The sequence below is a fragment of the Papio anubis genome, chromosome 2 (genome assembly GCF_008728515.1).
Source record: "Papio anubis isolate 15944 chromosome 2, Panubis1.0, whole genome shotgun sequence".
In the NCBI taxonomy this organism is placed as follows: Eukaryota; Metazoa; Chordata; class Mammalia; order Primates; family Cercopithecidae; genus Papio; species Papio anubis.
The window spans coordinates 141,432,316-141,576,494 of NC_044977.1; the positions used below are offsets into that span (position 1 = coordinate 141,432,316).

Below are 144,179 nucleotides of genomic sequence, written 5' to 3' on the forward strand. Positions count from 1 at the left end.
CCCATATGAGTCCTTTTATTTCAACTTTAGGAATTCTCTTTAGCTTTTCTTATAAGACAGGTTTGGGTAGTCATGAACTCTCTTAGCTTTTGTTTGTCTTGGAAAGTCTTTATTTCTCCTTAATTTTTAAAGGACAGTTATACTAGATAAAGTATTCTTGGTTGACAGTTTTTTTGTTTCAGCGCATTGAATATATCACTTCACTGTCTTCTGGCCTGCGAGGTTTCTGCCAAGATATCCACTGATTGTCTCATTTGACAGGCGGCAGGGGGTGGGGGTGGGGGGCTTGAACATGAGAAGTTTATAATCATTATTTCTTTTTTAATTTATAAATTATTAGTCTTATTATTTTAAAATGTTTAATTTTAGATTCAGAGGGTACATGTGAAGGTTTGTTACAAGGGTATATTGTGTGATGCTGAGGTTTTGGCTTCCTGTCACCCAGATAGTGAACATAGTACCCAATAGGAAGTTTTTCAGGCCTTATTTCCCGTCCTCCCTCCATCCTTTTGGAGTCCCCAGTGTCTGTTATTCTTATCTTTATGTCCATGTGCATCCACTTGTAAGTGAGAACATGGAATATTTGGTTTTCTGTTTCTGTCTTAATTTGCTTAGGATAATAGCTTCCAGTTGCATCTATATTGTTGCAAAGGGCATGATTTTATTCTTTTATATGGCTGCATGTTATTTCTTTAAATAGCCTTTTTGTTCCTTCCTTTCAGGACTCCCATAATGTGTATATTGGTTCACTTGATGGTGTTTCATAGTTTACTGAGGCTTTCATCACTCTTTAAATTTCTTTTTCTCTTTGTTCCTCTCAGTAATTTTAAATGACCTGCCTTTGAGTTTGCTGATTCTCTCTTCACAATTGCTTGATCAATTGTGCTGTTGATATTCAGTCTAGTGAATTTTTTAGTTCAGTTATTCAATTCTTCAGCTCCAGAATTTCTGTTTGTTTTTTTCTTTATCACTTCTATCTCTTTATCAATACTTTTGTTTGGTATATGTATTGTTTCCCTGACATTTTTTTAAGTTGTCAATTTGTGTTCTCTTGTGACTCATTGAACTTCTTTGATTATTTCAAATTTCTTATTAGGCAATTTGTAGATCTTCATATCTTTAGGGTCAGTTACTAGAGATTTCTTTTGTTCATTTGATTGTATAGTGATTTCCTGATTCTTTATGTTCCTTGTAGATTTGCATGGTTTCTAGCACATTTGAAAAAAGTGGCTGCCTCTCCTAGTCTTTATGTACTTGCTTTGACTGGGAAAAATTATCACCAGTTATCCCAGATATAGATTCTGGGTCTTTGTTCCTAGCTGTGCCAGGCATCATCCAGTCCTTTTTTTTTTTTTTTTCAGATGGAGTTTCACTCTTGTAGCCTAGGCTGGAGTGCAATGGCATGATCTTGGCTCACTGCAACCTCTGCCTCCCAGGTTCAAGCAATTTTTCTGCCTCAGCCTCCCAAGCAGCTGGGATTACAGGCATGCGCCATCATGCCCAGCTAAGTCTGTATTTTTAGTTGAGACGGGATTTCACCATGTTGGTCAGGCTGGTCTCGAACTCCTGACCTCAAGTGATCCACCTGCCTCAGCCTCTCAAAGTGCTGGGATTACATGTGTGAGACACCACACCTGGCCCCTCTTTTAAAAAATGTCTTATGTCACTCTGTGTGAGGTGAGATAGAGCCTGGCCCTTTGGGCAGTACACTGAAAGGTGGGGATGTTGGGGGCATATTCCATTTCACCCTCCCTTGTGGAGGACAGATCTTAATTCTCTGCTGTCTCTAAGCCTCTCACAGCTATGCTGGCCTTGGGAAAGTGCCTATCCCCTTAGCTGCCCCAGGGATCTGGACTATGCAGTTCTTTTGGCACTTTTGGTAAAATGAGGTAGAAGCCAACTCTGTGGGTATTATACTGAAGGAAAAAAAAAACAGGGACATTGGATTTTTGCCACACCATCTCCTCCAGCCCCTCAAATAGAGTCCCAATCCCAATCTCATTGTTGAGCTATACAGCTTGGGGGAGGGGCTGATGCAAGTAAAGTGAAATTGCTCTTCTTACCCAATTCAGTGCGGCTGATCTTGATTTTATGCTTGTCTACAGTCCTGTAACTTCCTAACTGGATTCTAGACTTCTCATAAAGGTATTTTATTACTTATGTCATTGTTAAATCTGTGTTTTTGTGGGAAATGAGGGTTGAGACTTCCTTTTCTGCCACCTTGCTATTGTCACTCTCCAGGTGATTCAGATGAATGCTAAAGTTTGGAGCCACTTGTCTAGAGTGTTTCTTGGACTAAACCAGTTGCAAAAACTTAGGACTCTACTAGATATTTGTGTAACTAACTAAGGCAGTGTTTCTGAAACTTACCTGATCATAAAAGTCACCTGCGGTGATTTTAAGATTCCCTCACAGATCATAATTAAGCAGTTCTTGAGGGAGGGAAGGCCAAGAAATTTTATTTTTAACAAACATCCTTGGTTTGTGGCTTTTGTGATCAGGTAAGTTGGGGAAACACTTTACCAAAAACTATGAAGATTAGAGACAGAGTGTGTAGACAGTAACTATTTCACAGAGCAGAAAACAGTGTTATAGAGAAACCAAGTATAAGTAAGGGAAGTAAGCAATTTAAAAGAGAACCCAAAAGGCTAAGAATTATCTCAGTATTTCTAAACTGAATGAAATGAACTTTGTTTCATTTTGAGTGCTAAGACTAAGATACTCTCTTCTGAAAAGCTTGCTCTGAACTTTTTTACAGCATTTCAAATCAAGAACATGGTAGATAAAAGGGCTAGTTGAAATGAGTCGTACATATCAATAATATCTATTCCTTAGGCAGGAGTCTCCTGCTCTTGGACTCAGAGAGCTTGAAGCAGGCACAGAGGAGGTGCTCTTAAATTCCTTCACTGCTGGATTCGGCAGATTTCAAAGATGTTGTTAGGCTAAGGCCTCACTTTTAGAAGTAACTGTTAGCTGGATGCAGTGGCTCATGCCTGTAATCCCAGCCCTTTGGGAGGCTGAGGCAGGTAGATCACGAGGCCAGGAGTTTGAGACGAGCCTGGACAACATGGTGAAACCCTGTCTCTATTAAAAATACAAAAATTAGCCAGGTGTGGTGGTGCATGCCTGTAATCCCAGCTACTCAGGAGGCTGAGGCAGGAGAATTGCTTGAACCTGGGAGGAAAGGTTACAGTGAGCTGAGATTGCGCCACTATACTCCAGCCTGGGCAACAGATCAAGACTTTGTCTTAAAAAATAAAAAAAAAATAAAAAATAACTGTCACAACTGACTTAGTTTTCTTACTGCTGAAACTGCATTCCCAATTGATTTTAATTAAATATACATCTTTATATCAGAAAAATTATGTCTGCCCATTATAAAAATATTCAATAAAAATATGTATAAAAATCCAAAAATCCTCTGGTACCCCGTTCTTCTCTGCCCTAGCCCAAACTTAATCATTGCTGACACTATGGAGAATAGTTTTCTGATTTTTTAAGTACATATATTAATACATACAGAGTTTTGTTAATAAAATTATTATTGATGTATTCCATAGTTCTTCAGTAAACCTAGGTCCTGAATAGTCATATGTATCCTTACATATCTATGCAGTTCTTTTGGGCAGTAGGTGATTTTAAATGTTTAACATTTACCAAATGTATTTGAACACTTTAAACATTAGGATGTATTTTAACTGAATATCTACAAGAGAACAAGGCAGATAATGTGTGCTTGGTTTGATAGAGACTAAAAAATGTCTCCTAAACAGATTATTACTGCAAGAAATTATATAAATAATGTATTGCAGTAAAAAATCTTTATACCAAGAACAATATTAAAAATGAAAAATCCTTGTATTTCTAAGATCAATATGTCTCATATTGATATGAATAAAATGTTTTCATTTTGTTTTGTTATAAAATGTGACCTAAAAGCCAACTCTTAAAATAATAGTGTTTTGGGGCCATTTTATCCATAGTGTAATAGCTGCAATATTGTTTTGGGGTAAAAAATGTTTTATGTGTTAGAATGTCAGATTTGTTGCTACATATTGTCTCATCATAGCACAATATAGAAAAATCCTTTTTTAAAAATATAAGAATGCTGTAACAGAAGAAAGAAGGGCATGGACACAGTAGAAATATTTTACAATCTCTATGTATTCTTGATTTACATGCTCTAAAAAGCCTTAATTATATCATCTTTTATAGTTCTCTGTTGATTTTTCTAGAACTTTATGGGTACTATCATTCATTTTTATGTTTAACCACGTTGCTCTTTTAATTCACACACAGATTTTGAACTATAAGACGAGTTTTCATTTCTTCTGTCAGCCTTAGATTCATGAGGAACAAGTTTGTATGTGTTTCATAATACCATAAACATCAAATAATAACCTCAAATATGTGTGGCAATTATGAGATAAGACACCTGGCAATGGAGCCATCATACAGGAGAGGATGTGCAATGAGACAGTGGTGTGTGCTTCCCAGCATGTGTGCACTCAGGAAATAGTTACACACTTTTGCATGAGGTATTTTTCTCCTTCCATTTCCTGGTATTATGGGATAGGAAGCAACCTTAGTATTCTCTGAAGCGCTATGGTTTAGAACACAATTGTTATATTTAGTAAGGGAATAAATAAATACTGATAAAATGCTATAGATTTAACTTTTGGGTCCAACTAACGTCTGATATCAGAGTCAAACTCTTGAATCTGGGTTATTTAACCTAGGACTCAGGCCCAAGGGAGGATATTCCTTTACTGAGATATCTATGACTAATTCAATTAATACTGGGGGACAAGATGGAAATATATTACTTTCAACAGGATTTATAGCTTTGTTTTGTAGTCTACAGAAGCATTTTTCTATATATTACCTCATTTAGCCCTTAAAAACACCCTATGAAGTAGGTATTACCATTTTACAGATGAGGAAACTGAGGCTCAGAGTGGTAAAGTGACTTGTGCAAGGTCCCTAGAATTCAAATTTGTATTTGTTTGATATCAAAGCCTGTACTTTATTCACTATGGTGGGATTCCCTATGCTTCAGTCACTTGGCCACCATTAAGATTTTTGCTTTATGTACCACTGCTTTATTTCTTAAGATATATTTTTAAATTGACGCATTTGGGGGGCATTATAAGCATATTTTGTTTTATTATTATTAATGTATTTATTTTTGAGACAGAGTCTCACTCTGTTGCCCAGGCTAGAGTGCAGTGGTATGATCCCTGCTCACTGCAACCTCCATCTCCTGGGCTCAAGTGATTCTCTTGCCTCAGCCTCCTGAGTAGCTGAGACTACAGGCGTGTGTCACCACACCCAGCTAATTTTTGTATTTTTAGTAGAGACGGGGTTTAACCATGTTGGCCAGGCTGGTCTTGAGCTCCTGACCTCAGGTGATATGCCTGCCTTGGCCTCCCAAAGTGTTGGGATTACAGGCGTAATCCCATGCCCAGCTGTAAGCATACTTTGAAAAGAAATTTAGATCAGTGGTCTTTGAAGTGGGGTACAAAGACTTTTACAAAGGAAATCAGGCAAGAATAGCTTTAAGGCAATCAATTTTTGTATCTTCAACTTCCATAGGTACTCTTTCCTAACACTGTTCTACTGAGAATGCACCCTTCCTTCCTTCTTCTCCTCATACTGTTCTTGCTGTGTGGCCTTTCCCTGGAGTCTAAAAAGCTCTGGGGTCCAAACAAATGGACAATTTGAAATATCACCTTGGGTTTTATTGACTAGGTAACAAGTCCTTTTGCAAAGCAGGAATTTCTCAATTTTTGATTTCAGCAAAATTGAAGAAAGACCTAATTGAGTTTTTAGCTTATTGATCATGTAAAATAATATCTGAAGAGCAATCACTATGTAAATTTTGGCATAGAACTCAATTCAAAGATTGATGTTGATGTAACAACACTCCCATTCTTATCTACTTAAGTCAACAAGGTTTTTCAGAGCCAACATCTATAAAAATGAAAAATAGAAATAGAATTGATGCTTGAAACAAAACTAACTCAGATTTTAAAAAAGAAATAAAATTGATGTTAAATATGTCTTGTTCTACCATCAAGTAATTTTTCTTTTTTTGAGATGGAGTCTAGCTCTTTCTCCCAGGTTGGAGTGCAGCGGCATGATCTCCGCTCACCCTCCGCCTCTGGTGTTTAAGCGATTCTTGTGCCCCAGCCTCCAGAATAGCTGGGATTACAGGCATGTGCCACCATGCGTGGCTAATTTTTGTATTTTTAGTAGAGAAGATATTTTGCCATGTTGCCCAGCTGGTCTCAAACTCCTGGCCTCAAGCCATCCACCTGCCTTGGCCTCCCAAAGTGTTGGGATTACAGGTGCGAGCCACTGTGCCCAGCAGCAAGTAATATTCATCTATGATACATGAATTAACTTTTAAAATTACCAGCCATAGGCCGGACACGGTAGCTGAAGCCTGTAATCCTAGCCAAGGCGGGTGGATTGCCTCAACTCAGGAGTTTGAGACCAGCCTGGGCAACACGGTGAAACCCCGTCTCTACTAAAACACAAAAAATTAGCTGGGCATGGCGGCATGTGCCTGTAGTCCCAACTACTCGGGAGGCTGAGGCAGGAGAATTGCTTGAACCCAGGAGGAGGAGGTTGCAGTGAGCTGAGATCATGCCACTGCACTCTAGTCTGGGCAACAGAGCAAGACTCAGTCTCAAAAAACAAACAAAAAAAACCCAACAAAACCCTGTTTTTATAATAATCTAAACATTATATTCTTTGCATCTATTAGCATTTGTATTAAATGTTTTTGCTAACCTAAAAACATGTGAAAAACAAAAAACAAAAAACAAAAAACATGTAAAAGTATACATAGGGCTGGGTGTAATCCCAGCACTTTGGGAGGTGAAGGCTTGAGCTCAGGAGTTCAAGACCAGACTGGCCAGCATGGTGAAATCCTGTCTCTACCAAAAATACAAAAACATTATCCAGGTGTAGTGGCATGAACTTGTAGTCCCAGTTACTAGGGAGGCTAAGTAGTGGGAGAATTACTTGAACTCAGGAAGTGGAGGTTGCAGTGAGCTAAGATTGTGCCACTGCACTCCAGCCTGGGCTGACAGAGTGAGACTCCATTTCAAAGAAAAAAAGAAGAAATTCTGTTAACCGAGAATTCTATATTCAGCAAAATTATTCTTCAAAAATAAAGGAGAAATAAATTCTCAGGCAAATCCATTGCCAGTATACTTGCTTTAAAAGAAGATACTTCAGGCTGAAAATGAATGATACCACATAGTAACTCACATTCATACATAGAAATGAAAAGCATATTAAAAAGTAAATAGGTAAATAGGAATATTATATATACATAAAAATATATAAGCATATATGCAAATCTTTTAAGTTTTATAAAATGATAATTATAATCTTGTATTGTTGAGTTTGAGTTTATAACCTTGAAGTAATATATGTGACAATAATAAAATAACAAAAAGGGTGGAATGCAGTTATATTGGGGCAAATTTTTACAATTTTACTAGAATTACATTCATATTAATTTGAAGTAGATTTTGTTAACATGCATATTATAATCCCTAGAGCAAACAGTAAAAAGATTTACAAAACTCAAAACAATGTAACAATTTTTAAAAACTAACAAAGGAATAAAAGCAGCACACAAAAAAATATCCATTTAACACAAAAGACAGTAAAGGAGAAACAAAGGAAGAAGAAACACATGGGACATAAATAAAATAGAAAAAATGGAAGACAGACATTGAACCGTATCAATAACTATATTAAATATGAACAATCTAAATGCTATTCAAAAGTCAGAGATTGAGTGACTAATAAAAGCAAGATCTAACTATATGCTACCTACAAGAGACACACTAGATTTAAAGATAAAAACAGGTTGAAAGTAAAAGGATGGGGGGAAATGCCATAAAAACAGTACCCTAGGAGAGTTGGAGTGGCTATATTAATAGTCTTTAAGACAAGATATATTACTAGAGACAGAGGGATGCTTTATAATGAATATGTAACAATTATAAATGTATATGTACCTAACAACAGAGCTCCTAAATACATAAAGCAGAAGTTGATAGAATTAAAAAGAAAAACACTATTCAAAGAGACTTCAATACCCCATTTGATAGAAAATTAGTAAGGATATAGAAGACTATCAACCAACCTGATACAACTGACTGATATTTTTAGAACACCACACCTAATAACAGCAGAATACTCATTCTTTTTAGTGTACCTGGAACCTTCTCCATAATAGATTGGATGCTAGGCCATGATACAAGGCCCACATTTAACAGAATGGAAATCATACAAAGTATGTTCTCTGACCACAACAGAATTAAATTAGAAATGAGCAATAGAAGGAAATTTGGAAATCTCCAGATACTTGGAAATTAAATAACATGCTTTTAAATAACCCATAGATCAAAAAAGAAATCATGAGGGAAATTAGAAAATATTTTGAGGTGAGTTAAAACGAAAACACACACAAAATCAAAGTTTGTGGGATGCAGTTAGTGCAGAGAGGAAATGTATTAAACACATACATTATAAAAAGAGAAAAATCTTAATCTAACCTTCCACCTCAAGAATCTAGAAAAAGGAGTAAAATAAAACAAGCAAAAGGAAAGAAATAATAAAAAGTAGAAATCAATGAAATTGAGAAAAGAAAATAAAAACCAATAAAAATCATGTTCTTGGAAAAAAGTCAACAAAATTGAGAAATCTTGAGCTAGACTAACCAAGGAGGAGAGAAATAGAATATTTTCAAAATCAGAAATGAAACGGTTCGTCACTACCAGTCCTATGGAAATTAAAGAGTTCACAGGACTACTATGATCAAATTTACATTAACAAATTGGAAAACTTAAATGCAAAGATTCTTAGATACAAATTACCAAAACTGACCTAAGAAGAATTAGAAAATCTGAATCTACCTATAACAAGTACAGAAATTCATTTAATAGATAAAATGCTTCCCATAAAGAAAAGCTTGGGTCCAGACAGCTCTGTATTCATTTCCTATTGCTGTATAACAAATTGCTGTAAATGTAGAGGCTGAAAATAACACCCTTTTATTAGCCCTCAGTTTTGTATTCCAGAAGTTTGACATGGTGAGACTAGAAATCAAGGTGTCTGTCAGACTGAGTTCTCATCTGGAGGCTCTGGAGAAGAATCACTTCCAAGCTCACTTAGGTTGTTGGCATAATTCATTTCCTTGACCTTGTAGGAGTGAGAGCCCCATTTTCTTGCTGGTAGTCCCTCAGGGGCTGCTTTTAGCTCCTAGAGGCTGCCTGCATTCCTTGTCATGTGGCCTGCTCCATCTTCAAACCACAACAGTTCATTAAATATTTCTAGTGCTTCGGATTTCTAGTTTTCTCTTTTTCCATCAACCAAAAAAATTTTCTGCTTTTAAAAGGTTCATGTGGCTAATCTCCCTTTCTTTAAGTCAACTGTTTCATATAACATAAACTAATCATAAGAGTAAAACCCATCATATTTACAGTCCCAGGGCATCTTAGAATTCTGCCTACTGCAGCTTCATTGGTCAATTCTATCAGCTGTAGTTACAATAGCCAAAGCAATTTTGAAAAAAAAATTAGTAAATGTGAAGATTTATACTATCTGATTTCAAAACTTGCTATATAGCTACAGAAATCAAGACACTGTTGTACTGGCATAAAGATAGGCATATAGCTCAACAGAATAGAATTGACAGAAATAGAGTTTATATTTACATTTAAAGGTTTTACATTTATAGTCAATTTTTGACAAAAGTACCAAAATTGTTCAATAGAGAAAGGATAATCTTTTCAACAAATAATTCTGAATCAATTGGATATCCATATGCAAAAGATAAATTCATACTGTTGTTTCATACTATATACAAAAATTAAGAGGGATCAGAGACTTACATGTAAAAACTATATAAAATTTCTAGATGAGAACATAGGAGAAAATCTTCATGATCTTGGGGTAGGCAAGATTTCTTCTTAGACTCAATGTGAACCATAAAAGAAAACTTTGATAAATTGGACTTTGTCACATGAAAACTTTCTGCTCAAAATGAAAAGGCAAGTCACAGACTGGAAGAAGTTATCTGCAATACTTATATCTGATGACATTGTGTATAGGATATACAAAGACATTCATCTTGGCTATGGTTGTGGTTTCATGGCTGTATCCTTTTTCAAAACTCAGCAAGCTTTATTTAAAATGTACATTTTAGTGAATAAATTATACCGCAATAAAGCTGATTAAAATATATTGCAAGGATACCTTATCTTATTTTATTTATTTATTTTTTGAGACGAATCTCGCTCTGTCATCCAGGCTGGAGTGCAGCGGCGCAATCTTGGCTCACTGCAACCTCTGCCTCCTGGGTTCAAGCAATTCTCCTGCCTCTCGAATAACTGGGATTACAGGTGCCTGCCACCACACCCAGCTAATTTTTGTGTTTTTAGTAGAGATGGGGTTTTACCATGTTGGCCAGGCTAGTCTCAAACACCTGACCTCAGGCGATCCGCCCACCTCGGCCTCCCAGAGTGCTGGGATTGAGCCACCACACTCAACCTAAAAGGATATTTTAAATAATATTTACATGCTTTGATTAGTCTCCTTGGAGCACTGCAGCTTAACCATTTTTTGCTTTTTCATCCACTCGGCTTTTCCCCCTGGGGATAGGTAGTTTTTTAGTTAAGTGGAACAGAGGGACATAAGGGGTTCAAATAAAAGATAAATAGCCCTGTGGCATCTTATCAGAATATCAATATATTTGGAGTAGACTGGTGCAGTGGCTCATGCCTGTAACCTTAGCACTTTAGGAGGTCGAGGTGGGCAGATTGCTTGAGCTCAGGAGTTCGAGACCAGTGGGGCAACATGGCAAAACCCTGTCTTTATAAAAAATACAAAAATCAGCCAGGTGTGGTGGCATGAACCTGTAATCCCAGCTACTTGGGAAGCTGACGTGGGAGGATAGCTTGAGCTTGGGAGGCAGAGGTTGCAGTGAGCTGAGATCCTGCCACTGTACTCCAGCCTGTGTAATAAGAGTGAGACCCTGTCTCAAAACAAAAAAACAAAAAAACAAAAAAAAAGAGAAAAAAGATACATATATTTTGAGGCTAAAAGGAATCTGGGTTTTGGAGCTAGGGAACTGAGTTTCTACTCTGATTACATATCAAAAATTCCTAGCTTTACTCTTTGTGAGCCTCAGGTCTCTACTTTTCTACAGTGAAATGCCTTACCCATGGCTCAGCGATTTGTCTTACTCACATGATGTGAAGGTAAAGGGCTCAAGAAATATTGGCCACTCTTATTCTAAAGAAATTCTCATATAACTAGACAAAGATGTATAGAGAAAGAATTTTGATTACAGAAAAAATCTAAGTGCCATCTAAACATCCATGAGTAGGGGACTGTCGTGATATGGCTTATTATACAACACTATGCAGCTATTTAAAAGAATAAAGACAATCTCTATGTTCTGTCATGAAAAGATGTCCATGATTACTGTAGATTTGTAGAAAGCAAGTTGAAGAAAAATATGTTTAGTATAATCTCATTTATGGTAAATGAAAACACGAAATGTGTGTATGTCAATTATGTGCAGAGAAAACTTAGCAGTTTTACTCTGCAGAGTGGGATTGCAGATGAATAGAGAGGGCAGATTTTGCCTTTTTTTGAAAATTAACTTCTTTATTGAAATATTTCAATGAGCACGTGCTACTTATTTTTTTGAAGCTTTTTAAAAATTATTATACTTTAAGTTCTAGGGTACATGTGCACAACATGCAGGTTTGTTATGCATATATACATGTGCCATGTTGGTGTGCTGTACTCATTAACTCATCATTTACATTAGGTATATCTCCTAATGCCATCCCTCCTCCCTCCCCCTACCCCACAACAGGCCCCAGTGTGTGATGTCCCCCACCCTGTGTCCAAGTGTTCTCATTGTTCAGTTCCCACCTATGAGTGAGAACATGTGGTGTTTGGTTTTCTGTCCTTGTGATAGTTTCCTGAGAATGATGGTTTCCAGATTCACCCATGTCCCTACAAAGGACATGAACTCATCCTTTTTTATGGTTGCATAGTATTCCATGGTGTGTATGTGAGCATGTGCTACTTATTAAGAAAATACACCTTTCATTTCTTTTTCTTTCTTTTTTTTTTGAGATGGAGTCTCACTCTGTCGTCCAGGCGGGAGTGCAGTGGTGCCATCTCAGCTCACTGCAAACTTCACCTCCCAGGTTCAAGTGATTCTCCTGCCTCAGCCTCCTGAGTAGCTGGGATTACAGGTGTGCACCACTAGGCCCAGCTAATTTTTGTATTTTTAGTAGAGACGGGTTTTCACCATGTTGGCCAGGCTAGTCTCAAACTCCTGACCTCAAGTGATCCGCCTGCCTCAGCCTCCCAATGTGCTGGGATTACAGGCGTGAGCCACTGGGCCCAGCCAGAAAATATACATTTCTAACAAATAAACAATCAGCACCCATCCTCTTGAACTGAGAGTGTTCTGACTGAAGTCTGTTTGGTGTTTTGTGGATGGAGACTTACCTTTCTTCATTCCAAGGAGTGTATATTGTCATATATTGTTCTCTTTTGCCCATCCTAAACGGCCATATCTTGAATCACAGAGCTGCCTAATGAAATCAAGTAGATGAATCAATGAATAAGAATAAATTTGGTACAGTTTCAACATAATTTTTTCCAGAAAAGGAGTTCTTTCTTTCTGTGACCTCTAACCTATTCAAGCACAATGGGGAGAAAAATGTGGGCTATGGCGTCCCATGGGCTGGAATCTAGTTCTACCACTAATCTGATCTGAGATCTTGGGCAGGTCACAAGCTCTCCGGATTCTCTGAACCTGTTTCTATATCTGTCAGATGAGCCAAACACTTGCTTTCCCAAGGCTTACTAGGGTAGTTTTGAGGTTCTGAAGAGATAAAGGAAGAAAAATACACCTGAGTCCAGGAGGTGGAGGCTGCAGTGAGCTGTGATCGTGCCACTATACTCCAGCCTGGGTGACAGAGTGAGACCCTGTCTTAAAGGGAAAAAAAAGGAGGAAAAATAGATTTTTTTTTGTCAGGAGTGCTGTAAAACTTGGTAGTGTTATTATTTGGAGAAGGTGATTAAACCTATCTAGGTGACCTTGGATTTATCACAGGTGCTAATTGCCTAGTCTTTTTCCCAAGCTTTTGGTCAAAAAGCAGTGAGGAGAAAGAGCGTTGCTTCAACCAGATGCCTAGAAAGGGGTGAGAAAGCAAGCAAGAGCCAGCATTTACTGCATGTTTGCTGTGGGCCAGATCCCAGTTATGTGATTTACATAGTTTATATTGTTTGATCCTCACAACAAGGCTATGATTTGGTTATCTCAGGCTACATTTAGAGATCAGAAAGCTCAAGAATAAAGAATACGTAAGATAGACGTGAACCCTCATTCATTCATTTAATAAGAGTACAATCATGTGCTGCATAACAACATTTAGGTCAACTGTGGGCCACCATCAGTAAAGTCATAGGGCAACGCTTTACTCACATGTTCGTGGTGATGCCTGATGTAAACAAATCTACTGCGCTGCCAGTCGTATAAAAGTCTAGCACATACAATTATGTATAGCACATAATACTTAATAATGATAATAAACAACTGTGTTACTGGTTTATGTATTTACCATACTCTACTTTTTATCTTTTAGAGTGCAGTCCTACTTATTAAAAAAAAAAAAAAGTAGCTGTAAGACAGCTTCAGGCAGGCCCTTTTGGAGTTATTCCAGAACAAGGCATTGTTCTTATAGGAGATGACAGCTCCATGCGTGTTAATTGCCCCTAAAGACCTCTTCCAGTGGGATAAGATGTGGAGGTAGAGGGTAGCGATATTGATGATCCTGTTCCTGTGTAGGCCTAGGCTAATATATGGGTTTGTGTCTTAATTTTCAACAAAAAAGTTTAAAAAGTTAAAAAATTTAAACATAGAAAAAAGCTTATGTAATAATATAAAGAAAGAAAATATTTTTGTACACTTATAGAATGTTTGTGTTTTAAGGTAAATGTTACTATAAAGGAGTAAAAAAGTTACAACAAAATTTCAAGTTTATGAAACTAAAAATTACAGTGGCTGAGCATGGTGGCTCACACCTGTATTTCCAGCACTTTGGGAGGCCCAAGGGAGAATCTCTCAAGGCCAGGGGTTCGAGATCAGCCTGGATAACAAAGGGAGACCCCCATTTCTGTAAAAAATTAGCCAGGCCCAGTGGCATGTTGCCTGTAGTCCTAGCTACTCGGGAGGCTGAGGTGAGAGACTGCTTGAACCCAATAAATGAAGGCTGCAATGAGCCATGATCATATCACTACACTCCCACCTGAGTGACAGAGCAAGACCCTGTCTCAAAAAAAAAAAAAAAAAAAGGCCAGGCGCAGAGGCTCACGCCTGTAATCTCAGCACTTTGGGAGGCCGAGGCGGGCGGATCATGAAGTCAGGAGATCGAGACCATCTGGCTAACATGGTGAGATCCCGTCTCTACTAAAAATACAAAAAAAATTAGCCGGGCATGGTGGCGGGTGCCTGTAGTCCCAGCTACTCTGGAGGCTGAGGCAGGAGAATGGCGTGAACCTGGGAGGAAGAGGTTGCAGTGAGCCGAGATCGTGCCACTGCACTCCAGTTCGGGCAACAGAGCAAGACTCCGTCTCAAAAAAAAAAAAAAAATTACAATAAGTTAATGTTGATTTATTATTAAAGGAAAATGTTTTAAAAAATAAATTTAGTGTAGCCTAAGTGTAGAGTGTTTATAAAGTCCACAGTAGTGCACAGTAATGCCCCCAGGCCTTTGTATTCACCACGCACTCACTGACTCACCCAGAACAAATTCCAGTCCTGTGAGCTCCATTCATGGTAAGTGCCCTATACAGGTGTACCATTTTAAATCTTTTATACTGTATCTTTACTGTACTTTTTCTATGTTTAGGTGCACACATACTTACCATGTGTCACAGTATAGTATCGGTACAGTGACATGCTGTCCAGTTTTATAGACTAGCAGCAATAGTTATACAATATAACCCAGGTGTGTAGTAGGCTAGATCATCCAGGTTTGTATAAATACACTCTATAATGTTTGCACAATGACAAAATCACCTAACGACACATTTCTCGGAATGTATTCCTGTTGTTAAGCAATGCATCACTGCACTGGGTACCAGGAATACAACTGTGAATAAATAAGAAGTCTCTACTCTTACAGAACTTACCCTTAAACGGGGCCCAGTTTGAAGTTTCCCAGCTGTCAAAGGGCAATGAGGGGATTCTCATTCCATTTTACACCACTCAGCTTCTGTCTCTAAGTACTGGCACCCTCTCACCCCAAGTTTCCTGGGCTCTTCGCTTTAAATCCCCTATGTAGGGCCCAGAGCCCTTTCTCCTTCTCCCCCTGGACCTCCCCTCCTGGGGCTGACATTCTCCTCCTCCTTTTAGAACTCCCTTCTGGGGGATGACATTCTTGAGTATCCCAGGGTAGAAGATTGTTGTAACCTTTTTTCCCTCCCAGAGTGTGATTATCTGAGCAGAGGAAGCCTCCAGGAAAGCTGCATTCCCAGATGAGTCAGCTGTCATCACAGCCATTACCTAATGCTGAACTGGGATGGGTTCAGGAAGCTGAAGTCAGTGAACATAAAACTAAGATTCACAGGTTTGGAACTCAAGGTTGCTAGAAGCAAGAGGCTGGCAGTGTTTCCACAGCTATTGCCAAGTCTCCACTTGTTCACTCTCTCCAGAGAACAGAACAGGGAGGTCTTCAAAATTTCCATTTTAAAAGAAGGTGATACTTCTGAGAAGGGACTCTCCCTTTACAATTTTTCTCAGTGAATGCTTTAGCACGAATAGACTACTCGGGGCAGGATGGCATGTGGGGAGGGGAGAAGAACAGGAGACAACACTGGCTGGAGAGTGGTAGGTAAGAGGAGTCATTAATAGGAGGGTCCCACAGACCTAGATTCTCGTGCTGACCACCTAGGTTCTTAAGCTAATGTCCCAACACTGAAACCTCTTAGTGCGTTCCTTATGGGAAAGACCATGAGGATGATAACAAAATTGGTCTCCATGGAGAATCAAGACACAGATAGCAAAGGCAATAGAACACATCAGCACCAGAGTTGCTGATCTTTAATACTTAAAAGTTAGGCCGGGCGCGGTGGCTCACGCCTGTAATCCTAGCACTTTGGGAGGCCAAAGCGGGTGGATCACAAGGTTAGGAGACTGAGACCATCCTGGCTAACACAGTGAATCCCCGTCTTTACTAAGAATACAAAAAATTAGCCGGGCGTGGTGGCGGGCGCCTGTAGTCCCAGCTACTCTGGAGGCTGAGGCAGGAGAACCGCGTGAACCCAGGAGGTGGAGCTTGCAGTGAGCGGAGATTGTGCCACTGCACTCCAGCCTGGGCGACGGGGCAAGACTCCATCTCAAAAATAAATAAATAAATACTTAGAAGTATTGTTGCATGTTGGCCGGGAGCAGTGGCACACGCCTGTAATCCTAGCACTTTGGGAGGCCAAGGCAGGTGGATCACCTGAGGCCAGGAGTTTGAGACCAGCCTGACCAACATGGTGAAACCCTGTCTCTACAAAAATACAAAAATTAGCCCGGTGTGGTGGCGCATGCCTGTAATCCCAGCTATTAGGGAGGCTGAGACAGGAGAATGGCTTGAACCTGGGAGGTGGAGGTTGCTGTGAGCCGAGATAGCACCATTGCACTCTAGCCTGGGCGACAAGAGCAAAACTCCATCTCAAAAAAAATAAAATAAAAAGTATTGTCGCATGTGCTAAATGTTACCTACCCCATGCAGCCTTTCTTAGTAAGTTTTCTGGTTCATGCTCAGATTGTAAGGAGAATATGCGTAGTCTCCGTTTGGCAGAAAGTAAACCCACAAAAATCCACTGCTCATTTCTGTAACTCTTCACTCTCTGAATCCGTGGGCTAACTGACCTGCTTTTCTTACCTGCAGATGCTTCTTCTGAACCAGCCCCGCCTCTGCCCAGATATGGGGCTTCCCACCCCTATTCCCTCAAGGTACTCTTCACTTAGAAGTTACTCCCAGACTCAGCAGTAAACAGACAAATCTTCAGGTCACCATTTCCTGTTAACAACTTTTTGGGGGCTTTTTCCTGGCTTCTCTCTACTAACCCCTGAGTCATAGCATCCAAAATCAACTCGCTACATTCTCTTTGCCTTCTTCCCAGAATAAAATATCAGAGTAAGTCTTCCCTAATCATACCTTATTTATTTTTATTCCTTGGTAGGTACTCATTATTTTGAAAACCGGGAAATAAAAGGAAAGAACTAAGCCTCTCCCTTTCTTATACAAACTGTACCACAGGGTAGCTGAATAGTTGGTAAGCGCAAGTCTCTCTTTAGAGAAGTATTTTGCTAATGAGTGAGAAGGGATAATAGAATTAATACGCTAATGGGTCTAGGTAATGATTATCAGTGCTTCCAACATCACAAAATAGAGACAGACATTATATGATGGAAGTATATACCACCACTTACGAATTAATCTTGACAAAATATAAATCTGATTAAACTTCTAGAACTAATTTAGGAAATACAGGGACAGAGGATTCTACAAGAATGCAATTAGGAAAACTCAGACTTCAGAAAAAGCTATGGGGCAAATAACTGAGATTCTTGAAGAATTTCAAGGGGAAAAGAGAGGTATGGGGAGCCCACATATTAAGAGGGACTTTAGAGGCCTGCCAACCAATTGCAGTGTATGGACCTTATTTTGATCCACATTCAAACAAATACACCATAAGAAATGTATGATAATCAGGGAAATGTGGACATTGAGTAGATTTTTAATGATATTAAGGAATTGTTAATTTTGAGGTGGGGTGATAGTATTTTGGTTATAATTTTTCTTTAAAAAATCCTTGTCCTTTAGAGGTATACGCTGAAATATATATGGATGAAGTCTACAATATCTTAGATTTCCTTCAAAATAATCCAGAGCATCATGGATTATTTCTAAGTGTTGGCATCCTCTCACCCCAAGTTTCCTAGGTCTTCACTTTAAACCCCATATGTAGGTCCCAGAGCCCTTTCTCCTCCTCCACCTGGAATTCCCCTCCTGGGGCTCACGTTTTCCTCCTCCTCTTAGAACTCTCTTCTGGGGGGTGACATTCTTGAGTATCCTGGGGAGGGGAAATGAGTGGGAGTATAAATAATGCAAGATTGGCCATGATTAGATAATTTTTTAAACTAGACGATAAGTACATGGGAGCTCATTATACAGTTCACTTTTGTATATGGTTGAGAAATCCAGAACAAAATGCTACACAAAATTGTAACCACTGGAAGAATGCATATGGAATGTATACTTCCCAACCAAAAGAGGGATCAAAAATGAGTGAGAAACAACTGAATAAAAGTCAAGAAAAGGGAAAAAGGGTGTGTGTGTGGCGGGGCGGTGGCCGGGGGTGGGAGTGGGGCTTGCCTAGAAAGCATTTTAAGGAGAAAACATGAAATAAGGTGGCAGAAATACATCCAAATATGCCACTGATGAAACAGACATGGACTAAATTTTTCTATCAAAAGACAGATTGGGTTAAGAAATTAAAAATTCAAGCCAGAAACAGTGATGGATACCTGTAGTCCCAGCTACTTGGGAGACTGAAGAGGGAGGATTGTTTGAGCCTAGGAGTTCAAAGCCAGCCTGGGCAACATAGCAAGACTTCATCTCTATAAAAGAAAAAATTGGGAACACTTATTCTATTTTATGGAATGAAGTGTTGCCTGGTTCAAAAAAGAAAATTCAACTATATACTTTTCATAAGGGAAACTCTTAAAAAAAAAAAAAAAGTTAGAAAATGAAGAGATAGAAAACTACTAGAGTAATGAAATGATCATAAAGAGAAATTAGGAGTAAAGCAGTTCAATAGATATGGGATAGAATTAGCAACAAAGTGATCATCAAAGACCTTGACGAGAACAGTTTCAGTGGCACAGTGGGAGCTAAAGCCAGACTGCGTTTGTGATGAGCTGTACTTGGAAGAGGTAAAAGTGGAAAGGAAGCGGAGGGAGCTGAAAAAACAAGTGGAGGGAACACATTTTCACTTAGGGGAGGTGGGCTACTCATTTACTGGCCAGTTATTTATTGAGCCTGTATAAATACTGATGTGAAAAAGCCATAGGAGAAGGCGAAGTAGAAGAAACAGGTAGAGGGGGAAGATATTCCTGGGGAGGAAAGACACTGAACATGATGAGACCCCAGGTACCAGTGGAAACATTAGCAGCAGACAAGAAGAAAACATTATTTTATTTCTAATTTATTAATTTGTCATTACACAAACAATACATGAATGCATATTCAAAAACATCAAACATTACAGTTAAAGCTAACGCACGCTACCAAACTACTGTTAACAGTTTGGTTAGTATCCTTCCAGACCTTCTCTCTATATAATACACAAATATGTACTTGTAGAAGTACACTATACAGTATTTGTGTGTGTGTGTGTGTGTGTGTGTGATGTAACATCAATAGTATCGTATGTATTACAGGTATTGTCTTTCAATTTTTTCCCCCAAACTTTTAACATTGTCTCCTGGAGATCCTTCCATGCCAGACATGTAGGACTTTCTCTTTTTCATTGATACTTAATATTTCATCATGTGTACCATATTCTATCCTCTTGATGAGTATTTTGGTTTTTCCAATTTCATAGTATTACAGTAGCTCCCCCATCATGGAGGATATTTTGCAAGACCCCCACTGAATGCCTGAAACCATGAATAGTACCAAACCCTCTATGTACTATGTTTTTTTATGATCTGGTAACAGAAATGACTAACGGGCAGAGAGTATACACTGTGGATACACTGGACAAAGGGATGATTCCTATCCCAGGCAGGATGGAGAGGGATAGTGAGAGATTTTTATTATACTATGCAGAAAGGTTTGAAGTTTAAAACTTATGTTCATTTCTGGAATTTTCCATTTAATATGTTTGTATTGTGGTTGACCTTGGATGACTGAAACCTCAAAAAGTGAAACTGCAGATAAGGGGGTCTACTGTACAAACAAAGGTGCAATTGACATAATTGTACAAGTTATCTTGTGAACACATGTACGTTTCTTTAGGACATTAAAAGTTGGAATTGTTAGGTCACAGGGTATGTGACTTTTAAAATTTAATGGGTGATACACAATTGTCTTTAAAAGAGGCTGTGCCAATTTGTATGCTCACTAGCAATGTATTCCTGTTTTTCCACACCCTTTCCAGTTTTTGATATGTATGCATGCTAAATATTAGTTGGATCTGAGATGGTTTCTTGTGTTTTAATGTGCACGTTCCTTATTTTGCTGAGATGGAGCATCTCTTCATAACCGATTTGTAAAGTTCTTTGCTTATGTGCATTTTCAAAGGGAAAGGGTATATCGCTTCCAATTTCTAAAAGGGAGTAACCAAAAAGTAGAAGACTAACAGCTAGTCTAGCTGGAGTTAATTTTTGTGAAAGATCTAACTTTGTATTTTTTCTAAATTGTTATGCTATCCCATACTATTTATTGAATAATCCATTTGTTCCTTACTAATTTGAAATATCACTTTTATTACTTACTCAACATATATTTGTGTTTCTGTATTCTCAGCTCTCTTAGAGATTTATTTTTGGCATCAGTCACCTGAGTTATTCTTAACTTGGTTCATTGAATGGTAGCTGATTTTGTCAGCCAAGATAGTAAGTGTGTTGCTTATGAGACAATAGACAATATAATTCATGACACATGAATCCTATTCTAGTTAACTTTGATTTAAATCAATTCCATTATCTACAACTTAGAGTGCTAAAAATGTGTAAACTTTTCTCAGATTAGTTCCTCTTTTTTAGGTAATACTTCACAGGCTCAATGTCGAGGTGGGAGGCTTTTCCCCTCCTTCTAAAAGTATTATTTGATGTTAAAGCTTTATGGTGATTTAAAGTTGTTTCCTGGCAATATCAAAGGATTTTTACATGGCATGGCAATATTACTGTTGATTTATAAAAACCTTTCATTTAACAAATGATATAAGGTTCACAAACTATAACATATACTCTGAATAAACAATATGGCACTTTAACTTTTACACTTACACTGGACTGAGCTCATTGGAGCACACAAATCATGTCCCAATCATCTTTCTATCCCCAAACATCCAGTACAGGTTGCAGCACCTACATTGAAATAGAATTAAATTGCATGTCAACATTTTTTAAAAATAAAATAATGAAGCCTAAATTTCTTGAAAACGTCACTTTTAGGGTTTTACAATGTCATACATGTGTCTTTTTAGTAGGAAAACTAGAATTAGACACTTATCTGTTATTATTTCAGTCTCAAGTGTGGGGAAAATGTTCCCTTGCTGTCTCTGATCTCCCTCAGGTATGACCTATCTATAGATACATTGCATGCCTGTGAAATGACAGCAAGAACTGTGATCTGGATAACATTTGGATTGCAGCAGGCAAGAGTACTTTACAGTTGTTATATGGAAATATTGTAGGAATGCAAAAGAATGAAGAGATGAACTTAACTTTTTTATGGAAAAGTTGAACTGTGGCATTTGCCTTGTTTTAAAATTCAGTTGTTTTTATGATCCAAGCACACCTTTTCCTTCCCTCCAAAGGGATAAATATGGCTTCTGTGGACAATGTCGTAGTCTGTAAACTTAGATACTCTGGACCCATGACCGTAGACAATGGGAAAACTCCCCAAACTGCCTAGTCTATCAGTTTCCCTGCTGAGAATGAAAAATAAAGCTAACTCACTCACCATCCAGGTATGCTGAACAAACTCAACAACTAAGTGGACAGCGCCAGTGCAAAATACCAGCGTCTTACTTGGCCATCGCCAATCTGAAAATCTGTCTTATTTTTCTTATTTGATGATTCCATGGCAGGGTGTGGGGGGGAAGCAAGAATGTCTGTGAACTTTAACTTGCTTCAGAGTGCCTCACTTAGCATTTTCATCTATGAACACAGCATGTCATACCAATTGTACTCCACGAAAGATATAGTTACAATAGCACTTGTATAAAGTAATCCTTGCAACCTATGAAGGAAAGCCATACATTTAAAGGGATCTTGCTGTAGAAATTCTGTGAACTGGTACAGAAATACATGACAAAGATTTATCTTGAAATGTTGAAAAGGAGTAAATAGGGTGCAAGTATACATCACTAAATAATAAACTATTACTACTGCTAGGAAATAGAAATATGGATTATTAAGAGGCTTGAAGCAGAAGGAGGTGGGAGAAAAGGTCTAGTTTTGGATAAGCAGGAGACTTAGAAAAAAGAAGCCTGCAGGACTGACCTATGCCAAAGAATAAAAGGCTAAAGCCTAGCAAAACCTATTCTGCCTTGGGTTGTCAGTACCTACAGTGGGGGCCAGAACCAATATTATCCTTTCCAGGGAGCAAGGAATAGATTTTAGGGAGACTTTGGAATCATCCTAATCCTAGTCACTATAAAAGGATTACATTTAGTTTACCTTTAGGGTAGAATTGACACAGAGGCATAGTGACAGCAAAGGTTCCATTCCCCCGACCCTTTTGTTAAATTCTTGAAATTCCTTTAAGGAAACAAAGACTTTCATTTCACAGATTTATGACTGTTGGAAGGAAAAGACTGAGTCAAACTTTCAAGTATGAGTTGGGACTCTTTAATCTTTTTTTGGAGGGACAAGAAAATAGGCAGCTGGGTGTGGTGGCTCACGCCTGTAATCAACACTCTAGGAGGCCCGGGCGGGCGGGGGAGATCATTTGAGGTCAGGAGTTCAAGACCAGCCTGGCCAACATGGTGAAACCCCGTCTCTACTGAAAATACAAAAATTAGCCCGGCATGGTGGCACACACCTGTAACACCAGCTACTCAGGAGGTTGAGGCAGGAGAATCGCTTGAACCTGGGAGGCAGAGGTTGCAGTGAGCCAAGATCTTGCCACTGTACTCCAGCCTGAGCAACAGCGAGACTATCTCAAAAAAAAAAAAAAAAAAAAGGAAATAGGCACCTGATACCTGATACTGGGAATGGGATGTTCATTGTGCAGAGGAAAATGGTACAGACAAACTTCCTTCATGAGCTTCACAAAATTGCCTTTGTAATTTTGCCTTTTCATCGTTTATTTTCTGGATTATCATCCCTCCTAAATTATTTCTCAGCTTCCAGTTTCAGCTACTCTAATCTACCTCCTATCTGCCACTGGAATTGTGCACATCCAGCAGAATTTGAGCACAGTATCCCATTACTTAAAACCATTCAATAAATCATTCTTGCTTTCTGAATAGATGCCAAACTACTAGGTCGGGGGGAAGTCACTGCCTGCCTGTCTCCAGTGCAATTCTGTGGCTGCTCTAGGAGCCTTGTTTATGCTCTTAAGCCATTAAGTTCTCTTTTCTTGTGCTTGGAATGCCCTTCCCTCTGGCTCTTATGACCTTCAAGACTCAGGTGTCATGTTTTTGAGGAAACCTATCCTGAAAAAAACCATCCCTGACTGTATAGTAACAAGTATTTCTCGCTGCATTATTAGTTGGCTTATTATGTCCTCAAATTGTCAATCTTGAGGGCTGGGTTTTGTCCTTTTCCTAGGATTATTTAAGAAAATTGAGCCATGTCACAAAGTGCTTGTCACTGAGCCATAAAGTTTCTTTTAAAAATGTGACTTCAAATCTTAAAAGTTGTTTCCAGACAATTAGCTATTTCTGGTTCTGCAAAGATAAATTTTCAAGAACAGAGATATTCTGGTACTATTAAGACTTTTTTTTTTTTTTTGTTAAGGTCCATGAATTACCGGAGTTTGCAACTTGGAGAAACATAATCATTCACCTGTGAAAATTCTTGTGAATAATGGCAGTTGTGATCCCCAATCACTGGAGGCTTGATTATAAAACGTTATCTCAAGACTTCTAAATTAGTATAGGATATTATAAATAGAATTTGAAAAATTCAGCTATTTTGGACAATCAGGAGTTAAGGAAACTGTACATTTAACGCCTCCTAACCCCTACTATTTGTTTTTGGTGTGGCAAGCTGTGAGATCACATTGGAACAACCTAAAATAAATTTTATTTGGGGAAAGTTAGGTTTGAACTGTAGACAATTACCGTATCAGAAAAATTTTTACTTATGATTTATTGGCTAAAACAGAAAAGCTTATGTGGGACCTTGCTCTATGGGCATTACACTGACAGAATTAGATAGATGGCATTCCTGTAAGACTCCAAATAGCTGGAGACTCAAATAGCTGAACTGGAAGTTACTTAAGATCCTAAACAATCAGCTGGGGGAAGGGTTGACAGTAGGGATAGTTTGGATTTTGACAGCAGGCGGGGATGATGGGAAAGCAGAGGGCAGGCACGACAATAATTTTGCATTTTTGAACAATGCACCATGAGTTGAGTATCTTCTGTCGTTACACTGAAAAGCTTATTATTTAAGGCTCTTGAAACATATTGCCAAATTACTTTCTAAAAGTACACAGGAAAGCCTGTCTTTCTATGTTAAGTCCTGCTACTTTGGACACTTATTACAATTCGCTAAAAATATTAATTTGCATTTTTTAGGTTACTAGAAGTTGAACCTTTAGAAACTGCTCTATCTCTTCTGTGAACTACCCATGTTTTCTCTCCTTTTCTATTTTTTTTCTTAATATAAAAGTAGTAATAACTGCTGTTACCATTTTAAACCTTAACATATTATTCATTTCCTTGGAGACTATTACTTTGTTTATAAAGTGTTTTTCCAGCCCCAGAATCAAAATGGAATCCATTTTCACAAAAATCCCACCTCTTTTTCTAAGACTAGTTTTTCTCCACCTGTATTAAATATCACATATCACAGTTAGCACTGGAGGGGCACAGCCAGCAAACCTCTCTGGTTAACAGTCCAACAGCGAAGTTTCACATTCCATTAAGTATCTCACCTGTAGCAGCTCTACTTGGAATCTTACTACACATCCTTAGGGTTGCTTACTCAAGCCTATGTACTTAGTTCCTTTATTTATAATGTTATTCATTAACATTTTGTTCAATGTCTTACAGCGCAACTAGAATAGAAAATATTTGGCAATCTCATGTACATCCCAATTTTATGCCTCGTTTGTGGCTAATCTGATTAAATTTTTACTTCAAATAAACACGTCTTTTAACAGGGAGAACTAACTACTGGTTCTCATTGACTCTGATTAGCTAGCTGGCTACAGATGCAGCGCATATTAATTTCTACAGGCACCTTTCTGAATTCAAGTAAAAGTTTTGGTAGACAAGGATTTCCTACTTCAGTATCACTAACATAATATGAATATTGAGTACAAATATTGCTCACTATTCTTGCATTCTTTAAATTGTTTTAATTTGAAAATTTAAGAACTATCAGTAAGTCATTATTAACAGGTCTTTAAGGAGTATTTTGAATTGTGAAAATACAAATCTAGTCAAATTTTGAACACATATAGAGCCAAATATTTCAACAAAACTGCAGTTTAATTTCAGAAAATGTGTTAAAATATATATTTATACATCAATTTCTGACATACACTTAATGTGTTAGTATACACAAAATGATGCTTTCTTTTGAAACTGTATTTATGAAATGTACATTTTAATTTAAATACTCAGTATACACTGCACTTAATCTGCATGTTGCATTTATTAAATACATTAAAATCTGCAATGTAACAAAACGTTTTCTGCATACGAAATTCAAAACACCATTTTAAATGAACAAAAGATGGCTCACTTTTTTTTTTTTTTTTACAACTAGTGTATTGTACACTAGCTCAGCTCCACCAAACTACCTGTTCGTTCTCTTTTATTTGACATTGTTCACAGACTAGTACATATTACAATAAGAGTGCTGGATAAAAACATGAGGTACGAAAGTGGTTCAAAGATTATAGGTCATGCAGATCATGCTAGACAGCAAAGAAAATTGTGACTGAGAAAACACTAAATAAAAATACATAAAGAATGTGCATTATAAAAAAAAAGACAAAAAAAACAAAACAAAACAAAAAAACCCCCAAAAAACTCCATTACACAGCTTTGCTTCTTTGGTTACAAAGTAGGTTGAACAATTTCACAGCTTTTTATTCCCACCCGAAAAAAAAGTCATACGAAATGTTGAAAAGCAGAGGAATCGTGGCAATTTCTCTTAGAAAGTAGAAACAAATGAACAAAGTTTTCTTCATCAAAATAGCCCAATTATTTATTATATCACAATAACTGGTGACTACCTGTACAGTTGCACTATGTTCTTCATACTTACACTATACAAAATTTACATTCAAGCTGGGTCTTTACTACTGAAAATAAATACCAAAAGTAAATTGCCATTAGTGTTAGAAATATGCCAGGATTCTTTTGTTCAATTATTGCCTAAACGTTTTATCTGTTAAATGCAATCCTGTCTTTCACTTCCTTTACTGATACTTATAATTATTCAAAAAAATTAAAAAAGTTCTGTGACATTGTTCATGTACATTATGAAAATAGCAGCCCTGTAATAAATAAAACACAAATAAATGAAAACTTACGTAGGCAAATGTTACTGATATTGAAAGAAAAGTGGCTCTTTAGATGAACTGTTATTTATAATGTGATAGGAAGGCTCAGGGTAAATCCAAGGGTAATAGGAAACATGGGAGAGCCACCAAAACTCTTAAAGACCCCACTCATGCGCACCAGGTAAAATGCAGACTTTGCTCGCTTTAATAAACCCCATTATTCTCCTTGTGTACTGATGACATAGAACTGGACATCAACAGCGCTGCATGACATTTCAGAGAGAGGAAAAGCTCTTGTAGAATGATTGTCTAATACTGAAAAGGCCAAACACACAACCAAAGCATGGCTACTTGCTTTCGTATAAAGTGGAAAGAACACCAGTGGCACACAAGGATAGATTGCTTTCAGTTTTTTTCTTAATGAGGCTTAAGAAAGCTTTATGCTGAGGAGACATTCGGCTGCTGTGGAGGTTGCGTTGGCTGCGGAGGCTGTGCTATCACTGCTTGCTGTTGAGAAGTGCTACCAGGATTGGCCTGTTGGGTTGGGAGTTGGGATAATTGATCATTGTTTGAAAGAGATTTTAACAGTGCATTTTCTCGTTCAAGTAAAGAGTTTCTTTCAACTAATTCTTTTATTTGTTCCTTTAAAACTTCCACTTCTTCTCTTACTGCATACATCAAATGGCTTTTCACCAGATCCTGTGAAAAACAAAATTAGGAATGTCAAAGAGTGAAAAGGTAAAGGTGGTGCTATCCGGTTCTAGCCTACTTGGTGCCGTTTAAGTTTTTATATTAGTTTTCCTGCTCTTGCTTTTAAGATTTCTGCTTTATCTTGACCGAGCCTATGGAAGATGGGTTGGAAAAAACCCAGTTCCCAACTAGAGCAGTAAGCTCAGAATTTTCTTTTCAAAGTTTGGGACAATTTCCAAAAAATACCAGCTTCTTAAACTGTCAACTCTTTAAGCTTGGAATAAAAAAAAAAAAAAAAAGGTTAAAATCACATGCTTAAAATGGTAGATCAAGAGAACAAAGGAACAATATTCCAACGGAAAGGTGTTTGATGTTAAACTAGTCATAGTACTGCTTTAAAGATAACATTTTGGACTTTAAAATTTTAGGATTAAAAAAATAGTTTGAGACTAACAGTCCTGTAAGGTCTCACACCTGTAATCCCAGCACATTGGGAGGCTGAGGCGGGTAGATCACCTGAGGTCAGGAGTTTGAGACCACCTTGCCCAACATGGTGAAACCCCGTCTCTAAAAATACAAAAATTAGCCAGATGTGGTGGTGTGCACCTGTGGTTCCAACTACTTAGGAGGCTGAGGCAGGAGAATCGCTTGAATCTGGGAGGTGGAGGTTGCAGTGAGCCAAAATCGTGCCACTGTACTTCAGCCTGGGTGACAGAGCGAGACTATCTCAAAACAAACAAAAATACCAACTTTTTTTTGTAGAGACAAGGTCTTGCTATGTTGCCGAGGTTGGTCTCAAACTCCTGGCCTCAACTGATCCTCCCACCTCAGCTCAAGTGCTGGGATTACAGATACTGTGCCTGGCCTACTTACACAGCTTACTTATAGTCTACTTCCATCAGACCTCTAGCTGTTTTTGCTTTAATACTCTTTTTCGCTCTAAAGTATTTTCAGTGCTGAAATATTTGGGGAACATGTTGTCTTTAAATATGTATGCCCCCTCACCAATGGTCCTTACCAATGATAATGCATGAAATGTGAGATATTCAAGTGGGAGAAATATTTACTCAATTAGTATTTCTAGACTAAAAATTCTCAATGTTCTAGCATCTACAACGAAATCTCATTGTCAAAAAACATGATTTGGTCATCTTTGGTTTAAATAAATTATTTGTTTTCTAAAATTGAGAAAAGCTAAGTGTTCCATACAACCAACAATCTATGAAATGGGAGAACTGTAAACTTTTACTTACCATTGCTTGTTCTATTTTGTTGTCAATGGCTACAACACCTCCCCCAGATGCACTGGAAAAAATTAGAATATGTCATTAAATTATTCTAAAAAAGTTAACCTCCCTTCCAACTCTTAAAAGAATGTAAAAGACATTCGTGCTTCACTTAAAACCAAATATATAGTAATTTAAAATAGCTTATTCTGTTCTAACAATTTCAGTACTCAAAGCTCTCATTTCTAAAATGAGAGTCTCAGTAAATTGAAGACTTCTACAGGTCCTTCGTAGTGCCAACATTTCTAATTTGCCTGTGATATATGTATGCTACTTTAACTCTCAATTGTATTAAGAATTTCTCTGTTCAGTGGTTTTAAAAGGATACATTTTAAATGGGCAGTGCCTTCTCTGTATCTCTTAAATTTCTTCATTAACCAACTATATATTCTAATTGCCTTTCATGTAGAAATTCCAATAATTACTTATTGTAGTAAAATTCAGATGATGGCTTGACTTTTTTTTTTTTCTAGTCCTTCCTCTTAGTAAGACTTTTCTGCTATAAGTTTTATAAACATCTAGTTTTTTAAAAAAGTTTTAATGGCTTCTAAAAATGATTCAGAAAGCCTTTGGGCAGGATTGGTTAACAAGAAACTCAACATTCAGCCGGTGCGGTGGCTCATGCTTGTAACCCCAGCACTTTGGGAGGCCGAGGTGGGAGGATCACTTGAGGCCAAGAGTTCCAGACCAGCCTGGCTAACATGGTGAAACCCCGTCTCTACTAAAAATACAAAAAAAATTAACCAGGTATGGTGGCGGGCGCCTGTAATCCCAGCTACTCAGGAGGCTGAGGCAGGAGAACTGCTTGAACCCAGGAGGCAGAGGCTGCAGTGAACCGAGATCATGCCATTTATTGCAATCCAGCCTGGGCAACAAGAGCAAAACTCCATCTCAAAAAAAAAAAAAAAAAAAAAGAAAGAAAAGAAACTTAACATTCTGGCAGACCTATATGTCTTTGTAGGTTACTTGCTGGCAAGAATAACTTACAAGGTTAGAATCACCTATAAGGTATGTGGTTTCGATCAGTTTTCCCTGGGAATAACTGAAAAGTTATCCAGCCTGTTAAGCACATTCCAAGTTCAAATATCACCTTAGCAACTGTACGATAATAACACACAAGGCTGAATAATTGTTCTCTTTGGTGGTTTATATTCTACCATGTATTAAGTAGTAAGAATAGCTGGAATTTATACCCTTTTCTTTTTTTTTTTTTAATTTTATTTCAAAAAACAGTTATTAGGTTTTTAAAAATTACTCTTGTAAAGAAAAATCTGATACTTTAGCTTACTGTACCAATACAAAAAGATAATTTTTATATATTACTAAATACTCTTCATAAAGTATACTCCACCTAAGATTTTAGTGCTAAGATACGTGGAAACTACTTTACTTTGATGGTGTGGACCCACAATGTCATATCAGATTGAGGCTCAGAAATATCCTGTCCTATGATTTCCTGCTATTCATTTCCTATGTGACCATCAGCAAATCACCTATTTAACTTCCCTGGATCTCCGTTTCCCCATCTGTAAAACAAAGGGGTTGATGTCAATGCCTCAAGGGATTTTCCACTTCTAAATCCTTGAAACCTTAAATCATTAGATGGAAAACTAAGTTTATTTGAGCATTAACCACATTAATTACAGCATACTACCTTCACTTCTTGCTGCTACTATTTCTAAGATGAAAAGAGGTTTTGTGTATCTAGTATCTAGAAAGGATTTATGGATCATTAACAAATACTTTATACGTGCTGGGCTTTAAATGCTTTTAGTGAGCTGTGCAAAGTGTGACTATATGTAACTATAAACTACAGAATCACTAAGTAAACCATAAGGCTTTAATATGTACTTCAGTGCCAGATACCATGCAGATATATTTACCACAAATACTGAACACATTTTGGCAAAAAAGACAGTGACAGGCATTTAGATTAGCTTGCTTGGGAATCCCAGATTATAGGTTCTATATTTTTATTGACATGGCAAGGAAAGATTGAATTACTTTTAAGTCATTTCATGACTTAAATCATTTGATTCCTTCAACACATTTGGTTTAAATAGCACACCTTAAATACTAACTACAACGTCAGTTTTATGTATTAATAAGCAGTAAAACAACAAAAAACCCCAAAACCTTTAAAAAAGGGTTTACTGTTTTGTTTTGTTTTTTTTGATAATTAAAATCAGTCAGCAAGTTTTAAAATGATTCCCATAGCTAAGGAAGAATAATTAGCATGCTATTCTTTGAATGCGGATCTAACAAACTCTTTTCCTAAGATCTCTTTTGACAACAGAAGAAACAGGTTTGCAAGATATAAATAGATAATGATGAAGATGTATCCCTTAACAGGTATTAATATTTCAACTATTAGGTGTTATACTCTAATAGAATAAATCAGTGTCAAATATAATTACTACCACTATAGTGACCTTTAACTATCTTGAAGGCTATTATTCAAGAATTCTATAACCTACTGCAGGGGTCTCAAACTTTAGCACGCACCAGAATCATCTGGAGGTCTTGTTAAAACGCAGGTTGCTGGGCTTCCCCCTCAGAGTTTCTGATTTAGTAGGCATGGAACCAGGATTCTGCATTTCTAACAAGTTCCCGGATGATGTGGAATCTGCTGTCTGACTATGCTTTGAGAACTGCAGGCTTACAAATGAAAGTTATAGGAGGAAAAATTAAGAAGCCTAATTCTATTTTTAAAACTTTTTAGCCTGGTACATAAAATTCTTTATGACTTTGACCTCTGCCTTATACAATCTGTTTTCCTCTTATATCCCATCTGCCTATTGTGTTATGGTCTTATATAACTATTTGCAGTCTGTTGAAATATGTTCTCTCAGGTTTCCTTGGCTTTGCAGAAACTGCTCCCTCAGCTGGAAGTGCTCACAGTTCCAATTCATCTGGCTATCTTACACCTGTCCCTTAAGATGCTCCAGTGCCATCTCTTCTGTGATGCTGTTTGATTTTCTAAGGTAGAGCCAATTACTCCATCCCTTCTGGGGTCTACCAATCTTCGCAAACTTTTTGTAGTGCAAAAAGGCAGAATAGCAAATTCTGGCTCCTCCATATACTCACTATATGGAAATTATTTAACCTTTCTAGACTTCAGTTTTTTCATTTAAAATAAGGATTATATGCCAATTGTGAGGATTAAATGAGTTTAAATAATGCTCAGCATAGTAGTTGGCACACTGAGCACTCAATACAGACAGTGATTACTTTGAGTATTATAATACTACCACTGTTGATCCTATTAGATTGAGCTCCTTGAGAAAGGTTCCATAACTTCTTTACCTTTGTGAGTAAGTGAATTCAGTGCTTAGCACACAGCAACTCAATGCATACTGACAGTAATTAGATATGATAGACTTGAAACAATTATTGGTTCTTATGAGGAAGGCATTAAAATTCTTTAAGTTCAGATAAATCAGTTCTCAAAGTGTAGTCCCTGAACTAGAAGTATCAGCATCACCTGGAAACTTGTTAGAAAGGTAAACATTTGGACCCACCCAGACCTTGTTAGAAATGTAAATATTTGGACCCACCCCAGATTTACTCTTGAGGCGGGGCCCCGTAATCTACTTTAAAAAACTCTCCAGGCGATTCAGATAGAAACTAAAGTTTGAGAACCACTGCTTTAAACAGCCAGATTTATAATGAAGACACCAATATGGTAGTCTTAAGCAAATAAGAGACTATTTTATTTCAAGATCCCAGAGTATGGTTTAAAAATACTGTTTCAATGAGGGTATCAAGATGTTTTCTATTATGTTCAAAGTTATCATAGTGAGATTTGACTCTCTTTTAAAATGAGAAAGATCAACTGAAGCAGAATCAATAATTTCCTTCCTTCACCTAATATTGTAATACTATATACCTTGTTTTCCTTTTAATTATCACATTCAGCACATTATATTTTAATGGTTAACCAGTTTCCAAACTTAAGCTCCCTAAGAAAACGTTTTCTGTCTTTATTCCCAGCACAAAGTATATATACCCAGTAACCTATAATGGTGGTAGTATAAACAAATATTTCAGATTAGTGTGTATGTGTATATACACACTCAAACTGAAATACGTCAATTTTAAACCAAGTGTTACAATTACTGCCACAGAAGCATGAGGGAAAAATGAGTTCAGAATTTTCTTTTTTAAACTATTATGGTAAACTGGAAGTGCTAAATAAAGTCAAAAGATAATTTTTAAAAATAAACTTTCTATTTACTATGAATTATTCTTAGAATAAAAATCAAGCATTTATTAGCATTTATAGATGCATTAAAACTTGTGGATATGGAGAGAATGAACAGAAATATAGAGCTGTGGAAAGTAAGAAAGACCTATAAGAAAGTATTTATTTACCGGAATTGCTGCTCCAAAATAAATAAATAAGCTTGAATTCAGTGTTTAAAGCTAATTATACTTACACTCACAGAAAAAGTAAAACTCAAAGTATCAATGCTACAGTAAGACAGGTTGGCTTTCCATGCTGTTCATCTTTTAATTGATCCTAACTGGTTCCCCACCACAGCTTTTCCTCCTAGGTTTCCTTACTCTTACCATGAGATTACTTGCAACATCACTGAGAAAGCAAGAGGACGGATGAAGAATTTCCAACTTCACAAGTTAAAATCACTAAAGAAACAGGTAATCTAATTTAATTTTTTGTTTTGAGACAGTTTCACTCGTTGCCCAGGCTGGAGTGCAATGGCACAATCTCGGCTCACCGCAACCTCCTCCTCCCAGGTTCAAGCGATTCTCCTGCCTCGGCCTCCTGAGTAGGTGGGATTACAGGTATGTGCCACCACGCCCGGCTAATTTTGTATTTTTAGTGGAGATGGGGATTCTCTAATGTTAGTCAGGCTGGTCTCGAACTCCCAACCTCAGGTGATCTGCCTGCCTCGGCGTCCCAAAGTGCTGGGATTATAGGCGTGAGCTACACGCCCGGCCTTGATCTCTATTTTTAAAAAACTATGAGAAACCAACTTTTTTTTTTATCTGTAGTAATGTGGACACAGACATCATGACTACTTATTTAAAATAAAAAAATTCAGCCTGGGCAACATAGTGAGAACCCACGAAAGAAAAGAAAGAAGAAAAGAAAAGAAAAAAGAAAAGAGAAAAGAAAGCAAGCCCATGGTCCCAGTTACTCAGAAGGCTGTGTGGGAAGCTTGCTTGAGCCCAGGAGTTCAGGGTTCATCACTGCACTCCAGCCTGGGTGAGAGAGCCAGACCTGTCTCTAAGAAAAGTAACTACTTCTCTTTTTCCCAAAATGGACATATTTTGACTACTTTGTCTTTCCATCTTCCCCTAGATATAAATGTTAATTAACAAATTAACAAGATAGAGGAAAAGAAAACTTAATGATTGTCTACTTTAGGGCAGGCACACCTTATCTTAATGAGTCCTTACAACAAGCCTGAGCAACATTCTCATTTTACAGTTGAGGAAACTGAGGTCAAGTAACTTGCTCAAAGACACAACACTAGGAACAGGATTCAAACCTGGACCTAATGTCAAAACACATGTATTTTCTTCCATAATAGTAAGACTGTGAAAAAATAATCTCTAGTGACCTGAAATAAATCCAGAATTATGTATATTATTAAGAATGCTTTAATGAAGTACCAAATGTTAAGTTGTGAAACCATAAGCATGGATCCAAAGATTAAACCATGCTCAGAATATGCCATTTATCTTATCTGGCATATTCCTAGAAGAGGTTCAGCTCTGAGAATAAGGGAGGGAACCTCTTAGAAAAGGCACTTGCTTAGTGATCTTTTCATAGCCAATATAGTTTACCTAATTGCCAAGAACGAAAATGTTCTTCTGGTTTGTTAGAAAGCTGAAGATGTCTTAAAAATATTATGTATCTTTAATTAGAATACTGCAATAAATAAATAAATAAAATAAATGCCTTGTTTTACTCAGACTCCTCTAACTTTGCATTGAGTTACAACCACAACTATAAATGCACTACAGGAACTCTCCAAATTACACAAATTTTTTGTAATACAAACTCCTTTGAGTTGGCAAATCTGGCGTACTTCATGCTCACCCCCCCTTGCCCAAACCAACTAAAACTGATTCTTCAGAAACGCACAAGCAGAAGGAGGCTATACCTTTCTTTGGGGGCAGTCCTCAGGAATCATATACTGTTTCCAGTAAATCATCTATAACCTTTATTCCACCCACTCCCATCTCCCAAAATAAGCACTGTAATAACATCATTACTACTAAAATGCATTACTTCTAACCTGGGTAACATTTTGCCTATTCTCTAACAAATGCATGTTTTGTTTTTTAGAAAGAAAATTAAGAAAATGCAAGTCACTGATTACAAAGGAATAAATCGAATAAATCTACAGTTCAGCAAGCTTGTGAGGTTATATATAATTTTAAAAATCCACCACTCTTCTGTAAGAGGGAACTAAAAACATATTTATAGCTTACTCAAGAACAAATAACAATTTTCCTTTCAAAAGGGCCTAAATAAATAAAATTCATGTAGACAATCTCTAGCTGAATGCAAACCTCTATGGTGAAGAATAAAAATTGGGTGAAGTTAATAATAAACTAAGAACTCAAAATGTTATGTTATTCTAATTATTGACCATCAGTTCTACCAATATAAAACAAATAATGTTTAATTTCATGATTAAAAAAAAGAAACCCAAAATGCCCCATAGAGATTATTATTAGCAGTAACACAAAACAAGTTATTTTAAAGCTATTATTCATCCTGAGCAAGCAGGTAAAATTTCTACTTACAAAACTTAAGTGTTACTTTTTCTCAAGTAGCCAGTCCTGCAATGGTGTGATAAATGCTTTTACCAAGGAACTACTAAAAACCCAGTTAAATACTTATATAATGATTGATATTTATTGTCAGCATCTTCTACAAAAACCTTGTTCACCAATGCCCTCAGCATATTTTATATTTATATTGTTAATTTTATCAAATGGCTAGCCAGTAAAGCGTAGATGAAAGAGCATGCAATCTATACGAAGTCCATCTCCTACCTTAGACTCCCTTTGTCTAGAATCAGTCTTATCATCTGTACTAAGAACTTTAAATAAAGCCATTTAATTAGAATTTCTTTAATACTTTGGTGAGAGAGGACTATGTAACTGCATGCCTAATTTTTTTTTTAAAGTTAAAAAGTCTCTAATAATTTTCCTAAAATCTGTAAGACCAGATGCCCAATAGAAAAATGGAGGGAATTCACACTGAACATTAACAAGAAAGACATGAAAAAAGACTCAACATCTGAATCATAAAATAAAAATACAAATTAAAACTATAATGTAATACTATTTTCCAAAACAGATTTCTCTCCTTTTCCCTCTCTTCTCTCCCGACCTCCCCTTAATTATTCACTCTTTAAGCCAGCAATCATTCATCTGGGAATTTATCCTCTAGATACTTTATATACATAGCAAATAATGTATTTAACAAGGCTACTCATTACAACACTGTTTATAACAGCAACACTTCTGGTTAAATGAATCATGGCATAGCCATCCATTCAATTAAATAGTATGCATCTATTAAAGAACCATGAAGATACTTTTCTAAGTACTGAGATGGGAATAATGTATCCTGGAGATCTTTAAAAGTAAAGGTACAGATGTGTGTACAATACATTATAATTTACATTAAGGAAGATAATACACATTGGTTTTCTTATATACACATAAAGAAGGATATACACACATTAAGGAAGTGGCTATCTGTTTGGGAAGGCAGACGGATGCAGGACAGAGATAGAAGCAAGAGTACTTTTACATCTTGAAGAACAATGAAAACCGTGTTCCAAAATGAAAATGACTCATGAAGGAGCTATCTTGTACAGTGTAAACTCCAGACATGAACAAATGGCAGACAGGAAAAGTAATGATAGAAAATAGGAAAGGGAGAAAGGAGGGAAGAGGTGCCAACTCTATTTTCTCTAGGAACTATTTCATTCTGCAAGATAAGGTACTATATTCAACAAACAAAACAATGATCAACGTAAGTGATATCTGTGATTTGTAAAAATTCCGTTTCTTGGTTTAGAGTGAATTATAACCATCTGCAAATATGATGTAAATTATGATTATAGCTCCCAGTACAGTGATTTCTGTTTATTCGAAGTAAATCTGGTAAGCAAATGATAAAAATTTGCGGTAAAGATCTATACTACAAAAAGTTATGTAAACTTACACAATAAAAACTACATTAAAAATTTATCCCCCAATATATATACAAGATTAAAATTAACATTATCTTCTTTATCCAGATCTCTTTCACATTTCCAAGTTATGATATTTTGGGGGGATCATTTTAATATTTGGTAGTAAAATTCTGATAAAATTACATTTCTCTTGTAGAGCCATTTTAAAGAAACTTCATATTAAAACTAGCTGAACTAAAAATCGACGAAAATATTCAAAATCGAAGAGATAAGAATTTAGTCTGGAAAAATTGAAGACTGGCACAAAAGTAAAATTTGCACAGCAGTTTCACTATTTATGCAGTCCAAATATTCCAAACAAAGTTAAATATCCTATTTCAAGTTAACACTTAAATGTTATAATAATATAGAGTTACATTTATTTAAGATACTTGACTTTGTGTGCTAGCTAGTTGTTTTTTAGAGATGGGGTCTTGATCTGATGCCCAGGCTGGAGTGCTGTGGCATGATCTTGGTTCACTGCAGCCTCAAACTCCTGGGCTCAAGCAATCCTCCTACTTCAGTCTCAGTCAACCGAGCAGCTGGAACTACAGGTGTGCGCCACCATTCCCAGCTGATTTTTAAAATCTGTTGTTTAGAAACAGGGCCTCATCCTGTTGCCCAGGGTGGTCTCTAACTCCTGGGCTAAAGCAATCCTCCCACCTCAGCCTCCTGAGTAGCTACGATTACAGGAACCAGTCATCCTACCTAGCATTATTTCTTATTAGATGAAATCATTACTTCTTAATAGACTAACAATAGGCAAGGTTTAACAGGTTGAAAAGATTATTTCCTTCCTCTAAGATCTAAGAAAGGACAGGATAAAGGGATATGAGGAGGGTGGCATTTTCCTTGATATTGAAGTACTTAACATTTAGAGCAGGCTCTCTTGAAAGAAATTTCATTTTACTGTTTACATGGCAGCAACTACCTAATCTGATGACAGTATATTATTGAGGAGTGAATAATACATACCAAGTAATTGGTAATACATACCAATAATAAGCTCAAATTAAAAACTTGACACTATAATACCTGCTACTTTAAATTATTTCTTGGGGACTGGAAAAATAGTATAAGACTGACAGTTACCTAGACTTAGATGTACACTGGTACCTCAGAGGAAAAAAAGGGTGAGAGGAATCAGAAAATATTTCAAGTTTCAATTGAAGCACACCGAATCTTGAGAGATCAGTGAGATGATAAGGGAAAGAGACTATCTATGACAAAGAAAATGCTAAGGATGCCTAGGGCTTTATTCTTGGAGCAACTAGGAGTTGGCTGGTGTATTACAGAAGGTGGCTACATTTTGGGGAGGATGAAGTGGGGTGAGGAGTAGGTGGTGCAAATAAAGATGTGCAAATAAAGCGCTGCAAATAAAGATGAGAAAAGAAATTTAAGTTTCACTTGGGACTACTGAATTTGGAGACATGGAAATGTAGAATCCTGTTGGAGAAATACAGAGAGAAGGCTGCTGGAAATAGGTATTGAGAATTCCAGAGTAGTCTCTGGCCTAGAAATCTAGATTTGAAAGCTGTAAGAATGCAGTACACGGCTCAAACCATAGGAGAAGACAAACCTGCACAAACAATGAAAAGACAAGTGGGGCCAAAACACTGGAGAACACTAACATGTAAAGAGTCATGGAAAAAGATGGGCTTGGGAAGAAACTATTCTTATGAATGCTACTTATTCATCTAATGGCCTCACATTTGCCTCCTCATTCTCAACATATTATTTCTTTTTATTAAAGTCATTCTTATTTAGATACCTTGTTTAAATATCTTCTCAATCCCATTTCTACAATGAGACTTGACTAAAGTAAAAATGAGACTATCCCCTTTGGTATATGTATATACCAAAAGCCAAATACCAGTGAAAAGTACGTAAGTTTTGCTCATCTTTTCATTTTGTCTCTTTCTTTTCTTTATGACTATTTCTTGAAAGTGCAGAAATGTTAGTTAAAATAGCTTTTTAGAAAAAGTATAATTCTATGAACAATGTATTTGACAAAGTAAAATTATATTAGGCTAGTCACTAGGATTTCGTGACTACAATTTGCTCCGAAGTTATTAACTAATTTTTCTTTGCTACTTTAAGTCTCCTTCCTAATCTGTCCCCCAAAGTCCAAGTACAGTAATAAATAAAGGTTGTCACGGAACCGTTTCAAAATAGGGCGAAACTCAGAAGAATATCATCAGGTTTTTAAAGAGACAGTTGCTTGATTCTGATTTAGACTAAAGGGAGAGCACCAAGCATGGTCATCATTCCTTAGGGAAATGAACAGAATATATCATATTGGGGGTGGGGGGGAAGCCTAGTCTTTATTTTTAATAAACCAATGAATGTTTTCCATTTGGAATATTTTCTAAAATTATAGTGGATTGGGTTCAAGCAAGGAATTACATCTTTCTTTTTAAAAATGTTTTTTTGTTGTTTGTAGAGACAGATCTCACTCTGTTGCCCATGCTAGTTTCAAACTACTGGGCTCAAGCGATCCTCCTGCCCTGGCCTCCCAAAGTGTTGGGATTATAAGCGTGTGCCACTGTACCCAGCCATGGATTACACTTTTCACTTTCAACAAATATAAAGGCAACGCTCTAAATATAGGCCTTGAAGAATTAAAGTTGACTACGTTTCAGTTTACTATCTCTTGTCTAAAGTATTTTCTGTTCTCTACTTCATTCTGGGGTCAGACATTGAGGGGTAAGACAACCTCTCACTCAGCAGTTGCCTAGCCTAAGCAAAAAGTTGAATTCAGAAAGAATAATAAAATGGTTTAAAAGCATAGGCTTTAGAATTAGACTAGGTTTTTTTTTTTTTTTTTGGAGACGGAGTCTTGATATGTTGCCTAGGCTGGAGTGCAGTGGCACGATCTCAGCTCACCACAACCTCCACCTCCCGGGTTCAAGTGATTCCCCTGCCTCAGCCTCCGAAGTAGTTGGGACTACAAATGCACACCACCATGCCCAGTTATTTTTGTATTTTCAGTAGGAATGGGGTTTCACTATGTTGGCCAGGCTGGTCTCAAACTCCTGACCTCGTGATCCACCTGTCTCCGCCTCCCAAAGTGCTGGAATTACAAGTGTGAGGCTAGCTGACTTTTAATCCAAACTCCACCCACTTACTGGTGGGGTGATCCTAGCAAGTTAACATACTGAAACTAGTTACCTCAACTATAAAATGGGATACAGTTGTACATATATTAAAGGACTGCTATAAGGATTATGTGAGACTGTTTACAACAGTACACACAACAACCCAATTAGTTCCTTTTATCATTTGGATCAATTTGGATTTTGACACTTTATAAGGTCTACTTTCCCAGTGTATCTTGGGAAAATTAAATAAGAGTTAATCTCCCAATGCAGTGAAACATGAATAAAAATCAATTATGATTAGTATTAAGAAACAGGTTTTATATTTATGTTTCACCCAAAATAAAATCCTAGTTATTCCTTAACAAATTGATTTTTTTGTATTCAATTAGATGTTAAAGATTTAATGCAGCCACAAAATACATGTTAACAAAAATTGTTTGACTTGAGATTTACATTTACAAAGCTTATTATTATTATTATTATTAGTATTATTTGAGACAGAGTCTTCCTTTTGTCACCCAGGCTGGAGTGCAATGGCATGATCTCTGCTCACTGCAACCTCTGCCTCCTGGGTTCAAGTGATTCTCCTGTACAAGGCTTATTAAACACAGGATCCCTGTGGATTGGACGTCAATAACGTTCTTATGGATCTTCTTTGGGATCTTGGTGTTTCATTATTTAGAGTAAAATAAACTTATCTTACTGTGGGAAATTTTTCCAAAAGCCACTGAAATATAACCAATTTAATTCAAATAAAAATTTCCAAAAAAGGGTATTTAAAAATATCCCAGGTCTTCCCTTAGTACTGTTATATGAAAATTCAACACTAAATATTACTAAAAGCAAGTAAGAAAAGTGGTATAAAGTGTTGTTTGCTTTTAAACAAATTATTACCTTAGCTAAGAATCACTGCTTTAGAATTACCTTATTCAAAAAGGGATTCTGATGTAAAGCAGAAAACAGCACTACTATAAAATCTAAAGGGTCATTAGGTTTTTTTCACTCAAGCAAAACTGTACTCAAGTAGGCACATTTTCAGAGACAAAAAGTTTGACATCCAAGTTTTTATCATTTCAGTCTAGATTCATGTCCTTGAATTCTTTTAGGCAATAACAATTCTAATAATTAAGACATGGTGAATGATAGAATTTTACAACTGTTTGTGTGAAATCTTTTATGATGAATTCTACACTTACATCATGACCTGAAATTTGTTAAATCGATTTAGATTCCAGAGATAAGACTGTCACTTGAGATGGAATGCTCCACCTACATTTTCCTTAGCCTTCTTCCTTTCTTGCCAACAGGCTCCACTTCTCTGATTCATCCATGATTTTTTGTCTTTATCAAATGTTCCTTTCTCTTGAATTAAACCTTAAAAGCAGAAACTGTCCATCTCCAGGATCTACTTATTACAACACTACTCTGCATATAATTGATAGTAAACATATTACTTGAAGAAAAAGACAGAATACAACCTACAATATATTATCTAATATATATTTTTATAAATTTGGTATAAACAGATGTTATATTGGGCTCATCATGCCAGGACAAAGATCTAAGAAATTAACCAACTATTTAAACTATTAGAAACTAATTAAGAGTATCGCTGGAACAGAGTAAAATATGGGCAGACCTCAAGACTTTTTTTCTCGCTAATAAAGGTAAGTTTTTGATGTTCCTTGAATCTGGTTGTTACCCACTGAGAAAGAAGAAAAGTGTGCCAGTTTCTATACAGTATAGGCAAGTGATGTAAATAGAAAAACGGTTTTAAGTTTGAGTAACAGAAAAGGGCTAGGCTCTATGAATTTCCAGGTTACTGTTGCCATGGCCAGTGAAACTTGGTAACTCCATATACTGATCATGATGATGACTAAATCACAGAAGACTTCATGGACAATAAAGTGGATGTTAAAAACTCTTAATGATCTTAAGATAAAAACCTTGACAGAGACTTTTTTACATTAGAATCATGGATTTAAGGAGAAACCATTTGTAAATCTAGTGAAAAGATTGGTTGTAAAATCATGCCTCATAGTATCTATTTATGGGTTCTCTCAGCTGACTAATCTTACTTTCTATTCAATCAAAATTAGGTCTACAGGGAGAATTAAAAATCCTAAAGGCTTTTGGTCAGATAAAAAAGACAATTCAAACTACCATGCCTTTAAGCATGACTCATGAATAAGTGCAAGTTCTATGTAAACTAGACCAAGGAGTCTGAAGATATTCACATTTATTTCACTCTTTTTACATTGAGGATCACGTCACACATAAAGGTTTCCCACGAAGTCCTTGTATCATCACCACAATCAATAAGTAGAGAAACGTCCTTGTGATCTCTAAGGTATTAAGCAATGTCTCCTTATCCATTTTTGAAAAAGAACTTTAGGACTATGTACTAAAACCAGTGACTTACGGCCATGAACTGGAAACCACATTCTTGATTATAGCAGCTATGAAAATACAGAAATAACTAGAGGATGTATCCAGTTCAATATCTCCACAGACTTTTTAGTGCTGCTTATATACGCTTTAAGTGATGGCAATCATTTGATTTCTCTGCTTCACATTTCAAGATTCTGTTTTACAGAAAGGGTTTATGGGAGGTTTATAAATACAAAAATAGACCAGGATGCAAAGTAAGATATCACTGGAGGTGTTGAGAGACTAGATGACAACTTGGAAGGAACACTAGACATGATCCAAGTACAGGATAGGTGGTTAGAATAAATGACCACTAAATTCCCTTCTAACTCAGCTTTATAATTCAAAACTCAGAAGATAAATTCGGAGAGGTGGTATTAAATAAAAGGGCATTCGGCCGGGCGCGGTGGCTCAACCCTGTAATCCCAGCACTTTGGGAGGCCGAGGCGGGTGGATCACGAGGTCAGGAGATCGAGACCATCCTGGCTAACATGGTGAAACCCCGTCTCTACTAAAAATACAAAAAACTAGCCGGGCGTGGTGGCGGGCGCCTGTAGTCCCAGCTACTCGGAGGCTGAGGCAGGAGAATGGCGTAAACCCGGGAGGCGGAGCTTGCAGTGAGCTGAGATCTCGCCACTGCACTCCAGCCTGGGTGACACAGCGAGACTCCGTCTCAAAAAAAATAAATAAATAAATAAAAAATAAATAAAAGGGCATTGGTTCTGGAGTTATATCCACTTTGGAATCCCATCTCTCATCTTAGTTTATAACACAGTCTTGCTGTCTCCCAGGTTGGAATGCAATGGCGCCATTATAGCTCTCTGCTGCCTTAAACTCCTGGGCTCAAGTGATCCTTCTGCCTCAGTGGGATTACAGGCATGTGCCATGATGTCTAGCTAATTTTTCTTTTTTGCGGGTAGGGACAAGGTTACTCAAGCTGCTCCTGAACTCCTGGCTTTAAGCAGTCCTCCTGCCTTGGACTCTCAAAGTGCTGGGATTAAAGGCTTGAGCCACTGCACCAAAACTGAGATATGACTTTAGACAAGCTAATATTTAGCCTCCCCAAAGGACAATAATAGGACCGGGTACTGGGATTCAGAGATAATGCATTAGTATCTGGCACATGGTAAACACTTACCATGTTACCTAATAACTTGCAGTAATAATTTATAGTGGTCAAAATCTAAATGTCATGAAATACACAAGAAACACTGACTTAGGAGTTAGGTAATGTGGTTTCTACATTTGAGTCTTGTCTCTAATTCCATACAATAATCTCTAACATTATTTTCAAATACCAAATTTTGTGATGCTACATTCCAAAGGGGTTGTAATGAACTTAAAACATTTATCAGACACGGGGGATACGTCAAATAAACATAATTCCAGAGTTTGTGAGTTTACAATTAGTGCAGGAGATATACAAGATGTTAAGGGTGATAAGTGCTAAGACAGAGCAAGATCTGAGAGGGTGTTCTGGGGCCACATAATCAAGCTCTTGGATCAGGAAAGAGGAAGTGACACAGTTGGGTGGAGAAAAAAAAGACAGGTACAAAAAAATGTTCCAAGTAAGAACAGTAGGTGCAGTTGGCCACATTAGAAAACTCAAACGACAAGGACCAGTCAGAAGGTTGTTGCATTTTCACATAAGAAAGGATAGTGCACTGAATGGGGACAAGAGATGGATAGGCTGGCAAAACACTCAGGAGGCAGACATGGCAGTACTTTGTGATTAACTGGCTATGAGAGATCAGGGAAGTTTGAATGTAAGGAGAGATACCTAGGCTGGAAGTAATGGGTTTGAGCACCTTAGAGCACAAAGGTGACTTCCTATAGCATAAAGATGGTATGTGCCTGGAAGCCATCTATAAGCTCTTATTACGATGAAGAATGTAAGAAGAAGATAGCATTCTGATGACTCCTTTATTTATTTATTTATTGAGACCAAGTCTCACTCTGTTGCCCAGGCAGGAGTGGAGTGGTGTGATCATGGCTCAATTGCAGCCTTGACTTCTCAGGCCCAAGCAATCCTCCCACCTCAGCCTCCCAAGTAGCTGAGACCACAGGTGTGCATCACCATGCCCAGCAAATTATTTCTGTAGAGATAACTCCCTATGTTGTCCAGGCTGGTCTTGAACTCCTGGGCTCAAGTGATCCTCCCACCTCAGTCTCCTAAAGAGCTGGGATTATAGACATGAGCCACCATGCCCGGCCTCCAATAATATTTAAAAGAACAGACAGAAGGGAAAGTCTGCCAACTGGTCTGAGAAGCAACAACCAGCAAGGCAGAAGGAAAAACAGGAGGGAATGGTATCACAGATAACAAATATCAGTTAAAAATTAAAACCTATCACGTATCAGTATTAGCTTTAGTTTTAACTAAATAGTTTAAAAACTATTGAAAATCTACTTATCTACCATGATTGCAACTATTAATATATATGTATTCCAAGTCTGGGAATATGCAAACAGTAAGATGGTAATTGTTAAAAACTTGGATTAAGTATGATTATTCTTATTCTATTTTCCAAATTTCCCAGTTTGAATTTTGAAAAGGCAAACATATTACTACTACAGAAGTTGGGGTACAAATGTATTATTTAAAAAAAAAAAAAAAGACTTTTAGATAGAATTCTCATATTCTGATGACCTATCAAGTTGTGCATTTTTAACCATGGTGCTAAAGAAACAGTTTATACTAGATCTGCAGACTGTTTCAACATCACTCAGAAGCAAACAAATTTTAAGCAGTACTATTTATTGTAGATTCAACCTTTTATTATTAACACTTAAAAATAGGGAAAAGGTTATAAGGCATGGAGCTCATCTGAGAGTAAAATTAAACCAACAAAAAGGATATGACAAAGTACAAGAGAAAACAAAACCAAAAAATCTCATGTATCCCCCAAAATTAATTTTGCCTGATAAATGCTTTAAAAGTGGGCCAAAAAAAGAGGTTTCTCAATAGAATTATTCACAACTAAAGGCAAATGGAAAACTCTCACATAGCATTTAATAAGGGTTTTACATGCAATATATCCCACTATCCCAAGAAATATCTGCAGTTCAAAGCTGCTTTTTAAATCAATGCTTCCTAGTGTTTGCTGTTTATAAATCCTAAATATGAAAGGATGAGTTCCTTAATAACACTATTCTAATAAGTACTAAGACTTTTCTTTAAAAAAACACACATATATTTGCATATATTCATAAGCATTAAATCTGAAAAGAATTTATTTTTTAATGCAATTAATACTTAACTTTTAGATAGTAAGCAACCTCCAACATTTATTTTTTGGCAAATACTTTAAAAGATAGTTTTGTAATGGAGGATGACCCATTGCTACTTAAGTTCAAGATAAATCAAATTTATGAATTCACATCTTCATACAATATAAAATTCTCCTTTATCTTATCCTTCAAGTTTTCAGAGGATATCAGCATACCAGCATACTGATACCCAGGTTCCAGTTAGTAATAAGATTTGAATTCTAGCTCCAGAACTCAACGGCTATGTGGCTTGAGCAAGTTACTTAACTTCCCTAAGCTTTCAATTTTCTTCTCTGTAAACTGAGGATATTGATAATGTCTATTAATATATGACTTTGTGAAAATTAAATGAGATAACGTGCCAAAAATATTCAGCACAGTGCCTGACACTCAGTGGCCAAAATACAACTACTTTGCAGAAAAATCCAATTGACCCTTGAGCACAGAGACTGACAGTACGAAATTCCTAAACTAAATGTGGCTTGGCTCTGATTTGTCCCATCAGTCTAATGGGCATTTATAGTAACCCAGCACTGAATAAACATCAGTAAGAGTCATAGGATCAATGTTCTTGCTAGAAATTTTTCACGAGTCATACTTAGGTGTCTAACAAGGATTGTCCTTTTGACACAAAACATTCACTAGCAATGTTTCCTAACTGTTTTTGACAGACAAAAATCTGACAAACGCCCTGAAAAAAAAATCTGACAAATGCTCTGAACCTTTCACAGAAAAGTGAACATAAAAAAATTCTACCCAAAATTCCACATGGTTCATGATCTCCTGAATCCCAACCACTGACTACTAAATATGGATATCCTGTACTAGAGAAATTAGAAATTATTTTCCTGATTATCAAAGTTATGTAGATTATAGAAAATAAAGAAAATACAAAAGTATATGGAATAAGAGATAACTTAATTAGTTTGTTGTATTTCCCTCCAGACTACTATTGATTGTAATTACTAGCTTAAGGGACTTAAGCTTACAGAATGTAATGAAATCATGGAATACTATATCAGAAACAATTCAGAATATTATTCAAAAGGCAGAATGGGCAAGGGATAAAATAACATGTCTCTGGTTAAGGATAAAGTTGGAATATATATATAGTGGCCTGTTTAGCTGATATCAACCCATACCTTCTGGCTTTTTTGGAAAATAATTAATTTCAAATAATTATTGACTGACATGCAGGATATGTATACCACACTTCAATGAAAACATGAATTCTACGATTATATGACCTTGGACAAATAATCCAGACTCCTTTTCTTCATCTACAAAATATTATGATCTTCAGATTAAAAGGTATAAGGTCTTATCCTGAGCTAAACTCTACCCTTCCAATGGTCACCCTACAAAATACGGCTGTATAAAACAAAGCAAAATAAGAAAGTGCACAAAACAAAGTAGTTTTTTTCTAAGCAGAATACAATTCTGAGAGAAAATTAATTTTCAGGGAATATAAAAAATGTGCAATGACTTCTAATGTATCATTTTCATATGATATCAGCATCTTAGGTATTCTCAATGTAAGAACTGAAAAAATTTTCTTGGCTTTATTTTAGACATTTAGAGGAAACATGTCTTTTATTAAGAAATAAAATCCCCCAAAGCAATACAATGAAGCTATATATTATTAAGAAAAATTGATTTTTTTTTTAAAGAAAAGATGAATATATTATTTCTCAAATATCTCCTGGTATAACACCTAGAAAGTATTTGGGTTCTTCACTATATTGTAGGCATCTACAGCAGATGCAATAGCAGTATTTTAATAATCTTACTATAATACAGGATTTCACTTTCTTTTTTTAAACTGATGTATTTAGTAAACACCACTGCAAAGATACGGTCTTCAGCCTCAAGAGACTTTGAAAGGCTTACATACTCCAAATATTTAAAATTCCAAGTTTTAACTTATATTTAATATTGTAATCTTACACAATGTGCTCATTTTGTTCATAAATATTCATCTCAATACAATAACATCAGGTATAATACATAAAATCTAAGCCATTAAGTCTTACCAATTTATGACCTGATGACACTCTTGTGGACAACATTCAGTCCTTAGAAGCTAGAATAACCCTCCAACCATGTGAGGGCATCACAACTTTTAAACTTTCGGCTTTCGATCATTATTATGTCACATTCCTCCTCCGATGCTGAATTCTAAAAAAAATTCTAGCAAAGAGTTTAAGTAAATAAGTGTTTTAATCAAATAGCCTTTAAAAATCTTTTATAGCAAAATTTTATGTTTTACCATGATTATACAACTGATATTTTGTACTTTAAAAAATGAAAATAAATTTCATATTTGATCTGGAAAATTCAAACTTTAAATTTCAACATGGATTTTCAGGCCATCAGGATACTTGTTAGTAAAGAGTAAAGTAGAAATGGAACCAATTAAAGGTTTAAGATCATGATCCAGAAATTATGATTTAACACCATAACCTGATACAAACAGCTTTGTAGTCCTGTAGAACGGCATTTGAGTTCTATTGTTTGGTCCACATCCATGTATATGAGTTTCTTATTTTATTTTATTTATTTATTTATTTATTTATTTAGAGACGGAGTCTCACTCTGTCGCCCAGGCTGGAGTGCAGTGGCGCGATCTCGGCTCACTGCAACCTCCACCTCCTGGGTTCAAGCAATTCTCCTGTCTCAGCCTCCTGAGTAGGTGGGATTACAGGCACGTGCCACCACACCCGGAGAATTTTCTTTTTTTGTATTTTTAGTAGAGACAGGGTTTCACTATGTTAGCCAGGATGGTCTCGATCTCTGACCTCGTGATCTGCCCACCTCGGCCTCCCAAAGTGCTAGGATTACAGGCATGAGCCACCATGCTGGGCCGAGTTTCTAGATTTACAGCATGGGTGGCTGGATCAGTAACAATCCATACCGATCATTTAAGTGCTTAAGAAAGAATTCCATTTTTATATCTAAATCTTCATCTGTCTCTACTATCCCCGATTTTGAAAACAGACAACATAATGGCAAGAATTAAAATTTTATTATGTGCTTTATGTAATTGACATAACAATGTATCCTATGCAGCAGTGGTCACTATTGCTCATCTGTATATGGGCAGGGAAGAAAACTGGAGGAAGGATGATTTAATAATGGCAAAAATCACTTCATTAAAAATATCGTGTTAAATTTATTAAATTTTACCAGAAGGTTTTCAATTGGGCATCTATGCCAATCACTGAAGAATAGTATCATTAATAACATTTTCTATCTGATAAGAATGTACATTTATATTTTTGGTTGCCAGTAATCCACAGAAAAGGAAATCCATAGATTTGTGGGCATAGTTTTGCCTAAATTAACTCCCTAAATAAAACACTATAAAGGGGCAGAGGGGATGGGAGAAAGAAAAGGGCCCTTACTGAGGATGATCAATACGCATAAAGCTATAGAAAACTGAAAGACAGCATTGCTCTGCAGCTATCTAAAAAGATACTTGACCCGAATGTACAGGTTGGCTCATGCTGTTGCAGATTTTAACTTTCAATGGAACTTTTCTATTACACATGGTCACTTAAGTCTCTCACATAGCCTGAAAAATTATTAGAATTTTTCCAATATAATCTTTCCAAATGTAATCTCACAACACATTTGACTTCAATATAAATCATACAACTTTATTTTGTCTTCTATGAAAGCACAGCCTTATAATGTAATCACCTGGTGAAGGCAAAAATCCGTATTTATGAGGATAAGTAGTTTAAAGTTGTGGTCATTTCATTAACATATTACCAAACGTTTCTAGAAAGTGTTAATAAAACTCTTATCTCCTATCAACTAATATACTAAAAATTTTTAAATCTTTTGAAGATTTACTTTTTATAGGACAAACATACAGTCATATTTAGTAAAGTAAATACTTCCTGAAATACTTATCTATAATGCTGGTAAATCTGCTTGTCTGCAAGGCTTTGATTTAAGGTCATTTAAAGGGCCGACTGCTTGACCCTTTGTTAAAGGGCCTGCCAACAAAAAAGCCTTGTTATGGTAAATGCTTAGAAAGTATTTTTGGAAGATACAATTAAACCAGTCATGTGAAGCAGTTATTTTACTGCGAAAACGTACAAAAAAAAATTTTTTTAAGAGTGTGTACATTACACAAATGTATGGTTAAATCAGGACTTTAGAACTGTATACATTTTAAAAGATACAAAACTTATGTATCAAAATTTTCCTAAGCATATAATTTCAAAACTAGTTGTTACCAAGTCCAGGGTCATATTTCAAGAGTTTAAATCATTAAATTCCAACATACAGGACATCCTTATTAACAACCTGAAATGAAACTGGGTAAAGTGGTTACAGATGAACAGCATTCAGATTAACCAGATACCCTTTAAAATTTAAAATTAGAATTATTCCTAAAAATGAGTATTTAATGAGAAAACTGTACTAATATTATCAATCATAATCTTGACTCTCTGGCAAGACTGCTACCAAAACCAAATCCCACGTATTCCCTATAGTTTTTTATCATTTCCTTTTGTGAGAAGGTGAATCTATATTAAAAGAAAAAAACAGTGAAAGGGGAGGAAGGTGGATGATTTATAATTTCCAAGTAATTACTTGAAAATGGATATGCTAAATCAAACAGGTCTACAAGAGTTCCTAAAGGAACCTGGTTTCCTAATGAATGTGCTTATCTTAGTTTGACAGAAAATTTTGTTTTCAGGTTTAAACCACATTTCCTTAAAAGATTCCGAAAATTCTACAAGATTATCCATTAATATAGCCATATTTTCACCCTGCTGTTCAAAAAAGTTCACTACATTGTTTGGAGAAATCCTAGCCATGATAAACCAATGCTTGGTCAGAAATACTTATTTTTAAATGGAAAAAGGGGGCAAACAGGGCAATCCTTTATGTCCTCCAATAAATTACACAGAGTCATTCCATAGGTTATATATTGAAAAAAAAATAAACTTTAAAATATCAAAGATAAATTTACTTTAAAAATTAGTACAAATGTACCTAAATAAAAATAAAACTGCTGGGAAGACAGTATGTTCCAAAAAATTAACATATAAAAAGACGGGCCAGGTGCAGTGGCTCACGCCTGTAAGCCCAGCACTTTGGGACACCAAGGTGGTGGATCATTTGAGGTCAGGAGTTCAAGACCAGTCTGACCAACATGGAGAAACCCCATCTCTACTAAAAAATACAAAAATTAGGCAGGCATGGTGGTGGGCACCCATAATCCCAGCTACTCAGGAGGCTGAGGTAGGAGAATCGCTTGAACCCGGGAGGTGGAGGTTGCAGTGAGCCAAGATCGCACCACTGCACTCCAGCTTGGGTGACAGAGCAAGACTCCATCTCAAAAAAATAATAATAAAATAAAAAAGACACACATAAAAAGACACACAACACACAACGACAAGAAACTTCATCTATCTGTGGTTGATCCAAGATATCATTTAAGACACAATTAGCTATACCAGAAACTAAATATATATAAGCATATATACACATATATAAGCATATGTACATATATACACATACATATATAAGCGTAAGTACATGTATATACATATATAAAGTGTTGGGTATTTATGCATTAAATCAAATGCACCTATTGGTAGAAGAAACACAAAATACACAACTTAAAAAATTTCATTAATACAGCTTTGAAAAACAGCTCTAAGAAGATAGGCTATTGGTATTTTTAACACGCTTATTCTCAAATGATTTATACACTCGATCCTTTCAAAAGGAGTAGAAACAGCTGATAAAGAAGGCAAAGGAAAAAGATATTGAAATTAAAGGTAGAGCTCCCTCTAAAAACGGAAAATCAAAGTAAGTATAAGCCAGTTACATAACACTCAAATATATGTATAATAAGGAACTGCATGTTTTGTTAACAGAAAGCTGAATATTTGGGTTGGACACAGTGGCTCACACCTGTAATCCCAGAACTTTGAGAGGCTAGGGCAGGGCGGATCACTTGAAGACAGGAGTTTGAGACCAGCCTGGCCAGCGTGCTGAAACCCCGTCTTTATGAAAAGTACAAAAATTAGTAGGGCGTGGTAGTGGCGCCTGTAATCCCAGCTATTCGGGAAGCAAGAGAATCACTTAAACCCGGAAGGCAGAGGTTGCAGTGAGCCAACATTGTGCCACTGCACTCCAGCCTGGGTGGCAGAGCAAAATTCTGTCTCAAAAAGAAAAAAAAAAAGCCTCCTATTTTTTGACTCTGAGCTTAATAGCGGCTAACACAAAAGAAACGGAACATTTATTTATATATTTATTGAGACAGAGTCTCACTCTGTGGCCCTGGAGTGCAGTGGTGCAATCTCGGCTCACTGCAACCTCTACCTTGTGAGTTCAAGCAATTCTTATGCCTCAGCCTCCCAATTAGCTGGGATTACAGGCATGCGCCATCACAACCGGCTAATTTTTGTATTTTTTGTAGAGACGAGGTTTTGCCATGTTGCCCAGGCTGGACGCAACTCCTGAGCTCAAGCAATCTGCCCACCTTGGCCTCCCAAAGCACTGGGATTACAGGCATGAGCCATCATGCTCGGGAGAAATAGAACTTGTAAAGAGACCATAATATATTATGCTTTTTGAAGAGATGGTATCTCTTATTTCTTGAAACAAAAGTAGTTATGACCACTCTAGAAAAATACATTTAGCAACATTTTCTGGATTAAGTACTATCTAAAATAAAAACAGCTACTACAAATAAATGCAGACATTTTCTGAAGACCAATGGTTAGCATCACTGTGAACAGGAGTGTTATTAGCCAGACACTGCAACTCTTTTTCCTCCTTGTTCCCCTTCCAATAGTGTGTAGGACTAGGGAAAATATACTTCTTTATTAGCAGGCAGATATGTAGAAAGATGTTTCTGTCTTCTATGACAAAGGTTACATATATTCTGAACATCTTGCTATTGGTAGAAAATATGTAGTTACTATGGATACCACCATTAGTATTGATACTGAAGTCACAAAGAAAATTCTCAGTATGTGGCCATATAAATAGCTGGGGACACTGACAGCCATGCTGCCTGCATACATACTTTAACTTAGTGAAGACACCACTATTTTTGGGCCAAATTATCACACAATTAAGTGAAAAATACAATAGCACCTTCCAAATCTTTTAGTATTTATAACCAACAATCTTCAAACTTTGAAACAATTGGGAGATAAACTGGCATAAAAATGTTATTTCTTAAGGATATTTACTAATGGATAAACTCTAAATTATTATCACTTATTTAAATTTATTTCTATCAAATATGAAAAATACTTTAGAAGTAGCCAACTAAAGCTTAAACACAGAAGCTAATTTTTGGTAAGCTAAGGCATTTAAAAGCTCTGTATCAATCACAAAAATTTAATATATTCCCTGATTTGAGTAACTTGGAATATTATGAGCATGTTTATACACACAAACTAAAAGAATGTCAGGCTAGAATACAAAGAGTCAGTCATCTCTTTCTTCTACCTCTACCTACCACCTCAAATCTTAATAAAAATAAAAAATTAAAATAATTCCATTAATATTTCTTTCTTCCCAAAAGGTTGCCCAACTGTGGACTTAAATACAACTGAAGAGGTGTGAATTTAAAATTTTAAATTGCTGAGGACGAGAATGGAAAAACAAAACAACAAGAACAACAAAACTCAAAAAGATGCTCTATGTTTATCTGGTTCAACAATTCCGGGTTCCTTAAATTTCCTTCTTGTCTGAACAAGTTCAGTTAGTTTTTTTTTTTTTTAAAGCTCTGCAATAGAATTTTAGATTCTGTAGAAAAAAATACATTGAGTTTGGCGAGTTAGTTCATATGTACACACATACATACACTTTTCTGTTCTATTCAAAGCCTTGGTTTACTTAAAATCTATTTGATTGAAAAGTTAAAAGAATTGAATAAATGAATAAATAAATAATAAAGAGACCTTAACCAGCTATTCCCACCTTTTTCAAAACTGTTTCTCAAATTTCACCTGAAAATAATTATCAAAACATCTCAAAATAGGCTGGGATGACTTAGGTTGAGAAATTTATTAAATAACATATTAAATTTACTAAAGAGGAAGGTGGTAGACATATTAGCAGAAAGCATATATAATGGTGGGTGAGCAGTTAAGAAATAATTTCTCTTTGCCAATTCTGAAATCTAGTAATGTGCTGAAAATAGATGTCAGAATGTCTAGTGTCCCACTTCAGCTAGCCATAGAAAAGTTTAGAGAAGAGATGTTTAGGGTCCAGTGAAACACCACTTCGAATAATGAGATTCGGATTTGTGGTTAAAAATCTCACAGCAGACAAGACACCTAACACAACTACTACCAGAATAAAACTAAGAGGATACAACAGAATATAAAGGATAGCAATACATAATTTGCAAACCCAAATGGTGATGTAAAATGTCTTTAAAATTATACTATTTTTTCCAACTCAAAATAATTAAAAGCCCAATTTAATATATACATACAAAAATCACAGTACGGAAAGGGAAGTATACAAATATACTTCAATTTCTATTGTAATGGACACATTAATATACAAATGTTCTCCTAGTCTTGCCACCCACCACCCCAACTTTGAGCAATAAAAGACCTCCCCTTATAAAACTTCACCAATTCTAGTAGTTGTTTCAGCTGGATTTTAGGCAGTACTCCCTTGCCTCCCAATACTTCCAATAACAGAAACTAGCTAAGCAAGTACATTTTTTTTCTAGTATTTTATCCAAAACATTAATACTGCCTTTTTTGTAAATATCTAAATTTTAAATAATCCTATAGGTGACTAATACAAGTACTCACATATTCAAACAAGACAGGAGGGGAAAAAGACAACATAATTGGTGAACCTATACTGGCTCTTCTAACAGATTAAAAAATGGTTATGAAGGATATTATTGTAATAACTGACAAAATCTGAATATGTACTATATATTCATATTTGATAACAGTACATTAATATAAGATACCCTGAATTTGGTAATTACATTGTTGTTAAGAGAATAATCTTCTTAGGAAACATACGCTGAAGTATCTGAAGTTAAATGGATATGGTACTTCCTATCTACTTTTTTTTTTTCTTGAGACGGAGTCTCACTCTGTCACCCAGGCTAGAGTGCAGTGGTGCAATCTCGGCTAACTGCCAGCTCCACCTCCTGGGTTCACACAATTCTCCTGCCTCAGCCTCCCGAGTACAGAGCACTACAGGTGTCTGCCACCATGCCTGGCTAATTTTTGTATTTTTAGTAGAGATGGGGTTTCACCTTGTTAGTGGTTCCTAAAATAATATGTTAGGATGATAAAGCAAATATGACAAAATGTTAACAAACATTGAATCTTGGTAAGAAGATTGAGTTCTCTGTACTATTGTAATTTTTCTGTAAATTTCAAATTATTTCAAAATAAAGATTCAGACATTTCTCTTCTTTTTGATTGGAAAATAATATCCTCAGAATGTTCTAATCTCTAAGACCAATCATCCTCTTCAGACTTCCTTCTGTTCTCTAAATACAGGTGATATTGCCCAAGGTCCTGGCTTGACCCTTTACCCTACTCTAATCCTTGGCAACCTTGGCCTTTCCTAAAGCTCGAACTCTAATAAAACATTCTTAAATCTCAACTAGCTTTAATGTCTATATCAAGCTGCAAGTCTGCAGCCTCAGCTGTACCCCAAATATTTTCACCTCGACTTTGTACCAGCCAGTTTTTTGGATGTACTTATCCAAAAAACAGCTAAAACCAAAAACCTCATCACTACTTTCTCCCTCCCAAACTAATTCTTTCACTAATACTTCCTAACAATACCAGCATTCCCTCAGTCAATTAGGTTTGGCACTTTGGAGTCAGAGGTTTGACTGCTCCCCTATCATGACCAATCAGTTGTAAAATCCTGTAATTCCTATCTCATCCCCATTGCCTAATTCAGGCCTCAGTACCTTTCTAGAATCACCGTCTCTAATCTAACTGCTCTCCTCTCCTGTCTTCAAATATGTTATACACCCACCAAATTTAATTTTATCCTTATCATATAAGCCCAGTACTTTCATAGTGGTGCACGGTATTTCCTCTAACTGGAATGTTCCCTTCCCCTCAGTTCTTTAATTCTGCGTGACCAAATTCTACCCACCTTTCAGTTTCCAACTCAAAAGCCACCTCTTGAAGAAACTTTGACCAATCCCTCCAGCTGTACTTGAGAGACATGAAGTGCTTACATTTTATATATTATCACTTTCAATCACGTGATAATGTCTTTACCATTTTCCATATTAAGACCAAGCTCATTGAAAGCAGTTACTAAATCTTACTGTTTCTTCTAGTATTTAATTATAGGAGAACAAGTCAAGGAATTGCAAACGTTCCTGATATTTTCCCTTAGATTCATTCAGAGCTACTCTAAAAAAGTGAGATTTTTAAGGTTTTAGAGTCTTTTGGTTGGAAAAGGTGATCTAAGACCACTTGAGATGGTAACAGAAAAATGCCTTAAACAGCAAGTATCTATAATTTGGGACAAACATGTATTGTTAAACAGACTACTTTATTAATATGACCAAGCATATAATACTTTACTGAGCTTCCCAAGTAGCTTTTCAGAACATTGTAGGCACGGGTTTCAAACAGTTTTAAGTGGCTTCTTTCATTAAAATTCCAATGACCTACATTCACTACGCTCTACATACAATTGTATTTCTTTCCTACATACTACTCTTATTTCCAGATCAACAAGAATTTGAATTGTATTTTTGAGAGCATCAATTTCATAACCAACCACGTGGCTTTTAAAAACTTGGAGGCCTGGTTTTCCCTATGGTCCTATGACTGTGACCTAGACTGATGATACCCATTTATATATATAGTCCATGATTTCTAAATGAAGTTAACCTTAAATTCTGCCAGTCAGTCTGTAATGTGTAGTTATTTCTCTCCATGAGTTACTCTACCTCCACTTGGCACCTGGGTATGAAGAATTCACTAGTTTTTAAGATGCTGCTGAAATGATCAGCATGGTGTTAACTGGTGCCTAGTTATTTGTGGGGCTTCATTTACCACCACTATCTACGGCAATTCTCATTTCCAAATAAGCTTACTGTCACTCATTTTCTTCTGAGGGAAGCTCCACTGGTTTCTCTATTCAGACCAACATTCTTTCCTAAAAGAGCAGAATAATTTGCTAGTCTTCCATTCCTTAAGCAAATACACAGCTCTTTAAGGTTTACTGATAATCACAGCCAATAATGACAAAACAAGTAAAAGAGTTCAATTCCAATGCTTGTACTTACCTCTTTTCTTTTCCATTTAGAAAAGTGGGGGAAATAAAACTCCAGCGTAGGCATTTTAAAGTAACTAAAACTAAATTTCACTTAAAATCAGCATCCTTGGTTAACAGACAGGAAGATAGTGATGGCAAGACCATTTCCCAAGGGATCTGTTTACTTTTAGTAAGCTTGCTCAGGTCTGCCTATTGCAATACCCCTGGATGTGCAAGTAGAGTATAAAGAAATCTGGTTTTCTAGTTAGTTTTGTATTTAGAACAACTATTCTGTAGAAACGGAGTACAACAGATTAGTCACCATCATTTCTTACTCTAGTTCTAGAAATATCACCTAAAATCACATTAGTTGTGGCAGCCCTGTCACTTGCTAACCAATACTACAAAATGCCATTAACACACATATCTAAGTATTTTTTTTTTTTGCTATAACTAGTCAACCTAGGTTTCAACCTCCCTGAATTTACATGTGAGTTCTTCCAATTTCTTGGTTTCTGTATTTGTTTCAGTTAAATTTATAAATGCTGTCATCCTCAATGGCTGTCACTTCCTTGATTTAACGTCATCTGAACATAACCACACCCTGAGGTTTCCATCTAAATCAGAGATTCAAAAATGAGTTTTAGAATGAATATATAAAGCTTTCATCCTCTAAGTACCACTGATTACCTGCCCCTCCTACCCTGGGCCTGTCCCATTCCCCACTTAAGAACTACAGATTAAACTACTGATGAAAACCTTACTTAACTGACTCTCCACACCAATAAGACCAGACTTGGTACTTACTATGTTCAATAAAGGAACAGTGCTATGTTACAAATTAAAATGGAAGACATAATGACTAAACACAATGTGGAATCCTGAATTGGATCCTGGAACAGAAAAAGGACACTTAAAATGTGGAAAACTTGGTAAAATTAAAATAAGATCTGTAGTTAATAGTATTCTATCAATGTTAACTTCCTAACTTTGATAATTGTACTAAGGCTGTACAACATGTTAACATTAAGGGAAGCTAGGTAAAGGACATACAAGAACCCTCAGCACTATTTTTGCAACTTTAAAATTATTTCAGATTAAAAAGTAAAATAAAAGGAAGGAAGGAGAGGAAGGGAAGAAGGAAGGAAGGAGGAAATGAAGGAAGGAAAGAGGGAGGGAGGGAGGAAGAATAAAAGGTGCAATCATTAAAAAGCTATACTCTATTAATTTTTAGCTTCCTGGACTATCCTCTACTAGACGTCTTTTAGTGGAATTGGTTGAAATTTAATCAGATAATAAATTATGTAAGTACTAGGTACAAATTAGTAAGGAATCTGTTGGGGTTGGTCACAAAATGGTTCAGGTACATATCCTCAAGATACTTACGCATAATCACTAGGAGAGAACATCTAACCAATACCAATCTCCAACAAATAACTTACTTGAGTGATTCTTTAAAATTACATAGTTCATATCTACAACTATGCAGAACCATACAGATAAATCTCAAATATAATACTGGGTGAAAGAGGTCAGACACAAAACACATAGTGTATAGTCCTACATATATAACACATTAGAAATTAGGATTGGGAGGGGAAGTGACTGATGGGGGGCACGAAGAGGAAATGAAAGGGGCTTATAATATTCTGTCTTGATCTGGGCGCTGGTTACACAGGTGTGTTCAATTAGAGCTATGTATTTATGAATGGTGCACTTTTCTGATACAAATTATACTTCAATAAAAAAATTTAACAAGTCCTATCACCAAGCATTCAAAAACTAGATCAGCTAAGTTGTACAACTTGAGTTTTACCATTTGAGATAACAAGTACTGGTGGATGTTCATGATGGAGCCAAGCTTCTTAGAGATGAGTAAAACAAAAGAAATTGTCTCATATGGTACCAAAGGTATTTATGATACAAGCAGCTTAGTTCTAATTTATTCCTAGCTTCAAAAACATCTCATAGAGAACAATGATAGGAAATACTGGAAGGCGTTCCCTACACAAAATACTCGAGGCTATTGAAATAAGAAGACTTTTTTTATCCAATAATTTTAAAATTAGAGGTAATAAATGTAAGTGAATAATCACTGTAGAAAACAATCTGAGAGATCATCAATTATCTAGTGAAAAAATTTAGGATAAACTTACTAGACTTTCATTTTAAGTTAATAACCCATGTCTACTACTTTCCTTATAAACTTCTCTCTAAATACTGATGTTATCATAAGGATAGACAAGCACACCTAGCAACTGTTCTCTCACTTGTTTTAACAACATTTATGCATTTCTTAATGAAGACAAAAGCTCTGCAAATGCTTATCGATAGGGTTAAAGCCTTACAAGCTACCTAATTTCTTCCTTTAGTCTAGCTGAAGTTTCTTCCCTTTAGTACTCCTTTACTTTAGTGACCTGGTATTTAGAAGAGGGTAAAATTGTTTGCTATAAATTCTTACGCTGAGCTTTTGTAAACAAAGGACTCCCAAAGACAACCTGCTCCCTGCACCCCAGTGATCATCAGGATAGGTTTCTAAACTAATTCTGCCAATTTAACAAAGCAATGCCAAGTATTAACTTCGGAAAACTGTTGTTTAGAAAATAGGAAGTCAAATTTTAAAGTTACTATTCTGAAATACCAATAGGCTAGGATCTCATGAAAAATTAACTCCTCCATAGTAAGATAATCTCCCAGAAAGCTACGGCAGTTATAGTATTTATTTTAGTAAAGAGTCAACTCAAAAACAGTTTGGGCTACTGAAGAAAGGGTTGGATTATTTTTGAGTTATCAGTATCTACTGTCCCTACATTTGAAGATGGTTTCAGCTTATTGATTCCCTGAGGACTCTGCAAATGGCAAACAGAGAAGACAGAAACCATGATGGCACCTACAGAAAAAGGGAAAGGAAGGCTTGAGGGTAGCTGCAATTTTAGTACAATAACTGAGTAAAGCACTGGATATAAATGCAAGGAGAAGTATCTAAATATAGGCAGAGGCAGGCTACTTGGTGAAAAGTCTATTAATTTGCCAATTATAATTTAAATATGGAAGGAAACAAAGGGGCCATTAGAGAATTTTAAGTCAATATGAGAAAGGTACATTAGTTACTTATATTTTAAAAGATATTCTGCTAAATTGAAAGATTTCCTGGGGAAAAAAGGAGATTCTTGTCTTTCGAGTTACGCAAAATCAAACTAGGGATATTCAGCTATTTAGGGCAGGTTTACTGAAAATGGGCACTTAAAAGCTGCCCCTACTGAAAATGATTTCCAACATTCACAAATAGGAGCCTAAAATTTGTTATCTAGCAATAGCGAGACAAATCTATGCCTCAAAATAAATAGATAATGTAGAAGATAACGTTAGGGACTTGCAGTCCCTTAAACTCCCAAACATCTCTCTTTTTCTTTTTGAGATGGAGTTTCGCTCTTGTCACCCAGGCTGGAGTGCGATGGCGCAATCTCAGCTCACTGCAACCTCCGCTTCCCAGGTTTAAGTAATTCTCCTGCCTTGGCCTTCTGAGTAGCTGGGATTATAGGCGCGTGCCACCATACCCAGCTAATTTTTGTATTTTTAGTAGAGATGGGGTTTTACCATGTTGACCAGGCTGGTTTCAAACTTCTGACCTCAGGTGATCCACCTGCCTCAGCCTCCCAAAGTGCTGATATTACAGGCGTGAGCCACTGCGCCCAGTCAATGTCTCTCTTTAATAGTAGAATCACCCCTGCCAAATACCTCTTGGACAAATTAGTAAAATAAAAAATCCTGAATTTATAAGAGTAAAAATGAACAATGTAATTTGGTGATGTCCAAAACAAACAAGGTCAGAAGTTATATTTAATATTTTTTAAAGCTTAACACACACAAATCTTCAACTCGTTTGCAAGGAATAAACGGTCTCACGATACTTTATCAGCTGATACACCTATCAGTAATTCTGTAGTTACCAATTGAAAGTGTAGATTATTAAAACTAACAAAGTTAGCCATGATTGCTTCTCTCAATGGAAAATTTAATAAGCTAGTTGAAAAGTTCAAAGAAAGCCACTAGCCAGTTTCTATTGGGTTGGGCTTGTCACCTTAGTACCAACAAGGCCAATTTACAGTGAAGAATGGCTGATCTGATTATATTTTGATTTTATTATATTTTGGCATTAACACACTACAGACACATTAATCCACTAACTTCTTTGGCTCTGAACAACAGGCTCCAAGGAGAAGATAAAATAAGTATTTTCAACCCATGAGAAACCATAGATACGCAACCTGCCTCATTTCCGATACTTAAAAGTTTCTGTTATCTAAAAAAGAAAACATATAAGGAGTATTTAGCTGTAACAACAAATGATGTACAGCCAACTTCTATGGTTGTTTTATTATGAAACAAAATAAACCTTTCAATATTAGATTCAAATTATTAAAAATATAGCTCAAACCTTTCTACACTGATAAAAATAATATATATCATTCATATCGACACCATGACAGCTCAAAGTTAGCTATTTGAAATAAATCATCAAACTTTTGAAAGCTACTCTTATTACATTTCTAAACAGAGTGCTATTTTTCCTTTTTCTAAGGGAAACTATAAAGCATACTCCAAAGTACTCACATTCTGGCTACATTTGGAAAACTATCTGAATGATTAAACCTTCATGTTTATTTCATCTCACAATTTACATTTATGTATTAATTTAAATGGCTACAGAACTATTTAAAAATTTATTTTATAAACACGGTACTACAAATTTTAAAACTTCCTGTTCTAAAAGTAACTATTTAAAAACATTTCTGGAACACAACATCAAAAAAAACCTGTTATTTCCCTAGAGTGACACACACAAGCAAATCAAGCCGAAGAATTAAGACTGTTTTAGCATTTCTAGGCAATGTGTATCATGTCTTAATATGACATGTACATGCACTTAGCAATACTCTTTTCTAATGAAAGAGATGGAGTTGAGTTCATGAGTGTTATCCAAAAACTATGGCAGAAGACACAAATGCGTTGCCAGGCAGAGTTAAAAGAATCTAATGAGCTTTGTGTGAATTTTAAAAACATTGTTTGAACTCAACTTTTATTAACTAAACACAAAATGATGGAGTGCTAATAAATATTCAGCAAAACGATTGAACAGAGCATACACTACTTAAAATGTGTGTTAAGCAGAAAGATAAACCAAAGTATCTTTTGCCATAAAAGAACTCCAAGACTTCATTCTGTATTTTTAAAAGTTAACAGTAAAATCTATATAGCATTTCTGTAAGAAAGCAAACTGTTTTAGGGGCTTACAAATCAGTAATGCAGACCTAGTGAATTCTAGCAAACAAACTTGAAGTTAAAGTTTCTTGCCAAAAATTAAATAACGATTACTTTGATACCTTGGTCTTGTTCCTCCTCCAATTTCATAATTTGAAATAACATTTTGCTTTGAATCACTATGGCTTTTACAGGAAAAAAAAAGAAAACATAAAATAGCACAAAAATTAAAATATAGTTTATTTTATAGAATATGTATTTGCATTAAAATACACTGGGGAAGTGACTATTTCATATCAAAAATTCAACACAATAGGAACCCTTCAGAAATATAGATATACTTAAAGTACACAGGATGCAGAAAAGTATGTTTATTTTCTATATAAAATATAGATTGTCCTTTTGGTTTATTTTGCTGCTTTGTCCCATGCTAGATACCATGTGATTTCCCCCCCATAAAATAACAAAGATCAGTTTTAATGATGAGAAACCAGTACAGTGCAAAGCAATTCATGCATACAGTTTTGCATGTATGCATTCCATATGTAAGTATTCATACCTATCCCAGAGGCTCTTTGATTCCTGTAACGTGTTCAAATGGAACGCTTGGTAGAAAGCAGTTGAAGGATTCCTGTGAGATCCGAGAATCAAATGGAAATGAAGTTGAGAACGTACAGTATAATCACTACTTTTCAAAAGAAGATGGAAGATTTTAGATTTCTAAAACAGTGTAACTTTTAATAATAAAAAGATTTAAAAACCACGTAAGTTTGCTTAAAACAACAGTTCGAAAGAAATTAAAAACTGGACAAAATCCAGCAGACTTCAACAATAATTCAGGATCACAGTTATAAAGAGGTAATGCAGATGAAACTAAATACTAAGTAGCATCCAATTTTGTGTGTGTGTGCATATAAATATGACTAATTCATAGCCTAATCAACACTGTTCTGTACCAAATGCCTTTATAAATATCCATCTTGTTTAACAGTTTAACAAGGCTATTCTCAGGTAGAGTATCCACATAAAGTAAGTTAAGCTATATCTTCACAATGTAAAAACTTTTCTTAGGCTCTGTTAAAAGTAGCAAAGGTTTGATAATTAACAATGAAGAGTTCTTTCCTGGGTTGGACTTGACACCTTTCCACCTTCAAAACCCATTTATTTATATGTGTTTTTTTTTTCTCGTATAGGGCAAAAAAAGGCGCTGCAATTGTTTGGCAGCTTTCTAGTTCTAGCATTGGTACTGTACCACTTTAAGGGGTAAAAGCCTATTTATCGTAATTATTTTTCATTTCTAACATTCCCTAGGGATACATTCCCTAGGGCTATCACCATAGACTCTTAACTGATGGGCTCTTCTGGACTGTCTCCCAGTAAGTATGATTCACCTCCTATCTAGGGACTGGTTCCACGGGGACCCAAACTTTTGACAAACCTGTTCCTTCCTCCTCAGCACGCTTTCATAGTCTTCCCCCACCTTCAACCTGTAAGTCTGGAAGCTAACAAAAACTTTGCCATATAACTTTGTAGCAGAACAGCAGTGGTTAAGAATGTATTTATTAGGTACCACACACTATTTTAACTGCTTTACACTCATTAACTACATTTTGACAATAGCCCTAAGAGGTAGGAACCACTATTCCCATCTCATAGATGAGAAAACTGGGTCAGATAGAAGTAACTTGGCTTACATCACTGAGCTAGTAGGTGGCAATCTAGTTCCAGAGTTTATGCTCTTAAACCACTACGCTAAACACACAGCAGCATTAGTTTGACCTCTTTAAGTCTGTCTCTTTATCTGTTAACTGGTTACATTACTACCTAGCTTTGCAGGATGGCTGAAGAACTGAGTCTAAATGTAAAGTTCCTGGCATACAGTGAATTCTTAATAGCTATTATTTTAATCTACAAAATGAGGTTTAGATACAACATGGCAATTCTGGAGTCCTATTAACAGCCTTAAACTCTGTGCAGAATTATTAGTACAATTAAAAAAAAAATGACTTCCAAGATGCCAGAGAATCACTAAAGTAACTGTTTGATTAATTAGGAGACTAATACGTGTATTTCTCATTGCTTGCCCTACTTCAACTCCTTTCTATTCTTTTAACCCCTTCACCGCTTTTCTCCTAACTAGGTCTAAGGCAATCAAAGACACTGATTAGACCTGCTAATAACAAGAAAAGCTTAAGAGGTTTCTAACTACTGTTTGTTTAACGGCTTACATCCTCTTAAGATGTATTTGTCAGGCCACTTTTTTCGCTGTACTTAGAAGTCAGTCTGCCAAATCAAATGAAAACTGAACCAACTGAACATTCAAATTTGGGTTTTTTTGGTTGTTGTTTCCTTTTTTGTTTTTGTTTTTTGTTTTTTTTAAAAAAACAGGCTTGCCCAGGAACATATGGGAACTAGTTTGCTCTCCTCAAACGTCTGTTTGGAAACCTCCAGTTTAAATGGAGTGACTCAGAGAGGAAGGTAGTATACACAAAAGAATAAGAAAGAGTATACTTGGAAGTTATTCTTCAAGTCTACAATTCAAAATTCATTAAAGAGTACTCACAATATATTTATAGGGATGATATTCTTTAAAATAACTGTTATTTATTTATTTTTTGGAGACAGAGTTTCACTCTTCTCACCCAGGCTGGAGTGCAATGGCACAATCGTGGCTGTACTGCAAACTCTGCCTCCTGGGTTCAAACAGTCTTCCCACCTCAGCCTCCCGAGTAGCTGGGATTACAGGTGCCCACCACCACACTCAGCTAATTTTTAGTATTTTTGGTAGAGATGGGGTTTCACCATGTTGGCCAGGCTGGTCTCAAACTCCTGACCTCAGGTGATCTGCCCGCCTTGGCCTCCCCAAGTGCTGGGATTACAGGCATGAGCCACCACACCTGGCCTCTTTAAAAGAACTTTAGATCCTCTGACTTTGGAAATATAAATATTTAATTTGAATCAAATTCATATTCCAGGTAAGTTAGTTCCAAATGAAGTCATATGACTTGTTATAAAATTCCAGCAGTTTTACAGAATAGTGAAATATCTCTTAAGTCAAATGTAAAAGTGAAAAACAAACATATTTGTAGTTAGTAGTAAATACTGGGATATGTAAAGAACCTGTGAAATAAAATACTGTATAAATGGATCAAAAGTTTTTAGAACATATTAGAATACACTTAATTAGAAAAAAGCTAACAATTAATAATCACTCTACATATATTCAAAGTGAAGAAGCCACAGTACATGGCTTTCTATAGTACATAGTTATACAATCTATGTACTACATAAAACTTTAAACAGTCTAGATTTTAAAGGTAAAAATTCAGACAGTCTTATAAGCTATGAAATTTTGTTTCTGGGATACTTCAACTGGGATGTTATCCATAAACTGAGGGATTTCTTGCAAACAGCAACAATAATTGGTCTCCAAACACTGATTAACAGGTATAGATTAAAGGAGTTAAGTCTGTGAAATTACTGATCAAGAAAGTAGAAGGGAAAAGAGCCATTTGTAAAGACTGAAGGGCTTGATTATCAGAGAGACTTCTATTTTGGAATGGCATAAAATTGAGGAGATTAAGAGCCCAAGGAAAAGGCTGTTAATGGGATCATTTCAAGGTTACAGTCTATGAAACCTGAAAGCATGAAGAGGCAACTGAAATTAAATATTTTATTAGAACGAAATACTGATTTTTTATGCAGCTGTGGTCACAAATTCTCTTCCACTCAGGAAGTAAAATTTGAAACCAGCTTTCTAACAATTTATTTGACATTAATATAAACTACCACTCTAAATATAGAGACAACGAAGCAATTCTAGGACGACTGAGATGTGGTTTACACTGTACTTCAGCCACCTAAACAAAAATGCTGTTTTCCTATTTGTAAACATTCTTCAACACCACTGAACAAAATATATTCTTTTCTCCCTGACTTTACATACTCAATAGTCCATCACATTAATTTCCAAGTAAGTCAAAATACTATATCAGAAAATGACTCAAAGCATGTGGCACGTCTACCCGTTTTTGCAAGATACTACTTTGTAGGGTAACTGACTACAACAGGGAGAAAAACACAAACATTCCATACCTCAAAACTAAGCTACAAAAATTGTCAAAGCTTAAAGCATAAGGTACTTGAGCACTCAACAAACACCTCTTTCTCTTATCTATGCCAAAATATGACTTCAGAGATCTCTAAATAGAAACCAAGGAAATACGATATGAAGAAGATCAACAAGCACCATCTCCAGTATTATTATCTGGGGAATTTAAATGATTAAAAATATCCTTTAAGTAAAGGGTTACAACACAACAAATCAGTGGCTATGGTAGCTCTTCCTTCCTCCTAACTTACTGTCTGCCAAGTAATAAAACAAATTTGTAACTCGGAATATTCAAAAGCACTGGCTTTGGGTTAAAGGTCTGAATATGAGTCTATGCTTTGTCACCTAATACCTAGGTGACTCAAATTCTAAGAGTTTGTTTCCTTAAACCATAAGAAAGGAGGAAGGGAAGAAACCACTTTCTTACAAATTGTTGAAAAGATCAAATGAAAGTCTATATACATAGGACCTGACACAAGTAAGTTTGCTTTTTGTTTAATATAGGGTTAGTTTCCAAATTACGCTGCCTATAAATCAAATTTTGGTAGAGTATCTCAACATGTACCAAATGTTCTGACATTATCAAGGTAATATTGAGGGAAACAAAATACTTAAACTTAGAGCTAGGTGTACCAAAATATTTGGCATATTTCATTAGATAAGAATTCTGATTTTTGGGACTCAGCACTCCGAAGGTATTCCCTTAACACAACTTTATCATAAGATTATAATTTAAAATGCAATAATCACTGAAAGGATACTGAAATCATTTCAAGATATACATTATTTTAACAATAAAAGCTTCAATAAACACCTTTAACAGCAACTTACTATAAAAATCTAAATTTCTGGCCAGCCGCGGTGGCTCACGCCTGTAATCCCAGCACTCTGGGAGGCCGAGACAGGCGGATCACGAGGTCAGGAGATCAAGACCATCCTGGCTAACACAGTGAAACCCCGCCTCTACTTAAAAAAAAAAAAAAAAAAAAAAATTAGCCAGGCGTGGTGGCGGGCCCCTGTGGTCCCAGCTACACGGGAGGCTGAGGCAGGAGAATGGCATGAACCCAGGAGGCGAAGCTTGCAGTCAGCTGAGATCTGGCCACTGCACTCCAGCCTGGGCGCCAGAGCGAGACTCCGTCTCAAAAAAAAAAAAAAAAAAATCTAAATTTCTTACCATGACATTTAAGTCCTTCACTCTGGTTCCTCTCAAATTAATAATACCATTTTCCAAACGATAGATTCTCACTCTTTCACAAATCATTATACAAACTACCTTTTATCTCTGCTTGGAAAACTATCCCCTTCTTTTCTTAGTGACCTAATCTGAATGACCATTTTAAGATTTAGTTCAAGAGTTAGCCTCAAAAGAATGTACAAGTAATAATGGGTACTTCTAAGGACAAACTGGGTGGCTAGAGGACAGAGAAAGCAGAGAGGCTTTCGATTTTACTCTTTTATATATTTTGAGTTTTGAACTATATAAATACCTATGCAGAGAATAATTTTTAAATAGAAGTCAGTCTACTACCCTACCAATCCCAACCTGATCTGATGTCTCAAATTGTTCCCATTAGCACCTTATATTACTCCATCACCACCTACAATGTATGTCAAAGTATACATCTGATCATCATTTTCATGATGATGAAAATGCCTGAGATCTAGGAGGGCAGGATAGTCTCATATTTGTATTCCAGTGCTCACTACTCGCAAAGCATCATGAAAGCTGAATGACTGATATGCTGTTTTAAATGTTTTCTTGGGCCATTAACCTACTTAATGAGTATTTGCAAACTTCATTTATTGCCACACAACAGTCAAGTGGCAGGAAAGGGGTGACAAGTTTTAAGTTTGCTGTTCTCTCATGAAGCACACCTGAATGTATGGTCTCATATACATAAGGCTAGAAGAAATCTTAAAATTTGACAAAGTCTCAAAAAAGAAAAACAGACAAGTGAAATGACTTGACCAAAGAAACCAGCTAAATGATAGAAGAGCCATGACTGGAACACAATTCCCTATACTTCTTACAATATCATGACTCCTCTGCAATAAAACATCATCTCCTTTTTTCTGACTACAACCATACCATACAATTATGCTTTCATACTAAAATGGAAGATTCTTGGTATGATTTACAGCATGTGAAGGGGTGATCTGGGAGAACAGTTTGGAAACTGAAATATTAACATTTCTGTGACATACGTTTGCCACATATATTATGTTACAGACTGTTCAAATTACTTGCATACATCATTTAATCCTTTAAAACTCTCCCAGGTAGGTACAATCCCCATTTTTCATAAGAGGAAACAAGGCATCTACGCCAACTAGCTCAAGGTCAAATACAGCAGTTAGATTTTAGCCCAGGTATGTCTGACTCCACTGTCTCTGTAATGGTCATTCACATATGTTAACACATAATTAAACATGCTATTGGTTTTATTTGACCAAAACAGCTCCTTTCTCCTTTGTTTTGTCTTCAAAGACTAGGTAGACAGTATACCAAGCAAAGATTTGTTTTGCTTTAACATACAAAACCACTTGATAAAAACTAAATACTAACTCTACTTTAGAAACTAGTGGGCTTTACACTTAGCTTTGGGAATCCTTTATTCAGGTTAAATGATATACTTGTATAATAATGAAGATGAACAGCCTAACACTAACATTTAAAACTATGCCATCGTTATTTATAATAATTGACACGTTAATCACAAACTCCATCTTCTACAAGGCAATATTCTTTAGACAAATTTTAGTAAAGGCTTATGGGAAAAGAAGCTTTAAGTAATTTAACATTTAGACTTTACTTATTTGTCCTGCCTACCCTAATAATAGGTATATGTCCCAGGCAAACACTAATAAAATTAACTCAATTATCTGCAGAATTTTCACTTAACATCACAAATAAATGTACAATTTAAAAGGATGGAAGCACTTTTTCTTCTTAAACAAAAATTAGCTTGGGTACAAAGAAATCAAACTAAATACTAAATACTAATTATTTAAGTCTGATTTGTGGCTTTACATTTGAGACAAGCAATCTAGATGAAATTTAATTCACCTGATTTAAGAGCAGAACTCGCCGGGCGCGGTGGCTCAAGCCTGTAATCCCAGCACTTTGGGAGGCCGAGACGGGCGGATCACGAGGTCAGGAGATCGAGACCATCCTGGCGAACATGGTGAAACCCCGTCTCTACTAAAAAAATACAAAAAAACTAGCCGGGCGAGGTGGTGGGCGCCTGTAGTCCCAGCTACTCAGGAGGCTGAGGCAGGAGAATGGCGTAAACCTGGGAGGTGGAGCTTGCAGTGAGCTGAGATACAGCCACTGCACTCCACCCTGGACGACACAGCAAGACTCTGTCTCAAAAAAAAAAAAAAAAAAAAAAGAGAGCAGAACTCATGCAACACTTTCATATAAGAAACAATCCATCAATACACCTTTAATATTACTAAGCCAAATTTGAAGAGTATACATCAAAGTATGCTTATTAAAGTCATGGAACGATGTATAGGAATGATGCAAACTGGCTACTGTTCCTACCTTTTTATGAGGGAGACCCAGTTTTTGCCCTAAGCAATGCCAGATTAAGAATATAACAAATATTGAGTAATTTGATACGTTCAAGAATTGCTGTGGGAAAGACATTATACCAATGATTCAGGTATACATATTCTTTGTGGACTCAATAATTCACACAATACCGTTGAAAATAGTAGCCTCAAATCACAAGCCCATTGGTTTAGTATAAAGAAAAACCATACACTTAAATATCAGGAGTTTTGCTACACATACCCCTTAAATATGATTAATATTTCTTACTAAAAATCTGCTTTTCCAATTAAGGAATTACTTATGGAATATCATTCAGGCTATGTTTAGCCAGACAGACCTGCTTTTGTAAGGCCTCTCCTTCCTCATACTTTAAGTATTTAAAGAGTAATGCAATTAAGAAATAAACAGAATCTTCAGAAAAGGAAATACACACTGGACTAAAACAATTCTTCAAAGAAAGAATTAGAACACCGTTCCTCAATATTCACAAGTGTTCCTATTTCTTTTGAGACTATATTTCATGCTATTCCACTGTATTTTCTTCCACCTTGGTAATCTGCTATCATTCTACACTTCCCCGCCCCCAACTCCTGCCATTTTAGGAAAGGAAGGTCAGAATCCTTTTACACTTTCCTAACTACTATTCCTCTATTAGGAAACAGATTTATTTGGGTTTCTTTACTACTTGATTGGTGGGGCTGCCATTTGTTCATAACTGCTTCTGATCTTTTCTGGTGCAGAGACAGATAGACTCCCATTCCTAATTGGGAAGTACCAGATTCACAGATCCAGTACTATATTTCACTATTTCCAAATTAGTGCTATCAGAATTATTTTTTCTTTTTCTTTTTACAGACAGGGTCTTGCTGTGTGGCCCAGGCTTCAGTGCAATATTATAACACAGCTCACTGTAGTCTCCAGCTCCTGGGCTCAAGTGATCCTCCTGCTTCAGCCTCCCCAAGTAGCTAAAACTATAGGTGTGGGCCTCCAGACCTGGCTAAGTTTTAAATGTTTTGTAGAGACAAGGCCTCACTATGTTGCCTAGGCTGGTCTCAAACTCAAACATCAAGCAATCCCGACCTTGGTCTCCCAAAGTGCTGGGATTACAAGGCATGAGCCACCACCCCTGGCCCAGGATTCTTAAATAACAAATGAATTGGCATTATATTTATTCTCAGGAAGTAGAGAACATATATACCCCTACCACCAGTCCTATATAAAATGACTTCTCATAAAGGTGATTTAGTTCAGGGGTTGTGATCTCCTAAAGAGAAAAAACAAGTGTTACTAAAATAGTTGGAATCTGTATTATTCACACACATATAAGCCATTATGTTTTCTAAAAATATTTAACAATGTTTGGCCTATATGATTTAGTTCACATAAAATTTTATACAATATGTGTCACTGTGAATATAAAAGGCCACACTCCTACAGATATAGCTCACGGTTTAGGAATTTCAGGTACTTCGGAAAACCGTAAGCCTTTTTGGAAAACTGTCATTTCCTTTTACTTCGAGCCACGTTTATGAATAAAGTATGTTTTAGTAATCCATGTGGCGCTCCTGATGAATACATCAATATCAGTTTTTATACTAAACAATAATATCACATATATATGATCTGATATTTTTATCACTAACTCCTCAGTAAGAACACTCTTAAACATGTAGATAGGCCTAAGATAGTATCTAGTATGTAATTCACACATCAACTGTAAACCTACAAGAGCAAAATTACCTTCACAATTTAACAGATAAATGTCAGCTTCCAAGAAACATATTCAAGACAGAAATGTCCATCTTTAGAGACTTCAATTCAGTGAGACTTTCATATAACAGAGGTCTAAGATTGAGACAGTTCTGCCTCCTGGTATACATTTACTTAATCCTCTCACTTAAACTTCAAGTAAAAAAAAAAAGCAGAATTTTGTTTAAAATATATATAAATGTACAAACAAAATGTGTATTTATGGCACATACCAGGACACACCACTTAACTTTCACAATGTATAATACTTTATCAGCGGTCACTAGCAAACCACACAAACAAAACCATTAACAAGACATAGAAATATCTGCCACCAAAGGATCCTTAGAATCAGGTTTTCAACAGTCTTTTGGCCACAGATGACAGCTCACAATTGCAGCCATTCATAAGAGTTCCTGGAATGCGGCCTACAGAGTTCACACTGGTCGGCTATCTATGGAAAGTGATCAGTACTGTGATCCTTTTCCAAAAGGGCCAGTAATACTTTGCACCTCCTCTCATTTATAGGAGACTGTTAAGTGTGTATGCAGTTTAAACAAGTTTTGTAAAGTTCACTATAAAAGTAGCTACACATTTAAGAATTATATTTTCAACCATCACATCCACCAGTTTACACAAAATCAATTTGAAAAGTCTCAACAACTGACCATAAACCTTTCTAATGAAAATGGCCAGAAAGATAAACTTTATGGTAATTAATGTAGAGTCAATAGGCAATGCTAATTGAGAACCTTCTGCATATACAACCATCAGCCTTTTAAAGGTGTGATAATATTAAGATGTATTACTACAAGGCCCAGTTCTTTAATTCTAAATGATCTCAAAATTAAGCCAATATAGAGCTTTGTATTAGGTAGTGGAATCAAAATCTCAAGATAGAGTTTTCAATGTATCAACCTAAACCACCTCAATCTTTTTGTTAATTTCCCATTTTCCTTCCTTTTCTCAAAGAAATAGACTTTACTAAAGTCCTAATTTTTTTTTTGTTTTTAAAAAGCATACATCTTATTTACAAATATTTCCTTAGGATCTGAAATTTGTCAAACTACTTGCAAAGTTTAAATCGTAATTACTCAAGACCTCTCACTCCAGTTGGTTTTATTTCAAATTTGAATGACTGCATATAAAACTGTATGCAGATTTTAAGGCGGTAACCCAAAATCACATTAAAATTAAAATTTTCAGTTAAGATAGTAGCCTCCTCAAAAGTACTCATCTCAGTAATTTAAACATATGCCTGGAAAACTGTTATTTAATTTCAAACACAAAATTTTAAAATGCCCTGTTTTTTACTAAGGCTTTCTATTAAAACAAAACCAAAAAAACCCAACTATTTCTACTTAATGGATTTATTCCTTCACCAGGTATGTTGGACCAGTGACAAAACAGTCAAATGTGTAAGATTACATCTTGGAAACTAACATGTCAAGTTAAAAACCAATGAAAGACTATAACAAAAATTAGAAATGAACATTTGGTAAGCGATGTAGATTTTAAATGATTGGGGTGAGGGAGGTAAGTGTCATGTTTAAAATAGGACTGCACATACATCAAAACCCCTGCACTGAATTAACTGTTGCAATTGATAAGAACACTGATACAGTAGTATCTGTAGTTCAAACATTCACAAATTTGGAAATGAGATTCTTCAGATTACCAACTGTTAACACAGTAAGAGGAGAAATAAATGCATTTTTGATGTCATATCCTAAATACATTTCAATTTCCATCTATCAACAGAACTATCTGCTTCATGCCTTATCATCATACTAAAGTTCTGAGGAATCTAAGTATGTATGCTGTGAACTGAGAGGTGTGAAGAGGAGAGAGAATGTAATCTGCATTCTTGGGTGGAGGGGTTTGTGTGTATAGAAAGCGGGGTAGGTCAGGAAACCAGTCATCATTTCTTGAAGAGATATGGGGCAGTATGGGCAGTATACAGGAACAGAGGAAAGAAAAGGTTATTTGCCAACTTATCAGGAAAAAATTGGCTTGTGGCAGCTAGAAAAGAGAAGATGCCTGCTGATTATTACCAAAAGTGAAAAAATAAAGCTCAATCTGTGTTACAGGTGTGTCCCTGTGTGTGACAATGGGAGCAACTATAAAAAGTAGACAGATTTTTCTGAGTGGCTCGTGGAATCAGTTTACTTGGTAGTCCCATCCACACAAAATTTCTCAATGACTAGCTAGCTGAGCGCACTTATGGACACGTGGTGTTCTCTAAGCGTTCTCAAGTGAAGAAAGATTCCCCATAAGTAAGTCACCTACAAAAAAAGATGAACTTTAAATTACAAAAAGCAGAGAAGATGAATGAATTTCAGTGAGTATTTTTCAAACCAACAGAAGTATATAACAAAAATACAAGGCTAATTAGAAATGGGAGGTTAAGAAACGTGAAGGAACTCAGAAGAAACCATAGAAAGAGAAAGCTTTAACATATATGTCACTGTATTCTTCCACACACTAATTATTCTGGAAATCCATAATACCACTTTTCATCTTTTAAAAACACCTAAAATTAGCCTCTCGCTAAACAAAAACCCCAGCAAAGAAATGTCTGTGAAATTCGTGAAACTTTTTCTATAATTTTAAAATATAATTTTAAAACATTGCAACGAGTCAGCTTTTAAAAATTTGCAATATATATGTCAAATTTACATGTGACACTTCCTCAAAACCACAAAAATCCTCATTAAACCATAACCAAATATCAGCTCTTGTGGCATTGGTGTAGCAATACACCAATTCTTATTTAGGCCATTAAAAAAGCATCCCTAAATACAGGGAGCCAGTTATTAACATTTACACTTTTATTTAAAAATTACTCTTAAATTTCAAGAACTATAGCTTTCACTACAGTTAAAGGATCGATCTCAACCTCCCTTTCCTATAGTAAATAGACTGATGGAAGGTAAGAACATCTTTCCAGTACAGTTTTGCTTAACAACAAAAAAAGTATCTTAGAGAAGTCTCTGGGTGTACCTTCTTTAATCAAAAGGCTGAACTAAGTATGATCTTCAAAGCCGGGTTTGACATTTCACCATTACGTCTCCAGCCTTTCCAGATACACTGGAGGAGATTCTTCACATGGATTTTTTTTTTTTTTTTCACTAGAGGGCCTTCTGGTTTTCCAGAAAGGAACATTTGTAAGTAATATTATGTCTCAGCCTCAAAACTCACACTGACAAATCTCTCTGCCTTAAGTGTTCAAGTGTGACTGATATGTAAGAAAAGAACAAATCTATGGGAGCATAACATACTAGCTACCACCATTAAATGGTAAGGATTAAGCTTAAATTCACCTTTTTTTGAGTAAACAATGTTGCATCCTGACCCATTTTAGTGCTTTTAAACAACTGTGACATGACCAATTCGCTCATTACACCCTTTGACATCAGCAATCTAAATCAATTTTAGCAAACACTAAATTTTGTATTTAAAAATGCTAAGGGCCTCAGTTGACAACAAATCTCCCAAAGTTGCATCCTAAGCTACAATGTTGGCCAAGCATTTCTATCAAATATTTAAAATAGATATTTCCATACCTGTCTTCATCACCATCAACAGGAATAGCTATGCTGAATACAGAGGTGGCCAGACTGTTCATAGGTGTTAACTGAAGGGGGTTTGCCAGGGCATCTGCAACAGGCGGCTTCACAACAGGCTTATTTTCAGCAATGAGAGAAAGTGGTGGTTGAGGTAGGGGTTCTGATTTTCTTCTAGTATCGTCGACTTGCCCGACTAAAGGTTGGGTCTGAGTCTGAAACTGGCTTAGGTCAGACTGTGGTAGACTTGTTGGTGCACTGTGTGTGCCTGGCGCTAAGGGCAGCCCAACGTGCTGGATTATGCTGCTGCTCCTGCTGACTGGCGTATGGCTGCTCAGCTGTTGAGACTGGGCCAGAGGCGCGGGTACATTTGGCATAGTAACAGAAGTGGTAGACACACTAGGCACGCTTGGAGCGGGCACGGCTGCAGGCACGTTTGGAACTCCGGGCACCACGGCGTGAGGGCCACCAGGTACGGCTGACAGCGGACCACTGCCACCCATCTGCGGTGGAGGCACGGACTGGGGCTGCCCAGCCCCGGCAGGACCCATGCACGGCTGCACCACGCCTCCCACAGTAGCCGGCGGCACTCCAGCCGGCTGACATGGCGCGGCCTGCCCACCTTGCGCTGGTCCCGTCCGGGGGGCCATGGCTTCGCTGGGCTGGGAAGACGCGCCCAAGAGCTGCGCGCCCACCGAGGAGACATTCTGGCCGGTGCCCACGGGAAGGCTAGCCGCCGTGGCGGGGCTCGCTGCGGCGCCGGTGGACGACGGCTGCGCGGGGCTTGGCGGCTGCAGGCCGGCCACGTGCTGCTGCAGGTACTCACTCTGGCCGGAGGGCTGGACGGGCAGCAAATGTCCGGGCGGTATCTGAGGCTGAGGATACGCGAACTGCTGGGGCTGCTGCGCAGCAGAAGCGCCGACTGCAGGGCCCGGCTGCGGAGGCAGGGACATAGCCGGCTGCGCCAGGGTTACATTCGTCGGCGGCAGAGTCTGTCCCCCGGGCCCCGTTCCCTGGGGCTGACTGGGCTGCGCGGCTGCCATCATTGGCGACGGCCCGGTCGCGGCTCCAGGGAACGGCGGCAGCGGAGCCGAGGTTTGAGCCACAGCCCCACCTACGGGTGGCGGCGGCGGCTGTGGCTGCCCAACGCTAAAACTCTGCGGCTGGGCCGGAGTGGGCTGGCTCATTTTCTCCGACGGGGGTAGCTGTGACACAGCAGTCAAGGAGCTGTCAGTTCCCGACTCGGGCCCGTGCGCCCCCTGCATGGAGGCCACTACTACCACCACCGACCCTCCGGTGGCGCCCAGGCCGCTGTCCCGCTCCGCAGTCTGGTCAAAAGTATTGCTGTGTCTAATGCAATCCCCGGATCTAGTCAGGACGCTGCTGTCTGAATCCCGCTCATAGTATTCCATACACGTCCATCGGCCGCGTCGATAGGGCTCTCCGCTCCCGTGGTCCAGCTTGATCACGCGAAAACGGGAACTACAAGTGGTGGGAGGCTGAGATGGGGCTGCAGTCACTGGCCCGGCGGATGAGCCCGCGACCGGAGGGCCGCCGGGTGCTCCTGAGGCGGGGGCCGAAGTGGCGGCCGCCGCCAGGGTACTGGCGAGCGCCCCAGACACGCTCCGGGCCGAAACGACTCCTCCTCCGTTGGCGGGAGCAGCAGCCGCCGCTGCCAGCTGCCCATCCAGAAGGAGGTTTGGGGAGACGGTCCCAGGAGTCTCCGCATCCCCAACATTGTTAAGCGTCTCTTCGGAAGAGCTGCGCTCGCAGACCTCCTCAGGGCCATAATCCGTGGCCCGAGAGACGTCGAAAATCTCGGAGGAGACGTCCTCTGTACGTGACTCGTCCGGGTCGTCCAAGCTCTCAGTGTCCTCGGTGATGCTAGTGGCCACCTGGGCCGTGGTGACACTGGTGATCTGGAAGCAGCTCTTCTTTTTGGCCGGCATCTTGGACATGGTGAAGAAGGCTGGAGGGCAGAGAGGCACGCCGGCTCCTCCGGGTCCTGCGGGAAACCAGGGAGGGCAGAGCACGGGCCCCCAAAGACAAAAGTCCGAGTCTGCGCTGGGGTCCGAGGCCCGCCGCTGTAAGTCACGAGCTGATCCAGGCGCTGGTCGCCCGGTGAGACATCCTCCTCCTCGTTTCCTTCTCTGTGTCTGTCTCTTCGGCTCTGCCCCCGTCTCAGTCCCGCGGCGGCTCCTCCTTCCTTTTCAGCTCCCGCAGCCGCGGCGCCTCAATTCAATTCCCTCAGAGGCGGCGAGAGCGCGAACCCAGGGGCGGGCCGGCTGCTTCCTCTCCCGTCTCCGGGCAGCCGTGGTCAGTCCAGCTCGGCGCTCGGCGCGGTCAGCAGGCCTTGGCTGGGGGTGGGAGTGGGAGGGCGAAGAGGAGGAGGAGGAGGCGGCGGTGGCGGCGTGAGGGGCGGTGCTGCCCCGCTCGGGCTCCTCAGGCCGGTGCCGGCGTCAGCGCTGGGCTCTCCGACTGAGGGAAGGAGCGGCGAGTCCGGAGTCGGAGATGCCTGATTCAGCCGGGAGCCGCGGGCCGGGGCTGGCTGAAGGTCCGCCGGCGGGCGGTGGGGCTGCGGCGCGGGCAGGCGGCCCTCCCTCCCCGGCTCTAGCCGGAGCTCAACCCCAGGGACATGTCGACTGTCTCTGGCGGAAACCCGCTCTGGGGGAGGGGAAAGCCGGCTCGGTCCTCCCCTTACAGGGGGAACCACCCCTGCGCGCGGGCGGCGACGGCGGTCTCGGCCTCCCCTCGCGGCTTCTCTCACAGAGGGGCGGCGGCGGCGGCAGACCGCTGGCACGGGAGCGGAGGCACCCCGGCTGTGTGAGGTAGCGGTGGTGGCTTCTTCGGCTCCTTCTCGGTGCGCCCAATTCCTAAACCCCGGAGAAACTGAAATTCAAACTGCTGAAGCGGCGGCTGCAGCTCCCTCCGCTGGGCCAAGATGGGGCTGAAATGGCCGCGCCAGGGATGCTGGGAGAAGCAGCAGCCCCGCTGCCGCCGCCGCTGCCGACTAAAATGCCGCCGCTGCCGCAGCTACCGCCAGCGCCGCAGCCGCCGCCGTTCCGTGACGCACCGGCGTCGTGACGTCACCGCTCCGCCCCCTCCGGTTTCCTGCAGTATCGCGTGGAACCTGGGGGGGGCAATGGGCGGAGCTAAAGGTTAAAAAAGGGAGCGGTTTCTTTATTGAAAATTTTTTAAATTTAAATTTTGTGTTGAAGGTTCTTTAAGAATTGACGAGCTAAAGACAATTTTTAAATTCCAAGCCTAGGGAAGCTTACAATGGAACTAATCAGATGTTTTTACGTCTGTTTGTTCCGAGACATTGGAAGACTGGAGGTCATGTGCTTGTGTCTAATGTTTAGCAAAATCTTAGTGAAACGAGGCGATAGGAATGGGGGCTGGGGAAAACTTAGATGGGATAAAGAGAGATGCGGCTGGAAGAACTAAATCACTTTAAAACTTCTGAAAATAAATGTTGACCATTGTCGTCAGAGGAGTAAAATGTTCAGAGAAATGGGGATGATTAAACAAGAACAGCAAGCCAGATTGAGTCAGAAAATTATCTTCCTGCCAGAAATTCTGTCTCCAACAACGGCATCAGGGGATGGTTACTTGCCCAGGGTGAAGTCAGTTTTTAAAAAGCTTAAGGGTTACCAACGTATTCCTAAATTTCCTGAATTTGCTGTGATTCCAGGATTCATTTAAACTGCTGACACTGTTTTTACTTTCGGCACGAAATCAGCTTATAGGCTTTATAAATGTAGAACCTACTGCATTATAGTTCTTTTTGTTTATTCTAAAACTGTTAGTAGCAGCCAGGGTGTTATATGATTTGGATTGGGCCACAAACAACCAAAACGAGTGATAAAGCACCCTTTCCTGTTGCAGTACAAAGCATAACTATGAAAAGAAAGTACTGGCAAATTTATCATCTTGTAGCTAGTTCCTGGCCAAAGAAAATGGTAAGGCCATTCTTTTAAGCAGTTAAAAAAAAATGGGGATGGGCTCCTAAACTTTGACATACTAAAGCAGTCATCATTTAGGTAAAATCTAAGTCTTAATGGAAATCGAGATTTCATATCTACTGCAGCGTTAGCAATCACATTATGATAACTTAAATCAGTAAATCGTTGAACTCGGTTCTCTAATCTTTGAAGAATAGAAATACTTTTTAATCCCAAAAGGTGTTTTGAGAATTAAATTTGCAGAGAATTTTTTAGGTCTTTAGTTGTAATTTATACAACTAGGTCTTTTAATCTTAGTGGAAACCATGCCCTCCAAACCCAAGTGACTAGAGTCAGAATGTGAAATAAGACCACATAAAATCCCTGTTTCTTAAGGGGGTGGGCGAAAGTAATGGAATAAAATGTAACGTTATGCTATTGTGGCAGCGATAGCTAATGGAATGTTTCTTTTCTAAATCTGTAATTTCGGTAATTGTCAGAGGCAGTTTTCCATCAATAAATTAGATCAAATGGTTAAATCCAATATGAATTTATAAAAGCTTAATTTAATTTTGGATTGATTTACCAGATTGTTTAAGGTAGTTATCAATGGGTAGTGTTGATGGTGGTGCTTTTGGAAAAATGAGTGTTATATGCCTGCTCATCCCTTTACATTATTTTATCATATAAACTTCTTGATTACTCGTTATAATACTCTTAAATCATATATTTAAAGGAAAAATCTTAAAGTAATCTGTAAGACCATTTCTCCTTAAAAGGATATATTATGAGATGAAAGGAAAGATAAAGATAATTTAGAAGAGATCCAGAAGTGGACTAAATTTCTGGTAATGAGGGTGCTAAAGGTGTTCAAAGACATCTTAGGAAAAGCATATGATTTATAACTTTTAAAAGTCTCGTTTAGATGTTTAAGGATTTGTGTTTGTGTTTAATAGTTCTCTTGAAAATACTGTTTTCCAAAAGTTTAAAGGCCCTAGCTACTTTTATACATTTGCCCTTAAAAAAATGTACAGAATTTATTACATCAAACTGCTATGAATAAATAAGAATTCTGATTTTTGCAATTAAGTTTGAAATCAATGTAGAGGACAAAAAGTGGCATAGTTATATCTAAATAAAAAAGTATGTAATTCATAAGTTGGTCCACAGAGAATTGAAAGCCTTTAAATAACTAATTTAAATGATAGAAAGCAGGATGTATATGCAAGTACATATTCTCCCTGTATACAGTGTTGTTAATAAGTAACATGGTAGCCTAACTCACTGGAAGAAAGAGATCCCTGGAGTCCCAAACCTCAGGACTAGGAGTCTTAATGCAGTTACCAGGCTGCATGCCTGCACCCAGAGACCATACTAGAGGCTGTGGGAATCCTCGATTACTGCTCTTAGAGCCCCCAATTTGACTGTTTCTTCTGTACCTGGTACTTTTTTCAAATATTTCAAATTGCAGTGATGCATGAGGTACATTTATAAAACATAATACAGGGGAATAATAGCAGTTAAAAATTAAGGAGAATTTCTACTGATATGAAATAAAAAACTGCTACAGCAAGATGTTTTCATCATCTGCAAACATCATACCCCCAAATTTTCGTAGGTTATTATCTAACCATATCAGTACCAGATGGTGCATTATTTCATAGAAAATCCTGGAATGTAAACTCTAGATACTCAAGAAAACCTGACTTTTTTTTTAAATGAAGATATAATATATTTAAAATAATAATGATACATTAAACATTATGGGATAAAGAAAATACTTTCCATAGAAATTAAGCAACGGCCTAGGCAAAGAGAAGTAACCCTTTAGCATTAATACTACCAGACAGTGACATTTATTGAACATTCTCTGTGTTGTGTATTAAGAATTGGACTACCTGTAGCCCAGTTAACAATTTTTTCCGGAGTTTAGAAATAGCTTATGCTTATTTTCTGTGTTTTTTATTACCAAATTATTAGAGTTTGGTGCAAAAGTAATTGTGGTTTTTGCCACTTACATGATGGCAAAAACCACAATTACTTTTGCGCCAACCTAATAGAAAAATACAAAATGGAGAAATAGTTTTCAGGTTCCAGAAAGCATTTGGTAGAAATAAATATCAGCTGTCTAAATAAGTGGTACTTGATTTATTAGTATGATTTTCCTAGGGTTCCATTTCTGGAACAATATCATATTAATAAACCCCTTCAGTGAGTCCATTGTGTGGTATTGCCCAAAAAGGAAAAAAAATGTAATGAGAAAGAACTAAGGCTAATAAAATTCCATAAATACTTTTATAAAGAAAAATATAATTTGACTGAGATGCACAAATGCCTACTTGATAATGAGGTGTTTTAAGGAAACTTCTATTAAATACTCTTTTTGAGTTTAATATACTGTGAAACAATGATGTCTTTTTTTTTTTTTTTAGTGAAGATTTCCTTGATGTCCAAAGACCTTTGATGTTCAAGCAAAATGTAGCAATTTGGTAAAAGTAAAGGGTGCATTTCAAACTGATAATAAACATAATGTCCTATTAAGGCCTGTATTATATTTTATGGAATTTAACTTAGAATGTAAGATATTAATTCTGTGGTTTTACAAGTTGTTTAAATGCTGCAATGTAGGGCAACAGAAAATCCAAACAAAATCCATTAATGACTATATTACTTCTTTATTTTTCTTTTTAAATATGATATGTGGCCACTCAGGATAAAGTTTTTTTTTAAACTACATTTCCTAGTTGGACAGATCAAGAGTAAGCTCCGGTTTTGCTATAATCTTGTTTTGTGATTGCTGACAAGTCTATTAATCCCTCAGTTTCCCTATCACTAAAAAGAAATAACATTGTGGTAAAGGGGTGTTAAACTACCAAACCCACTGAAAAACTTTGGAAAAAGATCACAGATGTGGCAGTGCTTTGGCATCTTCAGAAGAAAAGATAGCAACTCAATGTGATACTACTGGCAATACCATTTGTTAATTTCAAAAAAAAAAGAAGAAAGCAGTTACTAGATATCCATGATTTTATGGAGAAGCCATATTCTGTCATAGATGAGCTATTTACAGACTTTCAATGACACATTCTTTGACAAAGTGAATCATCACTGTCTAGTCTTTCTTGTATATGAATTTGAAGTATTGATTAAAGTTGTAGTATACCTGTAATTTTAAGTTGTAAAACTTTAATACTCACAAAAGAACATTGAAAGACTGCAAATTTCTAGACTTGGGGGTAATAATTCCCTCTGTATGTTACTACTATCAGCTTGTAAAGTTTTTAAAAATGTGAGTGTAGAAACTTATATAAACTGTATTCACACATGAAGGATAGCCTAAATGCTCCGGACTGATAATCTGAAGGTCATTCTAACCTGGCTGATTGAACTACTTTTATTCATAGAAGCCAAAGTTTTGAAAGGTACAGATAGAATCTTGACTACCTTGCATTCCCAGTTATGTTTTAATTCCAAAATAGCTAGCTCTTTAGTCACTGGAAACAAAACACTTTTAGCATTTAACTTTAGAATACTTGAAATCCTACCTTGAAAGCATTCATACTCATTAAAAGCTCAACACATGATCCATGTTTACATAAGGATTTGGGTGTTACTCAAAATGGTCATGTAATGAGCTGCTTCTCTGCAAATTAATATTCACTCCCTTCCCCCATCCTTAATGTGGGATCTTTGAAGGAAAAGGAAGTGACCAAACTAAAGACATAGGGAAATGCAAAATCAAGGTGAAAAGTTAACCAGAGGGTTGTTTTAATTTTGGCCATCAAACCCCTAGTGAATAATGGTAACAGTATTGTTTTGACCCCCTTTTTGTGGCATTTACCTGTTGTTAAACTAAATTGACTAGATGTAAATATATTTTCATCTTCAAATGTTTAGAATTTTTATCCTTCCCCATTGTTTCTGGATTTTGATACTAATCTTTTTTCTTTGCGTATTGTGTATATTTACTCAACAACTAATCTAATTTCAGATTTTTAGCTTATCCACATTTCATTTTTGTTTTTTTCATTGGTATTTCATCAATACAATGACTCTACCCTCCAAGGAAAAAAAAATCAGCCTGTCACACAAAAATGCATATATTCAAGAAAGATAAATTACATTGTGATGATTCAATCATAGTAAGTATTCACCACTGAATTTCTTTAAGCATAACTACTGTGTTCAAAATAATTTTTGTACTAATATTTCATTTGAGATATTTTATTTCTGTGGAATAAAAAGATTTATCATAGTAACATCAAGCTTGTATCTTGGACAAACAGCTCCAAATATAATAATACCAGCTCTACTTCTTCATGCATTCAACATAAATTTAGAAACCTGGCTGGGCACAGTGGCTCACACCTGTAATCCCAGCACTTTGGGAGGCCGAGGTGGGCAGATCACTTGAGGTCAGGAGTTTGAGACCCACCTGGCCAACAGGGTGAAACCCTGTCTCTACTAAAAATACAAAAATTAGCTGGGCATGGTAGCAGGCACAGGTACTTGGGGGACTGAGGCATGAAAATCGCTTGAACCTGGGAGTCAGAGATTGCAGTGAGCCGAGATCACACCACTGCACTCCAGCCTGGGTGACAGAACAAGACTCCATAAGAAACCTACTATGTTGGCCTTTTTGCTGGACTTGGGGAAAATAGTTGTGAACCAGACATGAAAAGCAAAGTCCTTGTTCAAATAGGTCTTATATTTTAGTGGGGGAAACAACCACCAAAGAAATAAGCAAAAAAATATAATTTCAAATATTCGTAAGTGTTAAGAACAAAATGAAACAACAATGCAAGGTGAGAAGGGAGACAGTGTACCTTACTCAGGTTACCTGCAGGTAGGCCTGAGGAAGTGTTCTTTGAGCTAAGGACAAGCTCATCAGGGGAGCATTTTAGGAAGGGAGACAGATGAGGACAATGCCTTTGTGCTGGAAACCAGTATGTGGTTGGAAGGGAGTAGGGGGCATCTGAGTAGTAGGCAAGGGCCAGATCATATGGACATTGTTGGCCAAGTGGAGGAACAGATATTTTATTTTAAATGCAATGAGAAGCCACAGGCAGATTATAAGCAGAGGATTAACATGATCTGATTTACACTTTTTAAACCTTTTTTAAAAATCTTCTTAACCTCTAATAGTTTATAATATATTGTGTATTATGTTTAGAGAGATTTAAAAATAACTTATATGGTCAAAGGTAAGTTTCTTTTTGTAGGACTATACTATTTGTGTAATACCAAAATGGAAGAAATATTCAACAATCTATATGGCATTTCTTATAGAGATTTAATAACTTTGTTGCAAAATGACTAAGTTTTTGTAAGAGAGAAATCGTTTTCTCAATGAAACCTTAACTTTAATTTAAAGGCAGTGATTTCAATATTTAAGAGAAGCTTGAAATGCCCCACTTGAAAAAAAAAAAACAACTCTGGACAACAGGGAAAAAGAAGTCATTTTGTTTAAATGTAATTATTAGATAAGTGTGACAAAAATAGAGCTAATTTTAGGGATGCTCAGGGCTGAGACTCCTTTTTTTCAGTGGATAAAAATATCCATAGGCAAATCTAGGGACACTTTAAAGAGTTCAAGTAGTCATAAAAGGGCCTCAGAGCGGGGGCCTCTTCTGAAAGAGGTCGGTGGAAAGGCCATGCGTTTTGATACTGGTGGGTTGCTTTTCTTGTAGAAACTACTTTCTCTTCCTTGTCCAGTACAATTGAACAGTAGATGATTATTACTCTGTTTCATGGGCTATTTCTTTATTAGCAAGGTTACACTCTCAAGCACCTGTGGGGACAACTGGCCTGGGCACTTTCTTCATATCTCCCTTTATCTTCTCTCAACTCAGGCCTATATATACAAAGGTTAAATTTGTTCCTACTCAGCTAAAATCTAAAGCAAGGCCACCATAGGCCATTATTACTTTCTCTAGAGCACACAAAGGTAATCTGTTTTCCTAGTTGAACATGAGAGAAGAAATAGCTAGATGTTTTATACCATAGGCTCCAATGTAAATGTGAATAGGTGATATAAATTCCAAGCAAAAAGAAGAAAGTTTGCTTATCTTATCCAATGCTTTTGAAATATGTTACTATTTGATGGCATTTGGTGTTTTATAAGATATGATAAAACCTTAAGACTAAAAAAGGAAGGCCAGATGCGGTGGCTTACGCCTGCAATACCAGCACTTTGGGAGGCTGAGGTGCATGGATCACCTGAGGTCAGGAGTTCGAGACCAGCCTGGCCAACATGGTGAAACCCCATCTCTACTAAAAATACCAAAAATTAGCCGGGCATGGTGGCAGGCACCCGTAATCCCAGCTACATGGGAGGCTGAGGCAGGAGAATCGCTTGAACCTGGGAGGCAGAGGTTGCAGTGAGCCAAGATTATGCCATTGCACTCCAGCCTGGGCAACAAGAGAGAAACCCTGTCTCAATAAAAAAAAGGATAGCATGCCAAAGTTATTGTGTAAATTCTTTAAAAAGGGTACACATGCTCGTGTTGCATTTTTGTTAAATATCATCCTAAAACTTAGATTATTTTACAACTTAATTATAAAGCTTACAAATCCTGATCATATTGCTTTAAAATAGCACCTTGTTATGGGTAGAAAAATATTACCCAAACTTTATAGCCCACCTTATTAATGAACTTTGCCTCTAGGTGACTTTTTTGTGTGTGTGTGTGACAGAGTTTCACTCTGTCTCCCAGGTTGGAGTACAGTGGTGCAATCTCAGCCCACTGCAACCTCTTCCTCCTGGGTTCAAGGGATTCTCCTGCCTCAGCCTCCCGAGTAGCCGGGATTACAGGCGCCCACCACCATACCTGACTAATTTTTTGTATTTTTAGTAGAGATGGAGTTTCACCATTTTGGCTAGTCTAGTCTCAAACTCCTGACCTTCTAGTTGACTTCTGTTTTCAAAAGTCAAAATCATTTTGAAGATGAACATTTGTCATTTGTTGAAAATTTTTAAAAATGTTAAGTATGTTAGAATACCAAGTAAAAAAATTTAAAATTATATCATGCCTTTTAAAAATTACATGTATGCATAGGAAAAGGGTTTGGGAGAAATACATCAGAACTTTAATAATGGCTATATCTAAAGGATGAGATAATAGGCTTTTTTTTTTTTTTTTTTTTGCTTTATATATTTTTTTCAAAATTTCTGCAATGATCACATATCATTTTTATTTAAATATATTACTTTCGTATATTTTAAAATGTACCCACAGACTCCAGGCTAAGCCAAAAATAATTTTGTAAGGGTGTATTAACAACAGCCAAGATTATAGTTTTAGCTGTTGTGATCGACGATAGTTCATAAATGCTATCCAAAGATAAATTGTCCCTTGGGAATAGTATATATTTGAATGCCCTCAAAGATAATATTAGAAATAATTGGTGCCTTTTCAGTTGAATCAAACTAATGCAGAGAAACTTATAAGAGTTAATTTATGAAATACAAAAGGATTTTAGAATGGAATTACAAGGACAGACAGGACAGAAAAATAATTAAAATATTATAAGCAAAGTTGAAAGAGACGGACGTCAGGAAACCTTTGTTCTGTTACAGTCTCTGCAGCATTGTGTCTAGTTGTGTGTCCCTGAACAAGTCATAGTCTTGAAGGGCCTCAGTTTCTTTAACTGTAAAATTACAGAGTTGGCTGAACAAATGACTATTTTCGGTGCCAATACTTCATGAATCTAAATTCCCCAAACAAATTTGGATTCTTGTTTTTACGTGCAGCAATAAATATATAAATGGGTCCAGAAGATGTCTTTGCTTCAGCATTGGTAACACTCAAGTGTGCTGGTTATTGCCTGATTCCACTTCTCTATCATTTCCCTGCTTTTCTGTGCACTCTTGCATTCCAGGAATGGAGTGCTCTGGCCCTCATCACCAGGGATCCCTTGTCTTCCCTGGGTTTAGCCAATGAGAACCGCAGGCAGGAGGTCAGAGGGTAGTAGAAAAAAGAACTTGGGGTATTTCTTTCCCCCTCCCTTTGAGCTAGGCTGAGATTCTGGTAGTGATGCCATCCCTCTACAACTGCATCCGGTATCAGATCCCCGCCCATGGCTCTAACTCTTACTGGGCTGCTTCAGATCCAGGTGTGGTGATAGAACCCCAGTGTACTAGCCCCGGAATGCCTCAGCATTCCTTGTTTGGACTCTTAACTGCCCACATTTCTGTAATTGTTCTTTACATTAGTTTGTACTCAAAATCCCCTTGGAACTGTGCCTTCAGTTTCTTGCTAGAACTGGGTGAATACATCCAAGTCATTTCTATTTTTCTGATTTGTACAACTTTGCTCAAATTCATTGTTTCCTGTCATACTCAGAATGAGTCAAGTCTTAACAATAACCTGTATGATTTGTTCTGTGCTCACCCTACTCCAGCCACAGTGATCTCCTTGCTATTCTTGTAGCCTACCAATGTACCCTCCTGCCTCAGGACCTTTGTACGTACTATACTTTCTCCTTATTCCCTAAGCTGTTTGCATGACTAATTCCCTCATCTTCAGATCTTGGCCCAAATGTCACCTTTTCAGTGAGGACTTCCCTGACTACACTATTTAAAACCGCAAGCCTCTCCACCTCCCATCCCTCTTTTCAGCTTGATTTTTCTCTAGCACACTTATAACCTTCTAATATACTATATTATTTACTTATTTTGTTTGTTGTCTCTCTTCCTATACTGAAATGGATTATTCCAAGAGGGAGAGGGTTTTAATCTGTCTTGTTCATTCTTATATTCTCAGAGTGAATAATATAACCTGGACATACTGGATTCTAAGTAAATGTTACATAAATAAATGAATGTTCCATTTTTACAACATGCTACAACAATTTTATTCAATATTTATGAAAGTAAATAAACATGCTGAAAAGCGTGGAACATTGGTAAAGTGGGAAATTCCTTGCAATGACAGATACTTTTGAAACATGTCTTTTTTTTTTGAGATGAAGTTTCGCTCTTGTTGCCCAGGCTGGAGTGCAATGGCATGATCTTGGCTCACTGCAACCTCCGCCTCCCGGGTTTAAGCAATTCTCTTGCCTCAGCCTCCCGAGTAGCTGGGATTACAGGCATGTGCCACCATGCCTGGCTAATTTTTGTACTTTTAGTAGAGACGGGGTTTCTCCATGTTGGTCAGGCTGGTCTCGAACTCCCGACTTCAGGTGATCCTCCCGCCTCCGCCTCCCAAAGTGCTGGGATTACAGGTGTGAGTCACCACGCCTGGCTGAAACATGTCTTTTTTAAAGGGAAAAAAAGAAAGATACTATTTTAATTACAAGATAAAGGTTTCTTTATCTTTTTATTGATGCATTTCATTTGTTGCAAAATTTTCAGAAAATATGCAAGGTATGTATTGGATCATATGTTGAAGTCCTTGAGAAAATAGCTTATTTAGTTTTTAGAAAGTATAAGATTAAAATCTTGATCAAGAATACACGTTACTTTGACACTAGCCATTTTTAATCATATTTAATTCAAGACACATTGAAATATTTTAAATATTTGGTGTAGTGGCTAAAATAACCTTTGCATAGAAAAATCTAAAAATTATAGACACTCTAAGGGTACAAACTCCTTAGTTTTTTAAATGTAGGTCTATAGATATGTCACGGTAGTAACAAAGTATTAGGAAAAGCTCTATTTTGAATTCATAAGTCTAAATGCTATTGATTAATAATGAATACTTAGATTTTTTAAAAATGTCTTTTATAGACTCCTTGGGCTTTGTTTTCTTCATCTGTTTGGTTTGGCTGCTCTCATTTACATACTTGCTCTCATTAGGGTTTGAATTTCAGAGCTGGCCTCACTCTGCAATGAGAACAAATGTCTTGCCATGTGATACTAACTTTCCATTACATGCTGAAGCATTTGCAGTCCCAGAGGCAAAGAATTTATGGTTGGTACATGAGAGATAGAACCATCACATAAAAGAAGCCAAATTTGCAAACATATTTTTCTTTAGTGCTAATATAGTTTCAGGATAATGAGAACTCAGAATAATCAGCTAATGACCAGAAATGAATCATTATTAAAACACTGGTTTTTTTTTTTTGGCATAAAATAGCTAATGTTTCTAGTTGGTTGATAATTTTCATAGCAACCATGGTATTTGGCACGTCCTAAACCACTTTTCACTAGAAGCCTTCAGACCCCTCTGAAGCAGTTCATTATACTCTGAAATAGTTCTGAGAATCAGGGAGAATAATATACAAATTTTGCTGATATTCTATAACTGTATAGCCAGCATCGTGTAGCAAGTACTTAAAATATCCTACAAGATTTCTCAGTAATTCTCTAGCCAAGTAGGAAATTAAGTAGATGCAGCAGAAGAGATTCAAAAGTATTGGAAGTCAATCCCCAAGTTAGAATTAGATCAGAATTTCAAGCTTGTTTTATTGTTTCTTAAAAAGTAAATAAACAAGTTGTTTTATACTTTAATAATAGGGTCACCAGTAATATTCATAACATTTACATGGCATCATATTTCCAAGGGATTCTGTATATGTCCCAACTTCTTGTTATTACTCATTATGCTCTGTGAGATTTTTTGGTGGCATATATTATTTTGGTTTTGGCCAGAAAGTCAAAGGAAAAGAGTATTGAGAATAGCAGCCAATAACTATGAAAACTCATCACAGTTCTGTTCATATATCTGGTCATACCCTGCACACATATAACACTCTATGGTTGTCAAAATCTTGGCATGCATGATACCATTTGATCTTTATAACCCTATATCTGTGTGACCTTGAGCAAATCACTCAGCCCATGGCTGTGACTCATGTTTGGAAGCTGGGTTTAATAGATACCCTCTACTAAGTCTATAGGAATGCTTCAGAATTAATAATAGAGTAGTTCAATGCATTGTGAATTCTGTAAAAGAAAGGTATTATTATAAATGCAAAATTATTTTATTCACCTAGCTTGGGACCCTAAAATTTAGGGAGACTAAGTGAGTCGGCTGCAAGTGTTTAACCACATTGATCCCAGGAAACACACAGAACCATGGATTAAAAGGTTGATGTTTTCTGGTTTAGATAAGGAGCATGAGATTTTATCATAAAGGGCAAAATACTACCTCATAAGTAGAGAATATTGCTTTCTAAAGAATAGAACCACATATTCATTCTGAACCATGAACTCACTACTTTTATTTAAATGTGTCAAACGGTATGATTTTATTAGTTATTGATCAATATTCAGGCTACATGTAACAGTGGATGGCAACCAGTTTTCTTGAAAAGATATCCAATTTGGAGGCAATTAATCCCAGAATTATTATGAATTACATAAACTGAGAAGATAAATTGATAATATTTCTGATCAAAATAATATTTTCCAAATACGTATATTTTCTGAATAATATTGTATAAACAATAAAGTGGTCAGCCTTGTCACTAATGTTTGACGTAGCTCATGTATTAGTATAAAACCTGCTGAAGAACATCAGATATTTGATAAGATATGTCAGTTTCAGTTAAGCTAGGTTTTGCACCAACCTAATAAATAAAGAAAAATAATTCAGAAGCTAGGAAATATAATTTCATTGAAAGATGGAAAGGAATGAGTATCTAGCATGAGCCAGGCAGTGTGGTAAATACATTTTAAATGTGTCTTTATTTAATCTCTATAACAGCTCTGTAGGATAAGCATTATTATCTCTAATTTAGAGATAAAGAAATTGAACCTTCAAGAGATTGAGGGCTTCTTCAAGAGTTTATAATCAGAGCCACATTTGAGCTGGATCTGAGTGATACCCAGGTGTATGTTCTCTCCATTACTCCATTTTATAATTTAGGAACCACCAGATCAGATGTTCCCGAATTTGTGAAGAGGAACTACATTCTGGTTTTTTGTTTTGTTTTGAAACTTCATATTGGTGGAGGGAGGGGTCAGGAGAAAGAGGTTGAACCTGATGTGGATAAATGTGAGGATAAGAGCCCCTGATAGTGAGGGGCTACAGGCACGCGCCACCAGGCCTGGCTAATTATTTTTTTTAAAGCTTTTGTAGAGATGCAGTCCCTTGCTCTGTTGCCCAGGCTGGTCTCAAACCCCTGGGTTCAAGCAATCCTCCTGCCTTGGCCTCCCAAAATGCTGGGATTATAGGTGTGAGGTTCTTCACAGGGGGATGAAGTGAGCAGAAAGTAGCTGCTTGACAAGTGAAAGAAGCAATGGACCAGTGTAGGCTTTAAGGTGCACTTGTTAGGCTGGTGTGTTGGGAACTGCCGATGTGGTTGGATGATGCTCTCTGATGGTCTTTCTGTTATATTAAGGAGTAGAGATTTTAAAATATTAGATAATTTTATGTTTCTATTCCTAAAATGGGGGGTGTGTGTGTGGGGGGGGTGTTGGTCTGTCATTTTATTTCACTTCAAATGAAGATGCATTTTTATCTGGAATGTATGTGGAACTGTCTTGGAATTTGGCTCTCCAGGGTCAGACTATGTCCACACAGCATACCAGCAAATTCCCAGGATACCAGGCTGCTGTTTGAGGTAGGCTGCTGCTACTTCCTCTCCTAGAGAAGAAGACACTCTAGTTCTAGCCCCAGCTCTGCAACTGGCAGATCACCTCACCTCTCTGAGCCTCTGTTCTTCCTCCTCTGAAAAATAAGGAGGCTGAACCAGACAATTCCTAGGCCTCACTTCCAGTCCTTCTGTTCTGCAGTTCCACGAGAAACAGAAAGCATAGCTTATCCTCTAAGCCCTCTAAAAGGAAAAAAACCTAAAACAATTACCTTCCATAGTAAAACTGTCAGCTATATACATTTTAATGTTCCAAAGAATTAAAGTCCATCAATCTTGTAGACTCGTGGGGAAACAAGTCAGTTGGCATTTTCACACACTTTTTATTTCACCGTGTTTTAGCATTGTTAGAACATTTTTCTGTAGGGGAAAATTTTGCTAGAAGTTAATTCGAGTTTTTTATATCTCATTTTGAAATTTAAAGTAAATCACTTGTTTTGAGTACCTTATATCGGTGCTTTTTAAGCCACAAATAATTTTGTCAAACTTTGCAAAATTACGCTCTGCCCTCAGAAGTTATTTTAGGTACAAATTACTTGTTATATTAAATTGAATCGATGAAAATTTAAATGCTGTAATATTTAAGTTATTCCAACATATACACTTTGATGATGAATACATGCTAACTGGAAACAGTTTACTGTAGTTTTACTTTATGCTTTTCTACTAATAATGTTCATAAATTCATGAATGGGTGGATAATCTTGGTAAGAAAATGAAAAGACTTTTAATTGTGTAAAAGTATGGATTTGTCTTCTTTTGGAGTTGTTGCTTACTCAGCAGACACGTGTTGAGTCCTGCTAACTTGACAAGCACTGCACTACTTGCTGAGATTACAAAGATAAGTAAGATATGCTCTGTGGCTCTGGAAAATCAAAAGCTAGTAGAAGATGCCTGTAGTTCATCTGGAAAAAGAGAGCTTATAAAGTTTTTTCTACAATATGACCTCATTTGAACATATGGGGTACTGTTATTATTTTCCTTATTTTACACAGGAAACTGAGTCTTATGGAGGTTAAGTTATAATGCTCAACTTGTTATTACTTGCCCAGTATCTGTTATCCCTTAAATAAGGACTGGGACCATGTCTATCTTTTTCACTCTGTAGTTCCAGTGCCTAGCACAGTACCTGGCACATAATAGATGCTCCATTTGAGCACCTATTTGGTGGATTAATAAATCCACCAAACATATTTGATGGATAGTAGCTCCAACAAATACTGGATCATAGGAAAACATTACTAGCATTAGTCTTCTTACTCTTGAAGTAAGTACTTTTTCACCATGCCTTGCTGCCTCTGTAATTATAAACCTGTTTAGTATTAACAGGATGAATGCTTGAGGTATGGAAAACGAGCTATATGTACTGCCTAATTTTTTACATAAGGAAAGAGATTGCCTTTGAAAGGTAGAAGCTGAACACCCGTGGAAAAACAATAGGATAAATTCCCCAGAACTCAGACATCTTGGTACTCAACCACAAAAGCATTCTTTTTTTTTTAAAGAAATAATTTGGTCATATGTGTCAAGCTTTCTCATTATTTAGTGGTTTGGAATAATTTTAAATTGGCCATTAGAAGTAATGGCAGCAGGTTTGAGGGCCTAGAAGTATTATATATTGTGTACTTTATCAGTAATTTTTATGATATTTATGAAGCTCAGTATGGCTGATGTTAAGAGACAGGGTTATTAGCACTTCAGAACATAAGAATGACCTTGGAAAAATTGAGAGGTGTTGATCCTAAATAGGAACACATGTGGGGAGAAAAGACAAATGCACTATAACTGCAGTATGCAACTGTGGCAGGGAGGAATTTAGAAGACCAAATTCAGAATAACAAAGTATTAATCATTCTTATATTACATTCTTCAGACTATTACTGGAATACTATGGTCAGTCTCAGTCCTACCAGTTTAAGAGATTTGTAACAAATTGCATGAGATTTAGAAGATATAGAAAATAATTGAAGGTTAGAAATTTAGGAATGTGAAAACAGAAAATAAGTTGAATTTTAGTCATGTAAGGTCTCAAAATATTTTATCTCTCATATTTTCATTCTCAGAAGCTACTCAAGGATGTGCTCCACCAAAATGAGGATATGAAGCCAATATAAAGGAAGACAATGAATACAAGAGACAGGCAAAGGGAGTTCCCAGGACATAAGCAAGGGACATCCCAGGTAGCAAGAGTGCACCTGATGTCCAGGGCCATCTGTCCAGGTAATGCATGTTATAAGGTGTAAGGGGAGATATTTTTCAGGAAGGTGAAAATAAAAGAATTCCTGATGCATTTGAATATTTTAAGAAAAAGGGCATGGTAACACATGCCTGTAATCCCAGTTAATTGAGAGGCTGAGGCAGGAAGGTGGCTTGAGTCCAGAAGTACTAGGCTGCAGTACGCTATGATCATGCTTGTGAATAGCCACTGCACTCTAGCCTGGGCATCATAGCAAGACTCCCATTTTAAAAGAAAGAAGGAGAGAAAGAAAAAGAAAGAAAAATGGAAAGAAAAAGAAGAAGGAAGGAGAGAGGAAGAAAGAAAGAAAAGAAAGAAGCAATGTTAAGCATTTGATGGAAAGTTTGGGGTTAAATTAGTGATATACACAGAGAATGTTTGCTAAAACCAACAAAAACCAACTCCAGGGAAGCAAAAGTTTTAGCCAAAATGAAAAGAAGAATTATATATACTACAGAGCTTCACTATAACTAACATAAATACTAAGTATTAATCTAATCAAAATTTTGATATAAAGATAGTAAGTAGATGAAAAGATGGGAAGGGTGGATGTGTGGGATGGGGTGGGAGAGGGTGGTGAAAGAAAGCTGTGCCCTTGTATTCCACAGTGAGAAGTCATGGAAAATGCCTACACTTGAAAAATCAAATTAATAACATAAGCAAATATAGCGTTAAAAAGTTGTGGAAGTAAACATCAAAACCACCAACCAACAAATTAATCAAATGAGCAAAACAAAATTTCTGAAAACATTGAATGTGGCTGCCTTTGGAGTGGAGAGAAATATACTGAGGGGAGGAACAGGGGACCATTATTTTTCACGTCAAACCTTATTTAAAGCTTATTTAAACCATGACCTTGTATAACTTTGGTTAAAGCAAACAAAAATTAAATTATTTAACTACATAAAAATATATTTAAGGACCTAATAATCACCAAAAGTAAGGAAATTTGTTTTTTCTCAGGATGATGACAACTGCTTGTTGTATTTACAAAGTCAAGATTTTGGTTTAGTGGTAAGTTCTGATAAGGACTGTTGTATGGGAGTTTCTAAACAGATGAGGCATTCCCTTTCCTGGAGCTATGGGGGACCAGCAATCAACACTCAATAGCCTGGCATGGTTTAGGTGCAGTTATAGAGTAAGGCTGTGTGCATTTCCCTGTCTCATTTGGGTTCCTTATAATTCTGTGGGCCTCCAGCGGTGGTGTGGTGTGAAGACAAAGCACTGGATTTGTAGACACACAGACCCCAAGTCAAATGCCAGCTCAATCATATACTATTTATGTGACCTCAGAAGTGACCCAACCCCTCTGAACCTTAATTTCCTCATCCGTAAAATGGGGCCATGTGATATCCACCTCATCTGCTAAGCCATTAAATGAACTTATGTTTGTAAAGTATCTGGCAGATGCTCAAAAAATATCAGTTCCTTCCTCTCTGAAGTAGTGAATCTCCTCACAGATTCAGAGCAGTAATCATTTGAATCATATGATGATAATGTATATTCATCTCTAATGCAATCAGGTAGGGAATTAAAATACATATTTAAATATCTTCTTGTTTTAACTTTTACATGATACAAAACAACCAGTTTTCCTATCCTAGAAAGATATGCTTTAAATGTAATTTATTTAGTCCAATTAGATAACTATTTTGATGTCCCGTAGACACAACTTGAGTGCTTATGTGTCACATATGGCCTAGTACTGTGAGAAGACTTCAGAAATGCTCAAGGCCTGTAGGTGATGGAATAGTCAAAATATGCCCCATCCAGCCAGTCTCCCAAATTGCTACATAACCCCTTGAGACCCTGTGAATCATAGTTTATAAACAACTATTCATAAATATAGGCATTTTCCCCAGGGTGTTTTTTATATGAGGTTGCTAAAGATCAACTTAAATATGTGTATATATTTTCTTTGCTAAGTATTAACTCTAACACCTGACTCACAAAAGTGGAGGGAGGGGGGAAGGAAAAATCCGCTAAGTTACAGAGGCCAGAGAGACCCCTTGCAGAGAGAGGATGGCAAAGAAAGTCAACCTTTGAAGAAAGGCCTCCCTAAGGAACAAGGACCGTGTGGTCCTGTGATCCTCTGTAATCTAAGTGCCAAGACTTAGTGCCAAGAATAAATGATCCTGGTTGATGAAGAGCAATCTGCCACTTCTAAGCTTTGATCAAAGATCAGAAAACCATCTCGGTGTTGCTGCGTCTGACATCTGCTCACATTTTCACAGTTTAGTGCCTATAACAGGAAGTGCCTATTTTCACCTTGAAATTCTTTCATTCAGTAGAAATGTTTTTTGTTTTAAATAATTTAAAAATATAACCAGTGAGCATCTTTAAATTTTCATAATTGGCTCACAGTAAAATAGATTTCTCACTTCTGATTTAGGTGAAATAACTTTGTTTCTGCTTTATATTATTCTACTTTCTCTACCTCAAACAGGAACAAAAATTCTTTTAATAATCAATTGAGCTCCTCAGTTTCTTTAATTGAACACTTGCCAGATTCTGGGGATACTAAGATGACTGTGAAAGAGTATCTTCCCTGGAGGAACTCACTTTCTATTCGGGAGTGATAGTGGGGAGAGGGGAACCCAGATTTGGAAAGAGACAAAGGTGATAAGAATGACAATAAAAGTATATACAAAGGTTAAGATAACACAAAAGATAGAAAGGCCAACCCTGGAGCTTTCCAAAAAGGTTTACACAGAAGAGATAAAGTTGTGGTTTGATTTCCCAGGCCTTGTGAGAGCTTGCCAGTCAGGCAGAGACACTGAAGATAGTCATGAAGGACAGTGAAGAAACAGAGCTTAGAACCAAACAGTATGTTTGCAGAGTGACACAAAGCTCCATGTGGTTGTGTTAAGCAGTGAATGTGGGAAGGTAGTAGGAGGTGAGAACCAAGAAACAAGAGATAGAACATTCCATAGATAAATAACAGGAGTGACAGGCTCCCAGATGCATTGTCAAGAGAACATATGATGGCAAGGATGGGCTGGAGTGAGATGAGAACCTATTTAGAAGTAGTCCAGGTGGGAGGCTGAGGCAGGCGGATCACGAGGTCAGGAGATCGAGACCATCCTGGCTAACATGGTGAAACCCCATCCCTACTAAAAAACATACAAAAAATTAGCCGGGCATGGTGGCGGGCGCCTGTAGTCCCAGCTACTCAGGAGGCTGAGGCAGGAGAATGGCGTGAACCCGGGAGGTGGAGCTTGCAGTGAGCGGGAGATTGTGCCACTGCACTCCAGCCTGGGCGACAGAGCGAGACTCGTCTCAAAAAAAAAAAAGAGTTAGTCCAGGTAAGAGATGTGGAGGTCCCAAATTATGGCAATAACATATCAAAGATGGATGATAATTAATTATAAATCATCTAAAAATGTGAACTACCATGTAAAACCATACAAAGATATTAATTATTGATATTACTTTTCTGCATGACCTTGGAGTCTGTTGTGGCAACCCACCCCTAGTTTAGTAAATACTTGCTGTGGCCAAGCCAAATGCACAATGCCATCTACAGTAGGCGCGTGCTACCATCACACGCCTTCTCATGACTTCCCAGGATTTACTAGGAAGGCTATTTGTGGAACAAGCTCATTTTAGCTTCTTAAATATCATAAAATAAACTGAGATTGCCCATTTTATTTTAAGTATGCTGCAGAAGACAATTAACTTTGTTTCCAGCACAAAATATAATGCCAATATAACTTTTGTGAAACGTAAAATGGTGAAATTTAAGGATATGGCTGAAGATACCCATGGTTTTATAGGCTTTTCACTTAGATGAATGAATGGATGACTTTGCCACAGCATTTTCAGCATTCCAGGCTTGTGATAAAATGGAATCCAGTTCAAGTTTCTTTTAACCTTCATTTTTAGGAACCCGTGATTACATATATAAACATTTATCAATATACATGTTTGGAGTTGACAGTGATTTAACATTTTGACCAAATACCTGTGCTAAATTCATTCATGAGACAGCTGAGGAAATCATTTCTGGAATAATTTTTACTGTTCTTCAGTGTTCCTCAGGCAGGAAGCCACAGGAAACAATGTATTGTGGTGCATATTTCCCTGCAGGATTTGGTATGTCATTCACTGTGGAGAATTTTGCTTTCCAGCTGCCTATAGTTCACATTTTTGTACTTGCTTTTCCCTCCAGGATAATTTGATGAAGTCAGTTCCTCAGAGATAGAAAATGTCTTTCTATTTTTTTAAGACCAGATTTGTTTCTTTTCCCAACTGAGAGATAAACTTGATTAAAAAGAAAACATGTAAGTAGCCAGGATTAATTATTTTGACATATGAAATAACCATGATCGCAATATGAAATAGTCATTAGATAATTTTAATAATCTAGTAGGGTAAGTGCCTTTGGTTGAATGAAAATAAGGTCTGTCAAAATTTTGGATCAGTTTAAAATGTAGTAAATTAGAACCTGGAATATGGAAATGAAAACCACCCTTTTTCGAGAGAACTTCACTATTCTTTTATTAGGTCTGATTTCTACTTTAAAGTTTTTCTACCCTCCTTTTCCTTTCACTTCCCTGCGAAACATTGTCCCACTAGACGAGACATTAGACGAGAAAATAGCAGAATAAAATGTTTTAAAATCAGAACTAATATCCTCACGTTAAGCACGTTAAGCAACTATTTTTTTTAAACACCTACACCAGTGGATTTTCAACCTGCCTGTAAGAATCACTGGAGGAACTTTTTAAAAATGCACAGACCTTCACGCCTGTAATTCCAGCACTTTGGGAGGCCAAGGCAGGCAGATCACTTGAGGTCAGGAATTCGAGACCAGCCTGGCTAACGTCGTGAAACCCTGTTTCTACTAAAAATACAAAAAGAATTAGCCGGGCGTGGTGGCACGTGCCTGTATTCCAGCTACTGGGGAGGCTGAGTGAGGCAGGAGAATCACTTGAACTGGGGAGGCGGAGGTTGCAGTGAGCCAAGATTGCGCTATTACACTCCAGCTTGGGCAACAAGGATGAAACTCTGTCTCCAAAAAAAAAAAAAAAAAAAAAAAAAGCACAGATTTCACCTTCTGAATTACTAATCCAATTCATATGGGGTGGGACCTAAGTGTTCACATTTCTCAGAACCTCCCAGGCTGACTTTAATGTACAGTAGAGTTGAGACCACTGGCCTCTACTGTCCTTTGCATAGGTGTCCCTAGGCTCTTTTTCAACCTGCCAAACCGGATTTCTCTATCACCCACTTAAAGACTACACTTGGGGTAACAGTGATAATCAAGCTCTGTGGTCTCCAAAGTGAGGGGTCCAAGATGATCTATTAGAGTGTGAGAAAAATACGAGAAGTTTATTTTTTAATCACATCCTTTAATGATATGTTTTTAAAATATTTTATGATGCACATAATGTATTAGTACAATAGACTGGGGGAGGGGAGACAGAACAGAAAACACCATTTTTCCTGTTACATAGATCCCCTCATTCTCTGCTTTCAATGAGAGCAGTTTCAACGTTGGCTTTTTGATGTCTGCTGATTGCTACAGACTTCTCTAGAGCTATGTATGGAGTTTTATAAGACGCATGTCCTCCACTGCACAGCTGTATTCTATGACCAACCACAGAACACAATCTTTTCTTTTTTTTTTTTTTTGAGATGGAGTTTTGCTCTTGTTGCCCAGGCTGGAGTACAATGGCGCAATCTCAACTCATCACAACCCTGCCTCCTGGGTTCCAGTGATTCTCCTGCCTCAGCCTCCCGAGTAGCTCGGATTACAGGCATGCGCCACTACACCCAGCTAATTTTGTATTTTTAGTAGAGGTTTCTCTATGTTGGTCAGGCTGGTCTCGAACTCCTGACCCCAGGTGATCTGCCTGCCTCGTCCTCCAAAGTGTTGGGATTACAGGCGTGAGCCACCATGCCGGGCCTAGAACAGTCTTTCTTCCTAGGTCTTTGTCCTTCCCAGGGTTCCTGATACAGCTTTACCTCCTGATCCCTTCTCTTAGTAAAATTTCTTCTCACCCTTCCAAATTCTTCTAAAACACACAAGCATTTTTGGGTACAGTAACAAGAGAGACTTTAATATAGAAATGCCACCAAAATGTCCCCCGATGGTAAGAATTTTTGAGTTATAATGACGTTGTGGTCACTTTTTTTTTTCCTAAGATAGAGTTTCACTTTTGTCACCCAGCCTGGAGTGCAGTGGCACGATCTTGGCTCACTGTAACCTCTGCCTCCTGGGTTCAAGCAATTCTGCTGCCTTAGCCTCCCAAGTGACTGGGATTATAGGCGTGCGCCACCACACCCAGATAATTTTGTATTTTTGGTGAAATGGGGTTTCACCATGTTGGCCAGGCTCGTCTCGAGCTCCTGACCTCGTGATCAGCCCGCCTCAGCCTCCCAAAGTACTGGGATTACGGGCGTGAGCCACCGTACCCGGCCATTAACTACAACAATTTAAGAAAAAAACTAATATGAGAACGGGGAAAATGGATGTGGTTGAATGACACGATTGGCCAAGATTAGACAATTGTTGGATCAGAGTACTGGGTACATGAAGGTCATTATTATATTCTGCTTACTTTTTTGTATGCTCAATTTTTCATAATAAGTTAAAAAAACCCTTTTGAATTATTTATGGTTCATTTATTTAAAAATAACCCCTCCTGCCACCTCCCCCCAGTCTAATATAAGGGCACCCCAAACCACAACTCTTGGCCTTGAATAATGTGCGAATCTATTTCAGATATGGGCTTCAGATTGGTGTGAATTCTGCTCCTTCTGAGGCTGATTTCTTCTTTCCTCGCCATCACTGACCACTTTATTTTGTCCCAGTGGCTATCTCTCAACCTGCCCACAATCACTTTCTTATAGTTAGCCTCCTCTCTTCTATCTTGTGTCTTTCATCTGCCTTCGTGGTTTTCTTAAGTCATTTGTTCTCTGCCTCGCCCCAAATCCCCCTCAGACATCAAATACTCAAATGTAGTCAGCGTTCTCAGGTCATTTGCTCCCCTCTCCACCTAGTTCTGCCAGGCAGCCTGCCTCCCACTTCTGCCTCTGTTCTGGGGGATGGTGTGCCAGCAGCACCAGAGTAGGGACTTCCTGCCCTTCTTTTGCGAGCTGACCTAGCTCTGGCCTGAGGTCCCATCCTGGGTGCTCTGAGTCTTCCAGTTTCACGTCACAATCCTCCATGAGGGGATTTCAAATACTTGCAGATTGGGAGAAGGTGACCTTTCTAATTTTTTCTGCTGAGCCTGGTGGAAACCACCCCATCCCCTACCCCCACCTTCCTCGTCCTGTAAAATGGGAAGTCTTGATGCAGGTTTCAGAGTTTCTGTTGGGGGACTTTCTAGGATGCCTATAAATTTTCGAGGTTTTGCACCCCTTTTAAATGTACAAGTTCTTCTGAAAGTCCCTAAGGCATTTAGCATCATAGCTGTAATCTCTAATATTTGAAGGATTTCAGGGTCTTCAGATAACTTGGATACACACCATCTCACTTGTACAATTTTTCCCTGTTCTTTTGTAATGTGTACAGCACCTGATTTGCTCTTTCTGTCACTATAGTGGTTCAAAGAGCCACTCTCCTCCACTTTGATACACGCTCCATTTCACTGTTTGAGTATTTTTTTTCCCCTAACAACTTTCTGGTCCCCCACCCCTAGCGTGGCTAGGAGATACTGCATCACCACTTCCCTTTCCCCTACTGCTCTGTGACCTACCACGTGAACATGAGAAAAGTGTCCGTCAATGTGAACGAGCTCGCATCACAGTGTTGGGCAGCTGCATTCATTTTGACCTATAGTGAGGCCTAGGTTGCAGAACTAAGCGGGAGGGGCTGGAGCGGGAGAGGGAAGAAGAAACAGATACTTGTTCACTTTCCCTTCTCTCTTTGCACTTCCAATTTTAGAGAGGCTGGAGGCTAATTTCCCAGTTATAACAAGGGCCTTCACTTCAGCTTGTATTTCAAACACTAGGAGAACTAAGCTTAAAACTTTCTAGCCTCACTGGTGATCGCATGACTGAGATTAAATAGGGAAAATGAAGAAAAAGAGAAGGAGAAGAAAAGAAAAGGGAGAGAGGTAGAAGACACAAGCACAGAAGGAGAAGAAAAGGACAGAATGAGAAAACATTTACTCCCATTTCTTTTTTTCTTTTATTTTTATTTCTTTATTTATTTATTTTGAGACAGGGTCTGGATTTGTTGTCCAGGCTGGAGTGCAGTGGCGCAATCATGGCTCACTGCAGCCTTGACCTCCCAGTCTCAAGCAGTCCTCCCACCTCAGCCTCTCGAGTAGCTGAGATTATAGGCACACACCACTATGCCCGCCTAATTTTTGTATTTTTTGTAAATACCAGTCTTTTGCCGTGTTGCCCAGGCGTTTTTTTTGTTTTTGTTTTTGTTTTTTTAAAATTTATTTCTTACATTAGAAGAAAGCTGGGATATCCTGTGACTTATTAAAATGCACTTCACTGGACTTCTGATGAGGTATTTAAAATGTACAATTGGCAGGTAAACTATTGCTATGCTAGGATTTATAGGCAAACTGAGGTAGTTTTTCAGATACTTTCTAAAGCAAGAAGTTCCTGATATCGAACAGGCAGTTTGTTATTGACCATATTGACTTCACAGCACCTCAATAATCTATTTCATATAAGATGTATTTCATATCAGGTTGGCACTTTTTGACACAATTTTCCAAACCATTGAAGGAAATTGCTTAAAACTTTTTCTTTTGCCTAGGCAGGCAAGACCACCTATATGTTGATAAATCTGGTTTATTCTTTTTGTATAAATCCTGGCAGGAGCATAAAAACAGTGTTTATCTTTTATTATTACAATGGTGATATGTTCACTTAAGGAAATCTAAGAAATACAGAAAAAGTACAAAAAAGAAAATATACAAATACGTATAAAAAAGATTTTTTAATATAAATTTTATTGTAGTATAATATACAGAAAATGCCCAAATTGTAAGTGTGCAGCTTGATGAATGCCACAAAGTGAATATACCCATGTAACCAACAGACTAGGACAGCGCTCCAGAAAGAGAACATAACAGCACCCCAAAAGCCTCCCTCATATCCTCTTCCAGGCACTATGCTGAAAGTGATACTGACTTGTAAAGCATAGATCTTCTCCCCTCAGCCTCTGGTTTTAGACTTTTTAATAAATGGAATCATATAATAGTATGTAGTTTTTTTTTTGGCGGGGTGCCACCTCACATCATGCATGTGAGAGTCATTCGGTTTTTGTATATGGCTCCGCTCCACTTCTTTTCTTTTCTTTTCTTTTCTTTTCTTTTCTTTTCTTTTCTTTTCTTTTCTTTTCTTTTCTTTTCCTTTTGAGACAGAGTCTCGCTCTGTTGCCCAGGCTGGAGTGCAATGGCGTGATCTCGGCTCACTGCAACCTCTACATCCCCGGTTCAAGTGATTCTCCTGCCTCAGCCTCCCAAGTAGCTGGGATTACAGGCACCCGTCACCACGCCCGTCCAATTTTTGTATTTTTAATAGAAACGAGGTTTCACCAGGTTGGCCAGGCTGGTCTCAAACTCCTGACCTCAAGTGATCCACCTGCCTTGGCCTCCCAAAGTGCTGGAATTATAGGCGTGAGCCACCGCAGCCAGCCTATGGCTCATTTTAGTTGTTGTATAGTATTCTATTGTATGAATATACCACAGTTTATTTAAACATTCCATTTTTAGTGGACATTTATGGTGTTTTCTCATCTTAAGGCATTATAAATGGTGCTACTATTAACATCTTTATACATATCTTCTAGTGGATATGTGCACTCCTTTCTCTCCTAGGAAAGGGAGTGTTGGGTTATGTGGCGAGCATATGTTCAGCTTTAATAGATAATGCCAAATAGTTCTCCAAAGTGGCTATACCAATTTTACACTCTTGGCAGTCATTTTTAAAAGTTCTACTTGTTTCACATTCTTGTCGACACTTCACATGCACAGTCTAAAAAGACAAGTCGATTGAAGGTAATAGTTTACTTGATATTCTTCTTTTACCTAGACAGAGAAGACACGTATATTTATTCTTTTCATGTAAATTCTGCAGGAGCATATAGATAATATGTGTATTTTTTTGTTTTTTGTTTTTTTTTAAACAAAGTTTCACTCTTGTCGTCCAGGCTGGAGAGCAATAGCGCGATCTCGGCTCACTGCAACCTCCGCCTCCTAAATTCAAACGATTCTCCTGCCTCAGGCTCCTGGGTAGCTGGGATTACAGGTGCGTACCACCATGCCAGGCTAATTTTTTGTATTTTTAGTAGAGATGAGGTTTCAAAGTGTTGGCCAGGCTGGTCTTGAACTCCTGACCTCAGGTAATCCACCCATCTTGGTTTCCCAAAGTGATGGATTACAGGCATAAGCCACCGCGCCCAGCCAAAATGTGTATTTTTAATTGTAATGATGATATGTTCACTTAAAGAAATGCTGGAAAATTTTGGTCACTTTGGTGGTTAGGTAGTGGCATCTTATTGTGGTTTTCATTTCGTATGTTTATCAGTCACTTGGATATCCTGTTTTGTAAAATGTTTGCTCAAATCGTTTGCCTATTTTTCAATTGGGTTGTCTGTTTTGCATATTGACTTAGAGGAGCCTTTTAAAATATTCTGGATGAGTCCTTTGCCAGATTTGTAGTGGAAATATCTTCTCCCATTCTGTGGCTTGCCTTTTCACTCTTAATGGTGACTTCTCATGAAATAGAAGTTCTTAATTTTAATGTAGTCCAATTTATCAATTTATTTTGTGATTAACGCTTTCTGTGTCCTGTTTGAGAAATCTTTGCCTATTTTAAGGTCATGGGTATTTTCTTATGTTTTATTCTAAAAGTCATATTACCTTTTACATTTAGATCTACAATACATCTAAAACTGATTTTTATGTGTAGTTTGAGGTAGAAAGTTAAAACTTTTTTCATGTGTGTATCTAATTGATCCATTATCATTTATTGAAAAGACCATTCTCTCCCCATGCAATGTGAGTTTTAATGGGCTCATGGTATTTTATCATATAGATGTGACATTTAAGAGTCAAGAGAGCATTTTAGTTGACCGTTTTCTTATTTATTTTCCTTGATATTTGACCCAAGTGATCTAAAAGAAAAATCTATTGAAATGAGTGCTAAAAGTACTTTATTCTATAAAGAATAAGTATCAAAATGCTAAAAACAGCCAAGCATTTGTTAAAATATGGCAAAGTTCTTAGTTATAATTCTCAGTTGACTGTTAGAAGCCAAATAAAAGGTAGATTTTAAAAAGTGAGCCATGACTGGAGACTTACATAAATCAATATTTGTGGGGGCTTAGGTTAATTCTAGTTAATGGTGATGTTGGCCTTATTTTATTAGATGCACATTAAGCAGATGAATAATTGAACTACTCTTTAATGTATCTGAAGACCAGTTTGGGGAAGGTAGCAAATTATTGATAAAACTTGACTTGAGAATAAATTACACCATTGAAACTTATTGTTACTAAACTACTAGCAGTCATTCACTCAGGGACTTCTTTTGAGGTAGCTTTATTTAAGATGCCCCATAATTTTAAAGGTATTAGAAAAATGGAAACTTAGACAGAGTTAATCTGACAAAGACGGCTATAATCCAAACTTAGCTAGGAAGTGAGTTCTGTATACAGTAATGATGTATATGTGAACTTTATAAATCTAACATTTTTGAATGGCTAGAACAATAATTTTGTATGGTTGGATTTATTATTTATTTATTTATTTTTGACACGGAGTTTTGCTCTTGTCGCCCAGGCTGGAGTGCAGTGGTGGGATCTTGGCTCACTGGAACCTCTGCCTCCCTGGTTCAAGCAATTCTCCTGCCTCAGCCTCCCAAGTAGCTGGGACTACAGGCGCGAGCCACCATGCCTGGCTAGTTTTTGTATTTCTAGTAGAGACAGGGTTTTGCCGTATTGGCCAGGCTAGTCTCAAACTCCTGACCTCAAGTGATCGCCAGCTTCGTCCTCCAAAAGTGCTGGGATTATAAGCATGAGCCACCGCGCCCAGCCTTGGTTGGATTTACTCTAATGAAGGAAGTATGAAGTCAATTTCCCAATGGACTTTGCATATATTATAATATAGCATGATATTGGATGAACTTGCTATTAGTCTTATTTTTAGCAACTGGGCAAGTGTCAGTGATATTAATTAGCCTTTGACATGGAGTTTTTCTCTCCATTAAGTATCTACATTGTTATGAAGTCTAATGTATTTAATTTAAAAAAAATAATGTTATGGAGCCTAATAGTTCTGCTATTTAAAATAGTTGTAATTAAAATAAGCAAGATGGGTTTGTGATGAATAAACTTAATTTGTTTTGCACTTGGTTGAACAGAAATGATTAATTTTACTTAAAGAAATCTGACTAATCTTCAGTGCATAAAAATGCATTCAAATTCAAATTTAACCTTTAGTAATTAGTTTTTCCATAAAACTTATATTAGTATATATTTATACATGTTTATCTTTACACATATTAGCCATTTTTAGTTCTGTAGAAATTATTTTATGATGAATAAATGTGGTGAAATTAGACTATTGAGACTCTTGCACCTTCTACTTTCACATGTGCAAACCAAACTATTATATCTTTTCAAAAATCCTATTACCTTATTTATTTAATGCTTCTACTGAACAAAATGGAGCTGGAAGCTAGACATTACCACAATTAGGCTTGTGGGTTATGGAGAATGATTTAGACCAGAGTTTCCTAAAGTATGTTTTATAAAATACCGGTTCATAGGATTAAAACAATGTTGTATTCAAACAAAACAAAACAAGACAAAACAAAAAGCATACAGTGGTCAAATTAATTTGGGACGTAAAAGTGTACCAGGTTTTCCACATGCTGAGATATTCAGAGCCTTAAATATGCTAATGTACATTGTGAGCGCCCAGGTGGTGGCGAGATGGGGGTTGGGAAAGTAGTATTTCCCAAACTGAGGCTTCCCAGCAACTCCAGGGCTTAGTCTAGTGTTTCTGGGCTATTCTTCAAGGAACGTTGGCTTATAAAAACCTGAATCAAGCCTGGCAAGGTAGCACTTTCCCATAGTCCCCGTTGCTGGGGAGACCGAGGCAGGAGCATCACTTGAGCCCAGGAGTTAGAGGCTGCAGTGCACTATGATTGGGCCTATGAATAGCCACTACACTCCAGTTTGGACAACATAGCAAGATCTCATCTCTTTTAAAAAAACCTGTTTTGCCCTAACATCACCAGTTCAGCATAGCCTCTGGCCACCCCTCCTGTAGTAGTCTATTTTCACACTGCTATAAAGAAATATAGGCCAGGTGTGGTGCGGTGACTCATGCCTGTAACCCCAGCACTTTGGGAGGCTAAGGCAGGCCGATCACTTGCGTCCAGGAGTTCGAGACCAGCCTAGTCAACATGGCAAAACCCCATCTCTACCAAAAATACAAAAATTAGCCAGGCATGGTAGTGTGTGCCTGCAGTCCCAGCTACTTGCTACTTGGGAGGCTGAGGTGTGATAATCGCTTGAGCCCAGGAGGCGAAGGTTGCAGTGAATTGAGATAGTGCCACTGCACTCCAGTCTGGATGACAGAGTGAGACCCCATCTCAAAAAACAAAGAAAGAAGTACCTGAGGCTGTTTATGAAGAGAAAAGGTTTAATTGGCTCATGGTTCCACAGGCTATACAGGAAGTATGGCTGGGGAGGCTTCAGGAGACTTATAATCATGGTGGCAGGCAAAGGGAAAGCAGGCAAGTCTTACATGGCTGGAGCAGGAGCAAGAGATGGGGCAGGGGAGGTGCCATACACTTTTAAACAACCAGATCTCGTGAGAACTCACTCACTATATGGTACCAAGGGGGGATGGTGCTAAACCATCCATGAGAACTCCGTCCTCATGATCTGATCGCCTCCCACCAGACCCCGCCTCCAACACTGGGGATTACAATTCAACATTATATTTGGTGGGGACACAGATCCAAACCATTATCACCTTCCAAGTCTCCAACTCTGAACTAGACTTGAAAATGTTGGCGCTTTTCTCTGCCTTTTGTTCCTGGACTGGAAAGTTACTGTACTACTGGTTTCTATATGGAAGGGGTTTGAATCCCTTTTATATCCTTGAAGTAGATCTCAACCAGCTCCTTCCTTTCCTCCACAAATATTTGAGCTCTTACTCTGCCCTCAGCATCAAGCAGTCTTGCCCTGATTCCAGGCATCACTGGCTTCTCCTCAATTCTCTACCGTGATTACACAACATTATCTTATGTTTTCCTTTTTCTCTCTTACTAACCTTTAGTACACTAGAGTAGCACTTGTCACTATGCTTTTATCTGTTTGTTAATTGTCTGACTTACCACATAAGACCATAAACTCCGAGACATCAGGGACTTTGCCTCTCTCGTTCTTTATTTCTCAGTGCTTGCAACAGCACTCAGCACACAGTAGGTTCTTTGAAAGACCCAACCTCTGTGGTCAGGGAACTTGCATTCTAGAGGAAGAGAGATACAAACATGGAATCCCATGTCTTGCCAGTTTTGCTTAAGGTAAACATGCGATGCTATGGGACCTCCACGGAGGATCTCTGCTCTTGTTTGTGTTGGGGGAGTGTCAGGGATAGGCAAAGGGTGTCAAAGAAGACTTCCTACAAACAACCTCTGAACTAAGTTTTAAAGGCCAAGTAGGGCAATGTTTTTGGCCAAGGAAACAACTCATGCAAAGGGCTGAAGGTGAGTCAGATGATTCAGATAAATGCACATGGCTCAGGGAGGGCAGTTGGCAGGGTAGAGGAATTGAGGCTGGCAAGCTAGGCAGAGAGAGATTGTGACAGGCCTGGGAGGTTGTGCTAAGGGGTTGGGACTTTATTTTGAATTTGATGTGGCACAGTAAAATTGGGAAAATTGTAATCATGTTCAAATTGATATTTTGTTTCCAGTAGCAGCAAAGAGGGGATGAGTCTACAGGTGGGGAGAGCAATTCGAACTTTGAAACCAACCAGATTTACTTACTGTTTAAGAGACCTGTCATGTACCTTCCCCTTTCTCTTCTTTGCTCACAGTGGTTGCTTTGGTGGAAAACATTTTTTTTCCATCTCTACATGGTCTAATGCTACCTATTGTTTAAGCCCCAGGTTGAATAAATGAATATAAGCACTGTGAGCCAAAAAGAACCAAATGTATAACCTTAGATCTGTTTCTGAGAGTATATGGGAGGAGAGTATCCTGTCATTCATTTGTTCTGGGCATTTGAGACTATATAGAACTATTCAATGCTCTGTTGCTTTTTACATTCTAAACTCCATGTGAAATGCTGTATTTACAAGGATTATCTATTTAATTCTTACATCTACCTATTTACTAGGTATCATTATTAGTTTTATATTATGGATTAATCAACTGAAGCACAGTTTTGTAAATAAGTTGTTCAAAGTCAGACCACTATTAGTAAAGATTAAAAATCTTGGAAGATTGGCACTAGAACCATAATAGTAGCATTACCTTGTAAAAAGCATTTGAACTAAAAATCAATAGAGGTGGATTCTGGTTAAAAATTAATAGCAATCATATATTCAGCTCAACCCAGTAAGACAGTTGTTATCATTTCCATTTTAATAGACAAGAATACTATGGATTAGTGGGTTTACATTAATTGTACAAGGCCACACAGCTTGGGATTTGAACCCAGGTCTGCATGATTTCAAAGTCAAAGATTTTAACCATTTGGAAATGTTCCTCCTGGCAGCTCTTGTATTAATTTATTTGAATGGCTTATGACTTTAAACTCGGAGGTATCAACTCTGCCTGGAAAATGATAGAATTGGACTAGGTGGCATCTAGGACCCCTTCTGCTCTGCAATTCATGCTCTAAAAGCATCCCGGAGCCCTTGTTAATTTCTTCCCTTGTCATTCACCTTCACTGCTTTGTGTTGGATTTACTCCCTCAAATAGTGAGAGACATATAAATAAAAATTGTGACCTGAATAAGTAGCTTACAATGTAAGCATGGAGCAGAGTGCAAAGTGCTGGAAACTGGAAACTAAACAAGTAAATGAGACGACGACAAACCTGAAGCCAAGCTCCATACCACCAAAGTATTGGAGGAGAGCACTGGGGAAATGACCACAGCATTTCAAGGTCACTCAGAGGCCCAGGCAGAATCATGAGGGAATAATAAAACGTATGTTAACCAACTAGTGCATGTGTCAAGTGTGGTGTAGGGATAGGGCTGAGAATGGAATTCAGTGAGGAAAAACCGGGACTTAGTTGATAGTCTGTAGAGACAACATTGTGTTGGAAATAAAGGCAGAAAAAAGCAGGTCAGTTAGGTGACACCTGATCAAGGCAGTTTGTCTAAAATGGAAAGATCACATGCCATTCAAGGACATTTCCTGGGAAATGAGTTTGCAGAAAACCACGCTTTAGTGGACAAATAGCTGGGAAAGCTTTCAGGGGAAAAGATGCAGGTCATGTTTGTGTGGCTAATTACATCATATTTATTTGAGACTTTGAGGGATGCAATTAGTAATTTGCCTTCTTAGGGTTTTCATGTCAGGAAGACAAAAGCATAAAAGATGAGAAAGGGTCAGGTTTTAAGGGAGTGTAGAAAAAAAGGCTTAGTTGGCACATGATAAAGAAAAAAAAAAGTAGGAAAATAGAAACCTTTGTTGTGCAATCCATGTGCAATACAACTGCAACAGACCATTAGGAAGGGAGGCCCCATTCCCAAATGCTGCAGGCCTCTCTACAATTGCTTAACTGTCTCTGTCTGAAATATTGAGGCAAAGTTATAAAGAAAATGAGTTGTCACAGACCCAGAAACATTCTCATACTGGAATGCTTTCCAGTGTTGTAAATTTGATGAGATTCAGTTCTTTTTAGTAGGGTTAATTTAGTCAAATTTTCAAAACTAAGGACTGGTGATTAGAGATACCCATTTCATTAGCTTTCTGTCTAACTTTTTCCACATAGAATGAGTTTCATTTAAACAAGGCACATTTACCATATATTAAAGAGACAGAATAGTGCCCAATTAATGTAAAAAATAAAGACGGGAGACATACTGACATGCAAATAGAGGGATAGAAAAATAAAATGTACACTTCTAGGGTCCCAGATGCTATGAGATGAAGTTCTAAAAGTGTGACCTAACTGTGACGGTGACCTAACTCACCAAACCTCTATGTCACAGCTAAGAGTCTTTGAGGATAAAAACAGGAATAACGAAACTGCTTTAGTATGAGTGGTGATATAATGTAAATAGTTCTCAAGAGATAAATATATTAATAAGGTAGAAACTTGAGACACTTCACAGATGTTTAAGTGTTTGGGAAAAATATGGAACCTTCCTTAAGCAAAGTAACACACGTAACATAGTGCCTGATATTTAGTAGATTCGCAGTAAATCTTCCTTTTCCTCCCTTTCTCATCTCTAAAGTAGTGAACAAGGGAAAAACAAGACTGAGTCTCCTTATTCCTCCAATGCTTGTATTGGACTGAAGCCAAGTTTGCATAAAGCCACTGTAGGGAAGAGCACTAACACTTAAAGAACCAGGTCTAACACTTTCAGGAATGGGGCAAGCAAATAAGCATATAATATTTATTGAGCACCTATTTCATTCCAGCCACTTTATATCAGAGATTTCATTTATGCTTAAAACAATCCAGTTTCCATTTTGAAGATGAAAAACCAGAGAATCAAAAGTTTAAAAATTTGCCCAAAGTCAAATAGCTGCAAAAGTGGCAAAGTTGCTCACTGTGTCCAGTCCAAATTGTGCTGTTTCTTAGGCCATGCAATTCTTAAAATTGTCATATAAGCCCTGAAAGGGCAGAATGATCACCTGACTGTTTTGCCTTAGGGATGATATAGAGACATTAATTGCTTTCGCCCCTACATGCCTTTAAGTAAATAATGATATTATTTTTCTTCTTGCAAAGATAATACTAGTTTAATTGCAGAACACTTAAGCATATGAAAAAGTAAAAAGAAAAAAATAGGTCATCTAAATCTTGTCACCCAGAGATAATCAGGGCTAACATTAGGTATCTCTCTAATGCTTTTTCTGTGGTTATATATTTGTAGATATTATACAATTTATGAAATACATACAAATATATACTTTATGAAAAGTGATCATAATGTACATACTTGATTTGCAAACTGATTCTTGCTGATTCAAACAGATTACATATGAAGAAAGTTTTTCTAACTTAAAATTATGAGAACTGGGTATTATAGCAATATTTTGATAAACAATGCCATTTGCATTAATGAAAGTGCTACAATATTTATTAAATTTATTGAGAGTGCCAGAGGAGGAATAAAACCAATAAGAATGTTGAAGCCTTTGTATACCTACTAAAATAATACTCATTATGCGAAGCGTAATAGCCTAATCTCACACAGAATTGATGTCCAATGCTAATATCAGTGCTGAAAGTAGACAAAGTCCAACTGTATCTCCTTTGAAACTGGAAGTTTTGTATACCCTCAATCAGCAATAGAGAGCACCAGAGTAACTTACTTTCAGACATTAGGAGACTTCAAATTACCTATTATTATACAAGCCCAACTGAGAGAAATAATCAGAGAATACTAAGTGACATGTCACTTACCTACTTCTCTAGGGTACTCTTAAGTTTTATCCTTGAATCATATAAAGTGTATAGGCTATAATGTGTTTAAACATCTTGATTTCACTGACCTGAGGATCCCTGCAAGAAGCAGGTATGTGAAATTCACTCCTACATTTACTGTAAAACTGCTATTGAGGGTAGTGGTGCCACACCACTTAATGCCCCCAATATTAAACTCTTTGAATTTGTTTTAGATTTCAGTACCAGGAAAACATGTCTTGCTGAGAAACATATATGCTTCTTCCTTCATCATCATAGCAGCAATTTTAATGATTGCAATTTCTAACCTCTTCTTCCCCAACCAGGAAGCTTAGAGCCAAATTTGAAGGCAAATCATAAAAATTATGTTAATTCTTAATGTTGGCATCCTCCCATGTTACTCTTTCCTGGTTTTGTTTTCTGTTTTCTTTTTATTACCCTCATTGTTACATTCGTATATAAAGGACGATTCTTCCTTGTTTCTTGTCTCTCAATTTAGAAAGTGAAAGCAAACATCTTTTTATGTTAAAGAAATGTAGCATTTTCATTAGAAATTTTATTTCACTAGAAATGAAAATACTATTTCACCACCTGATTACTTTGTTCATCTCAATTTGTGTAATCTTGTAGGATTTTTGTCTTGACCCTTGAAATTTAGAAAGTACAGCTAGCTGCAGCACTCTTTTTAGTCTTGGCTGCCCCTTAGTGAACCCTTTTGACCTAATGACTCTGACCTCTTTTCAGTTGAGAGAATTTTTCTTCTATTATTTCTTTTATGATGATTGCTTCCCCTTCATCTCATCTATTCTCTCATGAAGATAATTAATTCTTGGAAATAAACACTTTTAAGGTGGCCAATTCACCTGATTTGCTTGCAACTTTCCCAGTTTTAGCACAAACCAGATGGTTGGTCACCCTACACTTGGCTAAGCTATCGAATCTCTGAGGATAGTGGGTTTCAAACTATTCATCATAAGAGCAGAGTTTTATATATTTTAAAATCTCCAATCCATTGTGGACTGATATTTTTGAAAATACAATAAAAATAAATACAACAAAAATGAAATAAAAAATATATAAAAGACAAACCCAATTTTAAAAATTATTAGATTCAACAGAATTACAGTTACTCTGTCAAATTGCTCTGAAAATTTTAAATGAGGACTCTCAGTTTCTATTGGTTGCTTGTAAAATCTGCAGTCACCTAGTGGACAAAACTTTGAATAGTCCCACTCTAGGATTTCTTTAATCTGCTCTGATAATGCCTTGCATCTTCTCCACCCCACATTCCCTTCTCTGCAGCCTGTGCTAAATGCCTCTTTTGTGTTTACATGCCCCATTACAGTAAGCTGTGTACTTCCTGAGGAGTAGGGATGAAGTCTTATTTATCTTTCTATGCCCAGCACTCAGCACACTGCCAGGCAAGGAGTTTCTTAGACTGTTGTATATATTCAATCTTTATTGAGGCTAGAAGAAATTACAACCAAGTTTCAGTTATGGTTGTTTTGGGAAGAGTGGGACTGTGAGGGCTTTCCTTATTTTTGTACTTTTCAGTATTTTCTAAGTTTTTCTAACACGTGTGCTAAAAATGGGAAGATTTAAGGATTATTTTAACAATTGATATTGTAGAATAAGTGACATCTACCTCATCATGACTTGTGGTCAGTAAAAAGTCCCCTTTCACAGTGTAGTTGACTTGTAGGGCAGAGCCCAGTTTGTGTGAGAAAAAGAAAACAACACTAAACAATCCTTGTCCTCATTGAGGAACAGGATCCTACTCTCATCCTATTTAGATTAGGAAAGTCATCAAGAGATTAAAATTACTAATTTTGGAAGACAGGGAAATTTTGTACAAAATTCCTCCTAAATATAGAGGATAGAAAGTGTTTCCTTTTCACACTGGGTTCCTTTTCAAGTGGCCTGTGATATTGTGAAGTTCGATAACTACCTTGTTTGTATTATTCAGATGCTGGAATAGCTGGATGTGATCATTTAAACTATGAGTGATGGGGTCCTGACTTCCTTACCCAAACAATAGTACTATTTGAACTGGCAGTTAGTCACAGCTTTTTTAAAAGTGACTTATCTGTAATATACAATATGACTAATTTAGCAGCTAAGCAATTTCATTGTGATCTTGGTGTCAGTGGAATTCCTGTCACCTATCCAACAGTTAAGTCATATTGCATAACTGTGGGGTGACATCACTATGCTACAAGATTATTGGCTGTAGACAAGAAAAAAAAGTTTCCTGGACTGTAAGCCTTTCCGGTATCTGAACGAACGACTTGTGCTGTTACTGCGGTACAGCCAGAGAGAAAAGTAAAAAGGGATTTATAGTGGCTGGCTTTTGGTGTGTCATTGGAAATCACAGCCTGTAGCACACGGGGAGATTCTCCAATGTGCCTGATTATGAGATCTCTTCCCTTTGTGTCATATTCCACAGTATCGGTCATTAAGGTATGGAGTGAGACAGCCGAGACAATGGCATTCTCTTGTAATTAGAGCATTTTATTTTTCTAAGAACTTTATAGTCTTCCCTTTAGAAGCAATACTTTTAAAAAAATGCAGTCCACCATCTGCTATACACATCGAAACTGAAGAGATGGTCAGCTGGGACCCAGCTGAAAACCTTTTATGGCTGAAAGCCCGTTTATTTTCCAGGGAACTGGTAGTACAGGTTAATTACCACATAATACATACATTTTAAGTTTATTTAATTGTATAAAATATCAAGCTTTAAAACTACCCACAGAAATGCCTAAAACCTGGAGCTATAGCTGACTGAAATTTGAGAATATAATGGCTAACATTTATTGTTTACTATTTATTGTTGACCATCACAGTTCTGGCTAAAATTTATTGTTTACTATTTATTGTTTACCATCACTGTTCTGGCTAACTTTTACTGTTTACTATTTATTGTTTATTATCAGGTTCAAAGTAATTTAATATATTAATTCATTAAATCCTGTGAAGGCAATACTATTATTATTCCCAGGTTAAGGATGAGGGAACGGAGACTGTGAGATCACAAAACTGGAAAAGAGTAGAACCAGGATGTGAATCCAAGTGGTTCAGTACCACGGCACACTGTTGCCTTCCACTGTATCTTTTGTAATAATAATAACAACAATTATTACTACTACTGCTGTTGATACTACCACTGCTACTTTCATCTACTGAATGCTTTTCATCTGACAGACTCTGAATTATAACCATCATATCTCTTTATTAACTCTGTGAGGTAGAAGCTGTACTATTATTATCCCCACTTGGTAGATTAGGAAAATGAGACACATAGAAAATCAGTCACACAGACAGTCGGTAACGAAGCAAGGATTCAACCCCTGTCTAGATCCAGACTCCATGCTTTTAACGACCATACTATGCTGCTTTTCAATAGCTGCCATTTATTGAGTACCAACTAATGTGTAATCTTCACAAATATCCTGCATTGTAAGTATTATTAGTCCTAATTTACAGATGAGAAAATGGAGGTTCCAAGAAATCAGGTAACTTGCCAGTTTCTAAGCAGCAGAGCCAGAATTCTTCCGACTTCATTGAACACCACTACACCATACTACCTCTAAAAACTTGAAACAATTCTGATGCAGGATGACAGAATATAAGTCTGTAAAGGGCTGGTATCTCAGGAGTCACTTAGTGCAAAGAGTGGTATCTTGGTCTGGGCATCCCTAAGGGTGGGGCCTGGTAAAAAGATGCTGGAAGTGTCTTACAAGTCAGCAGTCACTGAGGGATGGTGTTCTGATGGAGGGGCAGTCTTCTTGAGTGCACCCTGTTCATCTGTGAATTCTGGATGATCCTCTGAGTGTGGGCAGATTCCTCTCTCTCCCGTCAATTCTCTCTTTCTTTTTTCATTTCCCTTGATATTTCCAAAACGGCACTCCTCTGCCCTCCTTCGTTTAGTAAGGAGTCTTGCACATGCTCAGTTCTCTTGCCTTGTAAGGGTTTCCTCCCCACCCCCAAGCCTCCTCTCCTTTTCTAGCACATATTCAGCCCTCTGGAATGCGGCCACCCATAAGCATGACACACATTTTCAAAGGGCTTTAGAAATGCATGTGATTAGTGAATTACATTTTGTTAAAGGGGAAGTGTATCAATACTGCACATATGTAACCTGTTAATTTCACAGTATGGGCATCCTGCCTTCAAAAATATAATAATTTTAAAAATCTGAAATCACAATAAAAAGCAAAACAAACAGACAAAGACTGAAAAACAGTTTGAATTTTGCAAGAGAATTTACTCCAGAGTTTTTAAGTATAAAGAGCCCCTGTGGTTTATTTAAATTCTTATTCTATTAAAGGAAATCAAATGTATTCATTTATTCTTGGGGACACAGAGAATAAAAATATGTATGACACATCCAGCATGTACCTAAATACTTAAAAAGTGAAGTCAAGGCCAGGTGCAGTGGCTCATGCTTGTAATCCCAGCACTTTGGGAGGTCGAGGTGGGCAGATCACCTGAGGTCAGGAGTTCGAGATCAGCCTGACCAACATGGAGAAACCCTGTCTCTACTGAAAAAAGTACAAAATTAGCTGGGCGTGGTGGTGCATGCCTGTAATCCCAGCTACTCGGGAGGCTGAGGCAGGAGAATCGCTTGAACCCGGGAGGCAGAGGTTGCGGTGAGCCAAGGTCGCACCATTGCACTCCAGCCTGGGCAACAAGAGCAAAACTCTGTCTCAAAAAAAAAAAAAAGAAAAGTCAAATGTCCTAAGAGTGAAACAAATGGTAAGACAGGGTTGTTCTAATAAGGAAGCAAATCCCCTGAAGCAAATTATCAGGGAATCTTCTTGAAGGAGGAGAGACTTGGCTGGAGCTAAGAGAACTGGTAGAACAACAAAAGGTTGATATTAGACGTTAAGGAAAGGACAGCCCATACAGGGAATTAGAGTGATACAAAAAGACAAGAATAAGGGATGAAGCCATGAATCCTCCTTGAGGGTAAATAGCTATTAAGTAATATAGAATATTTTATAAAAATATGCAGGGATTTGTTTGCTTTTATACCAGAGAATAGGAAGTAGTGTGAAAACAGGTCCCATCTTAAAATTAGAAGGGGAAAAGTTTAACATTTTAATGTGCTATGAACTGGCCATCCCTTGGACCCATGCATTTCCCTCTAATGAAGATAGAAGTAGACTCAGCATTATAAGCAACTCAACAGCCCCCAGAAGGTGTACTCCTCTAAAGTTCACTCTGATAACTCTCAGTGGGCAGGGAGTCTACTCCTGATTAGGACCTGGGCCCTAATCAGATGACCTCCTGGGTCATCTGATCTTCTCAGTGACCTCAGGTGAATCATCCCATTTTCCCTGCTCTGAGTTTAAATTCCTGAAAAATCACAAGGTCCTTGTATTCAGATAGTCAGTAAATAGTGTGTGGGAACTTCTCTCATGTGCTGTTTGTGGTCCTAATCAGTGTCTGGGGATGGATTTTTATACCCAACACTTCTGCAAGATAAATGAGTTCACTTTGGTTCTTCACTGACAAGTGCTTTGGGATGTGGTCCTGAGGAGATCACTTCACTCACTCATTCAGATGTTGAATGAGTGCTGACTGTGGTAGTCAGCCTCCAAGATGGCCCCTGATGATCCTCTCCTTCCTGGTATGCATGCTGGGTGTAGAGCCCTTGGACATTTGTCAGTGGTGTTCTGTGGGTCCAATAGAATACGACAGAGTGATGGTATGTCACTTCTGAGATAGATGATTGGAGAAATTGTGGCTTCTGCCCTGTTCTGTCTTGGATCACTTCCCCTGGAGGTAGCCAGCTGCCATCTCATGAAGACATTCAGTGACCTATAGACAGGGCCATGTGGAACTGAGGCCCTCCGCCAACAACCGAAGAGAATCCAAGGCTTTTTGTCAACAGTTCTGTGAGTAAACCAGCTTAGAAGCAGATTCAGTGGCCTCAGCCAAGTCTTTGGATGATGCAGCCCTGGCTGGCACCTTGAATTGAGCCTTGTGAAAGACTCTGAGAACCCACTCATTGAAACTGCTCCTAGATTCCTGACTTTCAGAAACTGTGTGACACAATTAATATTGGTTGCTTTAAGCTGCTAATATTTGGGGTATTTTGTTAACATAGCAACAAACAACTAATAGACCTACCATTTGTCTGTTCCTGTGTCAGGTACTGGGAATGAATATAGCTTAAGAATTGCCTTCTAGAAGCTAACAGTACTCAGGGAAAAAATAAAAGTCAAAACTAAACAAACCAAAACAAAACCCAGGTGTATAAGTACCTACTTACAACACAGTACAACAAATGCTGCAAGGGAAATCCCTGCACGTGCTATAGGAGACAGGAGATATATAATAATGCACTCTATTTGGAGAGAGAAGGGGTACAGAACAGCTTCACAAATAGACACTGGCAATTAGTCTCCAAGAAAAATCAGGACTTTTCCAGGCAAAAAAGAGAGAATAAAATATACAAAGACCCAGAGGTGGGAGACCCATGGTGTGCCTTAGGGAATGTGTTCAATTCCATATGGCTATGGCTAAGGATTCGTATGAGGGTTCCCTGCTAGGGAAGATCAATTTATCCTAAGATATGAGAAGCCATTGACAGATTTTAATGAGGAGATTGACAGAATCAGATATATGTTTTAGACCGACAGCTGGTGTTGGATCACAAGGAGGGCCTGGTAGAATTAGAGGCAAGGAAAGATGGAGGCCATATAGAAAACTACTGTAGTTCTTCACAGTAGCTACCCATGTTAGAGACTAGTGAGCTTCTGATGTGATTATATCACTCCTATTTTTCACTGATCATATATATGTGTGTGTGTGTGTGTGTATATATATATATTTTTATTTTTACAAAGTCTCACTCTGTCATCTAGGCTGCAGTGCAGTGGTGCAATCTCAGCTCACTACAACCTCCACCTCCTGGGTTCAGCGATTCTTGTGCCTCAGCCTCCCAAGTAGCTGGGATTACAGGTGTGCGCCACCACGCCTAGCTAATTTTTGCATTTTTAATAGAGATGGGTTTTGCCATGTTGGCCAGGCTGGTCTCGAACTCTGACCTCAGGTGATCTGCCTGCCTCGGCCTCTGAAAGTGCTGGGATTACAGGCAGGAAGCACTGCGCTTGGCCAAGACATATTTATTATGTAGTATTTCATATTCAGACATAATAGTTTTATTTTCATTTTCACTTTGAAATGATTTCAGATTTATGAAAGAATTTCAGGAATACTGCAAGGAATTCTTATATACTTTTTACCCAGCTTTCTCAAATTTTAACATGTTATATAACCACAACATAATTTTTAAAATTAGGACACTGACTGGGCCTGGTGGCTCACACTTGTAATCTCAGCACTTTGGGAGGGCAAGGTGGGAGGAACACTTGAGGCCAGGAGTTAAGAGATCAGCCCAAGCAACATAGGAAGACACCATCTCTACAAAAAATTAAAAAGTTAGTTAAGCATAGTGGTGTGTGCCTGTAGTCCCAGCTACTGGAGGAGAGGGTTGAGGTGGGAGGATCACTTGACCCTGGGAGATTGAGGCTGCTGTGAGCCATCATCACGCCACTGCACTCCAGCCTGGGTGACAAAGTGAGACTCTGTCTCTAAATAAATAAATAAAATCAGGAAATTAAGATTGATACGCTTTTAATTAATCAACTGACTTTATGCAGATGTTCCTTGTTGTCTGATTAGTGTACATTTTCTGGTCCAGGATCATACCTTGCTTCTAGTTGTCACGTCTTCTTAGTCTCCTTTAATCAATATCTCAACTCTTCTTTGTTTTTCATGACCTTCACGCTAATGAAGACTACTATCCAGTTATTTTGTAGAATGTTCATCAATTTGGGTTTAGTTTATCTAATATTCCTCATGACTAAATTTAGTTATGCATTTTTGGCAAGAATACCATAGAAATGATGTTATGTGTTCTCAGTCCATTGTATTGAAAATCAGATGGTATTGATATGTCTCATTACTGGTAATGTTAATTTTGATAACTTGGTCAAAATTTTTTTGCCCAGGTTTTACACTATAAAGTTTTACACTATAAAGTTATTGTGATTCCTTTGTAACTAATACATTTTTTTCATATTTTTTGAGAAGATACTTTGAGACTATGCACATTTCCTGTTTCTCATCAAACTTTCACCCACTAATTTAAAAATTATTGAATTAAAATTACTTTATTGATGCTTGAATTAATAATTATTTTAGTGCTTGCCAAATGATGAAAATCATGAGATTTTGAATTTTTTGTCTGGTAGTTTCGAAATGTATTCATAAATTCTTTGATATTCTGTCTTTTAAAAAAATGGAGCCTAATTCCCCTTTCCTTGTGTGTGAGTTGTACAGTAGTTGGCACCTCTTTTCTAGTGAACAGTATATAGCTGAAGTGGCTTCCAAGGCCAGATCATAAGAGGCATTGTAGTTTACTTTTTGATCTTTCTCTTGGATGACTCACTTAGGGAGAAGTCAGCTGCCATGTCATGAAGACACTCAAGTAGCCCTATGAGATGCCCATGTGAGCAGAAATTGAGTCCTCCTGCCAACAATCAGCCATAACTTGCAAAACACGTACATGAGCTACCTTAGAAGAGAATGCTTCGGCCCCAGATAAGCCTTCAGGTGACTGCAGCCCTGGCAGACATCTTGACTGCAACCTCACGAGAGACCCTGAGCCAGAACCAACTCGCTAAGACACTGCCCGATTCCTGACCTACACGCATGGGGGTGTGAGATAATGTTTATTGTGTTAAGCCACTAAGGTTTGCTATAATTTGTCATGTAGTAATAGATAATGAATTCATGCTGGCAGGTAGGAAGGAAATCATCAGAGACATGTTCAGGAGGAATTAATACTAGGAAAGAAAGTATACCCCCATCCCCCAAAAAAACCATGGATATGTTTTTATGCATTTAAAAATGCATATTAAAATTATAATAAGATTCTACTTTTCATGAGATCAGCTAAAATTGAAGTCTGATAGTACCAAGTGTCTCATACACTGCTGTCAGAACATAAATTGGTACAATCATTTTCAGAAAACAGTTTTGCATTACCTAGTAAAGGTGAAGTTACACATACTACCAGATAGATTATCAACATCCTACCCTTATATGTGCACACACCAGAAATAAGTGCACATGTACATCGAAAGATATGTATGTCAATGTTCATAGCAGTATTACTCATAAAAACCAGAAACAAGTATCCCTGAATGGTAAGATGTATAAGAAAATTGTGGAAGATTCATTCACTAGAATACTGTACATAAGTGAAAATCAACAAACTACAGCTACAGACAATAATGTGGATGAAGTTTAAAAACAATGCTGAGTGGAAAAGGTCCCACGCAAAGGAATATATATTGTATGAATCTATTTATGTGAAGTTCAAAGGGAGGCAGAGTTAAGCTATTTTTTTTTTTTTGAGACGGAGTCTCGCTCTGTCGCCCAGGCTGGAGTGCAGTGGCGCGATCTCGGCTCACTGCAAGCTCCACCTCCCGGGTTCACGCCATTCTCCTGCCTCAGCCTCCTGAGTAGCTGGGACTACAGGCGCCTGCCACCGCGCCCGGCTAATTTTTTGTATTTTTAGTAGAAACGGGGTTTCATCGTGGTCTCGATCTCCTGTGATAAGCTATTTTTTTTAAGGGATGATTACTTAGGTGGTAAATCCATAAAGAAAAGTAAGAAAAGTGAATACCATAAATGTCAGAATAATGGTTTCTTTAGGGAGGAATATAGAGGTTGTGATTGGAAAGGGAATATGGGGTGGGGGCTTTCGGAGGTGTTTACGATATATCATTTCTTTTTTTTTTTTTCTCTTTAAAAATAATTCCTATTGGCCAGGCATGGTGGCTCACTCCTGTAATGCCAGCACTTTGGGAAGCCGAGGTGGGTTGATCACTTGAGCCCAGGAGTTCAAGACTAGCCTGGCCAACATGGCGAAAGCCCATCTCTACTAAAAATACAAAAATTAACTGGGCATGGTGGTACACGCCTGTAATCCCAGCTACCCAGGAAGATGAGTTACAAAAATTGCTTGAACCTGGGAGGAGGAGGTTGCAGTGAGCTGAGATTGAGCCACTGCACTCCAGCCTGGGTGACAGAGACTCTGTTTCAGAAAAAAAACAAAAACAAAAGCAACAACAAAAAAATCATTCCTATTGAAATTTAACTTACATTTAATAAAATTAATGTAACATTATATATATAATGTAAAATATATACTTATATATTATATATCCCTATTATATATAATACATTGTATGTGCTTATATATTATATATAATACATCTTCTAATATATGTATGTAATATATAATGTAACCTGTGTATCAGTTACACAGATGTTAACTTTACAAAGTTCATTGAACCATACATTTGTATTCTATGCACTGTTTGTTATATATTACAGTTTAAAAGGTCAAAAGTAGAGTATAGCCAGGCACAGTGGTTCATGCCTGTAATTCCAGCACTTAGGGAGGCAGAGGCAGGAGGATAGCTTGAGCTCAGGAGCTCAAGACCTGACTGGGCAACAGAGCAAGATGCTGTTCTCCACAGAAAGGAAAAAAGAAAAGTAGAGTATAAATATAGCATAGGATCTTGAAAATCAGACTGGATCAAAAGGTGAACATGAACTAGCAATTAGGGTTCTGTTTAAAAACAACTAACACATGTTGGGACATAAGAATTAGGGTAGCCCACAATAAACTATTTCCTGGCTTATTTTTTTTAAACATCACTGGGTGGGTCAGTAGTCTGAACCTGATTGCCAAGACAGTTCCTAAACCTGAGGAGTATGACTTATAAGTTTTTCACCTTGACAGCAGAAAGCAGTTGGGCCCAAGAGAGGGTAGGCTTGATGCCAGCAAAATTATGAAGATGAAGCCTTAAGTAACTTATCCTGTTTGTGCTTGCCCCCTGCTCTGCTTCTCTACACCTTTGGATTCTCAGCAGTCTGTTGCTTTTCTATACCTTTGGATTCTCAGCAGCCTGTGTACTTCTGTACATATCCCTCTCCCCTTCCTGTCATCTACCCATTTCCAAAGCCAAGGCAGGTCTAAAGTCCTGCTTTGTTGACTCCTGGTTTAGTCAGGGGTGTTTCTATCATATCACACTGGTTGAAGGTATTTGTACCTTAACCTTGATCTCTGATTATGAATGAAAGGTTTTGGGTTCTATTAAAGAAATTTTCATCACCAGTAACTGGTTGTTTGAGGTGTATTTTGGGTGAGGTGGGCCTTGCTGCCCCTGTGGTAGCACTTTGTAAGCTCTGGTATGGTATGCCCTGGGGAGAAGGAGTCAGCTAACTTTTAAAAATCACTCCAGGTGATTCAGGTATGACAACCTGTATCCTGTAAGATAACTTGCCTTCTCTCCACACCCTGTCTCTCAATGAGAACCACCTTTTACAGGAAGGCCACTCATAAGCAGATATATCTATTTATTCATTCATTAAACAACTATTTCTTGAGCTCTAACTATGTATGGCTATGGGCTAGCACTGGTGACTCAGGGTTGAACAAAAACAGGCATAGGCCATGCATGGTTTAGTGCAAGACACACATTAATCAAGTCAAGCATATAAATGTAAAGTTACCAGTCAGGTAAGTGTCGTAAGTCTGGGTTTACTCAACATAAAGACAGGTGAATTGAGAGGTAGCTTAATAATTATGATTTTCAAGTATGAGATGAATAAATTATGTAGAGGAGAATATTGTACGCTGTAAAAAAGACATAAAAAAGGAAGTTTGCTGTAGCATAAAGAATTGAAGGTAATGGCTACCATAGTCAGAGGACCTGCTCTGTGCCAAGCATGGTGTTATTTTATTTTATTTTTTTATTTTTGAGACTGAGTCTCACTTTGTTGCCCAAGCTGAAGTGCAATGGTACAATCTCGGCTCACCATAACTTCCGCCTCCTGGGTGCAAGCAGTTCTCCTGCCTCAGCCTCCCAAGTAGCTGGTACTACAGGCATGCACCACCACACACGGCTAATTTTTGTATCTTTAGTAGAGACGGAGTTCCAAGTGAGCCAGGCTGGTCTCGAACTCTTGACCTCAAGTGAGCCACCCGCCTGTGCCTCCCAAAGTGCTGGGATTACAGGCATGAGTCACTGCACCCAGCCCGGTGTTATTTTATACATTAAAAAATTTACATAAATATATTTTACATATTTTTATATTTTTATAAAATGGTGATTATATATTATCATTTATTAAACTCATATATATTGATAAAGCCTCACAGAACTCTACAAAGATTAAAAAATCAATACTTAGAGATATTAGATAATCTGTTCTAGGTCACACAACATATATGTATTTATTAACAGCTTTATTGATATATAATTCACATGCCATAAAATTTACCCTTTTAAAATATAAAATTCAGGGGGTTTTAGCATATTCACATACTTGTAAATTACCACTATCCAGTCCCTGGTAACCACAAATCTACATTCTTTGTTTATGGATTTGCCTATTCTGTAATTTCAGTAATGTTTTCAAGATTCATTCATGTTATAGTGTATATCAGTACTTTGTTTCTCTTTGTTGCTGAGTAATATTCCATTGTATGAATAACCTCATTTTGTTTATTCACTCTTCAGTTGATGAACATTTGAGTTGTCTCCACTTTTTGGCTATTATAAATAATGCTGCTATGAATATTTATGTACAAGTTTTCGTGTAGACATATGTTTTCAGATCTCTTGGGTTTATTTCTAGGAGAAGAAATGCTAGATCATGTGGTAACTCTACGTTTAACATTTTGAGGACTGCCAAACTGTTTTCCAAAGTGGTTGCATCATTTTACAATCGATCAGCAGTGTATGAGGGTTCCCATTTCTATACATTCTTGTTAACATTATTTAAGCTATCCTAGTGAGTGTGATGTGGTATCTCATTGTGGTTTTGATTTGCATTTCCTCAGAACTGAAATTCATGACATTCATAATCAAGTTCAGGTCCAAAGCCAGAGTTTTAGCCACTGTGCAATACCATCTCTCTCATGCTCTTAGAAGTAAGGAAGAATATGTTGATAAGATTGTAACGCACTGGATTGAATTTTAATTATCATCTGGGTATTCACCTCTAGAAGCTTTTAAAAACAAGGGCTTTTTTGTTGTGGCTGGTTTTTTGTTTTTTTGAGACAGAGTCCTGCTCTGTCACCCAGACTGTAGTGCAGTTGTGTGATCTAGGCTCACTGCAACCTGTGCAATTCTCATGCCTCAGCCTCCCAAGTAGCTGGGATTACAGGTGCGTGCCACCACACCCAGCTAAGTTTTGTATTTTTAGTAGAGACGGGGTTTCACCATGTTGACCAGGCTGGTCTCAAACTCCTGACCTCAAATGATCCGCCAGCCTCAGCCTCCCAAAGTGCTGGGATTACAGGTGCAAGCCACTGCACCCAGCCCGGTTTTGTTTTTAATCTAGGATATAATAGTTATGGAGTAAATTCAGTGATGTGCTGGTAAATGGTTGACAACCAATTAGGGGTGCCACAGTGGGGTGGGGGTAGCAGGAGGAGCTCTGATTTGTAGCCGTTGCTTATTACCATGATGTGAATACTCCCATCCATTACCGATTTCAAGCTACCGACTTGATGTCTGTCAGCCAGTTTGCAAAAATCCTGAAAATGTAACAATCAGCTCTTGTCAACAGTATGAGCCTGAGCCAGCTCCAACACACAAATTCTATAAATTCATTAAGGCACTTTTTGAATTACAAATGTCTTTGTACATAAGAGAAAATGAAATGGTCACTGGTTACAGAAGATATAATTACGTATGTAGAAAAATCTAAAGTAATTCATGTAAAATTAAGCAATATGCAGTTTCAGCAATGGGACTAGATAAAATAGTTATACAAAAATTATCTTCTCCCACAAAAATAATTAGTTAGCAAATGTGATGGTGAAGATTTCCCCATCATAGTAGCAATGACACAATAACAGCAACAAAGCCTTAGAATACCTGTTAATACATTTAATAAAGAATGTACAGTTTCTATAAGAACAAACATCAGAAATTCTTCTGAGGGGCATTAAAAAACTTTGAAAAAAAAGGGAAAGATGTATGCTGAGATCTTACAGGAAGACTCAGTATTATGTGATTATTATTTCTTCCTGAAATATTTTAGAAATCAAATGCAATCTCAATTACAATCCCAACAAGATATATTTAGAAAATCAATAAGATGAATAGAAAGTTCGTTCATCTAAAAGAAAAAACAAAACAAAAAGAGGTGAGGCTAGGAAAATTTTGAAAAATAATACAAGAGAAGGCTAATTTTTAAAACAACAACTACATTTCTTTTATAATCAGAAAAACAAAATACAGTTAATTGAAAAAAAAAAAAGAAAAAGCAAACAAAGAGAGGCCAGCTCAACTCTGGAGTGCAAGAGCATTCCTCAGCCATGTGTCCCCTTCCTTTGTGTCCCAAATGGAATGAAAGTGTGGAGGGAGGGTGTTAAGTGACTTTCTGAGCTGTGTTTTGAAATGTATTTCTCCTTAGTAACAATGTTACAAACAGTGCCGAGATTCCAAGGCTAGCCCAGTTCTGTCATAGGTTAGGTACAGGCTTCTAAGTCATATTTTATAAACTCAACTACCAAATTTAATATGGATCCCACTGTATGTGTTCTAATCTCCAACTTTTGGAATGCATCATTACAGTCAGTAGGGAAATACTTAGACAAGTAAGTATAGTGAATAAATGAAGTATTTTGAGTGTCAATGTGGCATGTTATGGCAATATGTTCAATGTTTTTAATTCTCTTTCACCATGGAATGTTTTTTTGATTTCTCATTTGCTTATTTGTGTAGCTTATAAGACAATTACATATTTAACTTAGCATTGTGAGAAACAAAATTGATAACATTGCTTTAACCTCCTGAATGTATAATATGTTCTTATTTCTGAACAGATAAATTTTTCAGAATATGGAGGAAATAAGCAGTCCAATCTCCACTGAGCTGTATATTTTTTCAGATGTTTATTCTGGAGTGAATACTTATGGGGTAGAATTTCTCGAAAATAAGACATGTCACATTCTTGTTCATATGTAACATTTATTACAAATGGCAAGAAATGGTAATTTAAAACTAACTTTAAAAAATGAGTTCAGAACAGGTGCGGTGACTCTTGCCTGTAATCCCAGCACTTTGGGAGGCTGAGGCATGAGAATTACTGGAACCTGGGAGTGAGAGGTTGCAATGAGCTGAGATCGCACCACTTATCTCCAGCCTGGGCAACAGAGCAAGACTGTCTCACACGCGCGTGCACACACACACACACACACACACACACACACGAGTTCAGGGAAGTTTAGTTTAGAACTAATTTATAGGTTGAATACTTTGAGGTAATATTTAGATTAATTTATTATTCACTAATTTTGCTGAAAATTTATATCATGACTATTCTGATTCCACCTCAAGGCACAAGGTTACTCTCAGTGGATAAAAACTCAGCTACGGCTGAGGTTATTGAAATGCATATAAGCATCCTGGTTCATTTTCAATTTGCATATGTATGTGGGTAGGGTGTGTGTGTCTGCACGCGTGCACAATCCTTAAAATTACGTGGAATATTAACAAATAATATCCTTCACATCTGATGTTTGTGCAATAATATTAGAGAGAGAGAAGGTTATTCTCTGAGACCCTCCAAGCATCTTGCTGATAACTAGTTTTATCCTTTGACACCACCGTTTGAGGCCACAGCAGCTTGCTGACACTCAAACAGTGAGTTAGTGACAGGCTCTGCAGAGAACAGAGCACTTCTCTGTCCACAGAATTCCGGGCACCAGGACGAACACATATGCACTGTAGACTTTGAGTATTTTTATATGACTCAGTATAAATGTATATATTCATAGCCTCATGAGCGCATGTCTGTAAATATGGGGTCTCAATAGCTTCATGCATTTTCCTCACTAGCCAGTGAGTTCTCTGGCATACTTAATCAATCCTCTACTATTCTTGGATAGGAAGTACTAAATTTCTGAGGTTTTAACAAATACCATATTTCACTTAGGCAGTGTAGAAATTATCCCAGTATAAGTGCATTACTATTTTTATGTTTTTGATTTTAAACTTCTATTATTTTTAAAATAACATACATAATGTATATTCATAATGGAAACATACAAAATGCAGATAAGTAAAAAGAAAAATATACCTGATCCCACCATGTGGAGATAATAGCAACCATAATAAATTTGATGTATACCTGATTTAGACTTTTTTTCATGCACTTATATACATGCATAGAATTTTTCACAAAAATAAATCATATAGATGTCTTAAAATCTTCAAACCCTGCTTTTAAATTTAATATACCATAAATACCTTTCAATTTCCAACATAATATTTAATGGCTGCAAGCCAGGAATATTTTAGCTGAATAGGACCAGGAATTCTTTGCCCCAAAGATCTTATATTAAATTGAAACTTAATTATCCCAGGGCCTGGCCTCCTGAGGATAAGTTGTACCACTGTGACATCAAAAGGCAGTCAAAGGTCACTGTTCAAGTCTGCTGGGTGTCTAGGTGAGTGTGTGCATGTGTGTATGGTACTTCACAGTGTGGAACTGAGCTGGGGATAGAAAGAGGTGTGAACTACAGCCCTGGGCCAGGAACCAAAGGCCAGTGTCTGGATAGACCCACATTGCCATTGAGAATTCTAAATTTAATCCCATCTTCCAGATAATTTTGAAGCTTACATTTTTTAAGGAAAAAAGAGAGAATATTTTTTATTTAGTAGTTTACTTTCATAACTTTAAAACATTTTGGCACGTGATAGGTGTACTGTCCTTCATTTGTACTTGAGGCGGCCCCTAAAAATGTCAGGACCAGGCCTGAATACACAGATTATATACTTTCTAAATTTCTAGAATGTATAATAATTGTTTTATATAATAATTTACCTTTCTATATGAATGAAAAGGAGTATTACACGAGTGCTCATTTATTGACTGGCTAAGGTTCAATTTAATATGATATTATTGAAACTTCACCATATACCGTATTCTACTGGGTACAGCATGAGAGGCAAAATACATAGGCCAGACCCTTACGGGACTCCCAATCTTCTGGGGACCTCAGACATGTAAAATAATTATCCCACAGAGTGATAAATGCATCAGACAAGTGTGAACATGGTACAGAGCCACAGAGAGAAAAGAGTAGATAACTTTAGGGTCAGGACCCTGGATCAATTAATTTATCTGGATAACTATAGCCTCACAGAAATCTTTAAAAAGCTGTATAAACCATTCCATCCAAGATGAATTATTGTAAACCTTTGAAATAGTTGAACATTTTAAATTTTTGATAAATTTGGTAAGTTGGTCACTTGACAAATTGATCATTCAGGAATTCACTTTCAGTAGATGATTTTCACCTAATCAGCCTGTTTTTTTGAGGGGCTGATCTCAAGGTACATTCATAGAAACTCTGTCCATGCTGAGATTTAAAAAACACATAGGAAGGCCAGGTGCGTTGGCTCAGGCAAAGTAATCCCAGCACCTTGGGAAGCCTAGGTGGGTGAATCACCTGAGGTCAGGAGTTCGAGACCAGCCTGACCAACATGGTGAAACCTGGCTGTACTAAAAATACAAAATTAGCTGGGTGTGGTGGTACACACCTGTAATCCCAGCTACTTGGGAGGCTGAGGCAGGAGAATCACTTGAACGTGGGAGGCAGAGTTTGCAGTGAGCTGAGATTGTGCCATTGCACTTCAGCCTGGGCAAGAAGATCAAAACTCCTCAAAAACAAAACGAAACAGAACAAAGCAAAAAAACACATAGGAGTTTGAGTGGGAAGGAATGTGGTGAGTTTATGAGGAAAGATATTCTGTGAAGAGGGAACAGCACATGTGTCAGCTTGGAGGCACATCATGGAGTGGCACATTCTGAGAAGAGTAGGTGGTTAAAAGTGCTAGAGGACTTACGTGAGGAAGCAAAAGGAGATAAAATTGGAGAGAAAGACAGGGCTACAACCTGGAGGGTTTTGTGGTCCTGGGTTCCGTGGAGTTTTATCCAATAGGAAATGGAAGCCATTGAAGGATTCAAAGGCAGGAAATGAGAACATCAGATAGCATTTTAGGCAGACCATGCTGGCTACGGAATGAAGGATGAATTGAAGGGGAGTAGTCTGGAAGGAGGGAGTTCGCTGCTGAGAAGGGAGCATCCACAAGGCTCATGATAAGGGCAAATTCTGGATTCAGAGTGTTGAGATTCAGAACTGCTTCTATCACTTAGCAAATGTGTTCTTGGGCAAACCTAGTTTCCTCATCTGAAAAATACAATAATAATAGCTGTGAAGATTAAAAGAAACAATACATATAAAGTGCTCAGGGAAGAGCCTGTCATATAGAAGCTCTTAATACATGCTAGCTATTATTATTAAAAGATAATGTAATTATTATGTTTAGGAGTTCAAAAGAAAGATAGTGATGGTCAGGCAGTGGAGGAGGGTGTGAGAGTAAGAAATATAAGGAGTAGATCTGACAGGCCTTTTTGGCGATTAAATTCAAGATGAGGAAGACAGGAGCAAGAACAAGTGGGATGGTGGAAGAGAATTTTGCTTTGGACATGGTGAGTTTTAGATACTTTTGGGTCATAAAGGATATCCAATGAACAGATTGATATGTAGGCCTGCAGCTCAGTAAAGAGATGTGAAGGCCACATAAGCAAAATGCCAGGGTAAGAGATTGATCAGAAATAGCTGCACTGATGTACAAATGCTATTTCATCTATTTGGCCCTTGATGCATGACGTCTGTTAGTACTCAGAAGAGAGGGCACCTTAATAGCTTTCTCAGGTGCAATCTCCACTTAAAAGCTTTGCTTACCAATCCAACTGGGTAGGGCTTCTTTACTCTTACACTCTTTGTTATGGACTGAATATTTGTGTCTCTCCCACCCCACCAAATTCATATGTTGAAGACGTAATCCCCAGTGCTGTGTTATTTAGAGATGGGGCCTTTGGGAGGTAATGAGGGTTAAATGAGGTCTTGAGAGTGGGCCCCTGGTCCTATGGGATTACTGCCCTTATAAGAAGAGACACTACTCTCTTTACTTGTGCATACACCAAGGAAAGGCCATGCGAGCACACAGTGAGAAGGCAGCTGTCTACAAGCCAGAAGAGAGCCCTCAGAGAAATGATCTGGGGCTTCTAGCTTCCAGAACTGTGAAAAAACTTTCTGTTGTTTAAGCCACCCAGTCTATGATATTTTATTTTATTATGGCAGCCTGAGCTGACTAGTATATCCTTGTATGAGGGATTCTTTGTATTCCTCCTATGGGTTGGGTCTTTTGTTTCACTCTCTTTATTAGTGTATGTTTCTTTTCACTCCTTCCAGATTATAGGCAGCTTGAAGACAGGTCTTTCCTCATACGTATGTTAGCATTCCCTGTGGTGCCCTGTACAAGGTTTTGCCCAAAGGAGATGTTCAATAAACATTTGATGACCTCAAGATAATGCGGCAATTTCAGTGAAGAAGGTCACAGATAATAAGCTTAGAGCAGGAGACTAGGCAGCATTCAAGACTTGGGCTCAGGTAGAAACAGAGAAGATACAGGATTTCAGTGTGAAATTTGGAGATTAGCAAGGACAGAGGTTCTCGACAATGATCAGTGAGAAGAGTGAGATGGCCAACATGTCTCCATGTAAGGCATATTCTTTTTTAAGTATTTTGTACTATGCAAGCCATTATGTAAAATTATGTTTTGGCTTGGCTGCTTCAAATTGGCTTTGAAAAAAACATATTGTTTTTGAGTTAGAGTTTGTCTAAAGCAAATGAGTTTAAAGGCTAAAATCGAGAATGGGTCATGTCCATGATAATTTTATGTAGTAAAAAATAGTTCTTTTAAAAGAACTACCAATCAACTAAAAAATCCAAAAATCCAACAATGGCAGCCACTACCCCCCAAAGAAACGAAATGAAACAAAACAAGCAAAACAAAAAATATTTTGTTTATTGCACTTCAAACTCTAGTTTATTGGGAACCACTTAAAATTGACATAATGTTCTTAAGTGGAGACTCAGGGATGATGATGTGATTCTGTGTATTTTCTGCGGGATGCCAAGTGTGTTTTGGGGTCATGGTAGAAAACTGAGAGCGACTTTGCCACAAATGTCTCAAGATATCCCTCTGTGAGGATTGAAGAAGTGGGGGAGATTTATTTATTTATTTTCTCTGGAGCATCTTTCATTGCCATCTTGCTAATCTCCTAAGTGCTACTGGAAACAATGACTCATATTTTCTTTTCTGAGCTCTGACACCCACTCTAGGTAGCCCTAAGAAAATCGTTTAAATCTCCCCAATGCCTCAGTTTTCTCATCTGTAAAATAGAGCTAAGAATACCAGCCTTCCTCAGCTATTCAGTGAGAATTAATGTTTGAGATCTTCAGATAAAAGACTCTCTGGATGTGCAGAGGGCTATTACACAAACAATAAAACTACATTTGTACACCACTTGGCATGATTCATACGAGAAGAGACAAATTCCTGTAAGCTCTGCATTCTGTCAAGACCAGGATGTACATCTGTCCATTGGTGGTGTTAAGCCTTAGACTCTGTCCAACAGAAATACAACATAACTCATATATGTAATCTTAAATTTTCAAGTTACCAAATTAAAAAAGGAACAAGTATATATATTTTAATAACATATTTTTAGCTTAATATATACCAAATGTTATTTCAATGTGTAATTATTAAGCAAATATTAATGAATTATTTTACAGTCTTTTAACTGTTTTTGAAATCTAGTGTATATTTTACCCTCACATCTCAATCTCAGTTTGGATTGACCAACTTTCAAGTGCTCATAGCCAATTGTGGCTCTAGTGGCTCACCTATTGGAGAACACAAGTCTTAAGAGTTTGCTCCAGGCTGTGACATCCATTCATCCACGTGCTGGTTTCTCTTAGGTGGATAGGTTGGTAGAGTCAGCTTTACTCCATTTTCATCCTCTGTAGTGTTGGGCTTCAGCGCTGATGATACTAGAAAGTCCTTGTTTCTGACCAATCTCTTACCCTGGCATTTTGCTTATGTGGCCTTCACATCTCTTTACTGAGCTGCAGGCCTACATATTTACCAGCAAATAATACCTTTTTTCTCCAATCAGGTGAACTCCATCAAGGTAGGAACCATGCTTTTAAAATACTATTAATATTTCCAACTCGTAAAATGCTGAATGTGCAGTGAATATTACAAAATAGTACAGTAATAGTCATTGTTATCAGATCTAATACCTTTTGGCATTAACTATTAGATAAAGTACAAAAGTGGAAAATACATGGTCTTTTTAATTGTGTGCAATTTTTCAAATTTTTGAGGGAGGGAATCATTGTTATCTCTTAGTTTGAAAGCAGACAAGTAAATCCCACCTTTGATTAGTTCACTTGTTTTTAAAATTTCATTTCCTACTTTGAAGAGAAGACATTGCAAGCAAAAGCATGTTGCTCTAGATTTGGATTCCAGACTGGCAGAGGAAGGACGAAGCTTTGAAACTCTGGTACTCTTACTAACATTCTTCTGTCATCTTCCACTTGTGATATAGATCTCCTTTTACAAACTCAGGCATTAGAGCTTTGGTGAGTGAATTTTCTCAAAAGAGGCCGTCTTTATCCAACTTAAGTAGGGAAGGGAAGGCCATAAGAAACACACATCAGGCTTTCTGGACAAAAGCTACATGAAGCAGTTTTTTTCCCCAGTCTTCACTTTTTTTTTTTTTTTTGCACTGTGTAAGAAAGCAAGAGAGAATAAAATCTACTACAGCCTATGATTACATTTCATTTGATTGAGACTGACTGTCAATGTTACTCTAAAATACTGGGCCACTAAAGTGTATGAGTTTAGGAGTAGAACTGGGGAGTTACAGAAACCATTCATTCATTTACTCAACAAAGTGTATGTATCCTGTATTATGTATTCAAAAAAATTTATCACAAATGCATGAGTGAAAGATTTCTATATCTCCCTAATTCTGCTCCTTCTAAAAATCATTTGAATAAAGTATATTTTCCACGAAAGGTTGAAGGACGTTAATTTTTGCCAATACACAATTGTATATACAGGGGAATATGTTCATATAATGCCCTGTTTACTTTCATTGCTGGTACAGTTAAGCCTGATCAGTTCTCAGTATATCATCTTGTCCTTGTGACAGGAAATATGACTAGAGTGCTGAAAGGTTTTTAATTATACTCAACGTTACCTCAAATAATGATAGTCTACTTGTGGGCACATGTCTTAGAGGAGAATCATAGTCTGTGCTTTGTGCATGAGACAGATTCCTTCATTTCCTTTGCTTTTTGCTTGAACCGGAAAAATGGTTCAGAGAAATTCATGCATACTTCCCTGCCGTCCCCACCCAGCAATGGTGAGGCTGACGCATGACGTATAAGACAGTGTGAGGAGAGTTTCAATATCTTTGGTATCTTTGATACTCTAGGCTCAGGATGGAATAGGGGTTGGGGAGGCAGGAGTGAGTAAATGACCCCCCAAGGAAAATGCTGCAGACTCCATCTTAGAAAATCCTCTGCAATGCTGGGTGTGGTGGTTCACACCTGTAATCCCAGAACTTTGGGAGGATCACCTGAGGTCAGGAGTTTGAGACCAACCTGGTCAACATAATGAAACTCTGTCTCTACTAAAAATACAAAAATTAACTGGGTGTGGTGGCACACGCCTGTAATCCCAGCTACTCAGGAGGCTGAGACAGGAGAATCACTTGAACCCAGGAGACGAAGGTTGCAGTGAGCCGAGTTCATGCAATTGCACTCTAGCCTAGGCGACAGAGCAAGACTCCATCTCAAAAAAAAAAAAAAAAAAAAAAGAAAAAGAAAAAAACGGAAATCCTTTGCACTTGATATTTTTATTCCTTCAAGGCTACTGAATTCCACTTTTGTGGTGTGAGGGTGTGAGGGTACAGGGAGTAGGAAGGGTGAGATAGGGGAGATGATATATGCATGTTGAGTCCTTTAAAAACTTCACCCAAATGGTCTCTGCAAATCTCATTGGTCACCATTTCCTGCCATTCAGTTTGCCCAGATGTGTTTATTTTCTGTTGTTGCAAAGCCATTCAGCGCCCCACCACCAGAACAGTGTAATATTGATTCTAGCACATCTCTGTTGGCAGATAAATCAGGAAGACTTTGAAAAACAGGGATGGTTTAACTTTGCAGTATAATGGATGGTTTTGTAGGCCTTTTTAGCTGACTTTGAAGTTGAGATCTTTTACACAATTAAATCTAGTTGTTATGGATTCATGCCAGTGAGAAAGCATGAAGAGTTACGTTTTTCAATACCTGGAGGAAAGAGGCAGTCATTGCACCGATTGATGCCTCAGAGCCCTATAGTCTAGAAAAAGGTCTATAAAATCAGACTATCTTCATTCTTTCAGTAACTATGCTAAATCTGTAGTAGCTAACCTGCAAGGAAGTATTGTCTGAATGACGGCTGAAGAGACAGTGGGGAATCATTCCAACTTGAATATGTATTAGTAAAGCCTATGCAAAATATAAAAAATTTAAAATGATGATACATTGAAGTCATGAGAATACAATCGTCTTTGAGCAGAATTAATGAATCGATGCCATTTCACAGCAGGAGAAGTGGGGAAGGTAGGGGGAAAATAATAGACTAATGGAATTTCAGGATGTTAGGAATTCAAAAAGCAAATGCTTCCCCTTCTGATGAGTCCTCTAAGGACAATTCCTGGAACATGGCCCGCAGAAATTCTGCACAACCACAGCCCTCTCACTTCTCCAGCAGCAGCAAGACACCGCCGGGGCAAGACCATGGCGCTTTCTGCCCAGGCTCTAATTCATGCCTGCAGAATAACAATCTGCTCTTGGTGCACCAAGCACAATGCAAGCCCTCTCAGCTGCCACTCATGCAGGGCCTGCTAACACTCCCGGCCCTTGTTTCTAATTCTTGGCATTGTTGGGGCAGGGAGTGTGGGGAGAGTCACACACTTCCATGCTGGGAAAGGCAGGGCCCCTGGTGGCCCAGCAAGTCATCAGACAGCCTGGGCAATAGCAGCAGCCAGATGAGCTAGAGGGCAGCTTGCACCTCTTGGCAAAGTTGCCAAACATTGAGGAATCTGGGGACTGTGGTTCCAAAAAGTCTGGTCTCTTTTGGAACCAGACTGAAGCATGAATTTGAGTTGGGGACAAGGGATCCCCCAACTCAAAAAAAAAAAAAATCCACCTCATTAAAAATTCTTTTGGCATGGCAGATTGCTACAGAGTCTGATTGTAGTGCCAATGTCTTTCTAACACCCTTCAAATGACAGTGCTGACAAATTCCCAAGCAGCCATCAAATTGCATGATCTTGACCTGGTTGGATAAAAAGTGGTGCTAGCAAAAAGGTGATTGATTGAAGATTATGACAGTCAGACAGATGACACGGTGAATATTGGAAGTATTAATAGCAAGCTTATTTCTAATCTTTACACTGTAGGCAAAAGAAGTAACATGTCAAAAATATCACAGAACATTTTTATTATGGGAGGAGGCAAAATGTTCTTAAGCTTATAATGTAGTTGCACCTCATAGGTAAGCCTTAAAGCCTCAAAGCTTTGCTTTAAAGCAAAGACTGGTGTTGATTCTCAGTCAATTTGAAGGGTGAAAAGGGCTGTGAGACTATTTTATGGTAAGAATAATAGCTACTACTTTTTGAGCACTATGTTACAGGGATTTTAAATATATTAGCTAATTTAAGCCTGATGGCAACCTTGTCAGGTAGGTAGCTTTGTCTCCAATTTATATATGACTGCTAACTCTGAGACAAAGGATAGTTAGAAAGTTCTGCCTGATCCCAAAGCTAGCACACTTCAGTTCACTGCAGTAAGCCACCTCTCTGCAGCTGAAAGGAGACACAAACCTAGGGACATGAGATAAATGGATTTTTTTCCCCTAAAGAATTGCCAGTTTTCATGATCTTGGATAGAGTTCTATCTTGAGAAGTAACCACAGTTGCTCTTCACAGAAAACATACAGCAACATCTAATATTGAGAAAAACTGTGAGCATTTCCACTTCTGATTAATGAATCGAAACTAAACCAATAAAGTCTAGCCTTTGTGACAGTTCTTTGTCTCCTCCTTGGCCAAGAATTTCTGCACACACTGAGTCAGAGTGTCAGCACTCTCTTGACTTGGCACACAACTTGACATGAGTCACTAGAAGGATTTGAAACTTAGGGTTGGAAAAAGCCACTGCTGTTAAGTTGGTACAGACAAAAATATTTGGGTGTCAACTCTTGTGTTCCTGGATATAGCTTGCTCATTCATCTACGTGTTGATTCATTCAATAAATATTCTAATGTACCCAATAAAATACAAAATACTAGGTAAAAAGTTTAATTAGTAAAAAAAAAACAGTGAAAAGCAAGTGTCTCACCTCAATGTGCTAGTTTCTCTGCTGAGGGACAATCACTGCTAGCAGTTTCTTGGAGGATCCTTCTAGAGATATTCTAGGCATATATGTGCCTTTCGCTTGGTTTACATAAGTGTTATCGCATCCCTTCAATAGCCTGGGCACTGGTTTATATAAAGTGATGATCAAGACTTGGGCCCTGTCCCTGAGGAGGAAATAGAACATCAACCAACTTCCACCTTATGATTGACAAGTTCCCTGATTGGAGGTACTTATAGGAGGGGTGGTGGTTTGACTGAATCAGGATTGAAATATCAATGTGTCTTATCAGCTGTCACAAGTAAATTGTTGTTATTCATAGTGAAGTGCCAGTATTTGAAAATTATTTTTTAACATCGGATAATATGTATTCCTGTGATAATCAACCTCACTTGCATCCTAATTTGCTTATAACTGAGACAGAAAGGTGTGGAGATTAAGCTGTTTCACTGAGAATTGTGCATGACACTGGACACACCTATGGTAGATTCTCCTGTAAATGTGATCTGGTGCATATCCCAGGCAGTTGAACATTTTGTACAATCAGGGTACAAGAAGAGCATAATTTCTTCATTTTCTGGGGGACCACTAGAAAGTTTTCCCTAAATAGTATATGCTTCCCATTTAGTGGGGTATGGTTTTCCTAGTTGCCTGGTTTCAAAATATTCATTCCTACAATGGAAGGGAAGTCAGGAAGTGACAAAGCCTCCCATCTGGATTGAATACAGTTTGGGACAGTAGTTTGTGCATGGTAAGGCAGATAACACTTTACAGATTTAGTAGACAGCTGAGTCTGATGCATGTGGATGCAAGCTACTGGTAGAAGGCTTGGAGCAAATCCTTTCAATGCAGCTTGGATTTATGGGAGATTTTCAGGCGCCTGTAGGCTTGGAAGAGGGGTGTACAGTAGTATGTGGTTCACAAAGAGTTCACGTTTACTTCAGTTCACCTGGATTCTCACTCCCAATTGAGTTTTACTTCCAGTATGCTTGTAAACCAACTTCAGACTCGGATGCAAACTCGGCTCAATGTCTGATAGGGAGTTAAAGAGAGAAAATACAAAATGGCATAAATAAGTTTCACATGATTTCCAGTCCAAGCTATGAGCTGGCTCTGGCTCGCTCAATCAGCCAGGAGCAGAAAAAGTTTTGCAAACTTCAGTGACCCTTGCAAAAAGCCTGGTCTACATCCTGCCATCAGGAGAAAACCCAGAACCGGTTAGATGTGCCCTGTTTTGGTTTCTTTTACAGCTTGCCTTGCAGTCGTCCTAGGAGAGAATATGGCCCAAGTACATTCTCCTCTTGATCTTCCAAACGTGCCGCTCTGAGGGGCAAGAAGGTTTGCTTTCATTATGGCACATAAGGCAAAAATGTATCTTGGAATGAAGTACAGCTGAATTGCTGAGGGCAGGACTATAAAATACAATCTTTCCCAAGGATTTTCTTCCTTAGGAGCTCAAATAGCAGCCTAGCTTGACAGCAGGGACTCTAGGCTGACTTAAGTTTTTATATCATGTCAGAAAAATATAAATATAATTATCTTCCTTCATTAAAGAACCCATAACCCAAATTTGTACAGTCAGCCAAATTTCAGTTGAAAAAATACTGAAATATGTTATTATCCTTTTAAAAGTCATCTATCTGTACAACACTAGGATATAGGGCATAAGATTTGAGAGGGATTTTTTCTTCCTTCCTTCCTTCCTTTTTTTCCTTTCTTTTTAAAAGTCATATGAAGCAGAACTAGATCTGAGTGAAATCTTGCCTTTTCACCTAGTTTTTTCCCCTAGCTAAGTTAAATAAAGCACAAAAAGAGTGCATTTCCCAAGTACCTTATGAGATCCTGTCAATTTGTTTCTTCCCCTTGCTTTGAAAACCACCCCTAAAGAGATAAAATTACTTGCATCGATTCTTACAGAAAAGCAGCCAAGGTTTTATTAAAAACATTGTCCTTCGTACTCTTGCATATTTTCCTTTTCTCCCTAACATGGAAGGACATCAAATATAAAAGAAACACAAATGTACAATACTGCCTCTTTCATCTTTGCTCAATTTCCAAAATCTTCCAACCCATTGCTTTACTTTTCTTTATTAAATTTTAAAGCCGAGTGAGTGGAATGCTGCATTTGAATTGTGAGGCCATGGGGGACGTTGGTGAGAGACTATCTGCATTGTTTCACTCATTCAATTCTCATAAGCTCTTCTCACCCTATATTGGGATTGGCAAAATATTTTTATATCTTGGGGAAGATGATCAAGCTAATTGGTTTCCTTTAGAACTCAGAATTCTGGAAGTTCATGATCCTTGATGTGACTGGATTCTTTAGTAATTAAAAAAAAAAAAAAGATGAAAAAGTGTCCTGGATACCTGGTCGAATATACAAACTTTAAGAACAAGTTCAGAGTTTCCTCTCTAATACATACAGTGTATTACAGAGTATTTCTTGGAAGAGCAATCCTCTGAAATACACATGAAAAATAATTTGATAATTAAAAAATCATTTAATGAAAAAATGTGTGATGATCTGGATTTCTTGCTTTTTAAAATTACCAACTTGATAAAGTTCACTAAAACATGTCCCTGTGAGAAGTGATCTCTAAAAGCCATAGTTGTAAAGCAGACTCTATAGCAAAATAAAGGCAAAATATCTGTGACAATAAGTTAAATGAAAAAATTCCAAAATTTTATCTTTCTTTTTAAAGACTAAAAGGAAACACATCAAAAGAATAGCCTAGAATTACTTGTTATATTTTTCTTTTTTCTATTTTCATTCTTTCTGCAATTTGGAATAATTACCTTTCTAACAACAATAATCGACAGATCAGCTATAGTCCTTATATTTTTAGTGGGTCTGGTTTATCCTGGACTGCCCTGTGCTTAGAGATGCAGACCTCTGATTTTTAAAAAATATGTGCTTTAAACACAGAATAGCTTATCAGAAACTGTAATTGTGTTAGATAAAATCTCGGCCCTAAAAGAAAACACAACTGTACGTGCTGGGATAAGCATTTTGAAACCAAATGAATAACTGAGGTTATTAGTTCAACGATGAGCACACCTGAGTTTTGAGACGTATGACCCAATAGCATATGATGAAATCCTGGATCCACAGAGAGCGTCTCATATTCACTAAACTCATCAGAATGAGCATTTAGTTCCTCTAAAGCAAGGTGCAGTAAATCAGGGGAAAGCTGCAGATCCAGTCAGACCTGTTTGCATTCCTTTCCCCTCAGTGATTCCTTAGTTCAATGGGGTTCATCCTTTGGGAATGTTTTAACACCCTTTGGAAACAGTGCCAAAGTCCAGGGCTTTGACAGCTTGATAAAACCTTATTTTAGGCTGGGTGCGGTGGCTCACGGCTGTAATCCCCCAACACTTTAGGAGGCCAAGGTGGGCAGATCACCTGAGGTCAGGAGTTCAAGACCAGCCTGACCACCATGGTGAAACCCTGTCTCTACTAAAAATACAAAATTAGCCAGGCATGGTGGCACATGCCTATGATCCCAGCTACTCAGGTGGCTGAGGCAGGAGAATCTCTTGGGCCCCGGAGTCGGAGGTTGCAGTGAGCTGAGATTGCACCATTGTACTCCAGCCTGGGCAGCAAGAGAGAAACTGTGTCTCAAAAAAAAAAACCAAAAAAACAAACAACAAAAAAACACAAAACCAAAAAATCACACCGTATTTTATCCTGAGATGGAGAAAAATGTGCCTCTGGGAGGGGCTAAATTATCAAAGGCAATGCTATGTAGCAGCAGTAAGTTAACTAGCAGATCTTGGAGAGATGAGAGCCCCTTTGAACTTGCTGGGAAGTTTAACAGCGAGAGTACAGATTCCTGGGAGAAGATCTGTTACCAAAAGACGATAAAGAACTAGTAAGTAGCTTTCCAGCTGGACAAAAGGCAGGAGACAGAATCCATCCAGCTGCAGATCCGTGTTTAATTCTTGCACTGGGGGAGGGAGTGAATGCATAGAATTTATGGGATGATGTTGAAAATATAATAGATGCCCAAACAAGAAATCGGGCAGATTCATTTTTCTTTTGTATTATGGACCGGAATTTAAAGTGTCAGTTTGAACAGGGAATTAACTGGACTTGCTGGGATGACAAGTCATGAGCCATTAGGGAAACTGGTGATTTACCGATGCCAAGGCCAGCTCTCTTCCTGGGGACTCTCTTTGAAGTCAGGAGATGTTGAGAACACAGGGGGTGAAGGAAGGAATGGAAATTAGGGTGAGAACGGGCTTTGTAGTGGTATCATTTCTCCAAAACAATCTAGTGCTTTTCCCTTCTTCATTCATTCAGCAAATATTTCATGACCTCTCTGTGCCTGGCACTCTGCTGGCATTTGGGATTCAAAAATGAATACAGGAGAATTCATCTCTTAAAGAGTCTGGAGGTAATTTCAAACGCTGACAAATTTCCTCTTCCTATTCTTATTAGGAGGAGCAGCCTGGAAGATGCATTGCCCCATATTTCTATAATCTTATGTCTCTAATTTAAAGACATTTCAAATTTCATATAATTTTACTCTTTTTAGTAAAGGCAATTCATTAAATACATAAGATGTTATTTGAAATGCTTTTTTTTAAAAAAACCTAAATAAAGTCATTTGTTAAAAAAGAAAATTGCCCCAAGTCAGCCAGAGTTTTCATTCTGATTTTGTTGTTGTTGTTTTGGTAGAGACCAGGTCTCACTATGTTGCCCTGGTTGGTCTTGAACTCCTCAGCTCACACAATCCTCCCACCTCAACCTCCTAAAGTGCTGGGATTACAGGCATGAGCCACTGCGCCCAGATTCATTGTTGTTTTTTAACAATTTAGTTTCTGTATTGATTTCATAAGCCTCCTTTTCCATCTGTTGAAATCCATGGATTGTATTAGAAAGACATTTGACCTATTGGGGGAGATGGATTATTATTGTTTTTAAATCAATTAGACATCTAACTAGGCTGAAAACAACCATGAAAAGGTTTTTGTTTGTTTACTTGTTTTTGCCTGGCAGCCATACAACCAAAGTATAAAGGCTTGTTTAAAAAAAAAATCTGTTTTGCCTATCTAAACCTTTCTAAAAGGAAGGAAATAAAATTTTGTAACTTTCCAAGAAGTGAAAACCAATTAACATTTTAAAGTCACATTACACTCATAACCTCTAATACATTGTTTTCAGAAGAGCTATTTCTGCTGAGTCAGAATATAAAATAGGATTCAAATACCTATTTCTTTGATAAGTTTAAATGACTGTGACTAACAATCTCAATATTTCTTGTTTTATGGAAAAATTTTAGTTTCTCAAGGATCCCATGGGGATTGGACATGATGGTGTTTAAAGGCCTCTAATGATCCCTGCCTTGTGTAGTCCCCTCCCACACTGCATCAGGATTGGTCTGTGAAAACGGCAGAAATGATGGTATGACTTTTCCTAGGCTAGATCACAAAAGACCTTGTGGCTCCTCTCTCTCTTTCTCATACATACGCACATCATTCCATCCAGGGGAAGCCAGATGCTGTGTTGTGAGGACAGTCAGGCAACCCCATGGAGAGGCCCATGTGGCAAGGCATTGAGGACTTCTGCCAATAGCCATATGAATGACCATCTTGGAAGTATGTGCTCCAGCCCTGTATAAACCTTCAGATGACTGCAGCCCCTGCTCAGAGCTTGACTGTAACCCCATCAGAGACCCTAAACCAGAGACACTCAGCTAAGTCACTCGTAGGTTTCCTACAGAAACTATGTGAAATAATAAATGTTTATTGTTTTAAGCAGCCAAGGTTTGGGGTAATTTGTGATGGAGCAATAGATAACAAAGACCCTTTCAAAGTGAGATTAATTGATTCTCTCATTCTCATACCACACTGGTAATAGCTGCCTTGTGAAATATTCCTACTGGAAGCCATGGGAAGTTTTAAACCTCTCTGGATTCCTGCACATTGCTTGCATTAATTAATACATATACATGTGTGTATCCATATATATAAAGTTAATGCATTTTTTCTAAACATTTTTTGAAATTCATTTTCCATTTTAAAGACAATATATGCTTATTAAAGAAGATGTGAGGAAACGTTAAAAAAAATTACTGATAGTTCTAACACCCAAAGACATCTATAGTTAGCACATTTGAGTGTACTTCCCCATGTTTTCTTTCAGGGTGTTTAAAAAAGTAGTTGTGATCATGTGCTGTATAACCATATTTTCACCAAGTCAAATCCACTTCCTTAAATAACAGAGCCCAATAATGTGCTTTGCTCATCTTTGTCATTCAGCTCCCTGCTCCGAGTGACAGGTTCTCAGAGAAATCAGATGCAACTATGTCCTGAGCATGCAGATGGCTCATGAGGGTGTCGTGTGTTTGGAGCCAGGCCCTGGCAGGGAGTGACCAGT

General features: G+C 37.7%; 1 protein-coding gene and 1 long non-coding RNA gene across 6 annotated transcripts; both read right to left on the reverse strand.

The window, feature by feature from the left end:
* Positions 1-12,375: 12,375 nt before the first annotated feature.
* LOC110742633 lies at positions 12,376-22,891 on the reverse strand. The gene is made up of 3 exons (XR_002520512.2): positions 21,131-22,891; positions 18,112-18,189; positions 12,376-12,647 (listed from the first exon to the last, which is right to left on the reverse strand). It is a non-coding gene; the product is annotated as an uncharacterized LOC110742633 (long non-coding RNA).
* A 1,259-nt stretch (positions 22,892-24,150) lies between these two features.
* TSC22D2 (TSC22 domain family member 2) lies at positions 24,151-78,023 on the reverse strand. Of its 5 annotated transcripts, XR_644035.4 has the most exons (5): positions 75,049-77,356; positions 62,623-62,694; positions 47,576-47,732; positions 28,481-28,532; positions 27,117-27,236 (listed from the first exon to the last, which is right to left on the reverse strand). XR_644035.4 is itself a non-coding variant. In XM_003894958.4 (4 exons), the coding sequence occupies exons 1-4, from the start codon at positions 77,004-77,006 to the stop codon at positions 26,976-26,978; spliced, it is 2,343 nt and encodes a 780-aa protein (XP_003895007.1). In that variant the 5' UTR covers positions 77,007-78,023; the 3' UTR covers positions 24,151-26,975. The 5 variants fall into 5 exon arrangements, 3 of the variants coding, with proteins under 3 accessions (XP_003895007.1, XP_009199787.1, XP_021790440.1); XM_003894958.4 differs by lacking the exon at positions 47,576-47,732 and having other exon boundaries at positions 24,151-27,236; positions 75,049-78,023; XM_009201523.4 differs by lacking the exons at positions 47,576-47,732; positions 62,623-62,694 and having other exon boundaries at positions 24,151-27,236.
* Between the last annotated feature and the right edge of the window lie 66,156 nt (positions 78,024-144,179).

Coding starts and splice junctions, on each gene's coding strand:
- TSC22D2 (XM_003894958.4), bottom strand. CDS start 77,006: ATGTCCAAGATGCCGGCCAAAAAGAAGAGCTGCTTCCAGATCACCAGT. Junction 28,533..62,622: donor TCAAAGAGCCTCTGGGATAG/GTATGAATACTT, acceptor AATTTTTTCCAG/TGCATCTGGGGGAGGTGTTG. Junction 27,237..28,480: donor ACAAAATAGAACAAGCAATG/GTAAGTAAAAGT, acceptor TGTTTTTCACAG/GATCTGGTGAAAAGCCATTT.